The 144,179-nt window shown below is 44.0% G+C and overlaps 1 protein-coding gene across 1 annotated transcript; it reads right to left on the reverse strand.

Moving 5' to 3' along the window:
* Window positions 1-14,950: 14,950 nt before the first annotated feature.
* Window positions 14,951-74,936, reverse strand: LOC141160959 (putative methyltransferase DDB_G0268948). The gene is made up of 8 exons (XM_073645751.1): window positions 74,838-74,936; window positions 70,868-71,042; window positions 54,665-54,825; window positions 54,185-54,287; window positions 33,316-33,426; window positions 22,733-22,833; window positions 21,056-21,190; window positions 14,951-15,167 (listed from the first exon to the last, which is right to left on the reverse strand). The coding sequence occupies exons 2-8, from the start codon at window positions 70,976-70,978 to the stop codon at window positions 15,074-15,076; spliced, it is 816 nt and encodes a 271-aa protein (XP_073501852.1). The 5' UTR covers window positions 70,979-71,042; window positions 74,838-74,936; the 3' UTR covers window positions 14,951-15,073.
* Window positions 74,937-144,179: the final 69,243 nt, after the last annotated feature.

Consider the following 144,179-nt stretch of genomic DNA (forward strand, 5'->3'; position numbering starts at 1 on the left):
TAAATGAACGAATGAGTGAAGAAGAATGTGTAAGTGGGATAGGTGCATAAAAGCATAAGTGAATGTGAAAAACCGTAACAATTGTATAGAGCGGAAAAACATAAAAAGAAATATATAAACCAAGACTGTGAATGAAAATATACAAACAGATTGGGGTATTTAAACAATACAGTATGTGCACAATACAAAATAATATTGCTGACATACAATATATTAAAAGAGCAATTGTAATTGTATCAAACACTGAAGGATTAAAATAGGGCATATATAGCCAAACAAACACATAATACAATCAAGTACATGAAATGTATCGTTAAAATGAATTAAGTAAATAACCAGATATGCTCAAATACAGACATAAATATGATAATAACCATAAAAAAGTGCAATGTGCCGAGATGTCTGCATCTCAAGTACACATGAATAGAATACGTTTATATGCCTTCTGTATGTGCATATACACAGGCATATATGCTGATGTGCATAATCCAAAAAGCGTGCATACGTATACATATAAAATATATTATCAGTATGAATGTAAAAAACATGGAAGAATGACACATCAAATTAAAACAAAATGTGAGAAAATACAATGAAAATAAAAAATAAAAAATACAATCAGAATGAATTAAAAGATAATAAATATAAAAATGTGTGTGAAAGTGCAATGAAGTATATATACAAATATGTAACGTTATATATAGAAATGTGAAACTAATTATATGATGATGGTAAAGTGAAGTGCACATAGGAGATATAAACAATTATAAATAACCATAGTGCAAATTAAATAATAGTAGTGTGATGTTTGTGTAGAAAGAAAAAAAAAAAAGAAAAATATTGGAAATATTGTCCAAATAAAAGTGCTGAGTAATAAGTAATAGTCCATAATAAATTCCAAATATAGTTTTCCACCGATGCTCCTTCTTTCAACAGGTAACTCCGACAGCTGTGTCCATGAAGACCATATCATCGCAACAACAATAGCACAAAGTGAGTATCAAGAAGTCACTAAATATAAAAAATAGATAATTAAAACCATATAAAACCATAATTAAAACGTACACAATCGATCTAAAGAAAGGAAGCAAACCCAAAATTTTCATTTAATCCGTAGGGCACAATTGAACTAAGCCGATAAATCCATTGACTTTCAATGCGTGCTAAGGCTTTAAACAGATCACCCCCCCCTAGCACCCAAATATACCTTGTCAATGGCTTTCACCCGCAAGGAAGATGGATCGGAGTTATGAAAGAAGGAGTTTGTATGTAAGGTGGAAGCCCGGGGTGTAAGTACTTTCAGAGCAAGGGATCCGGAACTGCCAGGGCCGTACCTCGTGTTGCAGGGGGAAGACAGACTGCAAGCAGAGGAGTCATGTGACAGGGAAGTAGGGGGTGTGTCAAGAGAGAGTGCTGGGGGGTCAGGGGACAGAGGGACTCCTGGTGTGATGAGAGAAAGGGAGAGACGAGGACGTTTGCGCGGGAAAGCGGAGCTGAGTCCTGTGGAGCAGAGCAGTGTGAGAGGGTCCAGGCTCCTGGCTACAGGACTTGGAGCAAGGGATCCGAGTGCAGTGGACCAGAGGAGTCAAACTGACTGTAGGGAGAAGTGACGCAGGGTCCGTGGAGCTGAGCACGTGACGTGCCATGTTATAGACGAGGGGCTCAGCGGGTAAAACCGGAGACTGCCCGCTGCCACCAGAAGACGGAGCATTGTTTGGGCGGGGACGCCTGAAGACAGCGTCACCAGCACCAGCTGGCAACTGCCTTGTGGAGGATACAAGTCAGCTAAGTGAAAAAACTGTAGTTTGTTACCGGTTTGACTCTGCTACATCTAGTTAAACTGTAAACTGTCAGTTACAGACTAATACCTGCTATTTCCCCATATTTTCCCCTGTTACTCCCTGCGTGGAGATTCATCTTGTTATCATAAACTTTCCCTGTTTATTAACTCTGTATTGGCTGCTCTGTGCTTCTGTGTCACTTCATCTAAAGTACCTGTATTACATGTATGTTCTCCCCATGTTTGCATGGATTTCCTCCAGGTTCTCGGGTTTCCTTCCACACTCCAAAGACATATGGATAGGGAATTTAGATTGTGAGCCCCAATGGGGACAGTCCCGATAATGTCTGTAAAGCGCTGTGGGATTAATGGCGCTATATAAGTGAGTAAAATAAATAAATAAATATACGAGGATGAGGGTTCATATGCCAGGTTGGGGTGCATAGAAAAGGATGCGGGGACATATACGAGGATGGAGGGACATATACCATCATGGAGCAACATATACCAGGATGGATAGACATATGCCAGGATGGGGGGAGCACATACCAGGATGGTGGAGCATATATCTGGAAGGGGGAGCATATTCTGCAGTCTGGTACCCCTTATTCTGTCTGTGGCTGCTCTCTGTTGCCTCAGCATGCTCTGATACCCCTACCATCTCTCTGCTGCCCCTGTCTGCTCCCTGTATGAGTTGTTTTTTGTAAACTAAAACTTCAAAAAGTGGCTTTTGGGTTGCAGTTTGGACACTCTGTCGCTAAAAGATTCACCATCACTGTTGTAGTACATTACTTCAATAAAATTACTCCATTTTTTTTGTCCCTTCCACACAGGACCTAACTGATAGTAATGAGATGATATCCATCATTTAGAAATATTGAGATCCCTCAATTCAAAGCTCTCGTGCAAGTTGACAAAATGTTATCACGTTACATCATTTTTGATTGTGACGAATGATTCATTTGGTTGAAATCCACAGAACTGAAGCAGTGCAAGGTAGCCTATACCATTTTTTTTTTTCAATTAGACATTCTCAGCCTGAACACTACCTGTTTATCTTCTGTATGAAACTCCTAAACTCCGTAGATTAACTGTGTGACCTTAAATATCTATTGCAATAGGCTTTGATGTTATCCAAGCTAACAATCTATATCCAGTGGAATCATAATTTAAATTGACATTATCTACTGAGGAGACTCACATGTATTATCTGGTGATATTTCAGAATACCTGCTGTGAATAGATTACTTTAAATCAAGAATTGTTTTGGACACATGACATATAAAACATATCTTTTTTGTAAGCTGGCTGGCTGAAATTCTGTACATTGTCAAGATAAAATTGTGAAGCTTTATAAAAGATGACAGGACACTAGAAAAGTCATTGAGGTTTAATATCAAATACCAATTAAGTACTAAGATTATATTTCATGTAAAATAATCCTCCATCAGCCATTCAAATAATTGGTTTGCTGTGTGTTTCTTTAACATTCTTCTTTTTAAAATCTAATAAATTAGAAAAAGATATATAGTCTACAGAACACAGCAGATCATTGTAATGAATCTGAAAAATGTTCAAAGATTACAACCAGTTTTATCTTCATTTATGTCCCCTATAAACGTGAAACCTTACATTTAAAGTAACACTTTTTTGGACATTTTGTTTAATGGGTAATTTACTACAGAAAACTTTCTTAATAGAAATGACTAATAGTTTGCACCATAAACATACAGATGTTGTATTTCTTACCCTAACACAATAGCAATTGCATGTATCGCATACTGCTCTGGTGTATGTACTGTATGTTCTGACCCAGCTTCTGTACCTTGATTACTCTGTTGCCTAAAGGGAACCTGTCACACAACTATGTTGCCCATACAACAGGCAGTAAATATCAGAGCCTAGAAGATCACACTACTCTAGGTGATTGACAGATCTCTCCTATAGAAAGAGACATGTCAATCACCTGGAATGGTGCTGGGAAAAGCCAGCCAGGGCAACACCGGACTAGTCTCATCTCGGATCTTCTAACTATAGTTTAATATTTTTAAATTATATCTGGCTACTATCATGCAGCCAAGATCTGATTCATGCTACCCAAGATTTTGGGCAGAATAAATCGAGTGACAGGTTCCCTTTAACTCCCTGGATGTCTATCTAGATTTGTCCTTGGATTGTTTTTGCTTTTGCCTCAAAATTCATTTGAGCCCAGCTCCTCTAGATTCTCCACTTCCTTATCCTCTTCTATGCCAGGTACCACAGAATTGGTTCCTGATGTCAGGCAACATCAGAATGTTGTGTGCGTCATTGTGCTGAGTTAAGTCAGCAGTAGATCCCTGAATCTACCCTGCGGGATTTCAGTCACACTATCACACTATGATTGATCAAAGTGCTCATTGGGAAGTGTTCTACTGTTAGGTAAGAGGCCATAGTAGACTTCTGCGTATCATACCCATTTATAAGCAGCGCTTGGCTGTAACAGTGTTTTTTTGTCCATTACAGCTTCAGCTCCCTGGCAGGTCTAACTGGCTCACACCAGTTTCATATGTTGTATTTTGCCTCTTGGATCTATTTTGCTAATATTATGACAGGCTGGAGAGCACAATGCTATTAACTACAGTACATAAATTAACATTGTTTGGGCGCTATATTTTGTGGAATAGGTTGGAAGGCCAACCTTTTAACATATAGAATAGTGTGGTAGATTAAGTTCCTTAATATTGTCAATAAAAAGTATTCAGATGTAAAGTTCTCAAATGTATGCCAAAAGTACTCTCTTTAGGTATGTATTTAACCCCATCCTGATGCGACCAATTTCCGTTTTAGCGCTTTCATTTTTTCCTCCACAGTTTAGCAGAGCCATAGCATTATTATTTTTCTGTTCAGATACAGTGTCTTGTGAAAATATTCACCTTACTCCATATATTTGGGGAGTCTCCCACATGTCTTTTGTTAAATTCAAAATGAGCCTTACAATTTTTGTGTGTAAGTAAAGGCTTTTTACTGCCCATTCTTCCATGAAGGCCATCTCTATGGAGTGTACGGTTTATTGTGGTCGTATGGAGAGATACTCCAGTCTCTGCTTGGGAACTCTGCTTCTCCTCCATGGTTACCTTTGATGTCTGTGCTGCCTCTCTGATTAATGTTCTCCTTACCCGGGCTGAGAGTTTTGGTGGGCAGCCCTCTCTTGGCAGGTTTGTTGTGGTACCATGTTCTTTCCATTTGATAATAATGGATTTGATGGTGCTTCGGGGGATCATCAGAGATTGGGATATTTTTTTTATAACCCAACCCTGACTTATACTTCTCAACAACTTGTGACATATTTGTATATCTCTTTGGCCTTCATGGTGGTGTTTGGCTAGTGATATCATTTACTTAATGGTGTTGCAGTCTCTGTGGCCTTTCAGGTGTGTGTATATGCTGACAGACATGTGACATTTATATTGCACACAGGTGGACTTCCTTTCATTAAGCATGTGACTTATGAGGGTAATTGCTTGCACCAGAAATTTTTAGGAGCTTCATCGCAAAAGCGATGAATACATATGCACAAGCACATGCCAAGTTATTTCATCCCATAAATTTAACTTATGCCTATTTTTTTCTCACTTCACTTCACCAACTTACACTATTTAGTGCTGATGCATCACACACACATTGAATTATAAAAATATTTAAACAGGTTGTAATATAACAAAATACCGTATTTTTTGGACTATAAGACGCACTTTTTTTGTCCAAAATTTTGGAGGAAAGCGGGGGGTGCATCTTACAGTCCAAATGTACCTTGTTGCTGTGGATGGTGGAGGGTGTGGAGGAAGTGGCAGCAGTGGAGGAGGGCACAGAAGGCAGGAGCCGCCTGCTGCAGCCAACACTTTGGACCCATAGAAGCACCGGAAAGTTGCGAAACTGCCATAGTCCTCTGCTCCCCTCTACCCAACACCTCCCTCCGGGGATCCTGCCACATTCCGACCACCACCATGTTTTGCATTTGAAAATAAAAAAATTTTCCATGAAGATTCGGTGAGTGCTGCCTTTACCTTTTTTTCTCTACTATTGCAGCCAGCACTGTGCCCGCTGCTAAAGAAAATGAATATTCACTGCTCTCCACACCCATGGGCATGTGAAGCACTGAATATTCATTCTCCTTAATAGTGCGCACAGTGTCAGCCAAAGCTTCTGGCTTCTGCAGTGGCTCGGCAACCAGTTGTGCCCGCTACTAAAAAGCATGAATATTCACTACTCCCCACTCCCAAGAAATGGGGAGTAGTGAATATTCATGCTCTTTAATAACGAGCACATGCGATCGCCGAACCACTGCAGGAGCCGCGGCTGTGTCTGACACTGTGCGCTATTTAGGAAAATGAATAGTCACTACTCCACACGTCCATAGTCTGGGTGTGGATAGCAGTGACTTTTCCCGCAGCTGACCTCTCCATGTGGGGGCTCATGGCGGTGATTAGTGTTGAGCGAGCACTAAAATGCTCAGGTGCTCGAAGCTCGGGCCGAGCTCACCGTGATACTCGGGTGCTCGACCCGAGCAACGAGCCCAATGTTAGTCTATGGGAGACCCGAGCATTTTTTGCGGCGGCACCCCCGGCAGTCTGTAGAAAACCTAAAAAGTGCCCAAAACGATAGTGACAGTGCTCAAATTACATGGGGACAGCATGGGGATCGCCCCAGGAAGCATTTCTGACCCCCAGGTCACTGCTGTCAACAACATGGTCAGAGGTATTAAGCCACTTTTACGGGCTCACAATAAAACGTTCAAAAACGAAACTGAAACTGCTTTTCCTGTGAAATATGTTAAGGAACAGCCTTTCCATGGTAAAGACTTCTGTATAAGGTAAAATAAATAACCAAAAACAAAAATACTCCTCCACACCTTGGGCTATGTTCACAAGTAGCATTTTTTATGCATTTTTGCACTTTTGTATTGATTTCAACTGTGACTAATGCATTCACCGGGAAATGTCATTTTAACATTTTACAACCTTATCTGGACATGTGCTGTGTGACACATGAATACAGTGCTGACAAGGGAACAGCATGGGGATGACCCCTGGAAGAATCTCTGACACCCAGGTCACTGCCTAAAAGTGTGCCCATCAGAAGTGATCCTTGCCGCATCAGAAGATGCAGACTTGCAACTATCCCTGTGCAAGTCCTTGTCCCAGGGTAGTGTTCAATTGTACCTCTCCCATTCCTTGCAATGCAAGCACATGTATGCAGCCTGCCACCCACCCACTCCCAGGCTACAATACCATACTGCTTGCTTGCTTGCACTTGAAATTGGGCCTTTTAAGGCATGTGGAGGCAGAATCTGGCCACCACGTCATGACTGCGTCGGCGGCCTTGTATCTATACTCAGTCCCCAGTCGCCCGGTGGCCGGGTGTCCATACTCAGTCCCCAGCCGCCCCGCGGCCGGGTGCCCACACACGGTCCCCAGCCACCTGGGGGTGGCCGGGTGTCCATAAACGGTCCCCAGACGCCCCTATTTGAAGGACAACCTAGCCACAAACACGTGGACAAGTGAATGTGGCCAGGGATGGTCCATCTGACTGACGCCTTCACACTGGGTTAATATTGTGGAAGCCGAGACACAGTTGGACACTGGGATGCAACATGTCCTCCAGACATAGAGGATTGCAGGTCCTGGGTCAATCAGGCTTCAACACAAAGTTCAGAAGGTAGACAGCATCAGTGGTCGGCCTCCTACACAACGAGCAAATTATTCATGATCATGAGGCCATCCATCTCCTTAGCTATCTTTTCCTTGGAATGCAAGCGCATGTATGTAGTAGCGGCTAGGCCTGAGGAGGTCAGCGTTTTGGCGCATATCCTACCTCCTCCGAGGATTGCTGGATGTTTTCCTGCTACTATCCCAGTTCTATGACTCCCGTTAAAACAAAGCTTCAGGTGATGAATGATGGATGAGGTCGTGGCAAAGGAGAAAGAGCAGGAGGAACAGGGACCATTCACATCAATATCAGGCCAGTCAACCACACGTCTTGTAGCATATGTTTCTGTACCAAAAGGAGCGGTTCGGCTACACATTTATAGGGCATACAGTGAGTGCAATGCCTACCAAAAATTTCAAGCCACTCCAATGCCCCTTGGAAGTGACATGGAGGTCAAAGGGCCTTAACTAAACAGTTTTTTCCATTTATAGCAACTGGGTCTCCTGTATACTGTTGTCCTAAGCAGTGAATGGAAGGCTTTCCAAAAATTATGAGGAACTGCAATGCCCCTTGAAACAGACATGGATTACAGCGTACTAAAAACCTTCTACCCATTATTGGGGAGTGGGTCTCCCTTAGTGTTCGCCTATGCATTGAAAAGCAAAAGCTGACTAAAATTAGGAGGAAATGCAATGCCTGTTGGAAGAGTCGTGGAGGTTAGAGTAAATTAAAAACAACATTTCAATGCCCCTTGGAAGAGCTGTGGAGTTCAGAGTGGTTTAACAAGATGCTTCTGATGCCCCTTGGAAGAGACGTGGAGGTCAGAGTGGTTTAACAAGATGGTTTTAATGCCCCTTGGAAGAGTGGTAGAGGTCGCTGTAGCTTAACAAGATGGTTTTAATGCCCCTTGGAAGATACGTGGAGGTCAGAGTGGTTTAACAAGACAGTTTTAATGCCCCTTGGAAGAGTGGTGGAGGTCACAGTAGCTTAACAAGACAGTTTTAATGCCCCTTGGAAGAGTGGTGGAGGTCACGGTAGCTTAACAAGATGGTTTTAATGCCCCTTGGAAGAGTGGTGGAGGTCATAGTAGCTTAAAAAGACAGTTTTAATGCCCCTTGGAAGAGTGGTGGAGGTCACAGTAGCTTAACAAGACGGTTTTAATGCCCCTTGGAAGAGTGGTGGAGGTCGCAGTAGCTTAACAAGACGGTCTTAATGCCCCTTACAAGAGCCATGCAGTACAGCATATTAAAAACATTATTCCCATTATTGGGGAGTTTGGTCTCCCATAGTCTTTGCCTATGCCTTCCAAGCAAAAGCTGCCAAAAATGAGGACAGAGGAACTTGCAATGATGGCAACACGGACCACCGTCAACCTGGTGGTATAGTGGTGGTGGAGGCTGAGGATAAGGAGAAGAGCAAAATACAGCCGAAATGAGGAAGCGTATACCCATGTGTGGGTGTGAAGCGGTGCATGGAAATACACCTCCCGAAATAACACAGTGGATTTGACTTTATGTTACTCTGCTGTCATTTGGTGGTGATGAGAATTCTGGCCCAATCCAGCCCTTGTTCATTTTGATAAGGGTCAGCTTGTCAGCATTGTCAGTTGACAGGCGAGTGCGCTTATCTGTTATAATTCCCCAGCGGCACTAAAAACACACTCCGATAACATGAAAGCGGCAGGGCAGGTCAGGACCTCCAAAGCGTACAGAGCGAGTTCATTTCAAGTGTCCAGCTTGGATACCCAATAATTAAAGGGCACAGAGGAATCACGGAGGACGCTGGTACGGTCGGCAAGGTACTCCCTCACCATCTTTTGAAACTTTCCACTCCTTGTGAGAGTACCCCACGCCTCAGGGCCTGTAAGCTGGGAGGGTTTCAGAAAATTGTCCCAGAATGTTGACAGTGTTCCCCTGCCTCTGCTGGATTGGAGTTGCGTCTCTCTCGCCTGTACGCCTTGGTTGGTCAGCGAACTGTGACCTCTGCCGCTAGTGTGTTCAGATGGGAATTTTTTTAACAGTTCTGCAGCAAAGGCCTTCTGGTACTGCCACATTTTTGTAGACCTCTCCACCTCAGGAATAAGAGAGTGAAAGTTCTCCTTGTAGCGGGGGTCTAAAAGTGTCACCAACCAGTAATGACTGTTACCCAACATTTTGACAACGCGAGGGTCACGGTTAAGGCAGCGTAACATAATGTCAGCCATGCGTGCCAGACTGGTAACAGGCAAGACTTCCGTGTCCTCACCAAGATGATGACTGACCATGCTCTCCTCCTCCTCCCCCCTGTCCTCAGGCCGCCCACGCTGAACCGAATGTATGACAGTTGTACAGGTACTACCGTCTACAGCGCATGATACCAGTTCCTGTTCTTCCTCCTCCTCCTCCTCTCCCTCATTGTCCCCCAATGCACGTTGGGATGAGTTGAGGCTGGGCTGTGTGTAATCGCCCATTACGGCTTCGTGATCCATCTCATCATACTCTGGCTGCAATGCTTCCTCTTTAATTCTCTGCAGAGAGCGTTGCAAAAGACAGACAAGTGGGATGCTGATGCTAATGATGGCATCATCGCCACTCACCATCTTGGTGGACTCCTCAAAGTTTGTCAGGATGGTACATATGTCAGATATCCAGGTCCACTCCTGAGATCTTATGTGTGGAGTCTGACCTGAATATAGATGGCCTTGTTGCAGCTGGTACTCCACAAGTGCTCTCTTCTGCTTACAAATGCTTTGAAACATGTGGAGGGTAGAGATCCAACGAGTGGGGACATCACACACCAGTCGGTGTGCCGGAAGCTGCAAAAGCTGCTGCAACACAGCAAGGGCGGCAGAAGCTGTAGCCGACTTCCGAAAATGAGCTGACAGGCGGCGTACTTTGACGAGCAGATCTGGCAACTCGGGGTACGATTTAAGAAACCATTGAACCACGAGGTTAAGCACATGAGCCAGGCATGGTACGTGTGTGTTCTCGCCTCGCCTCAGAGCCGCCACCAGGTTACAGCCATTGTCACACACGACCATGCCTGGATGTAGGTTCAGCGGTCTCAGCCACAGATCTGCCTGCTCTTTCACAGCTGTCCACAACTCACAAGCAGTGTGAGGTTTATCACCTAAGCTTATGAGTTTCAGCACAGCCTGTTGCCGCTTGGCTGAAGCAGTACGGCAGTGCTTCCAGCTTGTAACTGATGTGGTGATATCTGAGATGGAGGCTGAACCTGAGGAGGAGGAGGATGATGCGCACGAGCTGTACACTGTGGGGGCAACTCTGACTGACATAGGGCCCGCAATCCTCGGTGTGGGGAGGATGTGTTCCGTCCCAAAATCCGACTGGGTCCCGGCTTCCACTATGTTTACCCAGTGTGCCGTCAGGGAGATGTACCGTCCCTGGCCACAAGCACTTGTCTCCTTGTCCGTTGTCAGGTGGACTCTCCCAGTAACTGCGTTGTTGAGGGCACAGCAGATGTTTTGGGACACGTGCTTGTGTATTGCGGGGATGGCACACCGGGCAAAATAGTGTCGGCTGGGGACCGAGTACCGAGGGACGGCCACCACCATAAGTTTGCGGAAGGATTCCGTCTCCACCAGCCTAAAAGGTAGCATTTCCAACGCAAGCAGTCATGAAATGTGCGAATTTAGGACTGTGGCCTGTGGGGCGTTGGCTGCGAATTTGTGCTTTCGTTCAAAGCTCTGGGATATGGACAATTGAACGCTGCGGTGGGACATGGAGGTGGACGTTGATGTTGTTTCTTGAGAAACTGCCATAACAAGTGAAGACTGAGAGGAGGAGGCATCTTTGCATGCAGTATGGACAGGGGATTGCCTTGCATGCACAACACGGGGTTCTATTACATGCACAACAGCGGAAGAAGCAGTGGTGACACCCGCTGACACTGGTCGTGGACCCTGGGGTTCGCCCCACAAAGTCGGGTGCTTTGCTGACATGTGCCTGATCATGCTGGTGGTGATCAGGCTGGTAGATTTGTCACCCCTGCTGATGCTGGCATGGCAGGTGGTACAAATGGCCTTTTTGGGGTTATCAGCAGAGTCTTTAAAAAAATTCCGGACTCTGGAAGACCTACCGCATGTACTGGCAACGTCCCTCGTGTTGGTGTTATGGGGAACTGTTGCCCGCCTTCTGTGTGCGGCCACCACACTGCTTCTTCCTGCCTGTTGGGGTACTCTGCCTCCCTCCCCCTGTGTGCTGCTGGCCTCCCTCTGCGTGTCCTCCTGCCACGTTGGGTCAGTTACTAGATCATCCACCACCTCCTCCTCTTCCACTTGTGCACCACGATCCTCCTCCTCACTTCGTGGCAATTGTGTCTCATCATCGTCCTCCTCTTGTGACAAATTGCCAGCGTCGACTTCCTGTGGCCGTGGCTGTTCAAATATTTGGGCATCGCTACATGGGATCTCCTCTTACACCACTTCAAGCGGAGCCGGCGAGGGGCACACATCAGATATATTGGTGTCTGAACAGTCAGGGAGACACTATTACAGTTTTTTTTTACGGAAAAAATGCCAAAAGCAGGATAATACAAAGATTTGACCCGTGGAACTGCAAAACCCCAGTTCTAGTTATCTGGCCTACTTCAGACTCTTTTAACAGATATATTTGTGTCTGAACAGTCAGGGAGACACTATTACTGTTTGTTTTTTTACGGAAAAAATGCCAAAAGCAGGATAATACAGAGATTTGACCTGTGGAACTGCAAAACCACAGATCTAGTTATCTGGCCTACACCAGACTCTTTTAAACAGATATATTGGTGTCTGAACAGTCAGGGAGACACTATTACAGTTTTTTAACGGAAAAAATGCCAAAAGCAGGATAATACAGAGATTTGACTCGTGGAACTGCAAAACCACAGTTCTAGTTATCTGGCATACACCAGACTCTTTTAAACAGATATATTGGTGTCTGAACAGTCAGGGAGACACTATTACTGTTTTTTTTTTATGGAAAAAATGGCAAAAGCAGGATAATACAGAGATTTGACCCGTGGAACTGCAAAACCACAGTTCTAGTTATCTGGCCTACACCAGACTCTTTTCAACAGATATATTTGTGTCTGAACAGTCAGGGAGACACTATTATTGTTTTTTTCACAGAAAAAAATGCCAAAAGCAGGATAATACAGAGATTTGAACCGTGGAACTGCAAATCCACAGTTCTAGTTATCTGGCCTACACCACACTCTTTTAAACAGATATATTGGTGTCTGAACAGTCACAGACACACTCCATTTTTTTTGGGGGGGGGGAATACCAAAAGGTTAATAAGACGCGTATTTGTACAGTCTGACTGAGAAAAAAAAATACAGGATTTAGATGAAAAAAAAAGGATTTTTCCTGGCCCCTGAGACCGGGGGATAAGTATAGTAATTTGACCAGAAGGAGCACACAGGACTGTAATGCAGCGTTTGCTGGTATAATCACTGCGTCTCCTATACAGCCTGCCTGCCTGATATCTGGGATGAATATTAGTCCTGAGAAGGACTGTTTGTTTGACTTGGCAGGCTTTAGAGACCGGACACTAACTATTTTGCAGTATAAATCTCTCCCTAGCTCTGCAGCACTGGCCCTACACTGTCTGATCCGGAGCGACTGTGTCCAAGATGGAAGCGCCCGGTTTTAAATACTCGAAGTGACGCTGTGCGGCCAGCCAATCACTGTAATGCCCACAAACAACATGGCTGCAGCATTACAGTGACTGGCTGGCAATCCCTGCATGTTCATTGGCTCTGTAAAGAGCGCCAAACGTGCAGGGCGGAGACCCGAGCTCCCGCCCGAATAACCCGGAAATGCTCGGTACTCGCCGAACATGCTCGAGCGAGTACCGAGCAGTGTCGAGCATGCTCGCTCAATACTAGCGGTGATTTCATGCACTGCTCACATGGTGACATCAGCTGATGGCAGCAGAACAGGACCCAACACTGGAGCAGAGGGAAGGAAGGTGAGCAGAATCATTTATTTTTTGTCTGTAGGACATGGGGGTGCCATGCATACCAGGATGGGGCTGCCATGCATACCAGGATGGGGGTACCATGCATACCAGGATGGGGATGATGGGTGCCATGAATACCAGGATGGAGATGATGGGTGCCATGCATACCAGGATGGGGATTGGGGTGGCATGCATACCAGGATGGGGATTTGGGTGCCATGCATACCAAGATGGGGATTGGGGTGCCATTCATACCAGGATAGAGATGGGGTGCCATGCATACCAGGATGGGGAAGGGATGCTATGCATACCAGAATGGGAATGGGGTGCCATGCATACTAGGATGGGGATGGGGTGCCATTCATACCAGGATGGGGATGAGATGGAATGCATACCAGGATGGGGATGGGGTGCCACGTATAACATGAAGGGGGGGGCATATATTCCAGGATGGGGGGTATTAGTACAGAAATGGGGGACATTACCCCAATAACAGTGTCAGCAGCAGACCTCCTCCCCTATAACAGTGCATCATGACCACATTTTTTGCTACAATTTTTTTCTATTTTCCTCCTCTAAAACCTAGGTGCATCTAATGGTCCAGTGGGTCTTATAGTCCAAAAAATACGGAAGGTAAAAAGCCAATAGTGAGTGAGTACTTTCACAAGCCACCATTGACGTATTTAATGCCTTGATTTTTTTGTGGGATGAGTTGTAATTTTGAATGACACCATTCACTTTACCACAAAGTGTACTGGAAAATAGGAAAAAAAAATCCAAGTGCGCTGAAATTTAAAAAAAATCAACAGAATTCTGACAATGTTTTTGGGTATTGTTTTTACTACGTAGATTGTGTGGTAAAAGTGACCTCACAGTATGAACGCTTGTGCTACAGACAGCAATACCACATTATTAATGCATGAAGCAAAAATCACAGTCTTCTTTGAAGCCTGGCCACAGGTAGGGTTTCAAGAGAGCTCCTTAATGACAAGCAAGTTGGGCTCCAACAGATCCCCGGCGGTCCTAGCAAGCCATCTGCAGACCACAATTACAACACGGGTGAGCCAGTGAGTGCGTTGAATGACACCCCCTTATGCCGGCTCACTGTTACTGCCACTGTCAGAGTTTTCTAGCAGTATTTCACAGGTTAACAATCGCTGGCGGCGCTTCTCACCACCCTCGATTGTTGGAGGTATGTCCAGGATGTAACACACAGGCATTACCTGCCAGGTATGAGGCAGACCCGCTTCATACACCCACTAGCGACTTGCACTGTACATATACGGTGGATGTCGGTAAGGGGTTAAGCTGATACATTATTTTGCCAGCTAAACTTATTCTTCAGACACAGTATATAAAGAGAGCCTAATTTCTACCCAATAAAATCCTGTAATGAAAATTGAAAATATGTTGAGTTCTTATGCCAGTATTTTCATTTGTGATCTAATGACTGGACCAGTAAATGCTTTAAGGTTCAGGTATGACCAGGCAACAAATAGAAGGGAAAATTGTGATTTATTTTAATACATAGACTTCTTGCAGCAAAATACAAAAATATAATCAGGCAAAACACAGAAATCAAAAATTTAACAAACTGAAGTTATATGGTTTATGAATGCTATTTGGTAAATGTTCCAGCAATGCTTTACAGAATACAGTATTGCTCTCACTTTGGCTTAGAAGCCAGCAACAGAACATATTTAAAACAGACATCAAATTCCGTTTCACTGGAGGGAGCTTCCATAATTTCTAGGAACCTTAAAAGAAAGGGCAAAATTATTTAAAATAATAGATTACAAAATTAGTTATATTGTATGATGTGTTTACCTAAGATAAAAACAAAATGTGCCCATGGGACTCTATATAGACAAAAATACCCAACTCAAAAAGGGGTAGCGAAGAAGCAAGGCGAAAAGTGCGTGTTGGGGCAGAAGGCAAGAGCTCCCCACACTCTACATCTACTTAGCAGACCAAAAGTTGTTTTACCTGTATATTCAATCGCTATCTTTATGTCTTATACAATACCATAAGGGGTGTATTATCAATGAAGATGTAGATTAATGATGATTGCCATGCTTGAAACCCCTTTGGACCTCTGTTTATTGTGTGCGAGGCTCAGCGCTATGTAATGAGCTACTTAAACAACCAGCTGGACCATTGATATTTAGCAAGCACATAAGCACTTTATTTGTATTACATGCCCTATGACTAGTCATATTACTGACAATTAGTAAGCATATGAGTACTGTATGTATATTGATGCTTAACATGGCCAGCAATATTGATAATAAATAAGCATATGAGTATTCTTGTCATATCTACGTATTTCATCATTTATACTTGGCTATTACCATGTCATGTCTATTTAATCATCTATACTTGGCTATTACCACGTCTTGAACTTTACAGATCTATCCATAGTTTACATTTTTTATAGGCATAACATGTGAATATTATTATTAGGATCAATAACATATATATATTGTTTTTGCACTGCAATGCATGCATTAAACTAAAAAGTGAATACTGGCATTATTTGGATGAACATTTATGTACTATAGATCAAGCACTATATTACCTCCTTGCTTCTTAAGCAAGGTACACCAACCATCTGTTTATGCTGTGAATTATAGATATATCCTTTTATTGCTATTTATTAGCCTAAGACAACTATTTAGCAATTAGACCATCAGTGCTTTATTTACTTGCATCGCCATTATTTAAGCTTATGAGTTCTAGTCCTTCATCTTTTCGGGCATCTATTCCTATCTATTTTAACTGTGTTTTTAATATGATTGTGCAACAAAAATTACTGTTTTTATAACCTACTGACGTGTCACTTCTAGTTGTTGCCAGGGGAATGCGATACCTGGTGAGTTCTTTGTTTAAATACATATCAATAAGAAGTGCTGGTTATACCTTAAGGTGTATGATACAATAAAGGACAATTTTTTTATATAAAATAGGCACTGGCGTGGGCACCCCCCAGCAGAAAGGCAGTACCAGCCTGACTAATGAAGCAATAGCTTCCGGGAAATGACCAAAGGGGCATATGCCCCTCTTTCCCCAGAGAAGCCCACCCCTGCACCCAGCAAACAAGAAGCCAGGAAGCAAGCGATGGCTGGACTCTTGCGAAAAGATGTGATGTACCCTTTAAGAATATGATGATTAAGCAGTAAAAAACAGACTTATTTGGTTTATATACGGCTATTTTCCCCCCGCTGTAAAAATACTTGTAAAATGGTTACGAACTTTTAAAAAGAATAGCAAAGCATGTGTCCTACTTTAAATCAAAATGAAGATATAAGTTTCAGATGTTCCCTTATGTATGGTATGCACTGCTAGTAATTTCTTCACTCCTCAATATTTCCCTAGGAACCTATTGTTCTTCAGTTTCAAAGATTAAAATTATGAGCCTAATATTTCTACTTTGTCATCAAAAATGAAATACATTTTATAGCTTTATAACATTTGTTAAAACTTTCACCAAGTGCATCCAAAACAGTGGAAAATTATTTAAGTGCAACATGTAAAAGATTCCACTACCCTTGTCACGGGTACAAGGTACAACAAAATACGTGAGATAAAAGTTATTAGAAAAATGCATCAGGACCCTGGCGCAAATTAGCCCAAAGGCAGAGTAAATGATGTGTGCACTAAATATATTACATGCTTTGAGTCTTTTATATGTAAATATGCTTAATTTATTATCTGAGCTACTTTTGGTGCAAGATATTGATCTACAGTATACCAACCAGACAAAGTGTGTACGGAATAGAGAAATGCCTAACATGCCTAGTCAGATCAGAAAATAATGATCATGCTATACAATTAGAACCCTCAACTATCATGTAAAATGATGCATTTACAATATCGATTAGTGAAACCTTAGGTAAAAACAAATATTTTCAATGAAAGTTGCGTGTATTATTTTTTAATTTGGCTACTTTCCCATAGCAAGTATTTTGTGAATTTTCTGCATCTATTAGGTAATGTGCATTTTTTAAGTTGCACTTTTGAACGTGTTTTTTAAATGCATGTTTCTGTCTGTTTTTTGACAGTGTGGTTTTTGTCTATTTTTGCTATATCATGTTTTAAATAAAGCTGCTTTGTTTTTTAAACTTTGTGGTATTTGGCTTTGTTATTTAGCATTGCCTAAACATCATTGATATAGTCATGTGCGGATCACATGCAATTTTAATTCATTTTTTGCAACATCAAAACCTTACCAATCGTGGAACTATAGTCTTATATTTGGTTTAAGTATTGTACCTTATGTAAATATGTACCCTGAGCCTTTGCTTATATCACATAAGTTATCTATCAAATAATGTGATTATTCTGCACAAATGTGTCTTTTCTTAAAGGAGTAGTCCGACGGCAAAGCATTTTTCCCCAATCTATTTAGTCCCATAATCTAAGATATTTTCTAATATACTTGCTTTAAAAATGTCCTTCTATTCCCTAACTACACTGTCTAAGGCCTCCTTCACACATCAGTGTCTCCAGTACATGTGGTGACCGTTTTCACACGTACCGGAGACACTTACATACATAGACCCATTCAAATGAATGGTTCTGTGCAAGTCAGTGTGTTTCCATGGACCATGTGTCCGTGGGCAAAGCACACTGACATGTCTGTTTTTTATCAGCAGCATGGGCCGCAAAACATCCCACACATGTGCACACTGATGACACACGGGTGACACACGTGTCATCATTGTAACATGTACTGACGCCTGGGAAACAGCAGTATAGTTTACTCTGTTCCCTGCCACTGGGCGCTGCAGGCAGCTCACAACATTGTCACCTGCTGTCTCTGTGATCAGTGAGAGAATGTGACAATGATGGGAGTTGTATTTAGCACCCGCTGTGTACATTGTGTATAAAATAAAGAATTTAAAAAACTGCATGGGCTCCCACGGATTTTTCACAACCAGCAAAAAAACACCCGGAATAAAGTCCTTTATTTGAAATAATTACACAGACTCCTTTATTGAAATAAACAATTTCTCACTGTTCTAGCGGTGATCTCATTGAGGTCACGAAATTCATCGGGCCGCTCATACTGAGCTTTCCGTGGGAACCACATCTTCAATGACCAGCGGTAACCTCAATGACTTCACCGCAGGTTATTGAAGCTGGGTCCCAAGAGTAGATTAGTGTTTCCTAGATTCATGACTGAACGGTCACATTTTGCCACCGCTCAACCAAGAAATCCAGATGTTGCAGAGGTGGATTACGACATGGAAAATAGGGTTTATCATATGGATTATCTTCTCGTCGGACAGGTGAGGAATATTGTTGTTTTATATTTTAAATTTTACCCTAATACATGTGAAAAAGAAGATGGAGTGTGTTTACTTCAATAAAGGAATCTGTGTCATTATTTCAAAGAAGAATTTATATACCGGGTGTTTTTTTTTACAATATGATTATGGGGTTATTAATGGGGCTGTCTTATAGACACCCCTCCATTACTAACCCCTGGGCTTGATGCCAGCAGTCATAAAACAGCTGACATAAACCCCAACCCTATTATCCCACTTGCCACTGCAACAGGGCAAGTGGGAAAAGCAAGGCTAAGCGCCGGAATTAGCGCATCTTATTGATGCGCCATTTCTGGGGCTGCCGAGGGCTGATGTTATTAGATTGGGAGGGGGACTAATATCCATGGTATCTTCCCTGGCTATTAATATCAGCCCACAGCTGTCTGTTTAGTCTTTGATGGTTAGAATTTATAGGGGGACCCAATGTCAATTTTTTTCTGGGTTCCTCCTGTAAACTAACCAGTAAACTCTAAGCAAACAGCTGTGAGCTGTTAATAGCATGGGAATATTTAGGGATAATGGCCCCTTTCCCTGGCTAGAAATATTATCCCCCAGCGGGCGGCTTTCCCTCTGCTGGTTATGAAAAATCAGAGGGAGCCCATGCAGTCTTTATTTAATTCTTTATTTTACACACAATGTACACAGTGAGTGCTGAGTACAACCATTATTGTTGCCTACTTTCACTGGTCGCAGGACAAGCAGGCGACAATGGTGTGAGCTGCCTTCAGCACCCGGCGCTGGAGAACAGCACAAACTGTACCGCTGTTTCCCAGGCACCGGAATGAGTCACAATGATGACACATGGATATCATCACTGTGCATGTGTGTGGAACATTTTGTGGTCCATGCTTCTGATTAAAAACGGACATGTCAGCATGTTTTTCCCACAGACACACGGTCCATGGGAACACACTAAGTGTGTGTCTCCGGTACATGTGAAAACTGTCACCGCATGTACCAGAGGATACTAATATGTGAAGGAGGCCTGACTGCTTTCTACTTTTTTTTTCCTACTTAGTATCTGATGATAATAAAGCATCATCGAGGGGACAGAGGCTGTAGTCACTGCGACAGCCTCTGTCCCCTCCCTGAAACGAAGCATCATCAGTGACGCTCATTTCATGGGCTGTGCTGTTCTTACTGTGTCCCTGAGTGTCTTCCTTGTGCAGCGTCTCCCCCGTGTGCAGTCTCCCCCAGTGTCCTATGCAATGAGTGTAGCATCCGGTTTGCTGTCTGCTTAGATGTAGATAGATATTAATAAGCTGGCAGCAGAATGATGTCATTATGCCTGACAGAGACCAGTGCGAAAGCGGCGCTAGCCCTCCTGCCTACATGGTATAGTGACACTGCTCTGCTGCCAGCTTATTACTATTCAGCTGAGCAGAAACTGCACAGGACGCTGCACTCATTGCATGGTGCATAGGGGGAGAGACTGCATATGGGAGTGACTTTTGGGCAACAAAATTAAAAAACACATTTTCTTTTATTTTTCTAAACGGCATTTTACGCTGATCACCATGCTGTACAAGCCATAAGACAATTTTCTCAGGTCAGTACGTTTCAAGTGAAACCAGACTTATTTAGTAATTTTTAAAGTTTGCTAATTTTTCGCACACTTAAAACATTTTACAAAAATGTTTAGGTTATTGCATTACCATATTCTGAAAGCTATAACTTTTTTTTTTAAACAGTCTTGTGGAGGCTTGTATTTGGTGGGATGTGTTGAGATCTTTATTGGTATCATATTGGACTATATCATATTTTTCTCCCTTTTTTGAGTGGCAGAGTGAGTAAAAACAAGCAATCTACCCTTTTCATTTATTTTAACGTTATTCACCTAAGGGTAATATTGATAAGGACATTATTCTTCGTGTCAGTACAATCACATAGATACCACATTTACCACATTTATATATATATTTTTTCTGTTTTGCTACTTTTGCTTAGTAGCAACTATTTTTTACAACATGTTTCTACGCCCTATCCCGCCCCAGTTATACTCATTTTTGGTGAAGATGGCTGAAACTTGTGTGAAAAAGTAGCAATATTTTTGCACAACTTTGTGTTGGACAAACATTTTGTGACTTTTCAGAGTGTTTTACGTGTAAAAACTTTGATGAATTGGGACCTTTGTTTAGATTTATTTTTTTCATAATGTGAAAGTCTATTGATCCTGTGGTTTTCATATTGCCAAGATTTCTCTTACCAAGTGTTCCCAGTAAAATGATGTGTACATATTCAAAATATGCACATATTTTATACAATCTTGTAAAAAAAACTTCATTAGATTGTGTTTCATTTATTCTATTTGTTATCTTTCTTCAGTTGTCTTCATAAAGTCCATCGCTTTTTCAGGGTCAAATGACCGATAAATTTGAAACAGGGATAGAGAGTGAACAAAACCCATTAAGTCTGCTAGAGTCATTCTGATATTTGTAAGTATGTCGTCTCTCCTGTAATAGATTAACTGCTTTAATAAATTGATACCGTCAACTGATACAAACTGTTTATCAAACATCCAATCAAACATCCAAGGGTTTGATAACAATTTAGAGTTTCTAAGCAACACGTTATGCTTAATGAACATAATGGCACGTTCACGCGTTCAGTATTTGGTTAACATTTTATATCAGTATTTCTAAGCTAAAACCAGGAGTGGGTGAGAAATACAGAAGTGGTGACTTGTTTCTATTAAACGTTTCCTCTGATTGTTCCACTCCTGGTTTTGGCTTACAAATACTGATGTGAAATGCTGACCAAATACTGATGTGTGCACATGATCTTACAGTCACCACTTTAAAAAAGTTTTAGATAAAAACTGTATAAAACAATAGCAAGTTATATATATATATATATACCTAAAATCTGTAGATTGGGTTCACATGCTGTTGATTTGGAGTCTAGTTTTAGCATGAATTATGATTTTACATGTATGGCCTTTGACAAACAGTATGGGAACTGCTTGGCCTATGACATGTCCCTCCGTATTAGCATCTTAAAATATTACAAGATATGCTCAATTGCAAAAAAGTCCATATACTGTACGTATGTATAAAATATTTTTTTCCCTGGATACCACTACATGAAATATTGTATTTCTCTATTGTATGTCTTCTTTGCTGCACATAGATGTCTAACACCATGACCCAATAGACACTCCTTTGGCCTCCAAAAAATTTATGGAACTTTATGGACATGTATAGTATTCTGGTAGCTTTTCTCAGCAAAACACACTGACTGGAGACCATCCATATGACGTGAACCACTGCCTGATCCCATGCTGCAGAAAAGAAATCTCTGCACAGATTTTAAAAAATACTGAAAAAAATAAAATTGTCCTCATTCTGTATCACTCATGAACTTTTTGCAGTATTTCACTATTTGTAGTGTAATTAGTAAAATACACATCAAAATCAGCATATTCATGTGATGACCCACTCAAACCGAGAAAACAGGGGAATCAGGACAGTGTGTGCATTGCACACTGTGACAATTCACAAGTCAGCAGTCACATAGAGTAATGAGTAATCAGAGGGAGTATACTGTAGAAGCTGGACTTGGTCGGGTCGCTTTATCCCAGCAGCTACTGGTTTTCATCCAGATATACTTGAATATTTGTTCATTCATTATTTATGTGATATTGACTGGTTTCTTTATTCCCTGTGTTTGCATTGTGCATACCATGCACTGGTGCTATATTATATGGTGATTCTTATATGTGTCCTTTCATGGGGAAATGTTCCATTATTGTATGAGTGGGCTGCTTTGGGCAAGTAATTATTTTATTATGCGGAGAAGTTTGTGCAATTTATAAATGTATATGTAGCGCTATATACGGTATTCAATAAAATTATATTTGTATTTTTTGTTACTTTGGGTGTGTACAGACTTCATTTGTTATTACACACATAGAGTGGCTGCAGACTTTTCTTCCCAGCTTGGAAAACCCTTTAAATATACTCTAATGCTTATGAAAATAATAAGAATGTAAAAACCTTAGTTTATTTGTATATGGAATTGCCTCAAAAATGTCCTTGTAGCCTGTTCTGACAAGGTTCATTTTCTCATGTTGGTACTTGCTCAGGTGATTGTCAATCTGAAAAAAAAAGATTATAAGTTAGACCTAACTTGCAGCTAAATCTGTTGCACTTAGATCATCTGCAAAATGGTGTGATTTATTAGATACTAGCTGTACTACCCGGCTTCACCCGGGTTAATAACTGCTGTTAGCAAAATAGAATGTGTTAACAAAAATTTATTCTCCACACAAAAACCACAAAACAAATAGATAAAAATGTAATTATTAAAAGGCAAAAACTAAGCTAATACAAGCATTTAACAACATATATTTCAACACCAGAGATATTCCACACAGATTTAACTAAATTGGCCATGTAATGTGAAGTAATCTTCGACTCCTTATTCGAGAGCCTTTTGATAAACGACATTCTTAGTTCTTCCTTCAGGTGCAAATACGAACAGATTTTTGGCTGTTCCAACTCTTGAACAGGCCACATAAAGTTGACCATGAGAAAAGCATGGAGATTGTAAATCGATTCCAACTACTTTCAATGACTGTCCCTGAGCCTTGTTGATGGACATAGCAAATGGCAGTCGAACAGGAAACTGGAGGCGCTTAAAATCAAAAGGCAAATTAGATGGAAAGAGAGGAATTGTTGGAATGAAAACATATTCTCCTGTGGCACATCCTGTCAAAATGGTTGCCTCAATTACATGTGGAAACAGAATAGCCCTTTCACACAGCCAGCAAGAATTTTTGAAGTGGAGTTGAATGTTTGGAAAAACCTTTGCTTTCAACTCCTCAATGGAAGTCACAATGCAACAAAAGTTGCTTGAGAAGGTGATCTGTCCAGTGGTTGAGTTTACTGGTTCCTTGCCATTGACGCGCCCCCAGGGCCATGGGGTACTCGGCAGCCGGGCCTATGGCTGCCGGTATGGGGGATATCATGGTTGGTGGCCCGGTCTGTGACCCAGGGCGGTCAATAAAAAAAGGGGAATTATTTATAGGGGATTTGGAAAGTTTGTGACGCTACCTATGGAATGCGGCCAAATGGGGCCGCCGCTGCAGAGCAGTCCTCTGGAGCTGGTGTTACGGCAGCAAGGATGGTGTGGCTCTCCATAGGTAGAGCTAGCTCCAGGGCAGTGTAGGATGTGTAAGTTGCGCTGGGCGTTGTAGTGACGGGAGGCAAGAGGGCGCAGATGAAAGAATGGACGGAGGCAGTACGGTGCAGTCATCCGAGTTTTTACTCACAGTTCTTATGACAGTTCCACTGGAGCACTGTACGGGTGCCAGCCTCCCACGTCGCACTGCGTTCACCAGGCAGGGGTTCAGCTCTTCCTCAGGCATATTAGGAGCACCTGACAGAACCCCACTTTCTTGTGTTCCTAGCTAGACCGTCTTCATGCTGGGTCTTCTCCCTCCTGCCCTGCGCTTCCCCACTCTCAATCCCGCTCGGGTGCTCTGAGGACCCTCCTGTCTGGCTGGAGTTCCCAGACCTGCTTGACCCTCCCAGAGATTAGAATAAGGCTGCGGCAACTGGTCTATGAAAGCCAGAAGCCTCCGATTTTTCCAGCCGAGACTTGGAGTTACATGACTGGTCAAGGGGCCGGTCCCCTTCTTGCGGCCTACGATCCCTCTGTGTTCTGACAGATTCGGGGCGTACGGGTGCTGTCCTGCACTCGCCGTACCCCCTGGGATCCCTTCTTTAGATCGGAGCCTATTCCTCTGCTCCCCTCCTGGGCCTCTAGGACTGGGCCCTGCTTGTGGAGCAGAGCTCCTAAAGAGACTCTGCTCCCTGACTGACTTCTCCCACTTACTAACCTGCCACCCTAAGATGGCTTCCCTTTTTATACCTCACTCCACAGTGCTCCCCTAAACTGCTTCCTGCACCCACACCCACTACTGGTTCCCCCTACCTCTGGGTTCCCCCCACTCCAGCCAGTGTCAGGGCTCAGAAGCTACACACATTGCATGTTGCCCTTCCAGCCGGCCTGGAGCAGTGCAGTGTTGAATGCGGGTGTTGGGGTTCCGGGCAGCACTCCCTCCATACCTGAGAGAAGGAGACACCACACCCCTGGGTGAGGTGCAGTACCTCTGTGGCGACTGAACCCTCAGGGGCGCCACACCATCTCCAATAGTGAACAGCTGGCTTGAAAACAGTCCAGCAGAAACATCGCCTGTCATGTAGAACCTCATGTTTGTTTTCAGTGACATTTTCTTTACTTTTCTCCAAAGGTACGATGCTTTGAGACAGGCATTCAGTTCAACTGCAGGGGTTGACCTTTGAATAACAGGTAGTGTTTGGCGGAAGTCACCTGCCAAAACAACAACTACTTCTCCCATGATACATTTATTGCTACGCAGGTCTTGCAGCAGTCTGTCCACTGCTTCCAGAGCCCTTTTGTGTGACATGGTGCATTCATCTCAAATGATGGCACTGCATTTTTGAAGCAATTTGGCCAGTCCTGATCCCTTGGCAATTTTACACATGGGGCCGTTACTATGAGACAGGTTAAGTGGTAGTTTGAATGTCGAATGTGCTGTCCTGCCACCTTTTAAAAGTGTAGCTGCAATTCCAGAAGATGCCACTGCAAGCGCAATCTTTTTTTGTTGTCGAAATTTTGCCAGGAGCAAGTTGATTACAAATGTCTTTCCTGTTCCACCTGGAGCATCAAGGAAGACAATCCCACCTTTGTTGGTTTCACTGAAACTTAAAATGTAGTTATAGGCGTCCCTTTGATCTGGTACCAATATTGGCTCGTTCTGAGACACAAATGCTGTCAGTTCATCAATATTATAGTTTGTTTCTAGGAAAATCTCCCTACACATTTGGATGCCTTCAGGATTTCTTATTGGAGCAGGCAAACCAAGCAACTGTAAGGCTTTTCCTGACATTGCTATGCACTGATCTTCAAGGAGCATTAAAGTTTCATTGAACATTTCCTCAGTGACGTTGATGAGTTGCTGAGGATTTTCCCTTCTAATCAGCATGAGGATGTCCTCACTGAGATCAGTTTTGCACTTTGTCCAAATCTCAAGAGGATTTGAAATGCTACAGGTTGTTAGAATAATAGCAAAGAGGTGTCTTAGTCGCCTTGGGGTTTGTGTGGCTGCTGCTTCACTGAGGATCATGTCCCAGTGTCCATCATTTTCCAAAAGTCCTTTTCTTTGGCAAGCTTCCCTGAATGTTTCACACACATGGCCTCCGACGGTCTTCAGGTCAGAAAATGATGTAGGGCCTTTGACAACATGAAGTAACATGCCCAGGTAGAAGCACTCTGCATTTGACGGATGAACAGTGTAGACACGACCAAGAGTATCAGTTGCTTTCACCCCTGGATAGCCTTCAATATCAAGCCCCCATTACCTCCTTTCCAGTGTATTTCTGGAGGCATTCCAAGTGTAGTACTTTGGTAAATCACGGTAGAGAATTGTTTTTGCAAAAGGGTCTTGTTGACACAGCTCAAAAAATGCCAAGAGGGTGGTCTTAGGTGGTGTTAGGAGCTGCTGCTGCAAGTTTGCTGGGCTAAAGTAAATTCTCTCTCCATTTTCCAAGTGCACACTCAGATGCACAACTGGTGGGTAGCGCTCATGAACGGAGAATCCTAGTATTCTCCAAACGGCTTCATTGCTGCTTATGTACCTGCCCATCTGGAATGCCTCCACTTCATCAATAATAGGTCAATTTTTCTGGAGTTCAAAAACTGCTTGATCACTTCCTTTGTGGACATATTTGCAGATATACTTGATTGATTTCACAGAGTGGCAAGATTCGACATTTATGTGGGCCTGGAAGATTTTTGAGAGCAAAGGGTTGTAAGGCACTACCCACCTGTTGTCAATTTCTATCTCTTGGAGTGATGATCCAACATGCATTTTGAGCTTTGCTATGAAACCACCATCCCCTGGCTTTCTTCTTCGGTAGACTGAATATCCATCTTGTCCTGTTTGGGTTTCTTGGACCACGGATCGTGGGTAATGCTTTGAACACCTGCCATCAATCATACAGGGAGAATTTTTGTTCAGACTCCCACACGGACCATGGATCATGTTTTTTGTGATGGTGTCAAACAGCAATGGGTCAATCTGAGGGTCTGGCAATTCGGCACTGATGATATTGTCAATTTTGGTAGGCTGTATTTTTTGCTTCAGCCAAATCAAGATGTGGGCGTGAGGAAGGCCTCTTTTTTGCCATTCAACTGAATACATCCAGCACTGCATCTCACCATAAATATTTGATTTTGTGATGAGATTAGTCATTTTTGAAAGTTTCTGTTTGAAAACCCGAGCAATAAGGTCATGGCGATTCGCTGTTTTTTAGCCCGGCAACTGGTGCCCTCCAATTTCCACTCAGGCAGGATTGCAAGAAAAGGTGATGAAAAGATCTGGAAGGCCATACTTTCTCACATAAGTCATTGCATCCTGTATGTATTCATGCATGTGTAGCGGGCTTCCAGTGACAGTTGATGGAAGAATAACCATTTTCCCCAACTCTTTTGGATCAGCATCATTTGCAACAGCATCTCTAAGGTGAATATATTCCTCTGCCCTGAGCTTCTTTTGATTTAGTTGGATATATAAAAGACGTTCACTCTCAATCTTTACATACATGTCAACAATAAATTGGTGGAAGAGGTGTTTGCATTTCAAGATGTGATTTTCCTCTTCAAATCTTGTCATGATCCTATATGCATAGAAGTCCATGGCAGACACTTTTTCTCCTGAAGGGTTGCCTGTTGTAGGATCTGTCTGAGGTATTCCAAAGTGATAGCCATCCTGTCCCTGCCAAAAGATGATTGGATATTGCAGAGCATCATAGGACCTGTGAGTTTCTGCTACTCATTGCAAACTATTGTTCCTTTTCTGAAGCACAATGTCACAGCTTTGAAAATCATACCTACAATCAAGATGGCTACCTCATCAAATGAGGGAGCATTGAAACATCGCTGATGTTCACCTTGTGGTGTTTTGTCAGCTCGAATGACAACCTTGTAATCGTCATTTGGCATGCATTCAAGTGCAGTCTTGAAAAGTTGAACATATAGATTGTTGGAGTGAAGGAACTGCTGCAAAATAGTGACAATATCAAGGCGAGTGTTAGGAATTAAAGAGCATCTCCGCTGAGCCTCTGCTTCTGCATTTCCCATAAAGAAGAGTTGAAGAAATTTACGTTCTTCTCCTTGTAATGGAAGCAGTGAGCCAATTGAGTGGTAAACTTGTCCTTGAACTTTAAATGTCGGCATAAATCCTGTTGTAAACATTTCTTTTGTTGCACCAAATGATGTCATTTGGAAGCAGGAGTTGTACTTCCTAATGTTGTCCAAGAAATGCTTTGATATTGTACAGGTACCTGTCATCAGAGACTTTAGGGGATCTAGTGGTGACAGGAGAGGTGGAAGTTTTATCTTGCCATTTGCACAGCATAAACCTGGCGGTTCCTCTTTCCATTTCAGGGCACTGCAGTACATGTGTGGCGCCCCTGAGGGTTCAGTCGCCACAGAGGTACTGCACCTCACCCAGAGGTGTGGTATCCCCTTCTCTCAGGTAAGGAGGGAGTGCTGCCCAGAACCCCAACACTCACATTCAACACTACACTACTCCAGGCCAGCTGGAAAGGCAAGATGCACTGTATTTCCTGCGGAGCCCTGTCCCTGGCTGGAGTGGGGGGAACCCAGAGGTAGGGGGAACCAGTAGTGGGTGTGGGTGGAGGAAGCAGTTTAAGGGAGCACTTTGACATTAGGTATTTAAAGGGAAGCCATCTTAGGGTGGCAGGTCAGTCAGTAAGAGGAGTGAGAGAAGACAGTCTGGGAGCAGAGCCTCTTTAGGAGCTCTGCTCCACAAGTTGGGCCCAGTCCTAGAGGCCCAGGAGGGGAGCAGAGGAGTAGGCTCCGATCTACAGAAGGGATCCTAGGGGGTACGGCGAGTGCAGGACGGCACCCGTACGCCCCGAATCTGTCAGAAGACAGAGAGATCGTAGGCTGCAAGAAGGGGACCGGCCCCTGGACCAGTCGTGCAACTTCAAGTCTCGGCTGGAAAAAAAGGAGGCTTCTGGGTTTCATAGACCAGTTGCCGCAGCCTTATTCTAATCCCCGTGAGGGTCAAGCAGGTCTGGGAACTCCAGTAAGATAGAAGGGACTTCAGAGCACCCGAGCGGGATTGAGAGTGGGGAAGCACAGGGCAGGAGGGAGAAGACCCAGCGTGAAGGTGGTCAAGCTAGGAACACAAGAAAGCGGGGTTCTGTCAGGTGCTCCTAATATGCCTGAGGAAGAGCTGAACCCCTGCCTGGTGAGCGCAGCGCGATATCGGAGGCTGGCACCCGTAAGTGCACCAGTGGAACTTTCATAAGAACTGTGAGTAAAGACTCGGATGACTGCACCGCACTGCATCCGTCCATTATTTCAGCTGCGCCATCTTTCCCTCCCTGCACTACAACTCCCAGCACAACCCTCGCTTTCTTCACTGCCCTGAGGCCTGCTGCTCCACCTGTGGGGAGCCGTTCCATCATAAGCTGCCCTAAAATCTGCCTCAGAGGACTGCTCCGCAGCGGCGGCTCCCTTTAGCCGCACTCCACAGGTGGCATCACGAACACATTACAAATCCCCTATAAATAATTCCCCTTTTCGTTGACCGCCCTGGGCCACGGACCGGGCCAGCCACTGTGATACCCAACACCAGCAGCCAGAGGCCCAGCTGCCGAGTACCCCATGGCTCTGGGAGCGCGTCACATGCAGACCACATCCATTTTTCCTATCTGAACTTTAGGATTATCCTGATACTTTATGTCAGACTGGTAACAAAAGGCAGCATGTTTCAAATCTCCAACCATTTCCTGTGCCCTGGTGGAAGAAATAGCAATTCTCTTAGTGGCAAGTCGGCCTTCTCTCTGCTGAGATGACTCATTGGCCCTTGAGGAAGCAGCACTTGTTTTCAAGTCTACAAGCCTCTCTTCCCTCTCCTCAGAAAGTTCATTGGCTCTTGAGGAAGCAGCTCTTGTTTTCATGTCTGCAAGCCTCGCTTCCCTCTCCTCAGAAAGTTCATTGGCCCTTGAGGAAGCAGCTCTTGTTTTCATGTCTGCAAGCCTCACTTCCCTCTCCTCAGAAAGTTCATTGGCTCTTGAGGAAGCAGCTCTTGTTTTCATGTCTGCAAGCCTCGTTTCCCTGTCCTCAGAAAGTTCATTGGCTCTTGAGGAAGCAGCTCTAGTTGCAGCTCTTGCTCTCTTGTCTGCAAGCCTCGTTTCCCTCTGCTCAGAAAGTTCATTGGCTCTTGAGGAAGCAGCTGCTGCTCTCATGTGTGTCAGCCTTGTTTCTCGGTCTTCACATTTTTCATTGGCCCGTAATGCAGCTTTTCTTTTCGCATCAGCTGACATTCGTGCCATGAAATTCCTTTTCTTATGAGGCATCATTGTGGTAAAAATAGTCTGCAACTGGCAGTTTCTATATCCTCTCACATAGAAGCAATGTGACTGACATCAGCCTTTCCACCAACACATCCTAACTGACATCTTATTACCTTACACAAGCTTTGTTATACTGATAATGTCCTTTGTTGCTTATATTAACTAATCACAGCTCAGATTAATTAACTGTAGCAAAATAGAACCTGAGCTGTGATTGGTTGCTATTGGCAGCCTAATAAATCTTTGTGAGATGAGTTTTGTGTGTGCTGAGGGTGGTATATGTGTTCAAGCACGTGGTAGTGTGTGGCGCATTTTGTGTGTGTGTTCATATCCCCGTGTGTGGTGAGTATGAGTATCCCATGTTGGGGCCCCACCTTAGCAACTGTACGGTATATACTCTTAGGCGCCATCGCTCTCATTCTTTAATTCTCCCTTGTTCACACGTGGCAGCTGTCAATTTGCCTCCAACACTTTTCCTTTCACTTTTTCCCCATTATGTAGATAGGGGCAAAATTGTTTGGTGAATTGGAATGCGCGGGGTTAAAATTTCGCCTCACAACATAGCCTATGACGCTCTCGGGGTCCAGACGTGTGACTGTGCAAAATTTTGTGGCTGTAGCTGCGATAGTGCAGATGCCAATCCCGCACATACACACATACATACATACATACACACACACATTCAGCTTTATATATTAGATATAGGGCATTTGTGATATATTTAGAGCTAGAATTACTTTTATATTTTTTATCAAAAGAATGAAATTTAGTCCCACATACATATACACTGCAAAATCTCCAAATAATTATTAAGGACAAGAAAAGGAGATTCCCCTTCAGAGATAAGGTGCAGTTGACATTATCTATGGATACTGAAAGAGGGTTTGTGGAAAGCTGAATAAGGTCCCATTCTAAGTTTTAATATGAAGGACAAAGGTTGGTTGATGTGAATAGTGTTGAGCGAATTTGTTCGGCATTTCAAATTCGTGTTCGTGTTCGGGGTTCCGGCTTATTCGTGCCAAAAAAATCGGCTCCTCCCACGAACATCCCTGATTTGCCACCCTGTCACACAGTGGAGCTGATTTTTGGACGCGAACAAGCCGGAACCCCGAACACAAACACGAATTTGAAATGCCGAACAAATTCGCTCAACACTAGTTGTGAACCACTATAAGTTATATTCCATTTCTGTAATATGACCTTAAAGGGGTTGTGCCACCCTAAAGAATACTTTTAAGCAAGCAGAAAATGTGGAAATAAATGGTTTTATAATTTACATTTATTAAACATGATGCTGCATTCAATAAATACCAAGCTTTTATTTTCTGAAGTATGCTCCCTGGCGCCCCCTGGCGTTATTCCATTACATCCTTGTAGAGGGCGATCAGCTAGTCGAGTTTGGGCAGTTCCTGTCATCATAAAAGGTCCCCCCACCCCTGTGTGCACAGCGTTATCTCCCTCACACATCTGACAGTGCAGGGAGCAGATTCCTGAAAGCACAGAAGCATGAGTGAGTCTTCCCAACCCTCCTTCTGGGTGACATCGTTCTGCTTCACACACCTGTGAGCGCGGGAAGCGTCTCTCTGCTATTGCCCTCACAGCTCTGTGAAGCAGAACGATGTCACCCAGAAGGAGGATGGGAAGACTCACTCATGCTTCTGTGCTATCAGGAATCTGCTCCCTGCGCTGTCAGATGTGTGAGGGAGAGAACGTTGTGCACACTGGGGATGGGGAGTTGGGGGGACCTTTTATGATAACAGGAACTGGCAAACTCGACCAGCTGATCACCCTCTATCAGGACGTAATGGAATAATGCCAGGGGGCGGCAGGGAGCATACCTCAGTAGATAAAAGCTTGGTATTTATTGAATGCAGCAAAATTTTTAATAAATGTAAATTACAAAATCATTTATTTCCACATTTTCTGCTTGGTTAAAAGTATTCTTTATGGTGGCACCAGCCCTTTAAATATTAAGCCTATGCTGTGACTACCATATGCATTATACCTGTTTATTGGAGTTTTTGTTACTGTGCTATCATTTCACAGCAATATATTTACAGGGTTTATTCCTCGAACAGGTTAACGTTATTTGCCTTATTCTTGAAATGTCTCATCACTTTATGCACTATTGTTGTAAACTATTAAATCAACACTGCATCTCTTCTTTCTCAGGATTAGTGGGTGTTTACAAAAGTTGGACCTTGATCACTTACAGGGGCAGTGCTAATCAGCATTTTTTTTCTCATACCGATTCGGCACGAGAAAAAAAGCGCAGTATGCTGTCATTTACAGTGCAAATCAGATGCCACTCATCCATTCTAGTCTATTTGTGAATGGAAATCATCAGACTGCAAGTTTTGCAATGCTGTCTAGAGGTTACTTTATACTTCCTTGTGAATCAATACTGTTCAGTGGAATACCAAGTCCCTATGTGTAATATTGCTTTGGCTCCAGCATGTGGCTCCTATGAGGTACTGTATTATCCTCTAAAACTATGTTTTTGGGGAACAAAAGCTTCATAAAATGAGAGTGTAAAGGAACATAACATGACTTTTCTTCTTATGCTTTCTGTAAGAATAAGCAAATAAAGAGAAAGCCAGCTCACCACAATCAATATCCAGATGGCCCAGAACATGGAAAAGCGTCTTTGCTGGTACGCAATAAAATTGGCAAAAGAAGGAATCCAGCTTCAAGGGATAAAACTTGCCTTTATTAGTGAATGAACTCAAATCCAAAAGATGAAAATAAAAAATAGGCAATATTGTCATGTAGAGTTCATAGTCAAAAAGACGACTGTGCGGCTAGACGATCAACGCGTTTCTAATGTGATACATCCTTCATTATGAACAATATTGAACAGTTGACAATATTTCATGTTTTTATATTCACCTTTTGGATTTGAGTTCATTCACTAATAATGGCAAGTTTTATCCCGTGAAGCTGGATTCCTCCTTTTTACCATTTCTATAAGGATCCATTAAAAAATAGAAATCCATAAGCTGCTATATACAATCAGTGGCAATGTGAATCATATTACAGATCCATAAAACAAAGGTGTACGTAAGACTGCATATACCCATAAGCAATGTCTTAACTTTTAAAAATAAAGTTATTTAAAAGAAATCCGGTATGCAGAAATTAATTTAAATTCCCATACTGACCTCAGAGATAACCTTTGACATCTGTTCTGAACGGTCTTTGTAGTATATTTCTGTTGGTAGATAGTAACAAAACAAAGCAATGCATCCACCAGGTTTAAGAATCCGGTGCATCTGAAATGATTTATTTCTCTTTTAAACCTCATTTTATTGATAATTAATTGAAAAATGCAAAAGCTTAAAAAGGAACTCATGATTAGTGCTACAAATATGTAAAATAAGACTCAGTATACATACTGAAGAATCACATGTTCAACATTTAAACACAATATTTTGGGTATAAAATTGAAAAAAATCGAAAAGCACCGAGGATAAGTTTGCGGGACTCAAAAACCGTCTAAAACAAAGGAAAATAGAACGGTCAGTGACTACATCATGTGTGGGGAACCTTAGACCTGGGGGCCGCTTATGGCTCTCAATGACTTAGTATCCGGCCCCCAGGCAACACGACGGAGACCGCAGTGCTTGGACTTGCAGCTGTATTTTGCCAGTCGCCGGCCCTTTAATTTCTTCTTGCTCTGTGAGCATACGCATGTAGTGTTCAGTACTGAATGAAAGAATATGTCCTGACACCAGTGCCAGCATCAATACGCACTTTGTGGGCTGAGCTAGCCCGCCATTTATATAGCCCCCGAAGGATGATATAAATATCTAAATGGCCCTTGACAGAAAAAAGATTCCCTACCACTGGTCTACATATACAATGTGCTTGGGTGTGTAACATCCACATACTAGAAGAAAGGTAAATTGTAGTTTGTTGGTGTCACATTAGGGCTTGGTGGATTCGAGGAGGTGAATATTTCGTTAATCAGGAGATAATAGAAACATATTAGTTAATTTGTGTTGTATCAGGTCATTATATATAGCAGACAATAGGCCTCTGGGACTTTGAGCATGGTAGTTTGAAAAAGTTGTTTGGGGAAAGAGATTGGCAGATTAAGGCTTGACAAAGGTGTAGAAAGTAGAAGAAAATAATTCTAGGAATACCAAATATCGTTAGTAGGTCAGAAAAGCTTAGATACATCTATAAATGTCACCAAGTGTTTCAACAACTGCTTCATATGTACTAGATTCCTTGATAGGGCGTTGATCCAGGGAACTAGTCTGATTGTCGTATGGAGTCAGGAAGGAATTTTTTTCCCCAATGTGGAGCTTGGTGTTTGCCACATGTTTTTTTTTTGCCTTCCTCTGGATCAACATGTTAGGCTATGGGTTGAACTTGATGGACTTAGTCTTCCTTCAACCTTAAAAACTATGTTACTATGTTCATGCCTTACTACAGTATGTTTTAATTGGATGCATTGGAGTATGCCTTAGGCACATGTAAGAGGGTTCAAAATGAGATAGGATGCTTTAGCTTATACTGTCATAATTGTAGTTTGTCCCGGTTAGGAAGACCAATCTACTTGCAAGAGAGAGTACCACCATTGGTGAGAGGACAAGCAGAAAGCAGTAGAGAGGCTTACTTTGGTAGTGAAATGTGCCCAGAGAGGTGAAGGTTAACCACCAACAAGAAGTAGGGACAAGAGTGCTACACCACAATGAGTTTGTAGAATGATGACTGCGAGAAAAGAGGATTTCACCACAGAGAAACCACGGAGATTAGTGATTGAGATGGTTTGATACGACAGCCAGTGAGAGGGCCCGATATGTCGTAACTGCATAAGTAAGCTGCAGAAGTATGCAAAATTGTCAGATGTATTATTACAGTGCAATGCTCTCAAGAGAGGCAACTAGGAGAGGGGACTGTAATAAGCACAGAGATGAAGTGTGCCGACATGATAAGAATGACGCAGAGACTGTCAGAATACACAAGGAGCTGCTGAAGGATCTGTCAGCTGGCTTTGTGTGGTGTCACCAGTGAAAGTCCAATGTGTTGCTTCTGCCCAAAAAATTATACTGTTTCTGGTGAATGTCTTTCTACTTTTCGCCATTCATGAGTGGGGAGATTAGCCTGACACAAACATCCACTATATCCTATATTTAAAGAGGACATCATTAGCCACAAACAAGCACTCCTTGCAATGAAATAATACAAATTTGTGAGAGATTTAGACTTTCCATACGTGATGCAATAAAGGGGATACAGAGGGTTTTTATTCTAGCTTATAAAATCAACAAATGATGGTAAGACTTGGATTGGTGATATGATAGAACCCATGAATATGGATGCCTGAGTTCATCAGCTGAAAAATATAGATAATTATCTGTGAAAACCCAATCAACATCGTTGAATGGATGTGCTCCCATAAAAAAAATATACAATAAATGAAATACTCCTTTGGAGATTGGAGTATACTCAATTTCATTAGTGTAATATGACCAACTACTGATATTGGTAAGGTTTTTTCAGATTTATATTTATCTCGAGTATGGGAAATTAGTGGAGACATATTGTACTTTAGGGTTATTGAGTATGATGTAGAAGTGATGATTCCTAAGTACTTTATAAAAGTATGCACTATTAACCACTTCGCGCCAGAGCCTGTTTTTGCCTTCGTGACCGGGCCAATTTTTTCAATTCTGACCACTGTCACTTTATGAAGTAATTACTCTGGAACGCTTCAACGTATTCCCCTGATTCTGAGACTGTTTTTTCGTGACATATTGTACTTCATGATAGTGGTAAAATTTCTTCGATATAACTTGTGTTTATTTGTGAAAAAATCGGAAATTTGGCAAAAATTTTGAAAATTTTGCAATTTTCAAACTTTGAATTTTCATGCCCTTAAATCAGAGAGATATGTCACACAAAATAGTTAATAAATAACATTGCCCACATGTCTACTTTACATCAGCACAATTTTGGAACCAAAATTTTTTTTGTTAGGGAGCTATAAGGGTTAAAAGTTGACCAGCGATTTCTCATTTTTCCAACAAAATTTACAAAAACATTTTTTTAGGGACCACATCATATTTGAAGTCACTTTGAGGGGTCTTTATGACAGAAAATACCCAAAAGTGACACCATTCTAAAAACTGCACCCCTCAAGGTGCTCAAAACCACATTCAAGAACTTTATTAACCCTTCAGGTGCTTCACAGGAATTTTTGGAATGTGGAAGAAAAAAATTAACATTTAACTTTTTTCACAAAAATGTTACTTTAGACCCAATTTTTTTTATTTTCACAGGGGTAACATGAAAAAATGGACCCCAAATTTTTTTGTGCAATTTCTCTTGAGCGTGCTGATACCCCATATGTGAGGGAAAACCACTGTTTGGGCGCACGGCAGGGTTCGGAAGGGAAGGAGCGCCATTAGACTTTTTGAATGTAAAATTTGTCTGAATAATTAGCAGACGCTATGTTGCGTTTGGAGAGCTCCTGATGTGCCTAAACAGTGGAAACCCCCCACAAGTGACACCATTTTGGAAACTAGACCCCTTAGGGAACTTATCTAGATGTGTGGTGAGCACCTTGAACCCCAAGGTGCTTCACAGAAGTTTATAATATTGAGCTGTAAAAATAAAATTTTCACATTTTTCCCACAAAACCGTTTTTCATCCCTTAATTTTGCATTATCATAAGGGTAACAGGATAAATTGCACCATGAAATTTGTTGTGCAATTTCTCCTGAACACGCCGATACCCCATATGTGGAGGAAAATTACTGTTTGGGCACATGGCAGGGTTTGAAAGGGAAGGAGCGCCATTTGACTTTTTGAATGTAAAATTTGTTTGAATAATTAGCGGACGCCATGTCACATTTGGGGAGCCCCTAATATGCCTAAACAGTGGTAACCCCCCACAAGTGCCACCATTTTGGAAACTAGACCCCTTAGGGAACTTATCTAGATGTGTGGTGAGCACCTTGCACCCCCAGCTGCTTCACAGAAGTTTATAATATTGAGCCGTAAAAATAAAATTTTCACATTTTTCCCATAAAAAATGTTTTTCATTCCCTAATTTTGCATTATCATAAGGGTAACAGGATAAATTGCACCATGAAATTTGTTGTACAATTTCTCCTGAGTACGCCGATACCCCATATGTGGGGGAAAACCACTGCTTTGGTGTACGGCAGGGTTCGAAAGAGAAAGAAGCGCTATGTTGGCTGGGATAGGCAGCAGACACCATGTCACATTTGAAGAGTCGCTGACATGCCAAAACAGCAGAAACCCCCACAAGTGACCCCATTTTGTAAACTACACCTCTCAAGGAATTCAGTAGTGAGCATTTTTTAATTTTTAAATTTATACCATTGGGCAGTGAAAAAAGCATAATTATATTTTTACCACAAAAAAATGTTTTACCCTCAGATTTTACATTTTCACACAGGGCAATGGGTAAAAATGGTGCCGAAATGTGTCACACAATTTCTTCTAAAAGTGTTAATACCCCATATGTGGCTGTATCGTACCACTTAGCCATACGGTGAGATTTGAGGGGGAAGGAGTGCTATTTGACAATTGGAGAACAAATTATTGTAGAATAGGCATTTGGATTTGGGAGCACAAAATTTTCTGAATTTCTTTTGGGGGGCAAGGACCATTTTGCTTTTCCAGAGCCTTTCTGCTACCAGTAACTTGGAAGTCCCTTATATTTTTAACAGATGATGGACCTGAGTGGGGACTAGCTTTTTTTGAGGACTGAGTTGAAGCTTTTATTGGGAACATTTTACGTAACATTTATCCGGCGCTCTAGGCTGAGCACTTACATCGGGGTTTCCATCTAAATTTCCAAGTGATGTAATTCAGATGAAACCCCTGCAGGATCCATTCACTATAATGAGGCAGCAGAGTTACTCTGGACTCCGTCTGGCCTCTGTTTAGCGGTGTCCTTTTTTTCAGAAGTGCACAAAACTGTGGCTAACCGCACTTTTATGCACGCCTAAAACAAATGACACCGTGGGATCCCAGGCTAGACGGCGTCCACAGTGGCCTATATCTGCCTCATTACAGGGAATCTTCCATCATGGGTTCTGGCTGAATCACGTATTTCAGAGATTTACACGGAAACTCTGGTGTAAGTGCTCAGCGCAGAGCACAGGATAAATGTGAGCAGAGCCTTACTGGGATCTTTGGGAGACATAATAAACAAATCAGTTGCAGGTGAATAATATTTGTTTTATTTATTTTTTATGCCGTTCCTGGTGTGATATAACTGATTAGATTACTTTATTCTTCGGGTCGGTGCGATTACAGAGATACCAGATTTATATCGGGTTTTTATGACTGACAGCTGTCACACACTAAAATACGCTTTTTTTGCAAAATCTAGTTTTTGCATCACCATATTTTGAGAGCTATAATTTTTCCATATTTCGGCCGATAGAGTCATGTGACGGCTTGTTTTTTGCGGGACGAGTTGACATTTTTATTGGAACCATTTTTGGGTACGTGACATTTTTTGATCGCTTTCTATTCCATTTTTTGGGAGGTAAAGTTAACAAAAACAAACACTTCAGGAATTGTTTTTTGAGTTTTTTTTTATGTCGTTCTGTGTGTGGTAAAAGTGATCAGGCAGCATTATTCTTCGGGTCAGTACGTTTACAGCGATACTACACTTACTGTATTTTTTTATGTTTTGGCGCTTTTACACAATAAAACAATTTTATAGAAAAAAAAATATTTTTTTTGCATTGCTTTATTCTGAGCGCTATAACTTTTTTATTTTTTGGCTGATGGAGCTGTATGGCGGCTTTTTTTTGCGGAACAAGATGAAGTTTTCAGTGGTACCATTTTTATTTCTATTCTGCTTTTTGATCGCATTTTTTTCCACTTTTTGTTTGGCGATATGATGAAAAAGCATATTTTTTTGCTCCGTTTTTTATTTATTTTTATTACGGTGTGCACAGAAGGAGTTAATTAGTGTGACAGTTTTATAGCTCGGGTTGTTTCGGACGCGGCGATACCAAATATGTGTACTTTTTTTGGTTTTGTAATAATATACGGATTTATTGGTTTAATATTTTATTTATTTATTTTTATTTATTTTGTGATTTTTTTAATAGTTTAAAAACTTTTTTTTTACTTTTTTTTACATTTTTACTTAGTCCCTGTATGGGACATTAATTTTTATTTTTCTGATCACTGATCTCATGTAATGTAATAGACATATATTACATTACATGAGATCTTCACTGACTGTTTCAGTCAGTTTCCTGTCTGGCATCAGCTACATACAGGCTGAAGCCAGACAGGAAGGACACCATATATGGCAGAGCTGGAGGCGGTCATGTGACCTCCAGCTGCCATAGCAGGTCCTCAAACGAAACGGAGGTCTTCGGAGGTAAGTAAGACGACCCCCTCTCTTCCTGCTGTCTCCTATATGCCGCGATCACTATAGATCACAGCATATAGAAGACAGCAAAGGGTTAACATCACTGGGACCTGATCTAATCAGGTCCCGATGATGTACCCTGTCAGAGCTAACGCTCTGCACCGGAATCGCAGTGCTTGCAGGACCCTGGGGGTCCTGAGCACTGCGAGACCACCCACCGTTTTTAAACGTCGGCGCTGCACAGAGCCTAGGCAGCGCGGACGTTTATCTACAGTGGGCGGTCGGGAACCGGTTAATATAGCATAAGAACTGATTTGCCCCACTTATATTCCAAAAAAGCAATCAAACTAATTAATCATAGCAATGTTGTATGATAGGATGGTAGTTGGTTATGACATGCAGAAGATCATGAGCACAACAAAAAACCACTATAGAGTGTAAAAATTAAAAGTATCTTGTATTTATTAAAAGTATATTATATTTTGGGCAAGGAATCTACTTGCCCAAAATGCAATAGAAAAAAAGGGAGTGACTGCATTCCAATAGTTTGCAGAAAACTCTCCTATTTTACTCTATCAATACAAAAAATGGGACGGTTTAATCCACAATATAGGTCTTTATTTAGCAAGTTTGATAAATAGCAATATTGTGGATTGAAACATCATATTTTTTTGCATTGATTGAAGAAAAAAGTAGGAAATGAATAAGATCATGTCATCTGCATAAAGACTTATTCAGTCCTCTCATTCCACAGAAATTGTTTTGTTTCCAATCTGATCGGGTAAAAATCGAATTCTTCCGGCAGCTTAGCATGTGTGATCACTCTACCAAGTACGTACAGTTGTGCTCAAAAGTTTACATACCCCGGCAGAATTTTTCCTTCCTTTGCCTTGTTTCAGAGAATATGAATGAAAAAAAACTTTTTCTCCACTCATTGTTATTGGTTGGGTGAAGCCATTTATTGTCAAACTACTGTGTTTTCTATTTTTAACACTAGGACTACTGGACTCGTGACCCCGCCTAGAACTACTGAAAGGAGTCATTTTGACTCCTTGCTTGTTTTCGTTTATTTTTAGAGTTTCATTTGTGGTTATTTATTAATAATTATATTTTTTGTAATGTATTATTATTGTGAGATCCAACAGTAATGCTTTTGATTGTTTTTTTTCTGCTTTTCTTATTTTTCTACAGAAAATAACAATAATTATAATAGACGTTTTTCAAACATTTTTTTTTATTCAAGTGCACACATATAAACAACAACTGAAGAACAAAAAGCAGAGAAAATGTAGGTGGAGGAGCATAAAAATGAAAATATGGCGCAGAATTCACCTTCTAAACATTTGGTGTTTCGCATTTTAGGCATTGCCTTTGATTTATGGCAGTACATTGCCCACACAAAGACTTACCACAAGTCTTACAATTTCCGACAGATCTATTTTTCTTGCACTTTTCTTTGATCTGGCAAAATTTTGTTTGAACCATCACTTCTGAGCATGTAGAAACTTGGGACGTGGAACCCTTTTCCCTATCTGTGACATAAGGACCACTCAACTCTCTCACAAGCGTTTGCAAAAATGCCTTGCGTGACATTTTTTGGTGGGTAATCTCCTTGAATATTATCCATGCATTTATACCCGCAAAGTCTAAGGCATTTTCAAATGCATGAACAGGCCATCTCCTTGTGCATGTTCGTGTGGTATATTTTCGTGCCATCTGATCCACTACATCTACTCCATATTTTGTTTCATTGTAAAACTTTACCGTTTCTGGAGTTTTTTTAGCGGAATCAGACGCAACAACAACATCTGGATGGACGGAACTCAAAATGACAACATTTTTGTTGGGCTTTCCTTGATATACTGTAAGTGTAAAATTGTCTTCATTTCTAAACACTTTAGTGTTGTACAATTCCTCTTTCATGGATTTTATTTCTTTAGGCACTTCTCGCCTTATCTTGTTCAGTGTTCCCACGATGGTTGTTCCTTTGCTTTTTAGCTGTTTAGCTAATTTTACTGAAGTAAAATAATTATCGGTTGTAACATTGCGACCTTTTTTCAAAAACGGGTCCAATAACTTCATTACCACATGGTCAGCTAAACGGTCCTCAGCACGGCGTGTGTCATCTTTGTCTAGATAAGGGAAGCCATTTGCCAGATATTTGCTCCTCTTATCAACAGCTAGCCAATATTTGTGGCCATATTTATCTGGTTTGGAAGGCATGTACTGCGTGAATGGACACCTAGTTTTGCTTGGGAAAAGTTGCTCATCCACCGTTATGTATGGGCCAGGTTTGTAACACGCAATACAATTTTCAATAAACCTGTCCCACACAGTAGAAAATAGAGCAAACTTGTCCGTTTGCAGTCTCTCCGATCGAGTAGATTTCTCATCAAATCTGAGAAACCTCATAATTTCAACAAAGCGGTCCCTAGACATTGTCGCTTTGCAAAACGGTATTCCCCAGTCATTACACCAAATACTGCTAATCGAGTGACGGTTCGTGCCAGATATTCCACGAGCATCGAATATCGCAATGAATGCATCTAGCTCCTCATCAGATAGAGTAAACTGTAAATTATTGTTCCTGCATGCTTCTGCAAGCGTACAGTTCTTTATATGTGTCAATATATATGAATCCAAAAATAAACGCCATGCGCTCAAAGGACTATCGATAATGATATTTCTTCTGCCGTATCCTGTAGGGCCAGGTGCTTCTCGAAGAATATTTTGGCTGTCACGCCTACCAGGCAAGTGTTCTCCAATTTCAACAGGTTTCCATTGAATACCATCCGCTGAAACTAGTATTCCTTCAGATTCGCCTTCTCTGGTGTTTGTTGTTGCATTACCTTCGCCGCCATCGTTATCTGTTGTTCTTTCATTTCTGGGACGTTTTGCTGATTTCTTCTGTCCACGACCAGGAGGATGGTCACGAGGCAACATAACTGCATGAGCCCGATCCCCAGTTGATGTGCTTGGAATATCTGTAAAAAAGTTGATGAATATTTAGAATTTTTGTTTTGTAAGGGTCCGTGCACACTGGCTGGATTAGCGGCGGAATATCCGACCGGATATTCTCACCACAATCCGGCCCGTACCTGCCCGCTCAGGTACAGAGCGGAGTTTCATACCTGAAGCTCCGCTCCGAACCCCGGGCTGGAGCCGCTGTCTGGGACGGAGCCGTGCTCGCGCGTAAGCAAGCGCTGCTCTGTCCCTGACAGCGGCTCCAGCCCGGGGTTCGGAGCGGAGCTTCAGGCATGAGCGGGCAGGTACGGCCTGTATTGCGGCAAGAATATCCAGATGGCTATTCAGCCAGAATTCTGCTAGTGTGCACAGGCCCTAACTCAGTGTGTGGAAGAACAAATAAATACACATAACTACTTACCTTCTGGATTTGTTCCTTCTGAGTCTTCAGATTCACTTGATATGTTCTGAGGAATGAAATCTTCATCACTGTCAGAATCAAATACATGTTCCTGCAATTCGGATTCCGATTCATCCTCCGGTATGGATTGCAAAGTAGCCAGAATATCCTGAGGCTTTATCAAACGTCTTCTCTCCATATTCCTCACAAATTCCATAATTCTATATAGTTCCCTGCTGAAAAATAGAAATGAAATGAAAACTAAAAGAAATAATAACTGTTCTGCCACCTTCAAAAGTAGGTGGGCCGAATCAGTTGACAGACAGCTAAACTATTTCATAACAATTCATACCTGTATGAGTCTTCAGAGCTCGTATGTCTGCGTCTGTTCTCTTTGTCTCTTCAGCTGAACTGAAAGTAAAGTTACTATCCAGAATACTGTCTCCTGCTAGGACCTTAGAAAAACACCACCCTTCATTAGCATAAGATAAGAGCCTAGAGTAAACAAGCTATTTTTTTCAGCATTACACAGTAATACAAGCAGGTAAAACACAAGGAAAATGTGAAAAGTTGACATGTAAATTGAACTACATCTATATGAACATCAGGGTAAATAAGACAGAGTGAAAAAATTCTGCACAAAACTTTATAGCAACATTTAGTGACAAAAGGACCTCAAAATATAGTAGGGAGTCAAAATGACTCCCTTCAGTAGTTCTTGGTAAATTTTGAAAAAAACGCGCAAATTTTTCACCAAAATTATTTATTCTCACAAAATCTTTTTTCACATCATATTTGAGGAAAAGTCACCGAGTTTCAAGCCGGAATTCTGAAAAATGTAGTCACAGAAGAGAAATAAAAAACGAAAGGAGTCAAAATGACTCCATCAGTAGTTCTAGTGTTAAATCTTAATGACAACCAAAATCATCCGAATGACCCTGATCAAAAGTTCACTTACCCCAGTTTTTAATAATGTGTATTGCCCCCTCTAACATCAATGACAGCTTGAAGTCTTTGACAGCTTGAAGTCTTTGTGGTAGTTGTGGATAAGGTTCTTTATTTTCTCAGATGGTAAAGCTGCCCATTCTTCTAGGCAAAAAAGCCTCCAGTTCCTGTAAATTCCTGGGCTGTCTAGCATAAACTGCACGCTTGAGATCTCTCCAGAGTGGCTCAATGATACTGAGGTCAGTAGACCTTCACTTTGTTCTACTGTAGCCAATGACAATTCAACTTGGTCTTGTGATTTGGATAGTTGTCATGTTGGAACATCCAAGAACGTCCCAAGCGCAGCTTCCGGGCTGATGAGTGCAAATTTGCCTCCAATATTTGCTGATAACATGCTGCATTTATCTTTCCTTCAACTTTTACCAAGTTTCCTGTGCCTTTGAAGCTCACACATCCCCAAAGCATCAGCGATCCACCTCCGTGCTTTAATGTAGGAATGGTTTTCCTTTCATCATAGACCTTGTTGACCTCTCTCCAAATGTAACATTTATGGTTGTGGCCGAAAAGTTCAAGTTTGGTCTCATCACTCTGTGTCACCCTGGCCTGGATGCCACAAATGTATAATAAAGCTTTGTCTGAGAGCAAGGGGGAGGTTCTCTGGTCAAGGACCATTAGCATGCAGCACCTCCTGTCCCAGGCCAGTAGGGGGAGCAGGCTGCCCCTATAAAATCTAGAACTGGGGGCAGGGTTAGGAGAACTGGACAACCTGTCTCTGAAGAAAGAGGTGTCCCAGAAGAGCAGGGACAGACAGTTGTGTTGCAGCCTAAAAGGCCGTGTGGCAGTAGGAGAGCCACGAGCCAGGAACAAGAGGCGAAGCGAGCCTGTCCTGGCAGATAGAGAAACTAATCTACCAGACTTTGGTGTCTGAGGCTGTGAGGATTCCAAGTCCTACAGCAAATAACCAGTCCGCAGGGCATTGTATGCTCCCTGGCCTAAGAAGCCCGGAGGTTCTGTCACAGCAGAAGGGACCAGCAAAGCCGTACCAGGCCGGGAGTAGAAAGGGACCCAAGTTGCAAGCCATACGGGCGAGAAGACACGGTAAGCTCAGGAACGTGGGCTATTAAACCACGAGGAGGGAAATAGCCAGAGAGAGCGCAAAGAGCACGGTAGGCCTACACCCTCACCCTGATCAGGGCCAGCTACCCACTTGTTCTCAGACATCCAGGCCCCCTCCTAGCCGGGACTGTTTTTGGGTCATCTCACCTGTTCTAATAAAGACCCTGAACTCTTTAAGAGGTCTCAGTTTCCAGGCTATTGCTGTTGGAATCATCCCCTCCATCATCCATTATATACTGCCCTGGGGCCACACTCCTCCCGTGGGGAGTTGTACTATTCAGTGCTGCACATTTACATCTGCCCCAGCGGTCTGCACTGCAGTGGCGGTTAGCCCTGACCGCAATCCACAGGTGGCGTAGTCGGACATTGCAAAACATATAGAAGACTGCCACTGGTCTGACCACCCTGAGCCACGGACCGGGTTGCCAATACTACCCCCATTATTGCCCTGTTGCCCGGATCCGAGCGTCCCACGGCCCAGGGGGCGAGTCAGCTTTGGCGTAGTCGGCAGGATTGTGACCAACCCGCCACAAATGGGTATTGCGTGCCTGAAAAAGACTGTACACATACCTTAAAAAGAGGTTTCCCGCCATCCGGAGCCATTTCCCGCCATTTTCAGTCGTCTCCCGCCATCTTTAGCAGCTTCCTGCCATCTTCAGCCGTTTTCGCGCCATCGGACGCCATCTGCAGGACGCCGCGCGGGAAGAAGAGGGGCGTGGACATCCAAACCACGCGAGACCTGAAGCTCCGCCCTACGCACCGACGCTGCGCAAGGTCCTGGAAGGGAGAGAGAGCGATGCTGACGTCACCAGAACGCGACGCATGGTCTTCGTCCGGAGCAGCACCAGCGGAGCCACGGCCTACAGAAGAGGATCGTCGGAAGGTAGGTCACGCTTAACTAGGGGGGGAGGAAGATGTCTGACGCGGAGGCGCCCACTACCACCAGCGCAGCTGCAGCAGCGGTGATGCCATTCTCCCTGCCTTACATCCCTGGGGCAGCCTGGCTGCCCAAGTATTCAGGGGAGCCCCATGCACTAACTGACTTTAATGAAAGGCTGTACAGTTTATTCCAAGTTTACCCCCTGACAGAGGAACAGAAGATCAGCATACTGACAGGGCAGTTAACTGGCGCAGCCCAGCGGGAGGTAAAGTCATGGCCCGCTGAGGAGAAAAGAACTTTAAAGGACATTCTGGCCTGGCTGCGGGGTACCTTTGATACACGTACCTCCGCTGAAATTAAAATGCGGTTCTACAGATGTAAGCAGCGGGCACAGGACAGCATCAGAGACTATGCCCTAAATTTGCAGGAAGCTTTGAGAGCCATCAAACAAGCTGACCCTGGCAGCATGCAGGATACAGATAAGCTATTAACAGAACAGTTCATAGAAGGTCTGCTGTCTAGCGCCCACAGGACCCAGCTGCGCCTCATGTTCTTTCAGAACCCTGATCTGACCTTTGCCCAATTCAAGGACAGGGCCATAAGGGTGCTCCGTGAACCCTCAACCAGTGGCGCTATCAACCCCCGGCGCCCTGCTCTCACCTACCACCAGGAGGCGGCGCCCTCCTCTATGGACTCTTTGGGGGCCGATGCGCAGGCCCTGAACCAAGCCCCATCGAAAGATCTGCACCACCAAGTCCAGGAGCTGACCAGGAGCGTCGCGGTGTTGACCAGGACCGTCCAGGCGTTATAAGTGGACCCGTCAAGACCCATCAAGTTGGCTTCAAGTCCGGAGGATGTCCCGTGGCGTTGACTGAGGAGGAACCCGCCGTTCCGAGGGGGGCCAACAAACCTCTACGCGGAGGATGGACAGCCCATCAGCCGTCGATGCAACCAGCCTGGACACGTTTCCAGGTACTGTAATTTAAACGGGTCCAACCTGGAGCAGAGGGCCAACCCCCAGGCATAAGATCACCAGGCCCTTACAATTGGCGTAATAAGTACATTGGGGGGCGCCCGGTTTTACCCGTGGTGCTGGACGGTATCCCCATGAGCGCCTTGCTGGATACCGGGTCGCAAGTAACTACTATCCCTTATGTACTTTTTAAGCAGTATTGGACTGATGCTGATATAACACGGTATCCAGACAATGACTTGAGCATCATCGCCAGCAATGGCTTGCCCGTGCCGCAGATGGGGTTCAAGGAGATGACCATTAAGATTGGTAAAGTTGAACTACCGGCACAGGGAGTGATTATTGTGGACATTGACCGTCGTAAAAGTCACCCTAAAATAACTGTGGGTACTAACGTGATTGAAAATTGTCTTTCAGAGGTAATTGTAATTCTACAACAGGTGGCGGTGAATGCTAGTTCCAGTCAACAGAGAGTCCTCAACAAAGAGATAAAAGCCCTGATGAGACGGCAGCAGGTAGAACTGTCTGGTTGTGAGATCGGTAGCGTAAGACTGAGTGACCCATTCCCCATTTCCATGCCTCCCAAAAGTGAAATGATGATCTGGTGTCGGACTGCAATCGGGTTGAGAGGTAGAGACTACCAAGCCATGGTAGAACCCGTGTACTCAGACAGCAGGCTCACCATTTTGACAGGCCGGGGGGTGGTTGATGTCCGTCATGGGAGGGTGCCCGTCCGAATTCTCAACATTGGGGAGAGGGAGGTACACTTACCTAGGTACATTACACTTGCCAAACTGTTTGCTGTCGAACACAAAGCTATCAGGGCCGTGGAGCCTTTGTCTCCATCTCCACTGGCGGAGGGTAATGGCTCCCAGAAACAAAAGGAGGACTGGTGCCAGAAACTCCATGTGAGTGCTGACTCCACTCCCCTGCACCAAAAACAAGGAGTCTACCGGGTGGTTCAGGAGTACGAAAGAATCTTTAGTAAGCACCCGCTAGACTTCGGCCGAGTAAAGGGAGTGGAACACCACATCCCGACGGGGAGCCACCCACCAATAAAAGAGAGGCACAGACCTCTACCCCCTGCACATTATCAGAATGCAAAGGGCATGCTAAGAGAAATGAAAGAAGCTGGGGTCATTAGAAATAGCTGTAGCCCCTGGGCAGCCACCTTGGTTCTGGTAAAAAAGAAAGACGGCACCATGAGAATGTGCGTGGACTATAGACAAATCAACCATATCACCCACAAAGATGCATATCCGCTGCCTAGAATAGAGGAGTCTTTAGCCGCACTAAAATCAGCTAACTTCTTTTCTACTTTGGACCTTACTAGCGGGTACTGGCAGGTTCCTGTGGCAGAGGCTGACAAGGAGAAGACCGCACCAGGGACCTTCCAGAGGCTGATGGAATGCTGTCTAGGGCACCGAAACTTCGAGACGGTCCTACTTTACCTGGACGACGTGATCGTCTATTCGAAGACCAACGAGGACCATCTAAAACACCAGGCAGAGGTGTTCGAAGCCCTGGCAGGCTATGGCCTGAAGGTGAAACCATCAAAGTGTCACCTGTTGAAACCGAAGGTCCAGTACCTAGGGCATGTGGTAAGTGCAGAACGAGTAGCCCCCGACCCTGACAAGGTCACAGTAATCAATAGCTGGCCAAGTCCCTCAAACATCAAAGAAGTGAGGCAATTTCTCGGGTTGGTAGGCTACTACCGAAGGTTCATCCCCGGGTTCACTAAGATGGCAGCCCCTATGCAGGACCTCCTGATAGGACAGTCTAAGTCCAGAAGCCAAAAGCCACCCTTCAAGTGGGACAAGCCGGAAGAGGAGTCCTTCGCCAGTTGAAGATGGCCCTCACAGGGGATGAGATCCTGGCCTACCCCGATTATGGCCAGACTTTTATTCTCCACACAGACGCCAGTAATGTGGGGCTGGGAGCTGTACTGTCGCAAAACCAACAGGGCAGTGAAAGGGTGATCGTGTATGCCAGCCGGAAGCTGAGGCCTACTGAAAGGAACCCGGAGAATTACAGCTCCTTCAAGCTAGAATTCTTGGCAGTGGTGTGGGCCGTCACAGAACAGTTTAAGCATTACCAGGCCTCCGCAAAGTTCACCGTGTACACGGACAACAACCCGTTGACACACCTGGACAATGCAAGACTAGGTGCCCTAGAGCAGCGGTGGATGGCGCGACTCTTGAATTATGACTTCACGATCAAGTACCGGGCAGGCAGAACCAATGCCAACGCTGACGCCCTATCGAGAATGCCTCACTTACCTGATGGAGGCGAAGACCCAGAAGAGCTGGAGGAGGTAGAACTCCTGCATTTCACCAGTATGGAGCCACTCAATACTCCCACCGCGTGAAGGAGGAAGACTTAACAACCGTCATGATCAATCCCCTACCTCACCATAGCTGGGCCGAGACCCAAGATAGTGACCCTGCAATCTGCATGGTGAAAGACCTGTTGACCCGAGAAGACGCCCGTCTAGATCCGGATGCTCCAGAGGATGCCAAGCAGCTATGGAAAGAGAAGAGCAGGCTGTCCCTCTATGAAGGTAAGCTGTGCAGAAGACTCGTCAACCACCGGACGCACGAGCTGACCTGGCAAGTCGTGGTCCCAAGGCGAGATGCAGCTATGGTCCTGGAGGCTTACCATGACAGGGAGAGGCACTTCGGCTGGAAGAAACTGGAGTTCCTGATAAGAGGCCGGTTCTTCTGGATCGGCATGAGAGGGGCTGTAGAGAAGTGGTGCAGAGACTGTGGCCCTTGTAATCTAAGGAGGAAGGACCGCATCAGCCAGAAGACACCCTTGAGGCCCATCATCACCCAGCAGCGTCTTGAGCTGGTAGCTCTGGACCATGTCAAATTGGCTCCAAGCCGGTCAGGATACGTTTATGCCCTGACAATCGTGGACCACTATTCCCGATTTCTAGTGGTGGTCCCTGTAAAAGACTTGACAGCTCAAACGGCAGCCAGAGCCTTCCAGCAATACTTCTGCTGTCCACACGGGTATCCGGAACAGGTCCTGACAGACCAGGGTCCAGCGTTCGAGGCTGAAATCTTTCAAGAGTTCTGCAACCTCTATGGCTGTAAGAAGATTCGGACAACACCTTACCACCCACAAACCAACGGGATGTGTGAGAAAATGAACAATATAGTCATTGATCTCCTGAAGACGTTGCCCCTGGAGGAACGCAGCCTGTGGCCAGAAAAACTGCCGGACCTGATAGACTTATACAACCATATCCCAGTGAATGCTACAAACTGCACCCCGGCTTACTTGATGCGAGCCAGACCAGGTAAGCTGCCCATAAACCTGGAGATGGGAGTCCTAACACCCGAGGACACCTCACCTGATGCGGCCTGGGATATGGAAAGGCAACTGCAGTACAAGAAGGTACAGGAGAGTGTGGAGAAGAGCCTGGTCCAGGTGAGAGAAAGGCAAGAAAGACTCTTCAACCAACACGCCCCTGCTGATCCCCTAGAACCTGGTGAGCAGGTCCTGAAGCGAAAGAGAAGGCTACACAAGCTGGACGACCAGTGGCAAAGGGAACCCTACACCGTACTGCAGTCTGATCACGACAACCCAAAGGTGTGCGTGATCACCAAGGATGGAGGAGAAACCACTAGTACCGTCTCCAGAGACCACCTAAAAAGGAGCCCTGAGCAACTACGGAATGCAGAAGAGGATCAGAGAGACCTTGAACCCGCAGAAGACAAGGAAGAAATGGTCAGCACCATTCTCAGACCGTTCCCTCAGTCCTGGACTCGAATAAACGATGCCATAGTGGTACCGGTCCTGCATTTCCTGCAACCAATGCAGCAACAACCTACACCAGAGCAGGAAGGTGAAGAAGAACAAGCAGCACCAGAGGCAGAAGAGCCTGTACCAGCAGCCCAGGAGAATCAACCCTCTGCTGACAGTGAGCCTGCCATGCATGCGGTAAGCCAGAGGACCCGTAGACAGTTGCCTGCCCTGCCTGTAAGTCTAGCCAGTGATTGCACCCCGAGCGCTAGTGAGAAAAACCAGGTTAGACCACCACCAGACAGTGGGTTGCGTAGGTCAACCAGGAGCACTAAGGGGCAAGTACCAGCTCGCTGGAAAGTGTAGAGTGTAATAGCAAATGTAACTATCCTGTAAAATGTTGAATTATTTGAAATGTAATTGCATGACCAGTAACTACGCGTTTTCTCAGTTTCTTTCAGTTAATGGACTAACAGGTTATGAACTGTGAGTAACCGGACTTCCCTGTAAATATGTTTGGAGCTTAACCAGTGGAATGAACAAGGACTGTCAAGGACTTGAGGCTACTGCAGACCCCCCCACCTGGTTAAAGCTCCCCGTTGTTGTTGGTGAAATGGACACCCAGTCACAGACCACACTGTGACCTTAAGAACTCAACCTGTGCGTCGTTTGTCCTTACTTGCCTTGTAATGTTTTTATGGTCATGCATGTTACTCTTGTTTCTTGTTTATTCCCGGAGTACTAAATTTTACTAGGGGGGAATGTGTCACCCTGGCCTGTATGCCACAAATGTATAATAAAGCTGTGTCTGAGAGCAAGGGGGAGGTTCTCTGGTCAAGGACCATTAGCATGCAGCACCTCCTGTCCCAGGCCAGTAGGGGGAGCAGGCTGCCCCTATAAAAGCTGGAACTGGGGGCAGGGTTAGGAGAACTGGACAACCTGTCTCTGAAGAAAGAGGTGTCCCAGAGCAGGGACAGACAGTTGTGTTGCAGCCTAAAAGGCCGTGTGGCAGTAGGAGAGCCACGAGCCAGGGACAAGAGGCGAAGCGAGCCTGTCCTGGCAGATAGAGAAACTAATCTACCAGACTTTGGTGTCTGAGGCTGTGAGGATTCCAAGTCCTACAGCAAATAACCAGTCCGCAGGGGATTGTATGCTCCCTGGCCTAAGAAGCCCGGAGGTTAAGCCACAGCAGAAGGGACCAGCAAAGCCGTACCAGGCCGGGAGTAGAAAGGGACCCAAGTTGCAAGCCATACGGGCGAGAAGACATGGCAAGCTCAGGAACGTGGGCTATTATACCACGAGGAGGGAAATAGCCAGAGAGAGCGCAGAGAGCACGGTAGGCCTACCCCCTCACCCTGATCAGGGCCAGCTTCCCACTTGTTCTCAGACATCCAGGCCCCCTCCTAGCCGGGACTGTTTTTGGGTCGTCTCAACTGTTCTAATAAAGACCCTGAACTGTTTAAGAGGTCTCCGTTTCCTGGCTATTGCTGTTGGAATCATCCCCTCCATCATCCATTATATACTGCCCTGGGGCCATACTCCTCCCGTGGGGAGTTGTACTATTCAGTGCTGCACATTTACATCTGCCCCAGCGGTCTGCACTGCAGCGGCAGTTAGCCCTGACCGCAATCCACGGGTGGCGTAGTCGGACATTGCAAAACATATAGAAGACTGCCACTGGTCTGACCACCCTGAGCCATGGACCGGGTTGCCACTACTACCCCCATTAATGCCCTGTTGCCCGGATCCGAGTGTCCCACGGCCCAGGGGGCGAGTCAACTCCAAATTATCTTGTTCCAGAAGTTTTGAGGCTTGTCTCTGTGCTGTTTGGTGTATTGTAGGTGAGATACTTTGTGGAATTTGTGCAGTAATGGCTTTCTTCTGGCGACTCGACCATGCAGCCCATTTTTCTTCAAGTGCCTCCTTATTGTGCATCTTGAAACAGCCACACTGCTAGTTTTCAGAGAGTCCTGAATTTCAGCTGATGTTATTTGTGGGCTTTTCTTTGCATCCCAAACAATTTTCCGGGCAGTTGTGGCCGAAATTTTTGCTGGTCTACCTGACTGTGGTTTGTTTTTTACAGAGCCCCTGATTTTCCAATTGTTAATCACAGTTTGAACGCTGCTGACTGGCATTATCAATTCCTTGGATATTTTTTTTGTATCCTCTCCCTGTGTTATACAGTTCAACTACCTTTTCCCATAGATCCATTGACAATTCTGTTGCTTTCCCCATGACTCACAATCCAGAAACATCAGAGGCTGGATGAAAGATGCAAGAGTCTGTCTGGATCCAAGAAACTCACTCAGCTTTTATGCACACACACTGATTACAAGCAAACAGGTCACAGGTGAGGATGTTACCTTTAGTAGCCATTCAAACCCATTTGTGTCAAATTCTGTGCATGTTATCAGGCCAAAATCACAAGGGTATGTGAACTTTTGATCAGGGTCATTTGGATGTTTTTAGTTGTTATTAAGATTTAAAAAGAGAAAACACAGTAGTTTGACATCCAACCAATAACCATGAGTGGAGAAAAAGTTTTTAGTTAGCATTCATATTCTCCAAGAAAGGAAAAATTCTGCCGGGGTATGTAAAGTTTTGAGCACAGCTGTATATTTATAAATTCTCAAATTTTTCAAATACACTGCTGGTCACAGGTAAGTCTGTGGTGAGATCAGCACATTTTGTGCAGATATACAGAAGCTAAGTTCCATGAGCCCAGAGCAAACCTACAATATTTGAACTTACCCTAAAGCCATGTTTTCACAACTTTGAAGGGAGCAATGCCAATTGAAGGAAATTAAGATATGCTAATTTATTATTTTCCATGGGACTTTTGCAAAATAAGTTTTTATTTTAGGTTGACTACTGATTTTGCTTCTACCCTGATATTTTCGCAAATGAGATGGAGGACATTGGACTGCTGAATTCCATGTTAAATAAAAGAGATCTTTTGACATCCCTTGTAGACTGTGAGTCCTACTGTACTAGTCAGGCACTTGTAGCACCTTGGAATAAATGGCACTATAATAATAAATAATAATAATAATATTCTTTTTCAGTGGAGGTGATGAAATTTTTTTAAACACTTCTATTTAAAAAGGCACAAAACATAAATTAGGAGTCCCCTCATAAATGAGAGAGAGAAGGGATAGTGCGTTTTTTTTTCAAATGGGTTAAACCTAGGTCCTGTACATATAGTTTAGAAAAATCTAATGAAACGTGTTGCCAAGCAATAATTGCAGCTTGATATGATATTTTGTATTGATGGTATTTTTTAATCCTATTTGTACATAACAGCCCATACACAGGTTCACACTGTTGTTGAACTATCATCCTTGTCACTGGGGAACACAAGTGTAGAAATAAAGTTCACATGAAGCGGCTGAACAGAGAAAAAGTTAATTTCAAGCAAATGCCTATAGTATAATAATTTTCTTTAAAGGTTATCACAGTGAAGAGTTTCTTACACCAAGAGAACAGCACAGATATTAATCTTGTGTTTCTCTGACAGACTTACCTCAGTAAAACATAATGCAGAAAAATATATAAGCTATTATATGCTGAAAAAAAATCAAGGAGAGTCATTTTTCTTTGCCATATAAAAATTTTCATTTTACCTCTTTCATAAACTTTCCAATGTCAAACCAATGGACAGCAGCATGCGCTGCTAGCAGATCTACCGTGGCGTTATCTACTGAAACTTCCTCAGCTGGCGAGACTCTGTAAAAGGATATTTAATCATCATTACTAAAAGGGTTGGACATTATACCAGTGTTAGTAATATAATATTTGAAAGACACAGTACAACAACATTCTGGATTTCAGGTAAAGTAGTAGACATCTACTGTCTTAGTTGTTCCATCTGTGTTGGAAACAGAAGGGAAGCATAGTACAATGGTTAGGTTGAAAGCCAACCCTACGAGTGTCATCTGCTTTCCAATTAAGGCTTTCATTTTTCTAGCGCAGATTGCTCTGAACAACCTCAACTTTTATTTCAGTTTGCATATATATTAGATCTTGTATATTTTCATACTCCATTTCCCAAAATGTAAACTTTACCACAGCAATGAAACCTTCAACTCTATAAAAGCACCCACCTGAACGTTGTGTTTGGAAGATTAACTGCAATCTTGGCCTCCTCAATTTGAGCTTGACTAATGTCAACTCCCAAAACCTTCTCAAAGTGAGAAGCCAGAATTTTTGTGTTTTGTCCTGTTCCACAGCCAACATCAACTGCAAGTTCATAAGGCTCATCTAACTGGAAAAGCAGAAGGCATAAGGTTAAACATTCAAAAAACCTAGTCAGATAATAGCTTGCAATCATTTTTTAAGAGACTTACAAAAATGTACCGTATTTTTTGGACTATAAGACGCACTTTTTTCCTCCAAAATTTTGGAGGAAAATGGGGGGTGCGTCTTATAGTCCGAATGGTGTGGGGGGTGTATATTTATGTGTGGTGTGGGGGGAGCGGTATCGGTGGAGGAGCGGGGCACAGGAGGCAGCAGCCGCCCGCTGCAGCCTACACTGTCCCCGCTGCTAAAGAAAATGAATATTCACTGCTCCCCACGCCCATGGGGCATGGGGAGCACTGAATATTCATGCTCCTTAATAGCGGTATACAGTGTAGCTGCGCTGCGGCTGCTGTCGGCTATCTCCTGTGCCCGCTGTTAAAGGGCATGAATATTCAACCTCTCTCCATGCCCATGAGTGTGGGGAGGGGGTGAATATTCATGCCCTTTAATGAGCGGGTTAGGAGATAGCCGACAGCAGTAGCCGTAGCGCGGCTCTGCTGTTTGCCGGCTATGAAGGAGAGTGAAGTCACTGCTCCCCGTGCATACAGACCCAGAGTGGGGAGCAGTGACTTCCGGCAGCTGATCTCTCCATGTGAGCCACGCATGGCAGTGACGTCATGCGCGGCTCACACGGAGAGATCAGTGCGGGCAGACAGGTCGCAGAGCTGGAGGAGAGAAGAGAGGTGAGTAGGAGTGTTTATTTTTTTTAATGTGCAGCATGATGGAGATTAGGGGGACCATGCATACTAGGACAGGGATTAAGGGTGCCATGCATACCAGGACAGGGATTAGGGGTGCCATGCATACCAGGACAGTGATTAGGGGTGCCATGCATACCAGGACAGGGATGAGGAGTGCCAAGCATACCAGGACAGGGATTAGGGGTGCCATGCATACCAGGATAGGGATGAGGGGTGCCATGCATACCAGGACAGGGATGAGGGGTGCCATGCATACCAGGACAGGGATGAGGGGTGCCATGCATACCAGGACAGGGATGAGGGGTGCCATGAATACCAGGATAGGGATTAGGGATGCCATGCATACCAGGACAGGGATTAGGGGTGCCATGCATACCAGGATAGGGATTAGGGGTGCCATGCATACCAGGACAGGGATGAGGGGTGCCATGCATACCAGGACAGGGATGATGGGTGCAATGCATACCAGGATAGGGATTAGGGGTGCCATGCATACCAGGACAGGGATCAGGGGTACCATGCATTTTAGGACAGGGATGAGGGGTGCCATGCATATCAGGATAAGTATGATGGGTGCCATGCATACCAGGATAAGGATGAGGGGTGCCATGCATACCAAGATGGAGGGATGCCAGGCATACCAGGATGGGGATGGGGACCTTGTATAACAGGAAGGGGGGCGGCATATATACCAGGATGGGGGATATTGTCAGAATTGGGGGACATTACCCCTATACCAGTGTCACAGAAGACCCCCTCCCCCTTAAAAGTGCATCATGACCACATTTTTTGCTTAAATTTTTATTTTTTTATTTTCCTCCTCTAAAACCTAGGTGCGTCTAATGGTCTGGTGCGTCTTATAGTCCGAAAAATACGGTACTTTGTTTGTATATAGATCTACTGGACAGTATATGAATATATGAATATTTGTGCATAACATAAAATGTATTACATTAACTAAAAACAAAAAAACAAAAGTAAGCATCAAGATGCAAGATGCTATGAGGCATATTTATCAATACTTTCTAATTTTTAGGCAAACTTACACTAGACAGTCTTATAAATAGACAGATTTTTCATAGTGGTTCATGTTGTTTGATAAACCTGGCATATTTTTAGACTGTCTAGTCCAGTGTTTCTCATCTCCAGTCCTCTCAGGCCAATCAACAGGTCATGTTTTCAGGATTTCCTTAGTTTTGCCCAGGTGATGGAATTATTGCTCGTGCTGGTGATGCAATTATCACCTGTGCAATACTAAGGAAATCCTGAAAACATGACCTGTTGGTGGGCCTTGAGGATTACAGTTGTGAAACACTGGTCTAGTCGAAGATTATGTCTCGCATTGTGCCAGAAATTTGAACCAAAATTTTAGTGCCATTTATCCGCTTAAAGACCTTGGGCTTATAGGTACGCCCAAGATCATCTCCCTGCATTTGATGCAGTCTCCGGCACTGAGCCCACATTTTTCCCTGCACATAACAGCTGATCTGATCAGCTGTCATATGCTTCTAACATATGCCCCTAACAATCTCGGATTTACCTGCGGCTGTTAACAAGTTAAATGTCAAACTCTGACTGCGGCATTTACAGTAACACACGCTGAGCAGAAGCGAGTCATAAGACAGTCCCATCGGCGTGCCTGTCACAAGATCATGATGAGTTGTCAGACAGCTCGAACACTACAGAAGACCCATGTGCTTGCCATTGTAATTCTTTTATAAACGCCGGCACGTGGCCAGCGTTCATAGAAGATCATGATTCATGCTACACATAGCAGGACTGAAGAACAGGTAATCAGATGATTGCAACTTCAAGTCTCCTAAGGAGACTATTGAAGCCAGTAAAAAGTTAAAAAATATTAAGTAAATTAATCCAATCTGTTAATGGCATAATGAGAAAAATTTTGAAATGACAAAATTATGTTTTTTTGGCAATTCTAATAAAAATAAAATGCAATAACAGGCAATGAAAACACTGTATCTACCCCAAAATAGTATAAATAAAAACATAAACTCAGGGCGCAAAAATTAAGCCCTCACCCAGCCCCAGATCCCGAAAAAAGGATATGCTATGGGTCTCGGAAACTGATGGCATTTTTTTTCTTACAAATTTTGAATTTTGCTTTTCACCACTTAAAAAAGAAACTGTACATGTCTGGTATCAGCCGACTCGTAATGACCTACAGAATATAATTTCTAGGACAGTTTTAGCATTTAGTGAACATGGTAAACAAAAAAAACAATTGTGGAATGGCACATTGTTTGCAATTTGACCGCACTTGGATTTTTTTTCCCATTTTCCAGTACACTATGTGGTTGAATCAATGGTGTCATTCAACTCATCATGCAAAAAAACAAGCCCTCATGTGGCTATATTTATGGAAAAATTAAAAACTTATGGCTCTAGGAAGAAGGGGAGCAAAAAATAAAAGCGCAATAATGGAAAATTGCAAGGTTGTGAAGGAGTTAAATGCCACTGTCAATGATTGACTCAAATGGTTAAATAGCAGTGATAGTAGCTCAGTCTAGTCACTTTCAGCAGATGCAAAGCTGGCATCTGCTGGGTATGGAACAGGCTCAGCACCCATATACCAGCACCCATTCTCATTGTACAGGAAAGTGTAAAAGAAATTGTTGAAGTGATTGATGAGGATACCAAATATTTATTTATTTTACTCCCTTATATAGCGCAATGAATTCCACAGCGGTTCACAGACAATATTGGCACTGTCCCCATTGAGGCTCACAATCTATATTCCCTATCAGTAAGTCTTTGTGGGAGGAAACCGGAGGAAACCCACGCAAACACAGGGAGAACATATCAACTCCTTGCAGATGTTGTCCTTGGTGGGATTTGAACCCAGGATCCCAGTGCTGCTAACCACTGAGCCACCGTGCTGCCCAGGTATAATGCCATTATTTAAAAAGGGGTAAAAAAAAATTGCCATGAAACTACAGGATCGTAAGTTTTACCTCAATTGCTGTCTACCTGAATACAAATAAAATTCAAATTCACTATCAGAGTGATTCTTTTTTTCAAACTTACCTGACCAGCTTATATGAGGAGGGAAACTCTAGGCTGGATTGGGGTGGATTTTGTTTATCTAGATTTTTCCAAAGCAATTAAGTTTTTTTTTACAATATATTTATTAATAACTTTGCTTATGGAGTAACATTTACATTTTTGAAGATAATACTAAAATACAAATACATATAGGATAATACATTTAGAAATAAACATTAAATGTCCTTATAACTAGTGTTGAGCCACCCCCGTAGTGTTCGAGTTCGGTTCGGTTCGTCGAACACCCGTGTGTTCGCCGAACTGTTCGTCGAACTGTTCGTCGAACACCTTCGAACACCGTTAAAACCAATGGCAGGCAAACAAAAACACATAGAAACACATAGAAAACACCTTCAAAGGTGTCCAAAAGCTGACAAACTGCTCAGAAGACACAACTAACACATGGAAAAGTGACAAGTACATATAGTCATGCGAAAAGAAAAGAGGTGGAGGAGTAAAAGGAGGGGGAGACACAGATATAGGCATGTCATGCCCTTCTAAAATCCAAAAAGTGAGAAGCCGAGACGGCCAGTCCGCTCCTGCCCGTGCCACCTCCGTGTCGCCGGGTTTGTGCCAGAGCCGCGGTGAACCCTGACGGCCAGCCCCCCTCTCCCAATACTGGTGCCTGTCCGCTGGTGGGTCGAGAGAGCCCCCCTGTGGTGGAGGCAGCTCTAAGCTTTTTAATTTAAATTGTCCCTCTAATTTGAATGAATACACTTTAAATCCATTTACAAGGATCTATTGGAGGGCAAGTCTCATGCCAGCAGCCGCGTAATTCCAGCTCCAGTAGCGTCCACTAAAGCTGCTGCAGTTAAAAAGCTTTTATAAGGATCGAGCTCGGCTGTCCACCGCAAGGCATCCTAGTACCAGTCCCAGCCCCTATGCCTTGGGGTGCCTCCTGATGCTCTTCACTGAGTATCCCGTGGTCCCGAAGCATTTCCTTTGAAAAAATTAAGTGTCCAAACTACAGGTGGTGTAGCTTGCTTAACAGCCGGGATAATCCGCTGACTAGCAGACACTGCTACTAGGCACAAAGTATTTCCTGGGCTAGATGCAGTTAAAAATTTGTAAGTAGATACTCTCGTTGGATGCTGAGAAAGCATTCCATAGAGTCTCCTGGCACGCCATATATGATTCTCTTAAAAAGCTTGGGGTAGGGGTCTAGGGGACCCTTTTATAGCCAAAATCACGGCCCTGTATCACAATACGTCACCTAGGCTGAAGATAAATGGAACTGTAGCACCGAGGGCTCGGTTGCTACAGACGTATTGCACCTCACCCAGAGGTGTGATATCTCACTCTCAGATAAGGATGGAGTGTGGATCAGGACCCGACACCTGCATGCATTACACCACATTGCCGTGGGGCAGGGCGACCAATATGCCCCTGAGATGGGCACGACAGTCCCTGTCCCTGGCTGGAGTGGGGGGAGGGAACACTGAGGAAGGGGAACCCTGCAGTGCAGGAGCAGGGAGGAAGCAGTTCCTGGGTGCATTGAGAAGGGAGTATAAAAGGTGGGCACCATCTTAGTTCAGTGCAGAGAAGTCTGAGCAGAAGTGGCAGGGAGCAGGGGCTCTGCATGAGCTCTGCTCCGGAGGCGGGTCTAGTAACAGAGGCCCAGGCCTGCAAGAGGGAGAAGGAAGGAAGAGGAGCGGAGAAGGCTCCAGGAACGAGGAATGAAGGGATCCCAGGGGTGCGGACGGGCGAGTCGCCACCGCACGCCCGAATCCACCTGCGTGGAGGGGTCAGGCCAAAGGGGGAGACCGGTCCCCGAACTAGTGGAGGCAGGAAACGACCCTCAGCTAGAAACCGGAGGCTCTGACATTTTATGTGGCGCAGCCCCTTGCTCCACCCGCTAGGAAGGCACCACATAGGGTCAGGGAAACTGGCGCCAAGTTTACCAAGAGGAGGCCCGAGGCAGCCGGACAGAAGTGTTGGTAAGAAAGGCCAGACAAAGGACACACAAAGGGGGTCCTGTGAAGCGCTCCAAAGTTATCTGGGAGTTGTCTGAGCCCCTCACCTGGTGAGCACAGTACGACGTGGGCAGCCGTTACCTGCAGACGTGGTCTGGATAATAAGAACTGTGAGTAAAGGCCCTGAACTGCATCACTGACTCCGTGTCGTTACTGCTGCTGCCCTGCACCATCACCCCCATCCTCCGCATACACTGCCCTGAGGCTATACTCCTCCCGTGGGGAGTTATGCTACGCTCTGCTGCACCCACAACACCAGCCTTAGCGGTCTGCCCTGTAGCGGCGGTTCACTCTGACCGCAATCCACGGGTGGCGTAGTCGGACATTTAAACATCAAAACCACATAAATAGTTCCGCCACTGGTTTGACCGCCCTGAGCCACGGAACCGGATCGCCGCCACGAAGACTACAACCACCAGCATCCACCAAAAAGGGTCCGGCTCCGGGTGTCCCAAGGCCCAGGGGGTGCGTCAGAACATTTTCATCACCTTTCACAATCACCAATGGGACAAGGCAGGGATGTCCTCTGTCCCCTCTCTTATACATCCTAGTGACGGAGCACCTGCTCTCATCAATTCGCCATAACCCCAATATTAGGTGGATTGAGGTGGGAGGCACCGAGTACAAGTGCTCTCTATTTGCTGATGATGTCCTAGTATATATCACTCAATCACATATATCCATCCCTGCTGTTATGGCTGAAATAGATCACTTTGTTACATGGTAAAATTTTAAAATCAATGCAGCGAAGTCTGAGGCCCTCGATGTCTCCCTCCCTAAATCCATATAGGATTCCATCCAGTCCAACTTTCCCTTTGCCTGGCCCTCACAGGGTATCAAATACTTAGGAATTCTTATTCATAGAGACCTCTCCCATCTATGTTATCTTAATTTTGGGCCCTTTATTGAACAATTCCATACAGACCACGGTTGGCAAGTTAGAACTGTAAGATTCACTACGTGAACCACTGGTGTTTTGTGGAAAAGCACATGTACACCGCGTTCCAAATTATTATGCAAAAAGTGTTTAGGAGTGATAAGGGAAGAATTTGTTTGTTTGTCAGTTAAACTCATTGATGGTGATGTGTGTCAGGGCTCTTTATATCACTGTAAGCAATTGCAGACACCTGTGCTAATTAGTTTGGCAGGTGTGTCCAATGAAAGGCAAGACTACTTAAGAAGGCTCTCTCACATTATTAAGCAGCCTACATTTTCTGCCAAAATGGGAAAGAAAAAGGATGTGTCGGCTGCTGAGAAGCAACAAATTGTGGAGTGTTTAGGTCAAGGCATGACTACAATCAACATTGTGCGATGATCAGGATGAAGTGTCTTGGCAATCAAGAAGTATGTAGCTGATTCACAGTACACACGTGTGCGTGCTGATAAGGGCAAATTGAGGACTCTTTCCTACAGGCAATTACGTCAGGTTGAAAGAGCAGCGGCAAAAAAGCCTTGTCATAGCAGCAGACAAGTTTTTGAAGCTGCTTGTGCCTCCAACGTCCCCCGAACAACAAGATGCAGGGTCCTTCAGAGGTTTGCAGCTGTGCATACGCCATCCTGTCGACCTCCTCTATCCACTTCACACAAGCAGAAACGGCTCCAGTGGGCCAAACATTACATGAAGACTGATTTCAAAACTGTTTTGTTCACGGATGAGTGCCGTGCAGCGCTCGATGGTCCAGATGAATGGAGTGGAGGATGGCTGGTTGATGGACACCCCACGCAAACACGGCTACAGCGCCAACAAGGAGGAGGTGGAGTAATGTTTTGGGCTGGAATCATGGGGAGAGAGATTGTCGGCCCCTTTAGGATCCCTGAAGGCGCTAAAGATGAACTCCATAATGTATGTGGATTTTCTCAAACAGCACTTCCTGCCATGGTTCAAGAAGAAGAACCGTGTATTTCACAGCAAGATCATTTTTCTGCATGATAATGCACCATCTCATGCTGCACATAAAACATCTGCATCTCTGGCTGATATGGGCATAAAAGGGGACAAACTTATGGTGTGACCCCCATGCTCCCCTGACCTCTACCCCATTCAGAACCTTTGGAGCATCATTAAAAGGAGTGTCTATGATGGCGGGAGGCAGTTCACATCTAAGCAACAGCTCTGGGAGGGTATTCTGTCCTCATGCAAAACAATTGAAGCAGAAACCATCCAAAACCTGACAAATTCAATGGACGAGAGAGTTCAGAAGCTCCTTTCGAACAAGGGGTCCTATGTGAAAATGTAACATCACCTAGAATAAAGTTTTGAGTTGAAAACTGTTTGATTTCAGTTTCTAACAACCTGCTAATGCTTATAATTTCAAAAATGACCATTTTTTTGGTCTTTATTAAAATGAAAAGGTTGATCGAAAAGTTTGGGGGATCTAAGAGTGTGGCAACCCAGTAGTCATGATTACTTTGAATTCTGACAATATGAGGGTCATGCTGCAGGTAGTGCAGCAAGAAGGCACTCATGTGTGTTGCGCATCCAGGAGCACCAAGTCCCTGTTGTGTTGGTGGCGAGGTAACAATCATGCTTCCTTCCTCTGTCCTCTCCCCCCAACCTCGCACAACAGAAATGTGATCAAGGTCTCCCTCATCTGATGAGTCTTCCATCAGTTCGTCCTCCACTTCTTCCTGGGCTCCTGCACCTTCCTCACTAGTTTGGCTGCTACCATGCGCCCTGGTAAAATCATCTCCCCCACCCTCACATGCCTGCCGCCTTGGTGCTGCCGACCGTCTGGACCTTGCAGATGTTAGCCCTTCCGCATACAACTCCTCCTCCTCTACTTCCTCCACCTCCTCTTGTGCCACCACCTGACTCCGAATTCTGTTTAACATGTGCTCCAGCATGTAAATCACCGGAATAGTCATGCTGATAATGGCATCGTCAGCACTAAACATCTTCGTCGCCATTTCAAAACTGTGTAGAAGGGTGCATAGGTCCCTGATCTGAGACCACTCCTCCAGCGTGATTTGCCCCACCTCTGAATCTCGTTGGCCCAGGCTATACGTCAGAACGTATTGCACCAGGGCTTGTCGGTGCTGCCACAGTCGCTGCAACATGTGCAGAGTTGAATTCCACCGGGTAGGCACATCGCATTTTAGCCGGTGAAGTGGCAGGCCCAACGACTTCTGTAGAGATGTAAGTCGCTGAGCTGCGGGATGCGAACGGCGGAAGTGAGCACACAGCGACCGTGCCCTCTGCAGAAGGCCATCTAGTCTGGGATAGTGGGCTAAAAATTGCTGGACAACCAGGTTCAACACGTGAGCCATACAAGGCACGTGTGTGACATTGCCCCGGCGAAGGGCCGCACCCAGGTTTGCAGCATTGTCGCACACGGCCTTCCCTGGTTTCAGGTCCAGTGGAGACAACCATTCATGAAATTGGTTCTCCAGAGCTGACCACAACTCCTCAGCTGTGTGACTCACATTTCCCAGACATTTCAATGTAAAAACCGCCTGATGACATTGAGCCCTACTGCCAGCATAGTAAGGAGGTGTGCAGGATCCCTTCTGCGCAGTTAGAAAGCTTGTGGCATGACCAGACAGGCTTTGGGTGCAGGTGGAAGACCGAGAGGAGGTTGAGGAGGCAGAAGCAGTGGAGGAACTTTGACATAAAGAGAAAATGATGACCTGCCAATCACGCTGGCTGTTGCGGGTAAAGAGGTGGCAGGTCTGCGCCCCAAAACAGGTGTGACTGCTGTCCCCCCAGTCACAGAGGATGAAGAGGCCGCGGATGCACAAGATATGGCAGACGGTGGTTGGCCCGGCCGGCTAGGCCGCATTGTAGCACACTGAGCTTCCCACTGCAACTTATGCTTCATGTCCATGTGCCGGTTCATGCATGAAGTACTCAAACTATGTATTTTTTGGCCTCTACTTAGCTTTTGCTGACAAATGTTACAGATAACACGAGTTGGGTCATCTTTATCGATCTGAAAAAATGCCCAGGCTATGCAAGGCTTAGCACCCATGCGACCTGAAGAGCCACCACGACTTGTGGTGAGAGGCAGAGTTGTGTTTGAGGATGCAGTTGTTGACGTGCTTCCAGTACTACGTCTCTGTCCAGGAAGGCGCAACCTGACCTCGTCGTCACTAGCATCTTCCTCCACCTCCTCTGCTGACCTCATCTCTTGGCTGACTGTGGGTTGACAGTAAGTGGGATCTCCGACCTCATCATCATCACCCTGTGCGTTATCACACCCGTCGTCCTCAGAGCCAACCTGTTCCTGCCCTGACAAAAAACTAAAGTTGTCGCTCCAATCAGGTATTTGAGTCTTATCATCGTCTTCCTCATTGTCTCCACCAACAGGAGTTACAGTTTGGGAATGAGGGTCTACATTATGGTCAGAACCTTCTGCGTCTGGTCCTGGATCCGACTCATAAAGATTCTGGGCATCAGTGCAGATCATTTCCTCGTCTGGATTCACAGAAGCGCTGGAGTCGACCTCTGATTCCCAGGCTATAGTATGAGTAAACAGCTCTGCAGACTCAACCATCTGTTCTACCTCATACTCAGACGGGCAGCTGGAGATTTGGGAGCTGTGAGGAAGCAAGTGCGATTTGGGTGACACCTTTGAGGACTGGAGTATTTGTGATGTTGAAGTTGATGTGGAGGAGAGCCCACTTAAAGGAGCACTTGATATCCGTTGAAGCACCTGCTGTTTTTGTGCCTCATCTGGAATTTGTAGCGATTGGCGTGGCCGTAAGAAAGGGATCTTATCACATTGTCCGCTAAAAGAAGTAGACATTTTAGTTTGGCTGGAAGATGGTCTTTCTTCTGCACCTACCCCACGGACACAACCTTTTTTCCCCTTCCCAACACGCCTATTCCCCTTTCCACCAGCAGCAGGCCTTTTTCCACTCATTTTGGTGGTTAACTAATTCACAACTCTGGAGTTGTTTGCACAAAAAAACAATGGATGGTAACCGAGCAGAGCTGAGTGGCCAAACTGTGGTATTAGGCCAAAACTATTGGCTGGGTTAGATGCAGAAAAAAATTATTTTTAATTTGCAACCTGATGGAGGTCAGTATAGATGGACTAATAGACCAAGTCCCACACACCGCTAGAAGCCCAAATATTTTTTCAGAGCTAGATGCAGAAAATTTTTTTATTCAATTTGCAACCTGATGGAGGTCAGTATAGATGGACTAATAGACCAAGTCCCACACACTGCTAGAAGCCCAAATATTTTTTCAGAGCTAGATGCAGAAAAAAATTATTTTTAATTTGCAACCTAATGTAGGTCAGTATAGATGGACTAATAGACCAAGTCCCACACACCGCTAGAAGCCCAAATATTTTTTCAGAGCTAGATGCAGAAAAAAATTATATTCAATTTGCAACCTGCTGGAGGTCAGTATAGAAGAACTAATAGAACAAGTCCCACACACTGCTAGAAGCCCAAATATTTTTTCAGAGCTAAATGAAGAAAAAAATTATTTTTAATTTGCAACCTGATGGAGGTCAGTATAGATGGACTAATAGACCAAGTCCCACACACTGCTAGAAGCCCAAATATTTTTTCAGAGCTAGATGCAGAAAAAAATTATTTTTAATTTGCAACCTGATGGAGGTCAGTATAGATGGACTAATAGAACAAGTCCCACACGCTGCTAGAAGCCCAAATATTTTTTCAGAGATAAATGAAGAAAAAAATTATTTTTAATTTGCAACCTGATGGAGGTCAGTATAGATGGACTAATAGACCAAGTCCCACACACTGCTAGAAGCCCAAATATTTTTTCAGAGCTAGATGCAGAAAAAAATTATTTTTAATTTGCAACCTGATGGAGGTCAGTATAGATGGACTAATAGAACAAGTCCCACAAAGCTGCTAGAAGCCCAAATATTTTTTCAGAGATAAATGAAGAAAAAAATTATTTTTAATTTGCAACCTGATGGAGGTCAGTATAGATGGACTAATAGACCAAGTCCCACACACTGCTAGAAGCCCAAATATTTTTTCAGAGCTAGATGCAGAAAAAAATTATTTTTAATTTGCAACCTGATGGAGGTCAGTATAGATGGACTAATAGACCAAGTCCCACACACCGCTAGAAGCCCAAATATTTTTTCAGAGCTAGATGCAGAAAAAAATTATATTCAATTTGCAACCTGCTGGAGGTCAGTATAGAAGGACTAATAGAACAAGTCCCACACACTGCTAGAAGCCCAAATATTTTTTCAGAGCTAAATGAAGAAAAAAATTATTTTTAATTTGCAACCTGATGGAGGTCAGTATAGATGGACTAATAGACCAAGTCCCACACACTGCTAGAAGCCCAAATATTTTTTCAGAGCTAGATGCAGAAAAAAAATATTTTTAATTTGCAACCTGATGGAGGTCAGTATAGATGGACTAATAGACCAAGTCCCACACACCGCTAGAAGCCCAAATATTTTTTCAGAGCTAGATGCAGAAATTTTTTTTATTCAATTTGCAACCTGATGGAGGTCAGTATAGATGGACTAATAGACCAAGTCCCACACACTGCTAGAAGCCCAAATATTTTTTCAGAGCTAGATGCAGAAAAAAATTATTTTTAATTTGCAACCTGATGGAGGTCAGTATAGATGGACTAATAGACCAAGTCCCACACACTGCTAGAAGCCCAAATATTTTTTCAGAGCTAGATGCAGAAAAAAATTATTTTTAATTTGCAACCTGATGGAGGTCAGTATAGATGGACTAATAGAACAAGTCCCACACGCTGCTAGAAGCCCAAATATTTTTTCAGAGATAAATGAAGAAAAAAATTATTTTTAATTTGCAACCTGATGGAGGTCAGTATAGATGGACTAATAGACCAAGTCCCACACACTGCTAGAAGCCCAAATATTTTTTCAGAGCTAGATGCAGAAAAAAATTATTTTTAATTTGCAACCTGATGGAGGTCAGTATAGATGGACTAATAGAATGATGCTATGCCCAAAAGATTTTACTTCACTAGGTGCAGTAAAAAAATTGGTATTCTATACACAGGTGGTATATCTTGCAACACAGATAGGCTACTCCACTGACTAACACACTCTGCAATAGGCCAAAAAGGATTAGCTTTGCTAGATTCAGCCAAATGCTGTGAAAAAAACTTGCACAGCACTGGCACAGACCTGCCTGGCAAAAACTGATAGGAACTGATGTAACCTAGTCCTGAAAAGGACTCCAATTACAATTAGTCTTTACTCCCACAATCTATCTATTTAAGAGCACAGACCTGCTTGATAAAAGTCGTAGGAAATGCTGTAACCTAGTCCTTAAAAGGACTGCAATCACAACTATTACCTACTCCCAAGCTATCTGTATATTTGTGCGAAAATTGGCTTGAAATTAACAAGGTATAGCGCACACAGCAACAGCGGTGCCGTCTAACACGCAGCTGCAGCAGTGAGAAAATGGTGGCGACGGGGAAAATGGCTTGGTCTTATAGGGCAAGGACATGTGACATACACTGCCAATCACACATGCCCTTGCTTGTGTGAAAAAAAGCACTTCGCTCCGTGTGTGCGCTGCTGATAGGCTGACAGATTGCACCTCCCCACTGCAAATGCGGGAAAGAGAAAAAAAAATGGAGATCTTCATTGTTCCTGCAGAGATCCATCCCCTGCCCCTCCCCCCGCCCCGCTGTACACTCAAACTGCGTATTAACATTAATTTTCATCATTACTGAGAAAAAATCCAGTTATGATTTTGGTGCACGAACAGTTATCGAACATAACCTCGAACAGCCGAATTTTTCTCAAATTGTTCGTGTTCGCCGACCGGCTCGAACACCGCCCAAAACAGCTCGAATTTGAGATTGGCGAACAGTTCGAGTAGAACAACGCTCATCTCTACTTATAACACTCTAAAAGGGAAAAAGGGAAAACACTTGATATAAAAAAGGAGCTTGTAATATTAGTGATGTTTAAACTAAAAAATAGAAGGTGGTGTCAGGAACTTACTGCTAATTTTAATAAAACTATGGTATTGTTTCTGAAGAGCATACATGCACATTATCAGGAAATGTAGATTTTCTTTTACATGAGTCAATAATTAGGCCATACATAGATTGAAGTGTACTGATTCGTTGGGAACCTGTCAGTTCAGTAACAATTTAGCTATTAAACCACTAGCAGGATACTATTGAAATTGGCCACCAAAAACTCTCATTAGTCATCTAAACAGTACTGCAATGGGGAGTCGAACTGGTCTCCTTGCGGATAGCAAGATAACTCTACCTTGATTGACATCCCCTGGAGCACAGTTAGAACTGATTTTACACTTTTTGTTCACAGGTCCATGAAGGCACAGTGGAGTTGTTTATAGTAAGGACACCATGCTATTTGCACCATCTCACCACCAAGATGAATGATGAGAGGAAAACAGTAGGTCTTATCTATTGATACCTTTAGGCTGCGTTCACACATTGCGTATTTCCTTGCGTTTTTTTTACGCTGCGTATTTTCCTGCTTTTTTTACCTGCGTTTCACCTCCATTCACACACTGCGTAAAAAAGCGCAGCAAAAAACGCAGTGTGAAATGAAGTGTGACATGTGTAATGTATGTGTCTGTGTGTCCTGTGTGTGAGTGTCCCCCTAGCAGTGTATGTACAGACAGCTTCTGGCTGCTGTACATACACTGCTTTAAAAGAAATAAACTATGGATACTCACCTATCCGATGGATGGGAGAGGCATCCTCTCCGGTCCCGCGGCTTCCAGCATCTGCCGTGAAGCGATCAGCTGATACAAGCCGGTTAGCTAACAGCTGATCGCTTCACCTGCAGATGCTGAAAGCCGCGGACGCCGGACATGACCGGTCCCGTGGCTTCCAGCATCTGCCGTGAAGCGATCAGCTGACTGTCACGTGACCGGCTTGTAAATCAGCTGACCGGAAGACGGTTACAAGCCGGTTAGCTTACAGCTGATCGCTTCACCGGCAGATGCTGGAAGCGGCAGGACCGGACCGGACGCCTCTCCCATCCATCGGATAGGTGAGTATCCATAGTTTCTCCTGCGCCTCCATAAAAAAGCGCTGGAATTACGCAGTGTGTGAACACCACTGCGTAATTCCATCGCTTATAATGGGCACAATAGGAGAAAGTGCGGGACGCAGCTGCGTAAAGAATTGACATGTCAATTCTTTACGCAGCTGCGGTTTCGCGCTGCGTAAAATCACACAGTGTCTGAACGGCAAAGTGAATTTCCCATTCACTTTGCTGGCAGACACAAGGCACATTGCGTATTTTGAAAAAACGCAAGCAAAAAAGCGCGCGAAAATACGCAATGTGTGAACGCAGCCTTAGTCCCAGGCCTGTAAATGCAACAATTACCCATTGTGTCTAAGGGAAAGAAGGATTATCATTATCTTATCATTAGAGTTTAGTTAATATGAGAGGATGATGTGTGATTTTCAAATTATTGGGACGCCAACTGGGTACAATGTATTGGGCATTAAAATGGCATTTTTGCAGTTTTCCAAAATGTGACATGGCGTCCACAATCTAATCTAGCCAACTGGCACTTCAAAAGTCAAATAGTGCTCCTTTTCAACTGAGCACTGATGTGTATACAAACAGTAACTTTTGACCATATCTTGGGAATTGTTATACTCAGGAGACACTGCACAACAATTTATGGGTTAAATTTTACTCTATTACCCTTGAGGTAATGAAGAATTTGGGGCAAAAGTAAGATTTTCAAGGAAAAAATGTAATTTTTCAATGTTTCATTCCATGTCTTATTAAATCCTGTGAAGTGACTTTTACAGGAAAATCATCATGACAAGCACACGATCTTCAGCAGACCCCCGGCTGTCATGACAACCCATCAGTGCCACCCGAGCACGTCACTGGCACACCGATGAGCATGTAGAGTGACGCGCTTCCTGTCAGTATGTGTAAGATGCTGCTGTCATAGATTGACAGCAACATTTAACAATTTTATAGCTGTTACAGGCAGATGATATCTGAATACTTTAGCTGTCTACAGTGTATGGGTGCTTTAGTCAAATACTTCTTCGGCTGACATATATGGCCTCATTCAGACGGCTGTATTTTCAGTCCAGCACACTAACCATATAATAATCTAGTATCAAGTCTAATAATTCTAAGATTGCTATATCTACACTAATACATCACCAGAACCACTATCAGTACACGAATACATCACCAAATTTAGTACAGCGATCAACGGCAATGTCAGGCCAGCTCCATATACAATTGTATTGCATGGAACTCACGTCGTCAAGGGGTTAATAAAGCAACTGAAAACTTCTAATGAAATCTTCTCTTACTTTGTGATGAACATAACTGAAGATCATATCTTGAATCTTTTTTGGTGGAGAAAACCTGTATTTTTGATAATAGTATACATGTTCTTTCTCTTCAAACAGCCGTGTAGCCATTTCTGAATCGGTTATTTCACCTCGAACAATGATTAATTGGAGATAACTAAGATATATTGAGCACCTAAATACAAAATACAGATACAAAAAATGCCAGTTTAATCTGAAAACTTTTAAGCGATCAAATATTACAGTGACTTTTGCTTCTAGAGAAAAAAATCATCACAGGATTTATACTTTACAGTCTTTGGCCTCATTCAGACATCTGTTTTTCTCACTTAGGACACGGCCCCAATATCAGTATTTGGTCAGTATTCGGTCAGTATTTTTTCTCAGCAGTGGGAGCCAAAACCAGGTCAGGAACAATCAGAGAAAATGTATAATAGCATCAAGTCACCAATTCTGCATTTATCACCCACTCCTGGTTTTGGCTCCAACTCCTGAGAAAAAATACTGACGGAATACTGACCAAATACTGATAGTGGGGCCGTGGCCATATGAGAAAAAAGGAACAATTATTTTGATCAGACTTTGATCAGTTTGATTAGAGTGTGGTCCAAGTGTCATCACTATTTTTAGTACATGAAAAAAAATTTTTTTTCCACCATCTCTTTTCTGACAGTCCACTGACTATATAATGGAGCTGGTGCAAAGCAGGAGACACAGAGCACTTGAAGTGTCGTGCAGATCACTTCAAATGCTCTGTGTCTCCCACTTTGCACCTACGCCATGGATACCTAAGGTCCTGCAATGCCGGCACATGAGGAAAGAGACACAGCGAATAAGAAACACTATACTACATTTCTAATTGGAGGTATTTGCTAAAATTGTTATTATTACACCTACTACATATTGGGATAGGATCTTGGAGATGGGAATGCTCCTTTAAGCTTATCTAAAGCGAGTCAGTCACCCCCCCAAAAGCCAATTTAGCTTCATAAATATTTTATGCAGGGAAAGTAGCCCCTATAAAAATCATACCAGGTGCATACAGTTTAGCTTAGTATTTGCTGAAAAATCTACTTTTATTTAATATGGAAATGAGGGCAATTCGGTGCACCCTTAGCATGTCCTATACTTTGGTGCACCGTAATGCTTTAATATTTGCATATTAAAGTCAGCCCTTTATCTTGATTGACAGCGCTCGTTTGGTAATAGCAAGCACTGTCTCAATCCAGGTAGCGTTCTGCTCTTGTGCTGTGAGTGAATTGACACTAGAGGAGCACAGCAGTGCACTCCACATATCAATATGAGTGCGCACAATGTGGTTGTGGGCGCGTTCTGACACCGTGTTCCTGCCTGTCTGCAGCTGTCACTCATTGCCCTGGAACTGTAGCAAGAAAATGACTTCACTGACCAGAAGAGGGTGTTGTGACATGCCAATGCTGTCTGCACACACTCTCCTCCCCTTCACTGAAGTTGCTCCAGCAACAGCCAAAGACAGGCAAGAAACAGATGTCAGAACGTACTTGCAGCCACATTGTGTGCTCCCAAACTGACACTTGGAGCACACGGATGGACTCCTCCAATGCCAGTGTGCAAGTGCAGACTTGCAAGCTGATTTCAGACAGCACCAATGTAGTGCTGTCAATAAAGACAAAAGACTGGCTTAATATGCAAATAATTAGGCATAATTGTGCACCAAAGTGCCCTCATTTGCATATTATTTTTTTTTAATTTATTGTGCTTTGCTTATATAGCGCCATCATATTCAGCAGCGCTTTAAAGATATTATCACCACTGTCCCTATTGAGGCTCACAATCTAAATTCCCTATCAGTATGCCTTTGAAGTGTGGGAAGAAACCATAGGAAACCCACACAAACACGGGGAGAACATACAAACTCCTTGCAGATGTTGTCCTTGGTGGGGTTTTAATCCTGGACCGCAGAGCTACAAGGATGCAGTGCTAACCACTGAGCCACTGCACTGCCCTATTAAAAAAAAGTACATTTTTCTGAAGATATTAAAGAAGCACTCCTGGTAATTTTTCCCTCTAAACCTGTGTAAATTTTAGCATAGTGTAGTGTAGTGTGTTAATATACCTACCAATCACCACCTTCTCCAGTCCTCTTCTGATTCACCTGATGGATATTCAGACTCACCGAATCATATTGCGCTTTGTGTGACTCGGAAATGGCTTTTACAATTTAAGCCTATGGAGCATCAGAACGAGACTCCATAGGCTTACATTATAAAAAGACTTTCAGCTCATATATAGAGCACAGTCTGATCTGGAGAGTCTGAATAGCCGTTAGGTGTCTCAGGAGAGAAGCAGAGCAGCCCTGGATACCAGAGAATACATTGTTCGGTGAGTATATTACCAAACTGACAGTACACTACACTAACATTTTCACAGGTTTAGGGAAAAAAAGTTATAGGAATGCTTCTTTAATGTAATTTGTATATGCCTGATTATACATGATATATATATGATTTTTATAGGGGCTATATTCCCTATAAGAATGTGCATGCATTGACTGCAATGGCTCCCTTCACTGCCTCAATGACTGGAAGCAAGCAGCAGCATGGCGGATATAAGCTCATTTCTCCCTTTATCCGCTGCTCCAATAAGGCAGGCAGGCAGGATTTTACCACTGTTTATTACCTGCAGAATAACCTTACATCTCCAGGTAAATAGTGTTTCTGGACACGACAGGCTAATTATTTTAGACTGGAACTTAAGTTATACCTGTGATTCACCAGCACTTTTACCGTATTTTTTTTTTCAGATGAAGATAATCACGGTATATAAATATATACACGTGTGTGTATACAGCATTATGTAAAAGTATATATTATATATACAAATCATGTAACAGCTGACTACAACACCATGGGAAATAATACTTATATTAGCAAAGCTGTAGCAAACAGGGGTTAGATTTACATTTCTTAACAACAGATCACCTGTTTGAATGATGAAGCATCATACCTATGGCAACATGGATATTTAATGCTATATCTATAGCCATATAAAACAATTGGAATATTATGAATACCCTATATCCTTAATTCATCAAAGTGATTATGCAGAATTCTGTCATATATCATTTTAAAACTTCACAAGCTGGTGCTGGATGGGGGCAGGAAGGAGGCGTGAATCCACAGCTCATCTAATTCATGATGAGTTGTGGCTTGCCTTATGCCAGAAATCTTACTTCAGCCCCTGAATATAGTAAGATTTAGGCCGGAGTCACACTACCATATAACACGGCCGAGTGCTATGCGATAAAACATCGCATAGCACTCAGCTCAGTGTTATACTATGGGGCAGTGCAGAGCAGTGATTATTTTCTCATGCGGATTCGGTATGAGGGAACAATCGCAGCAGGCTGCGATTTACAGCAAGACTCGATTCACTGTAATATAGTTTTTCTGATTCTCTGTGTATCTTTCCTCATGTGCAGGCATTGCAGGACCTTAGGTATCCATGGTTATGACCACTCATATAGTGACAGTTAGTTAGCTAGTTGCTAGTGGTCGTAACCATGGATACCTAAGGTCCTGCAATGCCTGCACAAGAGGAAAGATACATAGCTAATCAGAAAAACTATACTACATTTCTAATTGGAGCTATTTGCTAATATTATTATTACACCTACTACATATTGGGATAGGATCTTGGAGATGGGAATACCCCTTTAAAGATCAATAACAATGTGTCTTCCTATTAAAATAAAAAACACCATGACCCCAATTTAAAATCAATAATTCTATACCCCTATTAAAATCAATAATATTGTTCCATCCGCAATACTACACATCTGTAGAAAAAAAAACAATAATATTGTGCAAATATGCATATGATCAGCACTCCTCATTTGGGGCACATGCCCAGTTGTCCTCCTCAATTATGTCCCTGCAATGCACCAACAAGTGTCAGCTTCTTCCTATACAGACTTTGCAGGTATACTTACAGAATGACATATGGTATATATCACTTCTTTGTCCACCAATCTGTTGCCTGAAGACTTGTGAAAATATCATGAGCAGCAAGCAGTATATAAGAGGTTTATAAACAGAAGTGAAAAAATACAATGTTTACCTATCAACCATGTGATTGTGAGAAGTTGTAAAATATCAGGTACTTTATCTACATAAGACAGAACATTCTATTCCTTCACCCCCTCCCTCTCACTTCTGGTGTTGATGATCTTACATTGTAACATGCTAAAAATGTTTGCATTTGAGCCACAAGGACAGTACAGAGAGATGGCAGGTGCTGACCTGAACTTCATGTACCTATAGTTTGCTTGCATTGCATCATATATGTACAGGTTGTGCCCAGTGATTACAGTGTTCCTAGCTCCTGCTAGCTGTCCCCTATCCTTTTGTGCTCTTGTTGTTTGTTTGCCGCTGTTCCACCCTCCCTCCTTTGAGAGTTTAATACGATATTGGTTGTCTCCAAGAGTATTTGAGATGGTGGATCTTTAAACAATATTACTTTTATATATTTTGTCTCAGTATAGTTTTTTGTTCATACCCTGTTTAGGTTTTTAATAGTACTTAATAAAATTAATGTTTTATTGTTAAATATAGGGTTATTATTCTGTAGGCACGGTTTTGAAATTTATACCCTCTGGATCATATAAATCTGTCAGCACAAAATAAAAACACCCCAATAAAAACCAATAAAAGCAGTATGATCTCATTGGTAAATCCTACAATAGCATAATATAATATCACTACTAAATAAATAAAGCAGTAGAAAAACAATAATGGAAACTACAAACAAAATGATATAGTTATCATGATGTAAGAATTAAAAGTACATGATTGTAATATAAATAACACAAGGAATAAATTGCACCAAGATATCAATCATAATATAGTGCAAAACAAAGTACGGGATCGTTCACATGTCCCATTTTCTTGTATGAGTACTAGCTGTGGTTTTCATTGATAGCACTCATACCTATGATATTGATATTCTATGGGGCTGTGCGCATGTCTGAATTTTTCCTCGGACCGAGTGGTCTACGAAGAATATCAGAGACATGTCTTATTTTGATCCGAGCATCGGATCAAAATTAACAAAGCAAGTCTCTGGGTCAGAAAGGAAAAGAAAATCCCGGCACTCACGTGTTGATAATCAGTTGATTTATTCCACAACGCACACAAGACGTTTCAGCCTGTCCAAGGCTTTTTTCAATTGTGGTTAAATACATTCAGTCAAAATATTTATAAACAAATCCCCGGAAATGACATAATTCTCATTAACATAAAAAAAGAGTAGACCAAAAAAAAAATTATATATAACAGAATTTACAACAACATACAAAAAATTAAGCAATAATAAACTCAAGTTGCACAATGAAAAAGAACAAGTGAATTCATATATTTAAATAATCCCCAATTACACAAAGACCATATACATCATAGATTGTAAAATTTATTGCATGCATATACCACATTATATCTTTATTTCTCCACATTCTTTTAGCTAAAAATATATAACATTTCATAGTTTTTCCAGAAAAAATCCTTAATGTTTTAAGGATTTTTTAATATTTCCCATGGAATCAAATATATCAATGACAAGTAAATTCATATATATAAATAATCTCCAACCAAATATGAGAATATAAATCCCAAAACATAGATTCCATTTCATAAATGTATCAAAGATATTGCCATCTAAATTTCTCAATGTTCTTTTTATTAAACACATTCAACATTATATCATTTTTCTGGAAAAAAAAATTCTTGATATTTCTAGATTTTTTCAAAAAGATTTTTTATTAGAACAATACTGTTTATTACATTTGTATATACAACTGATTCCTCATGAACAGCCTGCAACAAGTGACTAAATCTATCTTTTATTCTCTTGCCCTTTATAATTCTATTAATAAATATCTTATAAAGAGATCAGTATACTGCCATATTCCCATAGATCCCAATTCACATAGTAGAAAAAATTCATCATATTATTTCTATATCACTTTATATCTCATTATAAATTGTAACTACATATAAAGCTACTACTGAAAGAACAATCACAGACATACGGGAATAGAGAACATCTATGTCCTAAGTGATTCTCACCTCCCCCAGATCGTTGTCTGAGATAAAAGTGACTTTTTAAATTTATCCTTTGTTATCCTCTATTCCCTAAATTAGACCTTATTTATTTCGTTAAATGTGACAGTATAATTAACTGTCCACCCGTGATTCCTAGAAATACATAGGGAATTTTACAATCTATGATGTATATGGTCTTTGTGTAATTGGGGATTATTTAAATATATGAATTCACTTGCTCTTTTTCATTGTGCAACTTGAATTTATTATTGCTTAATTTTTTGTATGTTGTTGTAAATTCTGTTATATATAATTTTTTTATTGGTCTACTCTTTTTTTATGTTAATGAGAATTATGTCATTTCCGGGGATTTGTTTATAAATATTTTGACTGAATGTATTTAACCACAATTGAAAAAAGCCTTGGACAGGCTGAAACGTCTTGTGTGAGTTGTGGAATAAATCAACTGATTATCAACACGTGAGTGCCGGGATTTTCTTTTCCTACAGACATTGTTTTCCACGTGCACCACCTTAGCTATACGGAGTGCCGACTATTCCTTTTTGATACTGATCGTTTGAAGTACGAGCACACGTTTTTCCTGATGGCAACGGTAAGCAAAACCTTTAATGAAGAGGAGGCTGCAAAGATTATTTCGTTATCCACAATCTCGACAGAATTTCTTAAGATACCTACAAGTGAATTTAAAAGACGAGATCTGGAAAAAGAGATGAAAAGGCTGGTTTCTTATGAACTCCATGCAGCAACATTAACTGAATACTACAAGGAGAAACGAATACCACGAGGGTTGAGAGTGCACCTACGCCCAACTCTTTTCTCAGACGATTTGGCTTTTTGTGACGGATTTGAACAGATTATAAATAAGTGTTCACTGGACTTAATTCTCCTGACAATTGATAGGTTACAAAAAGCTATTACTGATTTGGGGACTGAAATTAATAATATTGAGACTCAATTGAGTACTTGCTTAAAAGTGGATGAATTGAGTGCCCTGAAAGACTCTCTGAATATCTCCATGGATAATTTTCGTAAGGATCTACAGGAAAGAAAACGCCGAAAGTTTGCTAGAGACACAGAGGATTATCTTATGAATAAGGTCTATAAGTGGCGGGACCCGGCTTTTGGTTATGAAAAATACTCCAGAACTTTTTTCCGCAGCAGTCAATATTCTTCGGATTCTGGGAGTGATACTTCAGGATCTTGGAACCCACAATGCCCTTTTTTCAGGAGAGGAAGAGGACGACATTTCAGAAGAAATCGAGGAGAGCCGGTCGTCATCACAGGAGGAATTACTCCAGCAATGACAACAAGGTCGCAGGTACTAAGGACATGCTAGTTATTAATATTTCCTCTAAGACTTTACAACCGTCACAAATAGAACTGCTACAGAAAGGTTTATCTTTTGGTGTTATGTCTAAACTTAATGGTTTTCAATTAGATCTGGACTTAAATCGTTTCTTTAGAAATGTAAGGTTAAAAACACATTTCTCCACTATACCACCACCGGCACCAGTTAGATCTGTTGTAGATAAGGAGGAGTGTTTGAAGTTAGCAGATTTAAATTTGAGAATTAAGAGCAGTTTTTCGCCACCTAAGATTTATCACCCGACAGAAACATATATTAGCTTTGTTACGAGAGAAGTTGAATCTCTATTGAATCGGATACAACTAGGAGGTTTTTCTTACAGTAGTAATCTAACCATGAAAGAAAGGGAAGCCCTTAAACTTTTACAGGATGATAAGACAATAGAGATAAAGCCCGCTGACAAAGGGGGATCAATTGTAATAATGGATAGGGAGAGATATATTGGGGAGATAATGAGACAATTATCAGATTCTACAACTTATCAACCATTAAAAGGGAACCCATTGAAAGATATACAAAGGAAAATTGAGATAATGATAGATAGATATAAATTAGGTGGTAATATTGATTCAAAGTTGGCTAATTTTTTGATTAAAGATGATCCTATCACCCCAGTGTTTTACATATTACCGAAAGTGCATAAAACTTTAATTGATCCTCCAGGCAGACCAATTGTGGCGTCCACAGAGTCAGTATTATCCCCTCTATCTATAACATTGGAACACATTTTGACCCCTTTAGTAAAGAAAAATAAATCTTTTTTATTAGATACAGGAGATTTTTTGAAAAAAATTAAAACTATTCATAATATATCTGCAGATGCCATCATTACCACAATAGATGTTACAAGTTTATATACATCAATAGAACATGAAAAAGGATTAAACGCAGTGAGGTGGCTTCTTGAGATTAATGAATTTCCAGAGGTTCAAAGAGATATAGTGATGGAGTTACTAAGGGTGGTTCTGTATGAGAACTATTTTTTATTCCAAGATGTATATTACAAGCAGAAGAGGGGATCGGCAATGGGTGCAAATGTGGCCCCCCCATACGCAAATACATATATGTCATTTTTTGAGGAGCATTATGTCTATGAACATCCTATATTCAAGATACATGGGAGAGCCTGGTTTAGGTTCATAGATGACATTTTTTGCGTATGGGAGGGGCCACAAGAAACCCTAATGACATTCTATGATGATTTGAATAGTGTATGGAGTGAACTAAAATTTACCATTTCATATAGCACTGAGAGGATAAATTTTTTGGACACTATGGTTATTAGGAATGAGAAAGGGGACTTTGAGACAGATTTATATAAAAAAGATACGGACAGGAATAGTATCTTACATTTTAGGAGTGCACACCCATATTCTGTTAAAAAGGCTATCCCCAAATCACAGTTTCAGCGAGTGACTAGGATTGTTACCAACCCCTCCATCTGTTCAAAAAGAATTGAGGAAATGTGTGAAAATTTTAGATTGAGAGACTATCCTCAACGTATTCTAGATGGGGCATTAAGAGAGGTGGTTACTGATGAAAAAACACGTAGAAGGGATGAATCACGTATATGCTTTGTGAGAGAATATCATCCGGTCAATTTAAAAGTAGATCAGATTATAAAGAAATATTGGCATATTCTAGGGCAGGCATATCCGAATGTGATGGAATTTAATATACCTCCCCTTATCTGTAACAAGAGATTGCCCAATGTGAAGGATAAACTAATACGGGCGGATGTTGGGAGCGATGCAATAATTCCAAGACAAACTTTTCTTACAACAAAAAATAAAGGAACGTATCCCTGTCTGAATTGTGCTCAATGTAGTAATGTAATTAAGGGGGAATATTTTAGTCATCCTAGGACAGGTAAAAGATTTAATATTAAGGGCTTCTACACGTGTAAATCTACAAATGTGGCTTATCAGATAAAATGTCCGTGTGGTTTTTCATATATTGGAGAAACAATGCAGTCAGTAGGAACACGGGTTAATAAACATAAATCCACAATCAGGTGTGGAGATACTTCGCTTCCCCTTCCATTACATTTTAAGGAAAAAGGACATTCAATAGCCCAATTGAAATATCAGGTGTTAGAACAAATAGATACACCTAGAAGAGGAGGCAGTATCAAAAAAATCCTTTTACGTAGAGAAGCCTTTTGGATTTATACTTTGGGAACTTTATATCCAAATGGCCTAAATCGAGAATATGATGTTAGTGGCATTATGTGATTAGGATAATGAGTAATATATACATCCTATTTCTCTTTCTAGACATCTCAGATGCGATGAAATCCTGAAGTATCTGCATAGGAACAAATGGGATGCATATTGTACTTGCCACATTTTGTCGGGTTAAATAAGATTGAATGCGGAGATAAGACATGATGTAAGCCGGACGGCTTCCCTATGTATTTCTAGGAATCACGGGTGGACAGTTAATTATACTGTCACATTTAACGAAATAAATAAGGTCTAATTTAGGGAATAGAGGATAACAAAGGATAAATTTAAAAAGTCACTTTTATCTCAGACAACGATCTGGGGGAGGTGAGGATCACTTAGGACATAGATGTTCTCTATTCCCGTATGTCTGTGATTGTTCTTTCAGTAGTAGCTTTATATGTAGTTACAATTTATAATGAGATATAAAGTGATATAGAAATAATATGATGAATTTTTTCTACTATGTGAATTGGGATCTATGGGAATATGGCAGTATACTGATCTCTTTATAAGGTATTTATTAATAGAATTATAAAGGGCAAGAGAATAAAAGATAGATTTAGTCACTTGTTGCAGGCTGTTCATGAGGAATCAGTTGTATACACAAATGTAATAAACAGTATTGTTCTAATAAAAAATCTTTTTGAAAAAATCTAGAAATATCAAGAATTTTTTTTCCAGAAAAATGATATAATGTTGAATGTGTTTAATAAAAAGAACATTGAGAAATTTAGATTGCAATATCTTTGATACATTTATGAAATGGAATCTATGTTTTGGGATTTATATTCTCATATTTGGTTGGAGATTATTTATATACAGTATATGAATTTACTTGTCATTGATATATTTGATTCCATGGGAAATATTAAAAAATCCTTAAAACATTAAGGATTTTTTCTGGAAAAACTATGAAATGTTATATATTTTTAGCTAAAAGAATGTGGAGAAATAAAGATATAATGTGGTATATGCATGCAATAAATTTTACAATCTATGATGTATATGGTCTTTGTGTAATTGGGGATTATTTAAATATATGAATTCACTTGTTCTTTTTCATTGTGCAACTTGAGTTTATTATTGCTTAATTTTTTGTATGTTGTTGTAAATTCTGTTATATATAATTTTTTTATTGGTCTACTCTTTTTTTATGTTAATGAGAATTATGTCATTTCCGGGGATTTGTTTATAAATATTTTGACTGAATGTATTTAACCACAATTGAAAAAAGCCTTGGACAGGCTGAAACGTCTTGTGTGCGTTGTGGAATAAATCAACTGATTATCAACACGTGAGTGCCGGGATTTTCTTTTCCTACAGACATTGTCTTCCACGTGCACCACCCTAGCTATACGGAGTGCCGACTATTCCTTTTTGATTCTGGGTCAGAAAGGACTGTCAAAAAGGTGAAGGTGCAGAAACTTTTTTTTTCTTTCCACATACGAGAAAAACTGATGAGACTTAGACCACACTCTGATCAAACTACTCTGACTAACGTCTGATCAAAATAGGTCAATTTTTCTCATACATGAGAAAATCGGGCATGTGAATGAGCACTTACAATAGTCTGAACATGTGAACGTTGTACTAGTCACCTAGAATAATTAACCTACTGCATAGACCATAAGGCTATGTGTCCACGATGCAGAAATGCTCCGGATTTTTTAGGAGCGTTTCTGCACCTCCCTGGCAGAAAAAACGCATGTGGATTATACATGCGTTTTTCCTGCCAGGGACAAGTGGAAGTGAAGCATTTTTGCATGCATTTCCGCATGCGGGTTGTACATGCGTTTTTCCTGTCATGGACATGTGGATGTGAAGCGTTCTTCACTTACATTTCCGCATGCGGGTTGTCAAGCGCTTTCCAAGCGATTTTAGCATCACTTGGAAAGTGCTTGACAACTTAGTCACACTATATAAATCCATGCAAACGGCATGGCATTATATAGTGTGACCAAAAGAATGGTAAAAAATAAAAAATAAATATTATACTTACCTTCTGATGGTCCCCGGTGTCCTTGTCCTGGCTTGCCGGCAGCTCACAGTGGACTCAAGGACCTGTCATGATGTCATTTAGTCATGTGACGGGTCACGCGACCGCCGACGTCAGCGGTCGCGTGACCCGTCACATGACTAAATGACCTCACCGCAGGTCCTTTTAGTGTACCGCGAGCTGCCGGCAAGCCAGGACAAATCGCTAAGGAGACCGGGGGCCATCAGAAGGTACATAAGTATAATGTATATTTTTTATTTTATTCATTTTTTTACAGGTACTATGGTACCCGGGTCCGGAGGAGAGTCTCCTTTTCTCCAAACCCGGGTACCATCCGCACATTGAACCGCATGTTATCCGCATGTACAGATGCAGTGATGCGGATGACATGTGGTCCAATGCAAGTTAATGGCGGCGAAAAAGCCGCGATTCCGCAAAATAATTGGTAGTGCTGTGGATTTTTCCGCAATGATAATCCGCAGCGGAAATTTCCGCAGCATGTGCACAGCACATGCGGATTATCATTGGGGAACATGGCAGGCCTTCTAACAAGCGTTTTTTAAGCATTTCTGCAGCGGAATCGCCGCTGCGGAAAACTTAAAAAACGCATAGTGGACACACAGACTAAGTCTCAGAAGGCAATTCATACAATACTGATGCCATAGTAACCATTCCAAGTGACTCACACAGTCCAGCGCGTTTTGCATGCAGTTTCATCAAGGGGTGCTGAGGCCATGCCCTCCACGAAATTTTTTAGTAAACACTAACCAATAAGCACCGTGTAACATAATTGCGAAAGTCAGTAACCCGACATCGCGTCCTGCCGCCATCTCAGGAATTCCAAATGTCGCACTTCTCAAGTCTGCACAGTCTGACTCTCATACTGGCGCAAAAGACGGGGCCGGGAGGAAGTGACATCACAGCAGGTATGCACACAATAGAGGGTTAATTGCAAAGTTGCCTGTTTATACAAGAACTTTTCTATTTTACCCATTTAACAAGTTAAGACAACTAGTGATGAGCGAATACATTCGGCACTATTCGTTACTCGCACGAATAGTACGGTATTTGGGCTTTTCGTTACTCGGCGAGTAATTAGCTATTCGCCTCGGTATATTTGAGTGACCCGCCCAGGATGTTTGGCGCTTTATTTGCAGCCAATGAATATGCTGGGCGTGCTTGCCAATCACAGTAATGCTGGTGCCATCTTTAGTGCGGCATTACTGTGATTGGCTGGCCTTACAGCATCATAGGGGATATTTAATCCCTGCCTGCGCCATCTTGCGTACATTACAGCCGGAAACACCGTAATGAGAGTGTAGTGTGAGCGTAGGGAGAGTGAAAGAAGCGTATAGGGAGAGTTAGTGATTACAAAAAGCTCTTTTAAGAGCTACTGAGGTTGAAGATTAGTTTTCTGTTAGGTGGAGATAGCGTAGGGAGAAATTTAAACCAAGGGAGAATGAATGTTAGAACCCTCCTGTTAGTTTTTGCTATCTTGTGTTTTGCGGTCACGTGACCAGCTGCCTATATATTCCAGCTCCGCCCTTCTGGCTTTGCTGGACTTCAGTGTTTTTTGCCTGTCTCTCTAGCCAGGTGCTTCTGTGAGGGTCGTGATGACATTCCACTCGTCCTCCAGTCACTCCAAATTAAGGCTATGAGCATGGGTCAACCATTCAAAGAATGAGTCAGACAACAAGCTGGTTCAAACTCAGAGCACGCTCAAAAGACTACTACAGACAACGTTCTCAGCAATGTTCTGTGTTTATTCCTACATACACAAACCTAAATACACTACATAATGGGGAGGGGAAAGGGGTTGTCCGGGGCGGGGTAAGCCATGAAAGTCCAGTGTCTGGCCACTCCTGATTGGTCCACATCTCCTTATCTCAGTCTCTGGGCAGATATTGCAGCCGTCAGCTTATAATCTTGTTTCGTTTCTCTGAAATAAGTCTTGGCAACACTGGAACTGTCTTAGTTTAAGTTTCGATTTGAGTAATACGTAGCAAGGAAAGCTTATTGTTATAAGACACAAAATGGTGGTTAGTACATTAGCAAAAAAGCGTATAAAAGTTACAAAAGTATAAAAGTTACAAAAATATATATTCTCTTTTACCCCGACATTCCCCCCTAAACACTAAGCTTTCCCTTGCTTCGGGGCCTTTGAGACTGTCCATGTGTGGGGAGAGGTGAGGTGGATTTCTTCACCCAATCATCTTAGAAGCTGCCCCCTTATGGGACGCCCCCAGACAATCGAGCCCTATCCTGGGTGACACATGGAGTTCTCCCAACTGTCCCTAAACTAAATCTCTCAATTGGACTTTGTCATGGGGGGGCTGGTCAGGCTTATTCAAAGGAGTGTATTTCTCCATATCTTCTCTTCATTCAGAAAGGTCCCGGAGGTTGGGACAGCATTGGTTATAGCTTTCCTGTATAAGGGGACTATGCAGCACAGGACCACCAGGCCGAATACTAGTAGACCTCCCATTACTAGACAAACTTGTTGGAGGAATCCCTTGAGCCCTCCCAACCAACCTGAGAAGAAGGAGGTATCTACCCCTGTGTGGTAGCTGTCCACCCTGGGACAGACAGTAAGCATATGGAAAGGATATAGAAGAAGGTAGTCATCTTTTATAGGCTCGTTCTGTCTCTCTTGCAGTGGGAGGCGTGAATCCAGGTGCTCTTGCCCTCAAGCTTCAGAGCCGTCGGGGTGGTGAGAAGCACAGTGTACGGTCCCTCGAACCGCGGCTGGAGGCAGTCTTTCCGGACAAACTTCTTCACATACACTAGATCGCCTGGGATGAAATCATGTACTGCATCACCTGTAGATTCTGGGAGAGAAGCAGATACTGGAGAGCGGGTGTTAGTCAATTCTCTAGACAAGGCAATCACAAATTTTACCACTCTATCATGTGTTTCAGACAACTCTTGGGGCCTAATCTCTCCTATCTTGGGTGGGGTCCCAAACAAAATTTCATAGGGAATTAGCCCATGTTTAGCTTGTGGGGTGTGTCTGATATGATACAATACTATAGGAAGTAGGTCGGGCCAGGGGAGGGGATGATCTTGGGTCATTTTCAAGAGCTGGGTCTTGAGTGTGGAATTCATTCTCTCCACTTTGCCTGAACTAGCAGGATGGTATGGAGTGTGGAGGCCCAAATCTGTTCCCAACATGTTCCAGAGTTCTTCGTAGATATTTGCTGTGAAAGCTGGTCCTTGATCCGATTCTATGACTTGGGGAACTCCAAATCTGCAGGCAATTTCGGTGATCAGTTTCTTGGCTGTGACTTTAGCAGTCATGTTGACAACCGGGTAGGCCTCGGGCCAGGCTGAGAACATATCCACGGCTACCAAAACGTACTCCTATTTTCCTGCTTTAGGCATTTGGATATGGTCGACTTGTATTCTCTGCCAAAGGTAGTCTGGTTTAGCCAGGTGTTGGAGAGGGACCCGTGCCGTACACGTTGGGTTGCAGGTAGCGCAGACAGAGCAAGATTTTGAGTACGCAGTCACAGTGGAAGAGATTCCGGGTGCAAAGTACAGTTTCTTGATACATGCCAAGGCTTGATTCTTTCCTCTGTGTGTAGGCCCGTGAGCCCATGCTGCCACGGCTGAGTACATGCGCCTGGGCAAGCAAGGTTTTCCGTCCACTTGATAAAGAGCTGAGTCGATCTTTAAATCTTTGCGACCTGCCAGCACGGCTCCTGCCGCTTTCCATTGCTTGACTTCTTCAGTGGGGGTCTTCCTTTGTTCCTCACACAATTTTTCTTCAGGCATCCTGACCCCCCTGGATTCCACTCGTGTCTCCGCTGGACTTGTATGGTCTTCCGCCGGCTGTTCTTTGGCCCTTGCTCTAGTGAGCGCCACAGCTACGGTTTGCAGGGTCTCCCCCATCTCTTCTTCCTTTTCTTGCCACTTTGATGACACATTCTCCACTGCTGCAGTCTTGGCTGCTTGGTCAGCTAGGTGGTTGCCCCTGGCTTCTCTGGATTCTAGTCTTCCATGAGCCTTGACCTTGATAACAGCAACCTGAATGGGTAGTTCCAGGGCCTTCATTAGGGCCTTAATCCATGAGACATGTTTCACTGGTGTACCTGCAGCTGTGATGAATCCTCTAGGCTTCCACAAGAGTCCAGAATCATTGCAAATTCGATGTCCATACCTGGAATCGGTATATATATATTCGCCTTTGTTCCTGCTGCCAGGTGGCAGGCCTCTGTGAGAGCCACAAGCTCAGCTTCTTGTGCAGACATGTATGGTGGTAGAGCTTCAGCCTTGAGGACTGTTAGGTCCGTTGTGACAGCATATCCCGTGTGGAACTTCCCTTGAGGGTCTGCGAGCGGGATCCATCAGTCCATAGGTGCAAGGCAGGGTCTGCGAGCGGATGTGCCACCATATTCTCTGGAGCAGAAGTCTCTTCCTGCAAAATTTTTATACAATCATGAGGTTCCACCAATGGACCTTCACCCTCTTCACCTTCCCCCCTAGAAGGTGGAAGCAAAGTGGCAGGATTGATAGTCAGACATCTGGTAAATGTTATATTGGAGTGCAACAATAGGGAACACTGCAGCCGCAGGTGTCTTTGGTTGGTTAGATGTTTCGGAGATGTTTGTTGCAGAACAGCTGAGAGATCATGGCCGGCCTGTATAACTAGATCATGTCCAAGGACGATATCAGCTGACTTGTCAAGGAAGATGTGAGCAGCGTAGACCGCCTTAAGGCACGTGGGGGCAGTTCGGGTGACAGGGTCCAGGCGGGCTGAGTAGTAGCCCAAAGGCCGATACTTATGATCATAGCGTTGTGCTAGAACTCCAGAGGCATGACCTTCCGATTCTGAGACAAAAAGGTGAAATGGCTGAGTATAGTCTGGTAAGCCCAAGGCCGGGGCAGAGACAACAGCCTGTTTAAGGCGGTCAAAACATAGTCTGTGTTGATGAGAAACATGTGGATCTTCAGCATGAAGCCAAACTGAGCCTTCATCCTTGAGACAGTCGTACAGAGGTTGCATGAGCTTTGAGGCATCAGGGATCCATTGCCTGCAGTAAGTGATGAGGCCAAGGAAAGTCTGCATAGCGGAGTAGGTGGTTGGGAAGGTGATATCCATGATGGCTTGTTTTCTTTCTTCAGTCAGATGTCTAGCACCTTGTGATATACAATGTCCGAGGAAAATGACCTTGGGCAGACACCATTGGACTTTGCCTTTCGAGACTTTACAGTTAGCTGAGTGAAGAAACCAGAGAAGGGATGCTGACATCTCTGGCAAATTTTCTTCAGTGCCACAGAGTAAAAGATCATCCACATACTGTAGAAGGGTGACCTGAGGGTTCTCTTGAACCCATGGCTCCAGAATAGACTTCATAGAATGAATGAATTGGTTAGGAGAGTTATGGGCTCCTTGTGGGGTCCTGGTCCATGTAAACTGTGCTCCTTGAAAGGTGAAGGCAAAAAGAAACCACGAATCTTCATGTAAGGGTATACTGAAGAAGGCGTTGGCTAGATCTAACACCGTAAACAAGGTGGCCGTTGAAGGCACCTGAGACAAGAGGGTGTTTGGGTTGGGTACTACTGGAGTTTCTAAAATGGTAGCTGCATTGACGGCTCTGAGATCCTGAACCAACCGGTATCTTGGAGGCTCTCCCGGAGCGGTTTTCTTTTTTACAGGAAAGAGGGGTGTATTGCATGGAGATACACATCTGACAAGGACTCCTGATTCCAGGAGGGAAGCGATTTGGGTACCCAAGCTTTGTTCTTGTGCAGCCTTGAGGGGGTATTGTGGCAACCGTGGGTACCTGTGTCCAGGCTTGAGGTGTACTCGGACCGGGGGAACCTGTAGGAGGCCGACGTCCTCTGGCCCACTGGACCACAGAGAGTGAGGGAACTGTGAGATATCAAGAAGAGTGTGAGGTTATGTGGTCATCATCATTAGAGGGAAGGCTTTTTTAAGAACACAGCGGTCTTCAGTCCCTTGTTCGGAATGAGGGTCCCGCAAAAGAAGCTCCATACCATGGTTTCCGAAGGTAATTGTTGCCTTCATCCGCTCTAAGAGATCGGCTCCCAACAGATTGACAGGGCAAGTTTCAGAGACCAAGAATCTTGTGAGTACTCCGGTGAACGGTCCTGCAGACACAGGGACTGTGAGTGGAGAGGAAATATGTTGGCCTTCCACCCCAACACAGGTGAGGGTATCCGGTGATAGGATACAGAAGGAGGGAGCTGTGCAGAGGAAATGACAGATGTGGCCGCCCCAGTGTCCACCAGGAACTCCAGTGGTTGATGGTCCACCTGTAAAGTGACAGTCCCACAGGCGGCCGTGAGATGCGTAGCCGGGAAAGTGGACACTGGTTGACCGAGCCGTCATTGGCGTGGATGAGATGGTTCACGGGAAGGTCCATGGTTGTGTGGACCGTCATGAAATGAGCGGTCATGGTACTGTCTGCGGGTTGGACAGTCTCTGAGAATGTGATTAGGGTTATCACATTCCCAACACAGTATGCGTCCTTCAGAATCACGAGATTGTCTCTTGTCTCTAGGTGGCCCCCTGTCATTTCTTCTGTCTTGTCTTCTATATGTGGGAGGAGTATCATCACCTGTGCCTTTAACCATTACCCACTTGATTCCATGTTGGTTGCCAGGGGGGGTGGGTAGCTTTCTTGAGCTTGATATACCATGGCAGGAGCGGCTTTCTTCTTTGGCTTAGTATCCTTTTCCATTTTTAGCATTGATTTTTGGAAAGCTTTAACGATGTCCACCGCGTCGTTGAAGGAAGAAGAACGAATCTCGGGCCGTACTCTCAGGACTTCATCTCTGAGAGCGTCTTGTAGGCCATCTACTAGGGCCTGAACCAACAGGACGGCCTGCGTCTTGACGTGAGGACTGTATCCGAGATCCTCAAAATGCATGTTGAGTCTTGCAGCATATCTTTCCACAGATTCATCAGGGTCTTGTTGAACATCTTGTACAGACACAGCTTGATCTGACAAGCGATCCTGAGCCCAGGCCTTTAACTGTTTCATATATTCTAGGCCGGATTCATACGTACTAAGAGATCCTGCTTTTGTGGAATCCATGGCCTTTTCGATAGTAGGCAAGAAATATTCCTTGGCCTTCACAGATGTGATACCTGCCAAATCAGCCCAGGTTGCACCATAAATGGCTCTGGTTGTGTCCAAGCGTCTAGCATACTGCATGGGAGATTTATCGGGATCAGGAAGCTTTGAGACCAGAGTGTCTACTTGTACTGGGGTAAAGGGTTGATATTTAATCATCCCTAAAGGTCCAGGAACTTGTTGAGGACCGGGCAGCGTTGCTTGTTCCTTGGTGGTGTTTGGGGTGGCCGCTAGGGAGGATTCTTCAGACAACAGAACCGCATTGGGAATCGGTGTCGGGGAGGAGGTTGCCACTAGTAGCTCAAGGGCCAAAGGCATAGCAACATGAACTGCTGGACTATGGACACAGACAATGCGTATCAAGTCCAATCCATGAGGGAGGGTCTCTATGCCTTCCTTGAGGGCCAGTACGTGTTCCTTCATGCACGGCCCGAGTGGGTTGCCGAAAATTCCAGAAGATATGAGTGGTATCGCTAAAGTGCGTCTGGGCATATCCTGATGACTCAATTTTCCTGCATGAAGGAGTACTGAACGGATGGTAGATGCGAGAGTGGAACGTGACTCTTCAGGGTTCCGGGAGTCATAAACAGGACCCACTGCATGTATGATGACATCAGCGGGCAGTTTACCCGCACGGGTGACTAAGGTCTGGCCTTGTGAAAGCTCTCCGTTTTCGGCTAAGTGAGTCTGGCATTCTGCAGCCAGAGTGGAACCAGCAGCAAGGGCAATTTTACGAGCCAATCCTCCAGCATGGCTCATACGGGTGTTTGCAGGGTTGACTATGGCCCCCACCCGATGTGTAAGGATGTCACCATAGCCTATTGACAGAGTGACAGGGCGTCCTGATGGGTCTACTAGATTACGGGAGCGGCAGGGGTCCCAAACTTCTGAGAGGTTGGGGGGTGGTGTTCTTTCAGCAGTTGCTTGGAGCAAGGGCCGGAGTACGGGTAATGAATGTGGGGTGGAGGATGCCATAGGAGACGTATGGGGTAAAGGAGGGGGGGCTGGAATATCTTGAGCCCATACCTCCTCTGGCTCCGCATCGTCTTGAGTAACAGTATGTTGGCAGAGGGAGAGCAGTCTGGCCTGAAATTCTGGGGAGTTGAGGAGGATATCCCCAGGGTTGTGGGTGACTCCCATAGGAAACAGGGGAAGCGTCTCATCATCGTGGACTGGAGCAGAGGGTGTCACATTAGTTTCAGATGGGTGCTCTGGGACTGCGGGCTTTTCCACCTGTGCTGGTGGCTGGTAATATGCACCGGACGGATCTAGTAGTGGATATAGGCCGGATTGGGGCTTTCCGGGCCTCCCACAACAAGTAAGAGGTGTAGCAAGATGGCCGTGGGAGGGAGGAGTTAGAGTGGAAGTGGGATTGTTCTTGGAGGCAGGCTGGGCATCGTGCCATGGGCGGCCCGCCCCACAGACACAGCAGAACTCCGCCCAGGGTGGGTTTTGCTCTCCACACCCCCGACACGTCCACCCCTCCGGTGATTTGTTGTCGGCACCATTATAGGGCGGTGGCTGAGGGCTCGGTGTAGTGACAGGCATCAAAGATGCAACCGCCATTTTGGGGGCACATAACAAATCACAGTCTGCAGCTTTCATGTATCCGAACAAAGGCTCGGCATTCTCTGTCCCCCCCACACCATCTACTTCTTTCCAGCCTTCAGACTTCAAATCACTCGCTACTCTAAGATGTGCTTGAGCCTGGTGCAGAAGTCCTCACCCAGCTTTCCCAATTTCTGTGTAACACATTCTTTCTACACTGAAGGCTAAAGCCTGCCTGTACTGGATAAGCTTATCATGTTATACAAATTCCTAACATTCTTCTTGCCTTCTTGCCTTCCCATAACTCCACTAATTGGCTTAACTCCCACAGCAGCATTCCGCAACTTACGAGATCTTTCAAATTTGAATATACGCAACATTTTCTTATAGAATGCAATGATCTGTCGCGACTCAGATCACTGGTGCAGTCCACAGGTCGCCACTCCTCAGTGTAGAGCACACCTCAATACACTGATGAGATAGAGAGACACCTCAATCTAACTCCTTTCCTAGCCTTGAATGGCGACTTTACAGTGCGACTCACCACGGCACCCTGACTACAGGTCACCACCCGTCAGTGTAGAGACACCTCAATACACTGATGAGATAGAGAGACACCTCAATCTATCTCCTTTCCTACCACGGCACCACCCGACAGTGTAGAGACACCTCAATACACTGATGAGATAGAGAGACACCTCAATCTATCTCCTTTCCTACCACGGCACCACCCGACAGTGTAGAGACACCTCAATACACTGTTTCCTAACCTTGACTTTACAGCAGTCTCTGTGTTAGACGAAGAGCACTCCTCAATTCGTCACAGATTCTGACAGCACAACACCTCCTTATGAGGTTTCTCTGTATAAGACGAAGAGTACACCTCAATTCGTCACAGATTCTTTCTCCCTTACACTACAATTCAGGAATGCTTTGAAACCTCGACTATCAGTTACGGGAGGCAGCTATCTAAAGAGAGTTCAGTGACCGGAGGAGGAGGAGATGGTGTTCACACGAGCACGCGCAGGCATGCGACGTCACTCGTTTTAACACTTGCTGGTTCAGGACGTGGTGCGGGACGCCTGAGGTCTCACCACTCGACCGATCACCCACCCAGATCCAACCTGACAACCCAACAGGAACCGCTGCGGCTGACACACAGGCAAGTGAGACATATAAAATACATCTCAACTTACCGTGTTCGATGGAGGTTGATCAGGCCTCAAATTCAGCCACCGCGGTCACCACCAGGGAAATCAGCGATATGGGTCCGGGAGGGCGGCGTACCGCTAGCCACGCCGCACGTTGAGCGCCATTTGTGAGGGTCGTGATGACATTCCACTCGTCCTCCAGTCACTCCAAATTAAGGCTATGAGCATGGGTCAACCATTCAAAGAATGAGTCAGACAACAAGCTGGTTCAAACTCAGAGCACGCTCAAAAGACTACTACAGACAACGTTCTCAGCAATGTTCTGTGTTTATTCCTACATACACAAACCTAAATACACTACATAATGGGGAGGGGAAAGGGGTTGTCCGGGGCGGGGTAAGCCATGAAAGTCCAGTGTCTGGCCACTCCTGATTGGTCCACATCTCCTTATCTCAGTCTCTGGGCAGATATTGCAGCCGTCAGCTTATAATCTTGTTTCGTTTCTCTGAAATAAGTCTTGGCAACACTGGAACTGTCTTAGTTTAAGTTTCGATTTGAGTAATACGTAGCAAGGAAAGCTTATTGTTATAAGACACAAAATGGTGATTAGTACATTAGCAAAAAAGCGTATAAAAGTTACAAAAGTATAAAAGTTACAAAAATATATATTCTCTTTTACCCCGACACTTCGGTGCCTATCTCTGTCTAGTTTGCTTGGTCCTCTGGGACCTCTAGTACTTTTTGTCAGTTTGTCTTTTTGCTCTGCAACAACTTCTGTTAGGAGGTGTCCCATTTTTGTCCCAGTCCTTAGTTCTTTAGGGACCCCTCCCTTTATTCTATAGGTCTCCGTTCAGACTAGCCGAGGACGAAGGCTGGTCTATTCACAAGGAACAGGCTGCCCGGTACATCGTAGGGATTCAGCTTAGTCTTACTGTAGGGACAGCTTTTCCCATCCTTTCTTTAGTTTATGTTGCAGATCAAAACAGTAAGTCCAGCCCCAAAAAAAAACTAAAAGGAAAGAAATTCGGGGATCAATATGGTTTCCGTCCAGGAGTTGTCTCAACGCCTGCAGGGATTGTCTCTGGAGGTGGCCGAGCTTCAGCAACACGTGAGTAGCTGTCCTGGAGCGCATTTTGTGGAACCGAAGGTAGGACTGCCTGATATTTTTTATGGTAAACAGCAAGATTTTTTTTCTTTAAAAATGCTTGTTTGTTATATTTTCGCTTGAGATCTGGGAATGAATCACAGTGCATTGGTTTTATTATGTCACTTTTGCGCAAAGAACGACAGGGGTGGGCCTTTCCTCTCCAACCTAATGATCCGTGTTTAAGTTCTGTTGAGGAATTTTTCTCTGCTATGGGGCTATTATATGACGATCCTGATCGAATCTCATCTGCTGAATCAGAACTTAGATGTTTGAATCAGGGGTCAGATGATGTTAAAATTTATTGCACACACTTCAGGAAATGGGCTTCAGAAGTTAAGTGGAATGATTTGGCGCTGAAAAGTTTATTTCTTGCTGGTCTGAGTGAAAGGGTTAAGGACTTGCTAATTGCTTTCCCTGCAACTGAGACTCTGCAGGAAGCTATGCAGTTAGCTGTTTGTGTGGACAGGAGAATAAGGTCCAGGGTCAATGATGTAAAAACTCCTGTAACTTCAGGTCCTAGTTTCCAGAAAATCTGCTCTGACAGCGGAGAACCAATGGAGGTTGGGGCGATGTCACTCCGCTCTCAAGAAAGAAATTGGAGATTCGCCGAAGGTTTGTGTCTTTATTGTGGTAAAGATGATTATTTGATTAAGTATTGTGAGCGTCGTTTAAGTAAAGAAAAAAAAAAGGTCAGTTACGCCCGTATAGCTTGTTTACAATCTGCAGGAGTATTCCTTTCTGGGTGTACTACTCTGCAGGGACATTTGATTGAATTTCAGGTATTTGTGGATTGTGGTTCAACACTTAATGTGATTGATAAAGGGTTTTTGGAAAAACTTAAATTGAAATCCAAACCTTTGTCATCTCCTATTTCTGTGGTTGCAATTGATAACACTCCTTTGAAATGTATTACTCACAAGACTGCTGCATTTCCTCTCACTATCAATGGTGTTCACCAAGAAATTTTGGACTTGGTTGTTTTGGATAATTTGCCCTCTCCAGTTGTTCTAGGATTGCCTTGGTTAAAACTGCACAATCCTTTGTTGGACTGGTCTTCTATTGTGATTAAGTCTTGGAGTCCGAAGTGCTATGATACATGTTGTAATGGTCGCATTGCGGCTGTGGAAAAAGGGGAATTACCAGTACCTATTCAAGATTTTTGGAGGGTTTTTTCGGAGGAGGAGTCGCAAGTTTTACCTCCTCATAGGGATTATGATTGCGCCATTGAGTGTGTTCCAGGTGCTACTCTTCCCAAAAGTCGCTTGTTTAATCTGACTATCCCTGAAAGAAAGGCCTTGGAGGAGTACATAGAGACTAGCCTGGCTGCTCGTCACATTAGACCTTCTAAGTTGTCTGTGGCAGTCGGATTCTTCTTTGTTAAAAAAAAGGACGGCGGTTTACGTCCATGTCAGGATTTTCGTGAAATTAATAAGATTACCGTACGCAATTCCTACCCATTGCCGTTAATTCCTGACTTGTTTAACCAGTTAGTGGGAGCCAAGTGGTTCTCAAAAATTGATCTCCGAGGAGCATACAATTTGTTACGTGTGAAGGAGGGTGATGAATGGAAAACTGCCTTTAACACTCCGGTAGGTCATTTTGAGAATCTGGTGATGCCCTTCGGTCTTACCAATGCACCTGCATTTTTTCAGAACCTTATTAATGACATCCTGAGACCCATTGGCAGAGTGTACATGAAGTTTTGCAGTTATTGAGTGATAATTCACTCTTTGCTAAGCTGGAGAAATGTGAGTTCGCTGGGCAGAAAATTAGTTTTTTGGGCTACATTGTCTCCAGCGAGGGCTTTGAGATGGACCCTGTGAAGGTTCAGGCTGTGCAGGAATGGCCAAGGCCTATTGGTTTGAAATCTATACAGAGGTTTTTGGGTTTTGTCAATTATTACAGGAAATTCATTAAGAACTTTTCTGTAATTGTTAAAACTCTAACCGATCTCACCAGGAAAGGTGCGAATACGGCCCAGTGGACTACTGAAGCCATTGAAGCGTTTGAGTATCTCAAAGAGAGGTTCAGTTCTGCCCCTATCCTTATGCAGCCTGATGAGACCAAACCTTTTTTGGTCGAGGTCGATGCTTCATCGGTGGGGGTCGGAGCAGCTTTGTCTCAGGAGAACAAAGGTGGAGTACATCTTTGTGCCTTCTTTTCGAAAAAAATTTCGGAAACCGAACTGAATTATGATGTTGGAAATCGGGAGCTGCTGGCTATTAAACTTGCGTTTGAACACTGGCGTCATTTTTTGGAAGGCGCTAGATTTCCTATTCAGATTTTCACAGATCATAACAATTTGATCTATCTGGATGCTGCCAAGCGCTTGAATGCCCGTCAAGCTAGGTGGGCACTTTTTTTTTCTCGGTTTCATTTTTCTGTTACCTATATCCCTGGTACTAAGAATGTTAAAGCCGATGCTTTATCTCGCAGCTTCTCTCCTACGGTCGGTGCAGAGGAGGAGGAGAGCATTTTGCAGAAAGGAGTTGTGGTGGCGGCATTGGACTCCGATTTGGAGAATGGGATTCTGAATGCTCAAGATGATGCTCCATCTAACACTCCCCATGGGAGGTTGTTCGTGCCTAGAGCCTTTAGGAGAGATTTGTTTGTGGAGTGTCATGTGTCTCGGTTGGCAGGTCATCCAGGAGTTTTGGAGACTAAGAGACTTATCAGTCGCAGTTTTTGGTGGCCTGGATGGCAGAAGGAAGTCATCAAGTTGGTGCATCAGTGTACTGTGTGTGCTAGGTCAAAGGCTTCACATACTCCTGCTGCGGGGTTGCTTTTCCCTCTAGAGGTTCATTGTGCACCTTGGACGCATCTCACTATGGATTTTATTACTGATCTTCCTGTGTCTGAGGGTTTTACTGTCATCTGGGTTGTCGTAGACCGTTTTAGTAAGATGTGTCATTGGGTTCCATTCATTAAGTTGCCATGCGCCAAGACACTCGCTAAGGCGTTTGTTAAGGAGATTGTCAAGCTCCATGGCGTTCCCACGGATATTGTTTCTGATAGAGGACCTCAGTTTGTGGCTCGCTTTTGGCGTGCTTTTTGTGACAGGTTGGGAGTCCATTTGTCATTTTCGTCTGGTTATCATCCTGAGTCTAATGGACAGACTGAAAGAAAGAACCAGGATGTTGAACAGTTTTTGCGTTGTTTTGTGGCGGACAATCAAGAGGGGTGGTCTGAGTTTCTGCCTCTCGCAGAATTTGCTCTTAACAATCATACATCCTCCTCTGCTGGGTGTTCTCCTTTTTTTTGTTGCACTGGGAGACATCCGTCTTTTGGTTCGTTCTCCAAATTGGGGTTGGCGGTGCCGGAGGAGGAGAATTTTTCCGGTGATTTGGAGAGAGTTTGGACTAATATACATTGTAACCTGCAAGAGGCTAACAAGAAGTTCAAGAAGTATTTTGACAGGAAACGTAAAGAGGTTTTGTTTACTGTGGGTGACATGGTTTGGTTGTCCTCGAAGAACTTGCGGTTGAGGATTCCCTCTAAAAAACTCGGTCCTAAGTTTGTGGGTCCATTTAAAGTGCTTCAGGTTGTTAACCCATCTGCTATCTGGTTGGATGTCCCTACTTCCTGGAAGATTAATTCTGTGTTTCATGTTTCCTTGTTGAAAAAGGCTGACGTTTCTAATAGGGACGCCACTGTCACTGTTACTCCTGTGGTGGAAGACGGTGAATATGAAATTTCTCGTATTTTGAATTCAAGATGGCATAGAGGGATATTACAGTATCTTGTCTCCTGGAAGGGTTTCGGTCCCGAAGACAACTCCTTGGTAAGGACGGATGATGTCTCTGCTCCTAGGCTTGTTAAAGCTTTCCACAGGAGGTTTCCTGATAGGCCTGGGCCTGGAGGATCCGGAGGATTCTCATAGAAGAGGGGGTACTGTTAGAACCCTCCTGTTAGTTTTTGCAATCTTGTGTTTTGCGGTCACGTGACCAGCTGCCTATATATTCCAGCTCCGCCCTTCTGGTTTTGCTGGACTTCAGTGTTTTTTGCCTGTCTTTCTAGCCAGGTGCTTCGGTGCCTATCTCTGTCTAGTTTGCTTGGTCCTCTGGGACCTCTAGTACTTTTTGTCAGTTAGTCTTTTTGCTCTGCAACAACTTCTGTTAGGAAGTGTCCCATTTTTGTCCCAGTCCTTAGTTCTTTAGGGACCCCTCCCTTTATTCTATAGGTCTCCGTTCAGACTAGCCGAGGACGAAGGCGGGTCTGTTCACAAGGAACAGGCTGCCCGCTACATCGTAGGGATTCAGCTTAGTCTTACTGTAGGGACAGCTTTTCCCATCCTTTCCTTAGTTTATGTTGCAGACCATAACAGTGAAAGTCTAGCACCTGGGTGTTTGCAAGTAGAGATGAGCGGTGTTCGACTAGAACTGTTCGCCAATCTCAAATTCGAGCTGTTTTGGGCGGTGTTCGAGTTGTTCGACGAACCCGAACGATTTGCAAAAAATTCGGCTGTTCGAGGTTATGTTCGATAACTGTTCGTGCACCAAAAGCGTGTCCTGCATGTCTGGCGCTATTTAGAGCACCAATCATGCAGGGATTGTCTGCCACTCACTGTAATGCCACAGCCATGGTGGCTGTGGCATTACAGTGATTGCCCAAATCGATGGGAACAGTGCCAACAGTGAAACATGAAAAGCCGGCAATTCAGCAGCGGCATACACCGGTACCCGACAATTTAGAACCGAAAGAATAGAGCTTCACACATAGATTAGATAGATATAAACATGTCAGCCACATACATACGAAGTACAGTGAAAGTGCTGCTTACTGTACTTGTCATTTAGCGTAAAGGATTTATCAAAAAAAATATTAGTGTTTTCGTGCACCGTCTCTTTAAAAAAGCCGGCCGGCAATTCAGCAGCGGTACCCGACAATTTATAACAGACAGAATAGAGCTTCACACATAGATTAGATAGATAGAAACATGTCAGCCACATATATACGAAGTACAGTGACAGTGTTGCTTACTGTACTTGTCATTTAGCGTAAAGGATTTATCAAAAAAAATAATAGTGTTTTCATGCACCGTCTCTTTAAAAAAGCCGGCCGGCAATTCAGCAGCGGTACCCGACAATTTATAACAGACAGAATAGAGCTTCACACATAGATTAGATAGATAGAAACATGTCAGTCACATATATATGAAGTACAGTGATAGTGTTGGTTACTGTACTTGTCATTTAGTATTAAAATAAAGGATTTATTATTAAAAAAATTGGCGTGGGGTTCCCCTTAATTTTAGGCTCTAGCGGAGGTTAAGCAGACGGCTGGGGCAGATGTTTGAAGCCTGGGAAGGGGGTAATACCCACGGAGCTTCCCAGGCTACTAATATCAGCCCCCAGCTGAATACATAGCCTTTACTAGCTATTAAAATGGGGGACCCCCCCAAAAAAATGACGTGGGGTCCCCCCTAATTTAATAGCTAGCAAAGCCTAGGCAGACAGCTGGGGGCTAATATTAATAGCCCAGGAAGGGAGCCATGAATATTGGCCCCCTCCCAGGCTAGAAACACCAGCCGTCAGCCGCCCCAGAAATGGCGCATTCATAGGATGCGCCAATTCTGGCACTTAGCCTCGCTCTTCCACGCTGCCCTGGTGCGGTGGCAGGGGGTAATAGGGTTGGGGTTGATGTCAGCTTATAATGCCAGCTGACATCAAGCCCAGGTTAGTAATGGAGAGGCGTCTATAAGACACCCCCATTACTAACCCCATAGTCAAAGTTAAAAAAAACACAAACACCCAGAATAAAGTCCTTTAATTGAAATAAAGACACAATCCTTTATTGTTCTAAATTAAACCATACTTACCGTCACGCCCATTCCAGCTGAAGCCAACGATCTCCTGCAATAAAAGAAAAATAATAAAGCAACCTCATCCTTACCTTTCCATGGTTCCCACGACAGCTTCAGCTCTGCTACATCGAGATGACAGGCTGGACCGCAGCAGAACGCTGCCATCCAGCCTCTCATCCCGCAGACACTGAGAAGCGCAGGCTTGCTTGCGCTGCTCAGCGTCTCTCTGTGACGACATCCAGATGAGCCGAGTTCATGTCCAATGAACTCGGCTCACCTCATGCACGTCACTGACAGCGTGGGAAAATTCTCACGCTGAAGCGGTGAGTGCAGGAGAATTCTCCCACGCTGTCAGTGACGTGCATAAGGTGAGCTCATGTCCAATGAACTCAGCTCACCTCCTGCACGTCACTGACAGCGTGGGAGAATTCTCCTGCACTCAGCGCTTCAGTGTGAGAATTCTCCCACGCTGAAGCGCTGAGTGCAGGAGAATTTTCCCACGCTGTCAGTGACGTGCATGAGGTGAGCCGAGTTCATTGGACATTAACTCGGCTCATCTGGATGCCCTCACAGAGAGACACTGTGGAGCGCAAGCAAGCCTGCGCTTCTCAGTGTCTGCGGGATGACAGGCTGGATGGCAGCGTTCTGCTGCGGTCCAGCCTGTCATCTCGATGTAGCAGAGCTGAAGCTGTCATGGGAACCATGGAAAGGTAAGGATGATGTTGCTTTATTATTTTTCTTTTATTGCAGGAGATCGTTGGCTTCAGCTGGAATGGGCGTGATGGTAAGTATGGTTTAATTTAGAACAATAAAGAATTGTGTGTTTATTTCAATTAAAGGACTTTTTTCTGGGTGTTGTGTTTTTTTTAAATACTTTACTAGAAATTCATGGTGGTCATGTCTAATATTGGCGTGACCCCATGAATTTCGGGCTTAGGGCCAGCTGATAATGCCAAGCTGGCCCTAACCCCTTTATTACCCAGTGAGCCACCGCATCAGGGCCCTGGATGAGTTGGGTACAGCGCCAGAAGATGGCGCTTCTATGAACGCGCCATTTTCCGGGGTGGCTGCGGACTGCAATTTGCAGCGGGGGTGGCCCAGAAAGCTTGGGCCTCCCTGCGCTGCGGATTCCAGCCCCCAGCTGCCTAGTTGTACCTGGCTGGACACAAAAACAGGGCGAAGCCCCACGTCAATTTTCTTTAAATTATTTCATGAAATAATTAAGAAAAAAAGGGCTTCCCTATATTGTTGTGTCCGGCCAGGTACAAATAGGCAGCTGGTGGTTGGGGGCAGCCCGTTCCTGCCTGCTGTACCTGGCTGGACACAAATATAGTGCGAAGCCCCACGTCAATTTTTTTTAAATTATTTCATGAATTTCCTGAAATAATTTAAAAAAATTGAAGTGGGGCTTCGCACTATATTTGTGTCCAGCCAGGTACAGCAGGCAGGAACGGGCTGCCCCCATCCACCAGCTGCCTATTTGTACCTGGCCGGACACAACAATATAGGGAAGCCCTTTTTTTCTTAATTATTTCATGAATTTCATGAAATAATTAAAAAAAATTGAAGTGGGGCTTCGCACTATATTTGTGTCCAGCCAGGTACAGCAGGCAGGAACGGGCTGCCCCCATCCACCAGCTGCCTATTTGTACCTGGCCGGACACAACAATATAGGGAAGCCCTTTTTTTCTTAATTATTTCATGAATTTCATGAAATAATTAAAAAAAATTGAAGTGGGGCTTCACACTATATTTGTGTCCAGCCAGGTACAGCAGGCAGGAACGGGCTGCCCCCATCCACCAGCTGCCTATTTGTACCTGGCCGGACACAACAATATAGGGAAGCCCTTTTTTTCTTAATTATTTCATGAATTTCATGAAATAATTAAAAAAAATTGAAGTGGGGCTTCGCACTATATTTGTGTCCAGCCAGGTACAGCAGGCAGGAACGGGCTGCCCCCATCCACCAGCTGCCTATTTGTACCTGGCCGGACACAACAATATAGGGAAGCCCTTTTTTTCTTAATTATTTCATGAATTTCATGAAATAATTAAAAAAAATTGAAGTGGGGCTTCGCACTATATTTGTGTCCAGCCAGGTACAGCAGGCAGGAACGGGCTGCCCCCAACCACCAGCTGCCTATTTGTACCTGGCCGGACACAACAATATAGGGAAGGCCTTTTTTTCTTAATTATTTCATGAATTTCATGAAATAATTAAAAAAAAAGTACGTGGGGCTTCGCCCTATTTTTGTGTCCAGCCAGGTACAACTATGCAGCTGGGGGCTGGAATCTGCAGCGCAGGGAGGCCCAAGCTTTCTGGGCCACCCCCCCGCTACAAATTGCAGTCCGCAGCCACCCCAGAAAATGGCGCGTTCATAGAAGCGCCATCTTCTGGCGCTGTACCCAACTCATCCAGGGCCCTGGTGCGGTGGCTCACTGGGTAATAAAGGGGTTAGGGCCAGCTTGGTATTATCAGCTGGCCCCAAGCCCAAAATTCATGGGGTCACGCCAGTATTAGACATGACCGCCATGAATTTCTAGTAAAGTATTTAAAAAAAACACAACACCCAGAATAAAGTCCTTTAATTGAAATAATGACACAATTCTTTATTGTTCTAAATTAAACCATACTTACCATCACACCCATTCCAGCTGAAGCCAACGATCTCCTGCAATAAAAGAAAAATAATAAACCAACCTCATCCTTACCTTTCCATGGTTCCCACGACAGCTTCAGCTCTGCTACATCGAGATGACTGGCTGGACCGCAGCAGAACGCTGCCATCCAGTCTGTCATCCCGCAGACACTGAGAAGCGCAGGCATGCTTGCGCTCCTCACTGTCTCGCTGTGACGGCATCCAGATGAGCCGAGGTCATGTCCAATGAACTCGGCTCACCTCATGCACGTCACTGACAGCGTGGGAAAATTCTCACGCTGAAGTGCTGAGTGCAGGAGAATTCTCCCACGCTGTCAGTGATGTGCATGAGGTGAGCTCATGTCCAATGAACTCAGCTCACCTCCTGCACGTCACTGACAGCGTGGGAAAATTCTCCTGCAATCAGCGCTTCAGCGTGAGAATTTTCCCACGCTGTCAGTGACGTGCATGAGGTGAGCCGAGTTCATTGGACATGAACTCGGCTCATCTGGATGTCGTCACAGAGAGACGCTGAGCAGCGCAAGCAAGCCTGCGCTTCTCAGTGTCTGCGGGATGACAGGCTGGATGGCAGCGTTCTGCTGCGGTCCAGCCTGTCATCTCGATGTAGCAGAGCTGAAGCTGTCGTGGGAACCATGGAAAGGTAAGGATGAGGTTGCTTTATTATTTTTCTTTTATTGCAGGAGATCGTTGGCTTCAGCTGGAATGGGCGTGATGGTAAGTATGGTTTAATTTAGAACAATAAAGGATTGTGTCTTTATTTCAATTAAAGGACTTTATTCTGGGTGTTTGTGTTTTTTTTAACTTTGACTATGGGGTTAGTAATGGGGGTGTCTTATAGACGCCTCTCCATTACTAACCTGGGCTAGATGTCAGCTGGCATTATAAGCTGACATCAACCCCAACCCTATTACCCCCTGCCACCGCACCAGGGCAGCGTGGAAGAGCGAGGCTAAGTGCCAGAATTGGCGCATCCTATGAATGCGCCATTTCTGGGGCAGCTGACGGCTGGTGTTTCTAGCCTGGGAGGGGGCCAATATTCATGGCTCCCTTCCTGGGCTATTAATATCAGCCCCCAGCTGTCTGCCTAGCCTTTGCTAGCTATTAAATTAGGGGGGACCCCACAACATTTTTTTTGGGGGGTCCCCCATTTTAATAGCTAGTAAACGCTATGTATTCAGCTGGGGGCTGATATTAGTAGCCTGGGAAGCTCCGTGGGTATTACCCCCTTCCCAGGCTTCAAACATCTGCCCCAGCCGTCTGCTTAACCTCCGCTAGAGCCTAAAATTAAGGGGAACCCCACGCCAATTTTTTTAATAATAAATCCTTTATTTTAATACTAAATGACAAGTACAGTAACCAACACTATCACTGTACTTCATATATATGTGACTGACATGTTTCTATCTATCTAATCTATGTGTGATGCTCTATCTTTCTGTTCTAAATTGTCGGGTACCGCTGCTGAATTGCCGGCCGGCTTTTTTAAAGAGACAGTGCATGAAAACACTATTATTTTTTTAAATAAATCCTTTACACTAAATGACAAGTACAGTAAGCAACACTATCACTGTACTTATTATATATGTGACTAACATATTTCTATCTATCTAATCTATGTGTTAAGCTCTATTCTTTCTGTTCTAAATTGTCGGGTACAGATGCTGAATTGCCGGCCGGCTTTTTTAAAGAGACGGTGCATGAAAACACTAATATTTTTTTTAATAAATCCTTTACACTAAATGACAAGTGCAGTAACCAACACTGTCACTGTGTTTCTTATATGTGTGACTGACATGTTTCTATCTATCTAATCTATGTGTGATGCTCTATTCCTTCTTGTCTAAATTGTCGGGTACCGGTGTATGCCGCTGCTGAATTTGCCGGCCGGCTTTTTTAAAGAGAGTGTCTTCTGAGCAGTTTGTCAGCTTTTGGACACCTTTGCAGGTGTTTTCTATGTGTTTCTATGTGTTTTTGTTTGCCTGCCATTGGTTTTAACGGTGTTCGACGGTGTTCTAAGGTGTTCGCCGAACAGTTCGACGAACAGTTCCTCGAACATCCCGGTGTTCGACGAACCGAACCGAACCCGAACGCTATGGGGGTGGCTCAACACTATTTGCAAGTACATGCTGCAGAACTCTGTTACTTTGCATTGTGTTATATAGTGTAGGAACAGACTGTGGGATTAGGGAGAGAGGCAGGGTTTCATGTGCTAGCATAATATATAAAGCAGAGGCAAATAATATTACTTACTAGTACCAGCATATACTAAACCAATTTTTTTTGGAGCTACATAATATTCCTGCATACCAGCATATAAAAAAACATTTTTTTACAGCTAAATATTAATCGTCAGTGCCAGCATATAGTAAACATCTATTTTAAAAGCTAATTGCTAAATAATATTCCTGGCCTGTTGCTGAAATAACTAATATTTATCTAGCAGTGGTGCGACTGGTGCCGCAGAGCGGGAAGTTGAAACCTGGCCAGCCGCAGACCAGGAATCAGTATCCATTATCTTTAAAAGACTGCAAACTGTCTTTGAAAACCGCACTGAGAAAGATCTCCGGATGAGGTTCTACCACTGTACCCAGAAACCTGAGGACAGTATCCGGGACTATGCCTGCACTTACAGGAAGCCCTGCGGGCCCTGAAACAGGTTAGTCCAGCCAGCATACAAGATGAGAATAAAATGCTGAGAGAACAATTCATCCGGGGGTTGAGGTTCCAGGAGGAGAGCAGAGCCGTATGGTGGTGTGCCTTAGATCATCCTAATGCCACCTTTGACACCCTGAAGGACATCGCTATTAAGGGTCTGCAGCCCCTGGAACCATCAGATACTGCTATCCAGCGTTACCAGGGTGGGGCCACCCCAGTGCCCGTAGCGCCCACTGCTCCTTCATTGACGGCTGAAGCAAAGAGGAAAACAGTGCCCCCTAGCGAGCTGGACAACCTGCGCTCTGAAGTGAGTCAGCTGAGTAAAACCCTGGCCACTGTCCTGAGCACCCTTCAGCTACAGGCGGAGCCCGAGCCGGAAGGAAGGATCCTATTTGCCGACAGTCCTGAGGATGTCCCCTGGATGAGGAGAAGGAGGACGACATCACCCCGTAGGAGGACGCCACCACCCCGTAGGAGGACAACGCCACCCTGTGGGAGGACCAACGACCAACGTCGCCCTCCAGGAGACTTCATCTGCTACCACTGCCACATGGCAGGCCACACCGCGTGGAACTGTCCTTAAACGGGCAAACCCTGGGGCCGAGGGCCGACACCCAGGAGTAAATCAACCAGGCCCATCAGGCTGGTACCATCGGTTCGTAGGAGGAAGGCCTTTCCTGTCCATCGTGCTGGACGGCATAGCAACACCTGCATTACTGGACACCGGCTCACAGGTAACCATCATACCTGATGTCCTCTACAAAAGGTACTGGTCCATAGATGAACTCCACCCGCCAGCCCAGAACCTCTTGACCTAGTAGGGGTTAAGGACATGACAGTGAAGGTGGGGAGAGTGTAACAAAAGGACCAAGGACTAATTGTCTTAGAATCTAACCCTGGTGATACAGACTTGTATATGATACTTGGTACAAAAATTGTTGGTAACTGTTTGGGAGAAGTGTTGTTTTTGCTCCAATAGATTGCTGACACTGCCAAACCAGGGCAGAGGAAGGTGCACAGAAGAGAGATTCGAGCCCTGCTGTACCAGCAACACGTAAAGCTAACAGGTGGTGAGATTGGTAATGTACGGGTGACAGACCCGATACCCATTGTGATTCCCCCAATGAGTGAGATGCTGATTTGGTGTAGGGCAGCAATAGGTCTCAAGGGACAGAACTACTAGGCGGTAGTGGAGCCCATTAGCTCAGAGCACAGACCTACACTCCTAACTGCTAGAGGGGTAGTTGACGTACGCAATGAGAGGGTGCCCGTACGACTCCTAAATTGTGGGGAGGATGAAGTCAAATTGCCAAGGTATGCCACTGTTGCTAGATTGTATACTGTAAATGATGATGCCATACACACAGTGGAATCCTTGACCCCACCAGATGCAGTGGAGGACAACGACTCCGAAGCTCAGCTGGAGGATTGGTGTCAACAGCTCCATGTTGGGACTGATGCCACTCCTGTCCATCAAAAACACGGTGTCTACAGAGTGGTTCAGGAATATGAACAAGTGTTTAGTAAACACCCACTTGATTTTGGAAGGGTTAAAGGGGTACAACACCACATACCCACCGGTAACCATCTACCCATTAAGGACCATTACCGACCCATACCACCAGCACATTACCAGAAAGCCAAGGAAATGTTGCGTGACATGAAAAAGACAGGGGTAGTAAGGGATAGCTGTAGCCCTTGGGCAGCTCCCCTGGTCCTGGTCAGGAAAAAGGACGGTAGCATGAGGATGTGTGTAGATTATAGACAGATTAATCGCATAACACATAAAGAGGCATACCCTTTGCACCGTATAGAGGAATCCCTGGCTGCACTAAAATCTGCCAATTACTTCTCTACACTGGATCTCACTAGCGGGTACTGGCAAGTCTCTGTTGCTGAGGAAGACCGGGAGAAGACGGCCTTCACCACCCTGATGGGACTGTGCGAGTTCAACAGTGTGCCGTTTGGGCTCTGCAACGCCCCTGGAACGTTCCAGAGGCTGATGGAGTGTTGCTTAGGACACTGGAACTTTCAGACAGTGCTGCTGTACCTGGATGACGTTATCGTGTACTCGAGGACGTATGAAGACCATCTGAAGCACCTGGCGGAGGTATTTGAAGCATTGTCCCTGTATGGGATGAAACTGAAACCTTCTAAATGCCACTTGCTCAAGCAGAAGGTTCAGTACCTGGGACATGTAGTCAGCTCGGAGGGAGTAGCACCAGACCCGGAGAAGGTCACTGCCATCCAGAAGTGGCCTGAGCCGAGAAGCATCAAAGAAGTACGGCAATTCCTGGGACTGGTCGGGTACTACAGGAAGTTCACAAAGGACTATTCCTAAAAGGTAGCACCTCTACAAGACCTCCTGGTAGGACAGTCCAAAAGAGGAAAGAGTCCCCCATTCCAGTGGGGCATAGAACAGGCTGAATCCTTTGCAGTAATGAAGGAAATCCTGACTGGTGAAGAAATCCTGGCTTACCATAACTACAGCCAGCCTTTCCTGCTGTACACCGACGCCAGCAACGAGGGACTGGGAGCTTTGTTGTCCCAGAAGCAAAATAAAAGAGAGAAGGTAATTGCGTATGCCAGTAGGAAGCTACGCCCTACTGAGAGGAACCTGGAAAACTACAGCTCCTTCAAGCTGGAGTTCCTGGCCTTTGTCTGGGCTATCACTGAAAGGTTCAAGCATTACCTAGCCTCAACAAAATTCACAGCCTTTACTGACAACAATCCCTTGACATACCTGGAGACAGCCAGGTTGGGAGCCATGGAACAGCGTTGGGTGGCAAGACTGTCAAATTATCAGTTCACCATCAAGTACCGGGCAGGTCACAAGAACACCAATGCTGATGCCCTGTCAAGGATGCCTCACCAATCAGACACCGAGGATGAAGTGGATGATTTAGAGGAAGTTGAATTACCTGCTTTCCACCAAAGCGGAGTGGTCCATGAGCAACACATCACCAGAAGACGTCAGGGAAGGACGCTGAATCCTCTACCCCACCACAGTTGGAAGGAGACCCAGGACAGTGACCCGGTTGTCAGCCTTATCAAAAGACTGATCACCCAGGAAGGTTCTTACCTGGAGAAGGATGCTCCTCCACAAGCCAAGCAACTGTGGAACGAAAGAAGCCGGCTGTTCATCTACAGAGAGAAGCTGTGCAGAAGATATGTCAACCCCAAGACCCATGAAATGGTGTGGCAGATTGTTGTACCCAGGACGGATATCCAGATGGTGTTGGAAGCCTACCACGATCAAGCAGGTCACTTTGGCTGGAAGAAGCTGGAAACACTGCTGAAGGACCCGTTCTACTGGGTTGGAATGCGGAGCTCCATAAAGAGGTGGTGCCCGAATTGTGGGTCCTGTAGCCTCAGAAGAAAAAACTACGGCAGCCAGAAAGCACCCTTGCAGTCCATCAAGACAACCCAGCCCCTGGAGATCGTCACTCTGGATCACGTCAAGCTGTCACCCAGCAGGTCAGGCTACTCCTATGCCCTGACCATGGTGGATCACTATTCCCGGTTTCTGGTGGTAGCCCCTGTCAAGGATCTGACAGCAGAAACTGCAGCAAGAATGTTCCAAGCATACTTCTGCAGGCCCCATGGATACCCGGACAAAGTGCTGACGGATCAAGGCCCTGCCTTTGAAGCCGAGCTGTTTAAAGAATTCTGTCATCTGTAAGTATGCAAAAAAAACTGTGAGTTCTAATTGTACCCCAGCATACCTCATGAGAGCAAGACCCGGAAAGTTGCCCATGGACCTGGAACTCGGAGTGGTAGAACCTGCAGCAGATATGTCCACTGAAGACTGGGATACAAATCGGCAAGAGCAGTACAGGAGAGTACAGGCCTGTGTCGAAGACAGTCTGAACAGAGTAAGGGAAAGACAGGAAGAACAGTACAATAAACATGCACCAGCAGAACCCGTGGCACCTGGAGAGATAGTGCTAAAGCGGAAGAGAAGAAGTCACAAGCTCGATGACCAGTGGGAAAGAGAGCCCTACACAGTGCTGAACTCCAAATTTGACAACAGTAAAACCTGTGTGGCGCCCCTGAGGGTTCAGTCGCCACAGAGGTACTGCACCTCACCCAGAGGTGTGGTGTCTCCCTTCTCTCAGGTAAGGAAGGAGTGCTGCATGGAACCCCAAACACCTGCATCCAACACTACACTGCTCCAGGCCGGCAGGATGGGCAACATGCAGAGCGCAGCTGCTGAGCCCTGACCCTGGCTGTAGTGGGGGGAACCCAAAGGTAGGGGGAACCAGTAGTGGGTGTGGGAGGAGGAAGTAGTTAGAGGGAGCACTTTGGTAGGAGTATAAATAGGGAAGCCATCTTAGGGTGGCGGTGCAGTTCAGCAGAGGAGCAGTTCAGAAGAACAGCTCGGGACTCTCATTAGGAGATCTGCTCCACAGTTAGGGCCAAGTCTGGAGGCCCAGGAGGGGAGCAGGGAGTAGGCTCCATTTTGAGAAGGGATCCCAGGGGGTACGGTGAGTGCAGGAAGGCACCCGTATGCCCCGCATCTGCCAGAAGACAGAGGGATCGTGGCCGCATTCTAGTCCCTTGAGGGACAAGCAAGTCTGTGTAACTCCGACGGACAGGAGGGACTTCAGTGTACCCGAACAGGATTGAGAGTGGGCAGCGCAGAGCAGAAGGGAGAAAGACCTGTGTGAAGATGGTCAAAATAGGAACACGAGAAAGTGGGGTTCTGCCAGGTATTCCCAAGCTGCCTGAGGAAGGATTGAACCCCTGCCCGGTGAACGCAGTGTGACGTGGGAGGCTGTAATCTGACAGTGCACCCTGTGGAACTAAAGAACTGTGAGTAAAGACACGGATGACTGCATCGCACCGCCTCTTTCCAGTTATTTAGTCTGCGCCATCATTCCCCCTGCACCAACGCCCAGCGCAACCCACTCTCTATTACTACACTGCCCTGAGGCCTGCTCCACCTGTGGGGAGCCGTCCCATCACAAGCTGCCCTAACATCTGCCTCAGAGGACTGTTGCAGCGCTGGTGATCCTCACCAGGTACCACAGGTGGCGTCACGAACTTTCCCAAATCCCCATATATGCATATCCCCCTTTTGAGTGACCGCCCTGGGCCACGGACCGGGCCAGCCACCGTGAAATCCCCCGGCAACCAGAGGCCCAGCTGCCGAGCACCCCACGGCCCTGGGGGCGCGTCACCTGCCCGATTAGCAAAGATGGAGGTAAAACAGCTGCAACAGTCTCAAGAGACAATCTGAAAGTATGCCTAAGTCTACTGAAGACAACGGAAGAAGTACCTCTTATAGCACCGGAAGAACCCAAGGAAGACGTGCTTTACACAGTTCTAAGAGATTTCCCTGTGTACTGGCCTCAACTTGATGGACCAGTGATTATACCCGTAATACACTTCTATCAGCCACAAGAAGAACCTGTGAGCGCTCTGGAAGAACCTGCTCAAGAACAGGAAGAGTCCCCAGTAAGAGGAGGATCACCTGTTGAGACAGAGCCTGAAGGCCCAGTGGAGAGTGTACTTGCCAGTCCCCTAGAGAGATTAAGGCAGTTCTATAATCTACCAGCACGGAGACCTGCTAGATTATCAGAGAGGGCATGCATAGACACTAGTGACACCCCAGTGCTACGAAGGTCCACACGCATCACACAAGGACAAATCCCTGCCCGGTTTAGGGAATAAGCATGAAGTGCCTAAATTGTAAATAGTTACTCAGTTGGGTATTGCCTATTATTTACTGTATAAACTGTCAATAATATGTGTGCATTTAGTTACCCGTCAGGGTATAGAGTCTTGTAGGCTGAGGACTGTGAGCAGCCAAAAACTGTTCTTGTACATAGTTGCACTCATCAAAAGTTCCCCTTAAATGACCACAGAACAAAAACCAGTTTGGCGTAGCCGAAGACGTGGTCCAGCACCTGGATCACTTATGCCCTGTAGCCACGCCCAGGGCCTACGTTGAGGGTTTTCAGTCGGGTCCCTCATGTTACCCTTGTTACACTTTCTTCGGTGAAATGGACACCTGGTTACGGGACATACTGTAATTCTATTATTATTGTTGTTGTTGTAATAATTATTGTTATTGTTGTTAACCTATTTTACAAAATGCTTCAGTCCGGGAGTACTGAATTGTACTAGGGGGAAACGTGGCACCCTGCTGTTCACAGGTACTACAGGATCCAGGGTGCATGGACGGACTTTTCCACAAGAGGCCCTCATTACATACAAACACCTCCACCCTTCCACCTCATACCACCAGAGGGAGCCCGTTAGGGACATATATACCGTATAGACCAAAAGTTTGGACACACCTTCTCATTTAAAGATTTTTCTGTATTTTCATGACTATGAAAATTTTACATTCACGCTGAAGGCATCAAAACTATGAATTAACACATGTGGAATTATATACTTAACAAAAATGTGTGAAACAACTGAAAATATGTCTTATATTCTAGGTTCTTCAAAGTAGCCACCTTTTGCTTTGATGACTGCTTTGCACACTCTTGGCATTCTCTTGATGAGCTTCAAGAGGTAGTCACCGGAAATGGTCTTCCAACAATCTTGAAGGAGTTCCCAGAGATGCTTAGCACTTGTTGGCCCTTTTGCCTTCACTCTGCGGTCCAGCTCACCCCAAACCATCTCGATTGGGTTCAGGTCTGGTGACTGTGGAGGCCAGGTCATCCCATCACTCTCCTTCTTGGTCAAATAGCCCTTACACAGCCTGGAGGTGTGTTTGGGGTCATTGTCCTGTTGAAAAATAAATGATGGTCCAACTAAACGCAAACCGGATGAAATAGCATGCCGCTGCAAGATGCTATGGTAGCCATGCTGGTTCAGTATGCCTTCAATTTTGAATAAATCCCAAACAGTGTCACCAGCAAAGCACCCCCACACCATCACACCTCCTCCTCCATGCTTCACGGTGGGAACCAGGAATGTAGAGTCCATCCGTTCACCTTTTCTGCGTCGCACAAAGACACGGTGGTTGGAACCAAAGATCTCAAATTTGGACTCATCAGACCAAAGCACAGATTTCCACTGGTCTAATGTCCATTCCTTGTGTTCTTTAGCCCAAACAAGTCTCTTCTGCTTGTTGCCTTTCCTTAGCAGTGGTTTCCTAGCAGCTATTTTACCATGAAGGCCTGCTGCACAAAGTCTCCTCTTAACAGTTGTTGAAGAGATGTGTCTGCTGCTAGAACTCTGTGTGGCATTGACCTGGTCTCTAATCTGAGCTGCTGTTAACCTGCGATTTCTGAGGCTGGCGACACGGATAAAGTTATCCTCAGAAGCAGAGGTGACTCTTGGTCTTCCTTTCCTGGGGCGGTCCTCATGTGAGCCAGTTTCTTTGTAGCGCTTGATGGTTTTTGCAACTGCACTTGGGGACACTTTCAAAGTTTTTCCAATTTTTCACACTGACTGACCTTCATTTCTTAAAGGAATGATGGCCACTCGTTTTTCTTTACTTAGCTGCTTTTTTCTTGCCATAATACAAATTCTAACAGTCTATTCAGTAGGACTATCAGCTTTGTATCCACCAGACTACTGCGCAACACAACTGATGGTCCCAACTCCATTTATAAGACAAGAAATCCCACTTATTAAACCTGACAGGGCACACCTGAGAAGTGAAAACCATTCCCGGTGACAACCTCTTGAAGCTCATTAAGAGAATGCCAAGAGTGTGCAAAGCAGTCATCAAAGCAAAAGGTGGCTACTTTGAAGAACTTAGAATATAAGACATATTTTCAGTTGTTTCACACTTTTTTGTTAAGTATATAATTCCACATGTGTTAATTCATAGTTTTGATGCCTTCAGTGTGAATGTACAATTTTCATAGTCATGAAAATACAGAAAAATCTTTAAATGAGAAGGTGTGTCCAAACTTTTGGTCTGTACTGTATATGGAGGGTGGAGTTGGACAGTCAGTTGAGACGGAGTCAGTCAGACAGAGTCAGTGAGTTTAGAGTGTGCTGCCACTGAGAGCAGTGAAGACGCAGCACGTCAACTGCAGTATTGAGGGCCCCGAGTGTGGCCGACGGTAAGGAGGAGAGGAGACAGGAGTTGAGGGGGCAGAGGAGCATCATAGGCTCACCACGAATATGCAAACCGGACACCGGGTCCGCGCCTGCAGGGTCCTTTATACCCAGTAGGGATCACTGGCATACCAGGAGGACTACAAGTCCCTGGAGGACCTGAAGCTAGACCCATTACAGGATCAGGAACCACGAAGGCCCCAGCATTACCAGGGATAGTGGTTGCCAGCAGAAGGTCCTACTACCAAGCGACAGGTGAAGGAACAGCACGACACATAAGCTAGGCCCAGTTGCAGGCTGGCCAGGAGCATACAGAGAGTCAGACACGGACCAGGAGGCCGTATACCCGCTCACTGGGGAGAAGTCCTGAAGTGCACCCATCCTACTGAGTACCCTGGACTGTACCTGACATCCGCACCAGTAAAGGTATAGAAGCGAATTCCCTGTCTCTGTCAATTACTCCTGCTGCGCCACCCCGCCTGCGCTACAAGTCCCAGCATCACCACCCACCAAACTCCACACTGCCCCGGGGGCCCGCTCCGTCTGTGGGGAGCAGAAACATTCCAGCTGCCATCCCATCACCCCCCCAGAGGTCTGCAGCAGCGCTGGTAATCCTTACCAGGTACCACAGGTGGCGTCATGAACTATTTACTTTATTTTTATTTCCATCCAAGTTCCAATCCCCTTTTTCAAGAGTGACCCCAGGGTACGGGCCTGGGAGCCGACCACCGCGGTATCCCCAAACCAGGCAAAGGCCCGGGTACTGAGTCGTCCCCATCCCCTGGGCGCGTCACTGGGACCCTGATAATATCTCCCAGTTACCTTTTGACCCTCTGGTATCAGTCTTACTGTCCTATCTTTAACACCATTATCTTTATAGTTAGTATCTGTATCAACAGTTATGTGTGGGTGTGTAAATAATACGTTCCCATATTTCTCGTTAGGTAATATACCCTTATCGATATCTCCAATGTGAGTTGATTCCATAGCATTGATGATCCCAATTGACAACAAAAGTGCTGCAATTCTCATATCCAGAATCCAGAAATTTCCATCTTTTAATTCACGCTTCATTTAGGATCCTGGAAAACAAGAACAAGAGCGGCATCAAATTGTTATCAGTTATATCCATTTACACTAATCTGCATGAACCCACTTTTCTATATCCCTTCTCTTCATGCATTTGACGGTTTTCTTCTCTACTCGTTTAACTTTTACCACTTGTTCACTCAGTGTCACAGTTACCACATAAGGTCCTGTCCAATTTGCATCCCATGAAGATTTGGGTACAAAATTCTTTACCATCACCCTGTCACCTAGTTGTAATTTTATTAGTGGCTTGCCTTGTTCTTCCTTTGCCTTTGGAGCCATATTGGCAGCTCCAAAATTTTAATATTTTTGCACTTGGTCCTGTAACTGAATCAGAAATTTTTCCTTCTCTGCATTTTCTCTCATGGGAGTACTAAGTTTGGGATCTGCAGGATGGCAAAGGTTCATTACTCTACCAGTCATTAATTGATATGGGGTGATTGCAGTGCTCTTTGCATCCGTGCCCCGTATTGCCAGTAGAATTGCAGGCAGGTGACACAGCCAACTACTTCCAGATTGCAACACCATCTTCTTTAATCTCTCTTTTAAAGTCTTAATCATTCTTTCTACCATCCCAGATGATTGTGGATGATATAAGATATGAATCTTCTGTTCTACATTCAACATTTCACACATATTAGTCATGATTTTGTCGGTAAAATGTGTACCTCTGTCTGATTCAATAACTTTTGGGAATCCCCATCTTGAGAAAACTTCCCTCCATAATGCAGTTGCTGCTGCAGTAGCAGTGTCCTTCCTTATGGGCAAAGCTTCCACCCATTTGGAAAAAACATCAACTATCACTAGCAGGTACCGATAACCTCCTGGAGCACTTGGCAAGGGACCAACAAAGTCAATGTGTAATCTCTCCCATGGCCCCTCAGACAAAAGGCACCCTGGAAAGCACAGGTTTTTGCCCCCTTGGCCTAGGGTTCATTTGGGCACAGATTAAACATTCTTGGATAATTTCTGTAATAGTAGTTTTCATGTTCTCCCACCAGTACTTGGTTTGAATAAACTTTATAGTACTGTCAACCCCCATGTGTCCTGTCAATCTGTGGTTTTCTTTAGCAATATCCTTTTGGTACTGAGATGGCGCTACAAATTTAGGGCCTTCTGAACTCTCTTAGCAATAGCTCAACTTGCAGGATATATTTTTGGGGCTTATCTGATGATTTTTCCTTAATTTTGCATTTGATTTGATTCAAAACTGGGTCTTTAGCCTGCACTGCCGCCAAAACAAGGTGTAGGTGTTTTAACAACAGGTAAACACTCTAATTCAACCTCATCTTTGTCCTTGTCCTCAAAATCTTGTTCTTCCCAGGCTTGCTTTCCCTCTACATCATAGGAAGTCCACTTTTCTCCTATCATTGCTGCCTCTTTGGCTAATTCATCTACCTTGTTATTACCGACCATAATTTCGTCACTGCCCTTTTGATGTGCCTTCACCTTTATTATTGCCACTCTTCGTGGTTCTGCACTAGTCCTTTTCCAAATGTTTTTCAATACTGAACCATGTACTAGTGTCTTACCTGATGCATCACTGAATCCTCTTGTGTGCCATAAAGGCATGTACTCAGTAAGTGATCTTGTGACATATGCACTATCAGAGAAAATTGTGATAGGCCCTGCACTGAAATGCAAAATTGCTTCCCTCACAGCTTCTAGTTCAGCTTTTTGCGCTGAGAATTTCCTTGGGCATTTAATGAGAATTTATTCATTTGTTTGAGGACATCACAGGGCATAACCTGTGTAAAATTGTCCCTCTTCCCAATACCTTGATCCATCCACCCAAATTTTTAGATCTTTTCCTGTCACTAACCTAAACACTTCCTTTGTCTTGGTCATGTGTAACAGCCTGTCAGCATTTTCAGTTGACAAGCGGGTGTGCCTATCAGTTATAATACCCCCAGCGGCACTAAAAATCCACTCTTACAAAACGCTATCAGCAGGGCAGGCCAGGACCTCGAAGGCGACAAGAAACAGTTTATGTCAAGTGTCCAGCTTGGATACCCAATTGTTGTAAGGCACAGAGGAATCACGGAGAATGCTGGTATGGTCGGTAAGAAACTCCTTCAACATCTTCCAAAACTTTACTCTCCTTGTCAGAGTACCCCATGCATCAGGGCCTGGGTGGTGGGAGGGACTGAGAAAACTGTCCCAGACCTTTGATAGTGTTCTTCTGCTGCATCTAGTGTGTGTCTCCCTCGTGTGTACTCCTTGGTTGTCCAAGGATCTGTGACCTCTGCCACCAGCATTGTGAGATGGGAATTTTTTTAATAAATCTTCATCTAGGGCCTTCTGGTACTGCAACATTTTCGTAGACGTAGACCTCTCCACCACGGGGAGTGGAGATGGAAAGTTCTCCTTGTAGCATGAATCTAGAAGGGTGACCAACCAGTAATTAGTGTTGGCCAAAATGCGTACAATGCGAGGGTCATGGGAAAGGCAGCAGAACATAAACTCAGCCATGTGTGCCAAACTGCCAACAGCCAAGATTTCCCTGTCCCCACCAAGAGGACAACGGTCCATATTCTCCTCCTTGTCCTTCTTCTCCTCATCATCAGGCCATCCACGCTGAACAGACAGGATGAAGGTGGTGTTGGTAGTACCGTCTGTAGCGCAGGCAACTAGCTCCTGTTCCTCCTTCTTCTCCTCATTATCACCCAATCCGGGTTAAAAAGAAGAGGTGGGGCTGGGCTGTGTAGAATTACCCTGTATAGTTTCTTACTCCATCTCAACTTTCTCCACCTGCAAAGCCTCCTCTTTAATTGTGAGCAGTGAGCGTTTCAGTAAACAGAGAAGCATTTATGGTTATGGTTACGCTGATTATGGTGTCATCGCTGCTCACCATCTTGGTGGAGTCCTCAAAGTTTTGAGGAACCGCACAGATGTCAGACATCCATGCCCACTCATCAGCTCTTATGTGCGGAGGCTGACCGGAATACCGGCGGCATGCTGGAGCTGGTATTCAATCACTGCCCGATTCTGCTAATAAAGCCATGCTAACATATGTAACGTTGATTTCCAACTTGTGGTGACATTATACACCAGTCGGTAATATGGAAGTTGCAAACACTTCTGCAGCACTGCCAGGATGGCTTAAGCTGTAGCTGACTTGCGGAAATAGGCACACACGTGGCGTACTTTCACAATTAGCTTAGGCAGATCTTGATATGTTTTGAGATACCACTGAACCACTAAGTTGAGTACGTGGGTCAGGCATGGTACGTCTGTGAGGTTGCCAAGCTTCCGAGCCGCCACCAGGTTACGGCCATTGTCACACCTCACCATGCCTTGCTGTTGGTTCATGGGCGAGAGCCAGAGATCAGTCTGGTCTGATAGACCTTTCAACAATTCCAGGGCCCGCAATCATCGATGTCGGTAGTGTTCCGTCCCAGTGTCCAAATGGGTCCCATCTTCCACAATATTCACCCAGTGTGCCATCAGGGAGAGGTAGCATCCCTGACCACAAGCACTTGTCCACGTGTCCGTGGTTAAGTGGATCTTCCCAGTAACAGCGTTGGTCAGGGCACGGATGATGTTATGGGACATATGCTTTTGTAAGGCGGGGACGGCAAACTGGGAGAAATAGTGGCGGCTGGGAAGCGAGTACCAAGGGACGGCTGCCGCCATAAGCTTGCGGAAAGATTCCGTCTCCACAAGCCTTAACGGCAACATTTCCAGGGCAAGCAGTCTGGAAATGTGGCTGTTTAATATTGGTGCCTATGGGCTGGTGGCTGTGCATTTACATTTACGTTACAAGGACTGGGGTAAGGACAACTGAATGCTGCGCTGGGACAAGGATGTGGTTGCTGATGGTGGTTGTGAGTGTGCAACAACAGGTGCAGAGTGGGAGGCATCTTCACCCGTGTCATGGACAGGGGATTGGTGTGCACGTAGAACAGGGGAAGAGGCAATGGTGTCACTCACAGACAATGTTTCTGGACCCTGGCTTTCGGCCCAATTAATCGGGTGCTTTGCTGACATGTGCCTGAGCAGGCTGGTGGTGGTCAGGCAGGTAGTTGTGCTGCCCCTGCTGAAGCTGGCATGGCAGAAGTTGCAAATGGCATTTTTTGGGTTAACTGGACAGTCTTTAAAAAAATCTCCAGACTTGAGAAGACCTAATTCTTGGACTGGCAACTTCCCTCGTGTTGGTGTTCTGGGGAACAGTTGCCTGCCTTGTGTCTCTGGCTGCTTCACTGTCTCTTCCTGCCTGCTGTGGTGCTACAAATTCCTCCCGGTCTGCGCTGCTGTCCTTGCTCTGCATGTCACTTTCCCAGCATGGGTCAGTGACTTCATCGTGCGCCACCTTGTCTTCCACTTCCGCACCCTGGTCCTCTTCTTGACTTAACAACATGACTTGTTGGCAATTGTGTCTCATCATCATCCACCTCCACCTCAGCAAGCAGTTTCACCTTGCCCACGGTCTCAGCCTCTGCGCTCACCATTAGCATCACTTCCACTTTCCCGTCCTTTACTATGCGCCTTGCCCATTTTAAATTATGTATGATATTTCCCTGCTTCAAGAAAATTTCAGGATTACCGTATATACTCGAGTATAAGCCGACCCGAGAATAAGCTGAGGTACCTAATTTTACCACAAAAAACTGGGAAAAAGTATTGACTCGACTATAAGCCTAGTGTGGAAAATGCAGCACCTACTGTTAAATTTCCCCATCCTGGTACGCTTTGCCCCCTCATCCCCAATTCTGGTATGCATGGTCCCCTCATCCCCAATCCTGGTATGCATGCTCCCCTCATGACCAATGCTAGTATGAATGGTACCCTCATCCCCAATCCTGGTATGCATGGCCCCTTTGTCACCTATCCTGGTATGCATGGCCACCTCATCCGAATCCAGGTATGCATGGCACCCCTCATCCCCAATCCTAGTATGCATGGTCCCCTCATCTCCAATCCTGGTATGTATGGCACCTTCATCGCCAATCCTGGTATGCATGGTCCCCTCATCCCCAATCCTGGTACACATGGTCTCCTCATCCCCCAATCCTGGTATGTATGGCCCCCTCAATCCCCAATCCTGGTATGCATGACTCCCCTCATCCCCTAATCCTGGTATGTATGGCACCTTTCATCCCCCCAATCCTGGTATGTATGGCCCCCTCACCCCCAATCCTGGTATGTATGGCCCCCTCACCCCCCAATCCTGGTATGCATGGCCCCATCATCCCCCAATCCTGGCATGTGTGGCCCCCTCATCCAGCAATCCTCATATGCATGGCCTCCTCATCCATCCCCCAATCTTGGTATGCTTGCCCCCCCTTCACTGCACACATAAAAAAACACTTATACTCACCTTCCTTCCTCCCCTCTGCTCCAGTGCTGTGTCCTGTCTGTCAGCAGCTCGTGTCAGCATCTGAGCAGCACATGGTGTCACAGCCATGCGTTGCTCAGACACTGATTGTAAGCTGCTGCTTCTCTTTAGTAGCAGGCACTGTCAGCAGGAGCCACGGCTCAGCACTCCTCCATGCCCGCTACTAAAGAGAATGAATATTGCCTCTTCTCCAAGCACGTGGGTGTGGAGAAGAGGGAATATTCATTTCTCTTTAGCAGTGGGCACATGTGGTAGCTGCAGCAGCGGCTACAGCGTGTGCCCTGATCCTCCGCTGCCACATCCCTCTCCTCTGCCGCTGCAACCCCCCCTCCTACCCGAGTATAAGCCGAGGGGGGCTTTTTCAGCACAAAAAGTGTGCTGAAAAACTCGGCTTATACTCGAGTATATACGGTAATATCGCAGTAAAATTTTCCCTCCGTAGGTAGTCTTGTTACACTGCAGTAGCAATATGGCGATGCTATTAGTTACTGGCCAAGTCTGGATGTATATTTTCAATGCACAACTGACACAGATTAAATGGAGTATAATATTTTGCTGCTTCAAAAAAATTTCTGGATTATTATCACAGTAAAATTTGCCCACCTCAGATGGACTTGTTACACTGCAGTAGCAATATAGTGATGCTATTAGTTACCGGCCAAGTCTGGATGTATGTTTTCAAAGCATAACTGGTTCAGTTTAAATAGTGTATAATTCCTCTGCTTTAAAAACTTTGCAGGATTATTATCGCAGTAAGGCTGTGTGCACACGATGCGTTTTTAATGCGTTTCCGCAGCGTTTTTGCAGCTGCGGAAACACTGCGGAAACGCATTAAAAACGCATGGTAGAAGGGCAGCAATGTTCCCCAATGATAATCCGCATGGGCTGTGCCCATGCTGCGGAATTTTCCGCAGCGTTTATGCTGCGCTCAAAAATCTGCAGCATGTCCATTAATTTTGCGGAAACGCAGCGTTTTCGCCGCCATTGACTTGCATTAGAACGCGCCAATACCGCAAGACTGCATTTGTACTTGCGTTATTGGCGCGTTCTAATGTGCGGATGGTACCCGAGTGTGGAGAAGTTGAGACTCTCCTCCACACCCAGGTACCATAAAAAAGCTGTAAAAACAAGAATAAAATAAAAAATAAGATTATACTCACCTTCCGACGGCCTCCGGTCTCCTTCCCTCTGCTTGCGTGCAAAACTGAAGGACCTTCGGTGACGTCACAGTCATGTGACCGCAGGCCCTTCAGCGCAGTGTCTCGCGATATCCCGGCAGCCAGGAACAAGCCAGGAACGAACGCGGCAGCACATGCCGGGGCATCGGGGGTGAGTATAGCTTTATTTTTTTATTTTTAAACATTCTTTTATGGTCACACTATATAAATCCATGCCGGTTGCATGGATTTATATAGTGTGACCTAGTTGTCAAGCACTTTCCAGGTGATGCTAAAATCGCCTGGAAAGCGCTTGTCAATCCGCATGCGTTTTTTCTGCCAGGGAGATGCAGAAATGATGGAGAAATTTTCGGCTTCATTTCTGCATCGTGTGCACATAGCCTAAAATTTGCCCACTTCAGATGGTCTTGTAACACTGCCATAGAAATATAGCGATACTATTGTTTACCGGCCAAGTCTGGATGTATGTTTTCAATGCACAACTTGAGCAGTATAAATGGTGTATAACATCTCTTTTCACAACAATTTGCAGGATTAAGAGAAAAAAGAATATTATTATCCCTGAGAGAGGCTATTGATTTGAGTTTCAGCAGCAGAAAGGACGTGCAATGAACCCTACTCTTTCCTACACTCTGCCTCTGGCACAATCCCTTCCTAACTACTGATAACAGCAGTATTAATATTGCTGCAGATCCTTTTGAATCTTTCCCTTATAGCTGAATTTTTGAGCACTGAACTTTTTTGACATACTGTATTGGATATATTCCCTTTCTGGTTATACGAGACTAATATACCACTACAGTTATACTTTCTGTTATTCCATTTCATTATAATGATAGCTTTATTTTCCAACTATTGGATCTGAGCTTTATGACCATATTCACACTGAGATCTCTGTAACCTACTGTGCCGATTCTTCTTGTAATAGGGCATCCTCATGACCTTGGGGTCAGCAGCTACAGCCAGACGCCGCCCTGGAGTGGCACCTGGCAGCTACCTGCCATACAAGCCTGACCTCACCACTAGAGGCTCCAGTGAACACCAAGGTAGCTGCATAGTCACGCCCCTCCAGGATAAGTCCGGTCCATGGCACAGTGGGTCCATGAACCACGTGCGTCACCTAGGAGCGTAACACTCTGCAATTGCAAAAATGGTTTCTGTACCAAATATTAAGTTCTGTTTTTCTTTTATATCAAATACTTATTTTATGCAATAAAAAGCAAATTAAATATGTAAAAATCATACAATGTGATTTTCTGGATTTTTTTTAAAGATTCTGTCTCTCACAGTTGAAGTGTACCTATGATAAAAATTACACCCCTCTCCATTCTTTGTAGGTGGGAAAAAATCAGGAGTGTATCAAAATTTTATTTTCCCCATGTGTTTCCCATATGTTTTTTGTTATATATGGTATTAACTACTACATTTAATAAAACTATATCATTTTTGTTTTCTTGCCTATTGGGCTGTTCTATATAGATTATTTATAGGACTTTAGCAATTGTTTTAATTTTTTTTAAATTTGACAGCCATCTGTTTTTCATTTATGTTTCTGTTTAATTACTTGTGCTATTCAAGGGTTTGTTTTTTTATTTGGGTACAAGTTGTATTTAAAATATCTTTTAACAGTTTTCTATTGATTTTGTAAGAAAGAGTACAAAAACATGTGGTTGCAAAATAGAAACTAGAGAGTATACACTAAGGTACATACCATAACATCAAAGCACATGAGAATAACATCATGTCCTAGAGAGTGTCTTTAATGATATGAGGTGGGAAAACGACATACATATACAGAAAAAGAGACTTTAGGTGAAGGAAAGACAGAGATAGAGAATGAGTACAAATGAAAAGAAGTTAGGGGAATATGGAGGCAAAGCGACAGAGAGCTTTTTCCAAGTTTTCATGATTGTTTGTTTAGCAGCTAAAAAGAGTTTGAATTGAGAGGGTGTGAATTTAGCTGTTTTAAAATCTGAAAGAACTTCCCAAAGATTTTTAGCAAGATTGATGTAGAATAGAAAAACAAAATTAGGCCATAAACTTGGGACCTAAAGTAAGTCAAACTATAGCATAACCCTAGGTGTAAAACATGTCTCCTGGGGAATCTAATCCCCCAAAAGCTGAAGAGGTAGAATTGCCTTTGAATGCCCTAGTATACTGAGCAGGTACCATCTCATTAGAAAGTTATAGGCCGATTCTATAGTGAAGGTGTTGAGTTGATTGAAAAATATACAAGCTTTATTATTTACATCAGAACAATAAAAACATTTAAAAAGGGAGAATGAGACGCAGAAATTCTCTATTTTAAGTGTTTTTATTGTTCTGTTGTAATTAACAAAGCTTATATATTTTTTTATAGGTTCATTGAAAAAAGTGTCATCCTGATTGCCTCAATCCGCCCCAGCAATGATAGTGGGATTTCCCTCTATCTGGTTAATAGTTTTTTGATCAAATGAAGGTAATTAGCTTAAAGAAGTTGAAAATATGGAGGGCTGATCTCAACATCAAGATATTACAGTCCAGATGTGGACCAATTAAAAGAAAAGCCATCCTTTAAGGGCTCCAAATTTCCTGAGGAAAGAGTTACAGTATATCCATTGAAAGGGATTTGCTGGTGTTAATAATTATAGGGAATATGTCACCCCCTGGGACGTATATAACCTATTAATATGGGAATACAGGTGATACAAATGTTAATCTAGTCCTACCTGCATGGCTCATATTAATGGTTTTGATGTTGTGAAATCTTATATTATAACTTTATGGTAATGATTCCTCCAGGCCCCATAGAATCATAGAATCATAGAATGGTAGAGTTGGAAGGGACCTCCTGGGTCATCTGGTCCAACCCCCTGCTCAAAGCAGGATTCACTAGATCATCTCAGACAGATGTCTGTCCAGCCTCTGTTTGAAGACGTCCATTGAAGGGGAACTCACCACCTCTCGTGGTAGCCTGTTCCACTCATTAATCACCCTAACTGTCAAAAAGTTTTTTCTAATATCTAATCTGTGTCTCCTCCCATTTAGTTTCATCCCATTGCTTCTAGTCTTTCCTTGTGCAAATGAGAATAAAGATGATCCTTCTACAATGTGACAGCCCTTGACATATTTGTAGACAGCTATTAAGTCTCCTCTCAGTCTTCTTTTTTGCAAGCTAAACATTCCCAAATCCTGCAACCGTTTCTCATAGGACATGGTTTGCAGACCAGTCACCATTCTGGTCGCTCTTCTCTGAACTTGCTCCAGTTTGTCTATGTCTTTTTTAAAATGTGGTGCCCAAAACTGTACACAGTATTCCACATGAGGTCTGACCAAAGAGGAGTAAAGACCGATAATGACTTCACGCGATCTAGACTGTATGCTTCTGTTAATAAATCCCAGAATTGTATTTGCCTTTTTTGCTGCTGCATCACACTGTTGACTCATGTTCATTCTATGATCTATTAGTATACCTAAGTCTTTTTCACATGTACTGTTGCTTAGCTCTATTCCTCCCATTCTGTATATGCTTTTTTCATTTTTATTGCCCAGATGTAGTACTTTGCATTTTTCCCTGTTAAAAACCATTCTGTTGGTTGCTGCCCACTGCTCCAGTTTATTTAGGTCTTTTTGAATCCTCTCTCTCTCTTCTCTAGTATTAGCTATCCCTCCTAGCTTTGTGTCATCAGCAAATTTAATCAGTTTACCCTCAATTCCTTCATCTAAATCATTGATAAAGATGTTGAACAATACAGGTCCCAGGACGGAGTCCTGTGGTACCCCACTTGAGACATTCATCCAGCTGGATGTGAAGCCATTTACAACCACCCTTTGAGTCCGATCACTAAGCCAGTTATGAATCCACCTAACAGTTGCCTGGTCCATTGCATACTTGGTCATTTTTTCAATAAGGATGGTGTGAGATACTTTGTCAAATGCTTTGCTGAAGTCAAGATATACTATATCTACAGCATTTCCCTGATCCACCCAGTCAGTGATTCTGTCATAGAAGGAAATTAAGTTAGTTTGACATGACTTGTTAGTTACAAACCCATGCTGACTCTGGTTAATCACTTCATTCTTATCCATGTACTTACATACATGTTGTTTAATAATTTGTTCAAAGATCTTTCCTGGTATAGAAGTCAGACTCACCGGCCTATAGTTCCCTGGGTCCACCTTCTTCCCCTTTTTGAAGATAGGAACAACATTTGCTTTTCTCCAGTCTTCTGGGACTTCTCCTGTTCTCCAAGAATTTTCAAAGATTATGGAGAGTGGTTCTAAAATTTCTTCTACGATCTCCTTCAGTACTCTGGGGTGTAATTCATCTGGACCTGGAGACTTGAACTCATTTATGTTAGCTAAATATTCCCTCACAATCTTTCTGTTTACAGATAACTTGGATTCCTCTATTCCTTTAAAAGGACAGTGAAGATCAGTTGATGTTACATTTTCTTTCTGAGAGAAAACAGATGCAAAATAGGAATTAAAAAGTTCGACCTTCTCAACATCCTCTCTTACCATTTCTCCATTTTCATCCTGTAAAAATCCTATAGCATCTTTGACTTTTCTTTTACTTTTGACATACCCCCAAAATCCTTTTTTATTGCTTTTGACATCTCTTGCAAGCCTTAATTCATTGTCAGCTTTAGCTAACCTGATACATGCCCTGCAGGATCTGCAGACTGCATTATAATCTTCTTTAGATATGCCTCCCTCTTTCCATTTAATAAACATTTCTTTCTTTCTTTTTAGCATGTGTTTAAGTTCTGTGTTCATCCATCCTGGTTTCCTTAAATGCTTCACATTCTTCCTACTTTTTGGGATTGTTAACGATTGTGCTTTGAGAATCTCATTTTTAAAAATTTCCCATCCTTCCTGGACATTTTTGTCCTTAAGGACATCCAGCCATTGGATCCCTCCTATTCTCTTTCTGAGTCTCTTAAAATCTGCCTTTCTAAAATCTAACCTTGAAGTTTGAGTCTTCACATGTCTTCCTCCTCTAGTTATCCAAAATTCTATAATAGCATGATCGCTGCCTCCTAGGGTCCCAGCCACCTTTACCTCCTCAACCATTTCCTCCCTGTTTATAAGGATTAGATCCAAAGTAGCAGATCCCCTTGTTTTCTCCCCTACCTTTTGGAAGATAAAGTTGTCAGCAAGAGAGGATAAGAATTTGCTTGACCTGTTAGTTTTACTTGAGAGAGATTCCCAACAAATGTCTGGATAGTTGAAATCTCCCATGACCACTACGTCATATTTTTTGGAGAACTTGGTCATTTGATACATAAAGAGTTCATCCATATCTTCAGCTTGCCCAGGTGGCCTGTAGTAAATGCCTACAATGGTGTCCTTTCCGTTGTTCTCTCCTTGTATTCTTACCCAAACAGTTTCCACAGAACTCCCAGTCTCTGAAGCTTCAATCTCTGTGCAGATATACGCTTTTCTAACATACAATGCAACACCTCCTCCTCGTTTATCAAGTCTGTTTCTTGCAAATAAGTTGTATCCTTTTAGCCTTTTATTCCAATCATGTGTATCGTCCCACCAAGTTTCAGTGATTCCAATGACATCATATTCCTTTTCCTGCATTAGTAGTTCCAATTCTCCTTGTTTGTTGCTCATGCTTTGTGCATTTGTATAAAAACATTTTAGTTTGTGATTGGTTTCTCTTCCTCCCATATTTTTATTATTTAAATTGTTTTGTCTTTGTTCTTCCTTTCCACTTCCAGTAGCAGAGATCTCAATAGTATTTGTCAGCTGTATGGCTTTTTCTGGCCTTTTGCTTCCCTTCCCACATTGTTCTAGTTTAAAGCTTTTCTGATGAGTGTAGCAAGGCGACTTCCAAATACATGTTTTCCAGTCTTCGTAAGGTGCACCCCATCTCTAGCAAGTAGTCCATCGTATAGGTAATTCATTCCGTGATCCAGAAATCCAAATCCTTGTTGACGGCACCATCGACGTAGCCAGTTGTTCACCTGTAGAATCTTATTCCACCTCATTGTTCCATGGCCATCCACTGGGAGGATGGATGAGAAGACCACCTGCGCTCCCAATTCTTTCACTTTCTTCCCTAAGTCTTCAAAGTCACTGCAGATGGTTTCCAGGTCCTTTCTTGCGGTGTCATTTGTCCCCACATGTATTAGCAGGAATGGGTAGTGATCTGTAGGTCTGAAGAGTCTTGATATCCTGTCAGACACATCTTTAATTTTTGCTCCTGGAAGACAGCACATTTCTCTTGAGGTTATGTCTGGTCTGCAGATAGCGGCCTCTGTTCCTCTTAACAGGGAATCCCCCATGACCACCACTCTCCGTTTTTTCTTCACAACATTCTTCTTTCGCCATCCAGGAGGATTCATGCCCGTAAGGAATCCCCACTTTCTCTCTACATTATAATAGTACTCCCCTCCCCTGCACGTCACAATGCCCTGTGATGTGCAGTTGCGGTGCTGTAATCTTGCGCCTGTGCGTTGAACTCCCTCCACAATCCTCCCTTCTAAGGGGGAAAGTCTCCGTGACTCACCGGCACCTGCGCAGAAGATCATAGACCAGTGTATTTGATGATCTTCTGCGCAGGCGTCAGCAGTGACGTGCTGACACTCTGCCATTCATAGGGTAAAACAGGTCCTTGTCTCCGGGAAGATGGTGGGTGGCTCAGTTTGGCTCTTATTACAGTCTGTGGCAAATCACAGGGGACGTTGCTGTCAGTGGCGCACCTGTGCAAAAGATCATGGAATACACTAGTCTGTGATCTTCTGTGCAGGCGCCAGTGAGTCATGGAGGCTTTCTCCCATATAAGAGAGGATCATGGAGGGAGTTCAAAGCGAAGGCACGAGATTACAGCGCCACAACTGCACGTCAAAAAACACTGTGAAGTGCGGGGAGGGGGGTACTATTATAATGAAGAGAGGAGGTGGGGATTCCTTACGGCCTGGGGCCTGGAGGAATCATTACCATAAAGTTATAATATAAGATTTCACAACATCAAAACCATTAATATGAGGCATACAGGTAGGACTAGATAAACATTTCTATCACCTGTATGCCCATATTAATAGGTTATATATGTCCCAATGATACTTAAGGTCCTGCAATGCCCTGTACATGAGGAAAGAGACATAGAGAATAAGAAGAATACTACATTTCTAATTGGAGGTATTTGCTAATATTATTATTATTATTGCACCTACTACATATTGGGATAGGATCTTGGAGATGGGAATACCCCTTTATGAGATTATAATTTACAAGCAGACATTGTCTGTAGTGGATTACTGTCAACTCGATACCCTTGATGTTCGGATGTGCACTAATCAATGTTATTAGTTCTATTCCCACTCTCATCATGGGGGACTTTATCATCCCTATTGGTCATCCGCTCTCCCTATCTGCCACTCATCTTTTATCTCTAACCTCCCCTTCTGGCCTTTCACAACTTACTAACTTTCCTACGCATGACGATAGGAATACTCTGAACCTGATCTTCTCCCGGCTCTGCACCATGCATGATTTTACTAACTCCCCTCTCCCATTTTCTAACCACAACCTTCTTTCATTCTCTGTCAAGAACTGTCACCCTGCTCAGGACACCCCCACTTTCCACACATATAGAAATATAAATATCATTATTACTTACAAAAGTATAAAAATTTGCAGTCATAATTGGCTCCAATCTCCTTCCTCTCATGTCCTGACTTAGCTCTGAAACATTATAATGAAACACTGCAACATGCCCTGGATAAAGCTACATATCCTACACATAGAACTATTAGCCACAGATAGCGACAACCCTGGCACACACTGCAAACATGTTTCCTATGGCAGTGCTCCAGGTATGTTGAACGTCTGTAGAGAAAACCCCCCTTTTGGCCTAAGATTTCATTCATTAATTATAAGTTTATGTTTAAAATATACAGTACATAATGAGAAAGACTGAACGGTATCTGAAAAGGGACTCTATGTGTTTGGCTTCTCTTTCCTTATTTCCTCTTCTCTAATGTGAATTCTCTGTTGAATTCTGCATGAGAAGTTGATAATTTCCCATGTATTACTGTATTATTTGAGTCTTCCGAACAAGTCCTATATAGATTTATTTGTGTTGAATGCACTGATTTTCCATTTGTTAATAATAAATCCAACTGTCTGACTGGAGAAACGTGGAAACATATCCTTCCACCCATGGACAGCCTCTGGGTCTCTGAAGTCACCTGCGAGAGTCTTAGAAACCACCAATCCCCTAGGGATAATATTATATTTCAGATATTTTTCCAGTGAACATATTTGCCATACATTTCTTTTTCCAATAACTAATTGTATGACCATATGAATATCTCCCTTGATGTGATCATGAACTGTGTTCATCCCACCCTTGGTGGCAATAACTCGAAACAGATTCTGTATATTAAGAATTTTTTCCTTTCTATCTGCCCAAAAATAAAAGGAAGCCATAATAGTTATTGAAACCAGGAAAGAATAAAAAATTAATAAATAAAGAATAAAAAATGAAGCTGTAACCTTTGTATGGCAGATCAAAATTGATTGAATAATAGAAGAAAGACAGGTGTGCATCCAAAATCTTCTTCTATTAGTCATTAGCTTATTCTACAGTATTTTTCACTAAAATATAATTACAAATAGCGCCAGATAGTTGTAGGTGTTCAGTAATTGTTTCTACTGATGTCCGTTTAGTAATTATAGTGTAGTTCCCAAATGTTAGTGGAGAATTATTGTAGTACTTATACTACTTTTTTTTACTATAAATATGAAGAATCACAATTACCAGATAGTTGCTGGAGTACAGTTATTTTTTTATTGACATCCATTTAGTAATTGTACTGAGGTTTCAGAATATTAAAGGGATCTAAGGGCTAACGTTTCTCCTTGTGGAGAGTGACAAGCCAGACCTAGCATGTTGGAATGAGGAGACTTATATACGCCTTGCATGCTCCTATAGGAGATTAAATATGCAAATTGCCTCTTGAGAAAGGAAGAGGACTAGAACTCTAGTGATACCTCTTGGAAGTAGCAATCCTAAAAGTCAATATTGACCCTTTAATGAGCCTTGTCATATGACTTAGGATAAAAGCCAAATCGGAATCTCAATTTGCAGACACTGTGTTTCGGAGTAATACCCCTCGTCAGTGCAAAGTATGAGATCTGATTTGGCTAAATGAGAGGCTTAAGACTAGGATCTATGGGGTAATCTTTCTCCTTGTGGAGAGTGACAAGCCAGGTCTGGCATGTCAGAGTGAGGAGACTTATATACACCATTCATGACCCTCTGGAAAACTAAATATTAAATACACCAAAACACTGTGACTGCAAATTGAGATTCTGATATGCTTTTTATCCTAAGTCATGTAAGAAGGCTTGTTAAGGGGTCCATATTGACATTTAGGTTTGCTACTTCCAATAGGTGACACTAGAGTTCTAGTCCTCTTCCTCTCTGAAGAGGCAATTTGCAGAATTTTAAAGGAAAATTGTTGTAGCAATTATTCAACAGTTTTTTTCTAATATATAGAATAACCGTTAGCGTAATTTAGTTTCAGGTAATTATTTTTACTGCCGTCCGTTTAGTCATTTTTTTTCCATTTCCAAAACTTCTGTGCTCAAGACATAGCTAATCTTTTAGCTTTCCTGTTTTATATAATGGTTCCAGCACTGGGTATATTGGGTCAATACTAGTGATGAGCGAGCACTAAAATGCTCGGGTACTTGTTGCTCGAGTCGAGCAAATTGGAATACTCGAGTTCTCGGTCTGAGTAATGAGCCCAATGTAAGTCTATGGGAAACTCAAGCATTTTTCCAGCAGCCTTCAATCGGTGGTCTGCAGAGTGCCTAAAAATTGCCCAAATCGATGGGAACAGTGCTCAAATGACATGGGAACAGCATGGGAACAGTGACTCCCAGGTCACTGCTGTCAACAATGTTATCAGAGGTATTACGTCACTTTTACGGACTCACAGCAAAACATACAAAAACAAAACCAAAATGGATTTTCCTGGGAAAAATGTTAAGGAACATCCTTTCCAAGGTAATGACTTGTATATAAGGCAAAATGAATATACAAAAACAAAAATTTTCCTCCACACCATGGGCTATGTTCACACGTAGCGTTTCTGATAGGTTTTTGCACTTTTGCATTGCTTTCAACTGTGAAAACTGCATTCACTGGGAAATGTGAGTTTAACATTTCAACCTGACACACTGGAACAAATGGAAATGGAGGCCAGAAATGGCTGAATTTGGAACGCAGTTATATGTGATACGTCTGACGGAGAACCACGGTTTTAAAAAGCGGGCCTGTAGTTTACTAATACTATTCTTCACAGCGACCTCGTGTGAATAGCTTTGCCGACACACTGCAACAAAATGGAAATGGAGGCCAATATTTTCCACGTTCACTACAAATTTGTGTATTTTTATTGCTGTAATATGGAAAAGATCTGGCTTTATTCTGCAGTGCTAACAAGCAAATGGAGCAGAAAAATTGTGTACTCTGGATTGCTTGGTAAGCAAATAATCAGGATTAAGATAAGAAAAAATTCTCATCCCCTGAAAAAAAATAAAAATAAAAACACCATATATTCACGTTACAGCTAGTCCCCGAAGCCCATGATCACCTGTAATAAATATAAAATAAAAAACCAGCCTCATCCTCACCTGTCTGCCGCAGTCCTAATAAATTGAGGGTCTCACGCAGATCCAATGTTTAGAGCAGCCACATGACATTTGACCGCTCTAAACAGCCGCCGGCGATACACTGACAGGAATGTAAAGCGCTCCCCTCAGTGTAGCGCAGAGTTTACCGAAGTTAAGTCAGCTGATCTGCTCCTGTGATTTCATTAACGGCCCTGGCGCTTCAAGATAAGTTCTTACGGTTCGACCTTGCCGTAAATGAGGTCACTGGAGCAGATCAGCTGATTGCTACACACTGCCGGGACCGATTACGTTCCCGGCAGTGTGTAGCTTCCTGTGATGAACAGCAGTCACATTTCCCAATGTGACTGCTGTTCATGTCAAATCTGCGTGGGAACATGTGACAGGTGAGTATTTTTGTGTTTTTTTTATTTTTATTAGACAAGGGAATCGGGGATTAGGAGCTAGGTAAATATTTTTTTTTAGTAAAAATAAGAATGAAATAAAAAAGTGTGTCATTTATTTCAATAAAGGATTTTTTCTGGGTCTTGTATTTATTTTTTAACTCTTTCATGTTTTAGGTTAGTAATGGGGGCGTCTTATAGACGCCGCTCCATTACTAACATGGGCTTCATGCCAGCTGCGACTGACATGAACCCCAACACTATTACCCCACTCACCATCACTACATGGCACTGGGAAGAGTGAAGCTCAGTGCCAGATTTGGCGCAAAAAATTGATGCACCAAATCTGGGGTGGCTGACAGCTGATATTATAGTCTGGGAGGGGGGCAATATCCATGGCCCCTTTCTAGGCTATTAATATCAGCTTGCAGCTGTCTGCCTAGCCTTTGCTGGTTACAAATTTATAGGGGGACACCACATCCTTTCTTTTCTGGAGTCCCCCTGTAAAATAGCCAGGAAAGGCAAAGCGGCTAGCCTTTGCTGATTACAATTTATAGGGGGACCCCACGTCCTCTTTTTCTGGGGTCCCCCTCTAAGATAGCAAGGAAAGGGTAAGCAAACAGCTGTGGGCTGTTATTAATAGGCAGGGAAGGAGCCATGAATATTGGCTACTTCCCACAGTATAACATCAGCCCTCAACCATCTGCTTTCTCTCTGCTGGGTATTAAAATTATGTGGAAGCCCGCGTTAATTTTTTTTTTAATATATTGTAATGAACAGGTATAGCGGTGCACACAGATTCATGTCAGTGTACAGCATATGTAAGTTTGGTGATAGCTCCTACATAGGCTGTAAACCGTGTGTGTGTACATGCATCTACACACATGCCTATATATCTGCATATATGTTGTGTGGGTGTATACATATACAGTACAGACCAAAAGTTTGGACACACCTTCTCATTTAAAGATTTTTCTGCATTTTCATGACTTTGAAAATTGTACATTCACACTGAAGGCATCAAAACTATGAATTAACACATATGGAATTATATACTTAACAAAAAAGTGTGAAACAACTGAAAATATGTCTTATATTCTAGGTTCTTCAAAGTAGCCACCTTTTGCTTTGGTGACTGCTTTGCACACTCTTGGCATTCTCTTGATGAGCTTCAAGAGGTAGTCACCGGAAATGGTCTTCCAACAATTTTGAAGGAGTTCCCAGAGATGCTTAGCACTTGTTGGCCCTTTTGCCTTCACTCTGCGGTCCAGCTCACCCCAAACCATCTCGATTGGGTTCAGGTCTCGTGACTGTGGAGGCCAGGTCATCTGGCGTAGCACCCCATCACTCTCCTTCTTGGTCAAATAGCCCTTACACAGCCTGGAGGTGTGTTTGGGGTCATTGTCCTGTTGAAAAATAAATGATGGCCCAACTAAACACAAACCGGATGGAATAGCATGCACAGCAAGATGCTGTGGTAGCCATGCTGGTTCAGTATGCCTTCAATTTTGAATACATCCCCAACAGTGTCACCAGCAAAGCACCCCCACACCATCACACCTCCTCCTCCATGCTTCACGGTGGGAACCAGGCATGTAGAGTCCATCCGTTCACCTTTTCTGCGTCGCACAAAGACATGATGGTTGGAACCAAAGATCTCAAATTTGGACTCATCAGACCAAAGCACAGATTTCTACTGGTCTAATGTCCATTACTTGCGTTCTTTAGCCCAAACAAGTCTCTTCTGCTTGTTGCCTGTCCTTAGCAGTGGTTTCCTAGCAGCTATTTTACCATGGAGGCCTGCTGCACAAAGTCTCCTCTTAACAGTTGTTGTAGAGATGTGTCTGCTGCTAGAACTCTGTGTGGCATTCACCTGGTCTCTAATCTGAGCTGCTGTTAACCTGCCTGTCAAAAACATGTATGTGCAATTGGAGGATGCTTTGCCAAGCAGACAGTCTACAGTTGGTAATTTTTTTTCTTGTAATTTTTTTTTTTTTTTTATAAGGCCTGTTTCACACGTCCCCATAACTCCGGTACTTGAAAAAACGGTACCGGAGATATCCGTGTCCCGTTTGTCCGAGTGTGTCACTCATGTGCAGGCCATGTGCCGCATCAAGAACACACGGACCGGCGCCTGGAAATCGGCGCTATAGGTAGTACTGTTCCCAGGCTCCGCGTACTGAACACTGCCTCATCATGGTTCCCTGCCGGCACTGCCATCATCACCAGCAGGGACTATGATGACGGTAATGGTAGTCTGTTCCTGGTATACATCTGTGTAAAAGTAAGAATAAAAAAATAAAATCCATATACTCTCCTAAGTGTGCCCCGCTGTAATCCATGCGACTGCTGATGCAGAGGAGCCGGGGAGAATGAGCTGCTCCAGAGCTGTGCTCAGTGAGTGACAGGACACTGCTTCTGAGCTGCAGCTCTGGAGCGGCTCATTCTTCTTATTTTTACAGGTGGACACTGGGAACAGACTACCACTACCCTCATCACTGTCCCTGCTGGTGCTGATGGCACCGTCGGCAAGGAACCATGATGAGGGCAGTGTTCAGCACCGGCTCTTGGGGACAGCGCTAACTGTAGCGCTGATTGCCCGGTGCCGGTACGTGTCGCATGGATAACACAGGGATGTCATCCGTGTGCTACATTTTGCGGACCATGGGTCGGCAAAAAAATGGACTTGTCTCCGTGTGGAGCACATGGACACACAGGCCATGAAAACACACTAAGATGTGCACAGACCCATTCATTTTAATAGGTCTACGTGTGTCAGTGTCTCCAATACGTGTGGAAACTGTGACCACTCATACCGGAGATACTGACATGTGAAAAAGCGCTAATGCAGTAAGAATGAACAGTGTTTTTGTTTTGCAGAAAAGGACATCCGCAAAAGGTGGTGGTGAATAACAGACCGCGACATGAAGTCGCAGCAGGGGAAAAGAGGCGCCTCACCCTCAAAAAGTAAATTTCTTTATGCTGATCTGCTGCACTTCATGGGCACTAGCCATACATTGTGGAGGTAATTTTTGATTGTTTTTAATAATTTTTTTAAATGTATATTTTCATTAACATGCATGTTTTTTTTCTATTTCTCACAGTACAGAAGGCAATATTGCTGCAGTAGTTCAGGGTGAGGAAGAGGACGTCAGTATGGAGCATGTTGCAGCAGCAGGCCAAAAATCAGAAATATTCTTCACATCATCTCTGGATCCCGCCACTGCTGCTTCATCTTCTGCCACCGCTGCTTCTTCTTCTGCCTCTGCTGCTTCATCTTCCGCTGCTACTTCAGCTGCAGCCACTGCATCAGGGAGCACAGTGATGGGCACTGGCACTGCCTGTCCTGTGGCACAAAAAGGGCCCTAGGCAAAGGCAAAAAAAAAAAGACCAGAGGGTGTGAGCGACGTGCAAACTCTGACGGCTCACACCCTGAATTTTATAGCCGGGCCAACCGGGAGGACGAGTTCGACCATTACGGGGCAATGGTAGCTGGTCGGCTTAGGGCAATGCCACGGGACAGGCAGTTCATTTTCTTACTGCTTTGGAGAGCCCATTGCCTGTGGCCACTGCGCAAACCAAAGTCAATAGTGTATTCAATTTAATCCATCCAACTGGACCACCACCAGCAGCTGGAGTACAGCAGCGACATGCCCGAGCAGTAGCCTATCAGCCAGAAGGTGGTGAGGCATTTAGCTTCTTTGAAAACACGCCACCCCCTGGAAGTGCTGTGCAGAGTGCTGGCCCCTCACCAAATGCCTGCTATTCACAGGACCTTTTCCCCAGTTATGGGTACAACCTGGAATACCACCAATTTCATTAAAGGTATTTCAACAGTATTGGCCATAAAAACTACGGCCAGCACCTGTAGGTCCTTATATCCACCATTTCGGAATGCTGTAAACACTGTATTAAAAAACACCTATTATTATAGTCACCTACACCAGGCTCCAGGCAGATGAGAGAGGCCGTACTCAGCCACAGGCTTTAGAGGGAGGCAGGCATGACAGGGTTAGTGCGGGATACAGGGGGAAGGGCTTGCTTAGGTAGGGGTGACTAGGGCTCGGGTAGGTGCTTATCTTTAATTTGATTGGTGTATATTGTAGGGGAGGGTATTTTTGGGGGTAGGGGCATGTGTGGGGGAGGAGTGGGGTATACAGGGACGGCCATTTGGGATTTGGCAGCCATTGCAGGATGCCATCATCCCTTAAGTAACATCTTGTTTATTATGGAAGTCATTGAAGGGATACTGCAGCAGCTGCGGGACGCTGCCGGCCTGAACGGGGCAGATTGGTTGCAGGCTTCAGTTCAATGCCTGCTTGGGGGTACAGGAGCCGGTACCGCTACACCAGCTCCTGAGCCACGACGGCCGCGGAGGACTAGGCCTCCGGCGCGCCTTAGCCCTGAAGAAACCCCCAGGGTCCGGCGGCATATCAAGAGCCCCTCTCGGGACCCGCCAGTTGGGAGTAGGGCTTGCACTGCCGCGGCCCATGCTTCCCACTCTGGGAGGAATCCAGCGACACGCCGGGACCTGCGTCGGGAGGAGGAGCCGGCCTCCTCCTCTACAACACGAGGCGGCGAGTCATCAGGACCAGGTACGGCAGGCCACATGCAGATGCGGGGGCCTGCTCGGCACAGCGCAGCAAGGATGACGCGAGGACGGGGGCCTAACCCAGGGGCCTCTCAGCGTGGGAGCGGTGACGATCGCTCTGCCCATCTTCCGGCAGGCGAGGACGATTTAACAGCGGGCGGTCAGGTTCCGGCCGGCTCCGCCCACATTTCTAGCTCCGCCCACAGTGCGGTCGCGGCGGCCGTCAATCATAACGCTGCAGGCATGCAGCGGGCGGCTGGCTCTGTAGATGCGAGGTCAAGCAACAACAGTCACGCAGAGGTGACTCAAAGATACGGGCAGCACAGTGCTGGCCCAGCCCCCTTATCTGTTAAGACAGCTGGTCACGGCTGTAGCCAGGCTGACTGCAGCCATTGGTCGCCGTATGCAACGACAAATGTTGGGTCAGGATCAGAGTTGGTAACAGGGCAGCAAGCCGCTGGCCCTTCAGGTCTCCCTCCCACGCCACACCGGGGCCTACAAGGATCGGATGATGGATATCAACTCCAGGATTCAGGATTAGCGGCTGCTGGGTTCACAGCACCTAGGCAGCCAGGTGAGTCGTCGCAAACTTTTCCTTTCAGGCTCCCGTTACCATCTTTAGCATTTAATAGTCAGGACGTCCCTGGGGGGGTTGGCGGGAGCATTAGTATACTCATGCAGGGTTTAAGGGATTTAGCTGTTTTACTGGGGATGGGAACGAATGTGTCACAAGGCATAGTATCGCCTACTTCTGCATGGCTGGGTAATTTTCAATCGCCTCAGCTGGGACAGAGTGGGTTAGGTAGCTCCAACATGGAACTTTTGAGGGGCTCCAATACAACGGGCGCAGGGGGAGCTAATCTGTCATCTGGTGAAGCTAACACGGGCATTTCAGGACCTACACAAATTGGGGGAAGTGAGGGTGAAAAAGACAAAGATGATAATGTAAGATTAGATGATATGGCAAAAGGGGAAGAGTTTATGTTTGCTTCGAGGTGCCTCTGGGGGCTCATTTGAAGCCTGAAGTCAGGGAGAAGATATGGAAAGGGGAATATGTAGACATATTCTCTTTACTTCCTTTGGAACGCTTCAATCTAGATAGGGCTAGAAAGGATGATTCCAAGAAAGAGGATGAAGAAAAACAAAGGTACCGCCTGATACCACGAACCTTTACGAATTGGTTGCAGGCGTTTGCGATATTAGCCAATGTGATAGGTGAGAAAGCTCCTGAAAATTGTTCGGGGCTTTTCTGTTACTTAGATGCAATCGGGGAAGCTTATAGGGTGTATGGGGGACAGGGCTGGTTACGCTATGACAAACAATTTCGTCAGAGGAAAGCGGTGCGTTCTAGTATCCGTTGGGACCATAAGGATATTGCCCTATGGCTGAAGGTAACAGAACCGAGCAGGAGTGGTCATACTAATCAGCCGTTTCTCGGGATCGGCGGCGGTCTCGGACAGTCGGGACTCTCGTCAGCTGTTCAAAGAGGATTATGTTTCCTTTTCAATGAAGGATCCTGTAAGTTCGGAAATAAGTGTAAATTTAAACACGACTGCTCCTCATGCGGTGGCAGCCATAGCGCATCCAGATGTTTCAGAGGGGGTAAATTCAGATGTAGTGAAGGCAATGAGAAAAGGGGTGACGCCGGTGCGTCTGGCAGAGATGCAGCTATTTCTAAGTTGAAATGGAGTGTAGGCTTCCCGCTGAAAAGGTTGTTGATCAGTTGGAACTGGTATCCAGAGTTAAAAAACTGCATAAAATTACTTTGCGTGAATTACAGTCTCTTCTCGGAAAATTGAATTTCGCGTGTCGTATTATGCCAATGGGCAGGGCATTCTGTAGGTGTTTATCATTAGAAACGGCTGGAGCTAAGTCACCTCATCACTTCATTAGGTTGCGCAAGGAGTTACTGGATGATTTGGGAATTTGGGCTCAATTTTGGAGTCTTATAATGGCAAGTCGGTCTGGATTGCCCCAGTCATGAATGCAAGTGAATTGGGATTGTGCATAGATGTGTCAAAGAAGCAAGGTTTTGCTATCCTTTTTCATGGTAGTTGGTTTGAGGAAAAATGGCCAGCGTCATGGCGTGATCGGAATTTGTTGGATAATCATACATTGATCAATCTTTTCCCCATCATGGTCTCTCTGGCGCTATGGGGTGAGTACTTTCAGAATAAAAAGATTTGTTTTTCTTGCAAGAACCAAGGGGTAGTGTTAGCTATCAATTCTCTGTCGGCTGCATTGCCACTGGTAGTAAAAGTGTTGCAACGGTTGGTGCTGATTAGCTTATCTTTGAACATGTGGATAGTGGCGGAGTTCAAGTTGGATCCTTTAATCTCAACCGTTAATGCTGTTTCTCATTCGCAGAGGGATCAGTTCCGGTTGCCGGCACCTCAGGCATTGTCGACAGGTTTGGTATGCCCTCCAGAACTAAGGAATCTTCCCTTCGAGCTGTAAAGAAATTGATCGGTCAATCATTATCTACAAGGACCTGGTCATCATATGAGGTTGCTTGGCAGCAGTGGGAGGAATGGAAAGCTACTATGCGAGATCCTTTGGAGAGTGATGGCCTTTTATTATTATTGGTTGGTCATTGCTGGGAGGAAGGCTGGTCGGTGCCAAAAATTAATAATTTTATGGCTGGCTTGACTTTTGGTTTTAAAATAAGGGGTCTTCCGGACGTAACAAAAGCAACTTTGGTCCGCCAGGCATTGAAAGGTTGGCGAAAAGGCTGGAAGGTGAGAGACTGCAGGCGGCCCATATCATATGGATTATTGTTAACACTGGGACAACTTCTTGGGTCAGTTTGTAAGTCTCCATGGGAAGTCAAACTATTTCGGCTAACTTTTTCTTTGGCCTTTTTTGGGGCGTTATGTTTAGTGGAATTGGTTAGCCCATCAAGATTTGTCATTGGGGGTCTTTTGAAGGATGATGTGGACGTATATTCGGATAGGGTAGAGGTTTTAATTCATTTTTCAAAGACCGATCAATTCAGGAAAGGGTGTAAAGTGGTATTGTTCGCAGTCGCTGGGTCTGACATGTGTCCTGTTCGTTGTTTGAGTGAATTTGGGCTAGGTGTAGTGGGGTTCAAATCACCATTATTGGTTCATGAGGACGGTTCCTTTTTGTCTCGCTTTCAGTTGATAGCCGTGATGAAGAAGTGTCTGAAAGCTGGCGGCATCTCCCCAAAAAATTTTAGCGGTCACTCTTTCAGGATTGGTGCAGCCACTGAGGCAGCCAGAAAGGGGTTGGGTAACAAGTTGGTTAAGAAAATTGGGCGTTGGGAATTCATACGGTTTAGGTCTTACATACGCCCGGCTTGGGTATAATGAAGAGCATGTTTTCAGTTCGGGTTTGATGTTACTGTTTCTCAGAGCCATATTTTGTTTAACTTTGCAGATGCGGGTCCCCGACTCGTATGTATCATGGGCCATTCTTTTGTTTTCTAGGCTGCACTGCGGGCAGCGGTGAGGCCGGCCATCAGTTGGGATTTTCAGAGGATGAAGCTATTCTTCGGTGGATTGGAAAGCGGGGAATGGTTTGGCGTCAACTCCTGGCGGAATTCTATCACTTTGTAAGGCTTGATCAGGTCCCTGATTTGCTGGTGTTACATTTAGGTGGCAATGACCTGTGTAAGAGGACGTGTAGGGAACTTATCAAAGATATCAAATTTGATATACTAAGATTGAGGGCAATGTTTCCGAAGGTTTTAGTTATCTGGTCAGACATTGTTCCACGGAAAATCTGGCAAGGGGCCCGATCAAATGATGGAATCAATAGGGCCCGGGTAAAAATAAATAGGGCGGTGACGCGTTTCATGGTGAGAAATGGGGCCTTGGCCGTACGTCATTGGGAATTAGAGTCGGGAGAAGGGGAGTTCTGGAGGAGGGATGGGGTACACGTGAACGCGGTTGGTACGGATATGTGGTGCCTGGCAATTCAAGAAGGCATAGAAAAAGGTTTAAGAGTGTGGAGGTACACAAATATTTGAGGCGTCAGAATATTTGTGCTCATGGCATAGGGGGGATCCTCGAAGTTGGTGTTCATGGTTAATGGTGGATCAGTGTGGGGGGGGGACCTTGGGAAGTTCTGGACCCCCCTACATGGTATTCAGTGGTCTCGGGTGGTTGATCCCATGGGGAATGGATCAGAGGACCCGTGGTTTGGGGCATGTTTCATTGGCCAGGCTGTTTGAACTGGTGCCTCTGAGCTGGTGCTTAGCGGCTAGAGGTAATACGCAATCTGGCCTGAGACATAAGGACACAATTGGTTTCTTGGTTTAAAATAGTTTGGGGCTTCGAGGACCACCCCCTTTAGGATATAATTCATAATGTTTGTATTTATATGTTAATAAACGGCTGCTGTGGCCAATTTAATCCAACATATAATGTGTGGTGTGTTTATTTTGAAAGGGGGGTCAGTTAGCTATGGGTGAGTTATATTGAACCCCATAACTAGCAGATACCCGCTGTCAAGAGAGGCTGTACTCAGCCACAGGCTTTAGAGGGAGGCAGGCATGACAGGGTTAGTGCGGGATACAGGGGGAAGGGCTTGCTTAGGTAGGGGTGACTAGGGCTCGGGTAGGTGCTTATCTTTAATTTGATTGGTGTATATTGTAGGGGAGGGTATTTTTGGGGGTAGGGGCATGTGTGGGGGAGGAGTGGGGTATATAGGGACGGCCATTTGGGATTTGGCAGCCATTTCAGGTTGCCATCATCCCTTAAGCAACATCTAACCCATTTTCAAATCCTCAGTGGAACAATTTCGAAATTCTGAGGACTGTTTTATTGTATTTTTAATATGCTTTGTCATGGCAGCTGGCATGGGGGGGATCCTCGAAGTTGGTGTTCATGGTTAATGGTGGATCAGTGGGGGGAGGGAACCTCGGGAAGTTCTGGACCCCCTTACATGGTATTCAGTGGTCTCGGGTGGTTGATCCCATGGGGAATGGATCAGAGGACCCGTGGTTTGGGGCATGTTTCATTGGCCAGGCTGTTTGAACTGGTGCCTCTGAGCTGGTGCTTAGCGGCTAGAGGTAATACGCAATCTGGCCTGAGACATAAGGACACAATTGGTTTCTTGGTTTAAAATAGTTTGGGGCTTCGAGGACCACCCCCTTTAGGATATAGTTTATAATGTTTGTATTTATATGTTAATAAACGGCTGCTGTGGCCAATTTAATCCAACATATAATGTGTGGTGTGTTTATTTTGAAAGGGGGGTCAGTTACCTATGGGTGAGTTATATTGAACCCCATGACTCGCAGATACCCGCTGTCATGTATCACAGCTCTTGATCCGGCGCCTCCTCTCTGCTTGTCATGTCCGTCCTGCTTCATGTGGATGATACTTCTCTGTGTTGAGGAGGGTCGAAAGTGCACCAGCTTTGAGTGCCATACAAGAAGCATCATCCACATGAAGAAGGACACCCACTGCGGGGCTGAAGGATGTGTCAGACTAAGACTGGTGAAACTCATCAAACGGGATTATGGCGTAGATGATTATAATAAAAGGTGTTTCGTTTTATATCCTATAAACAGAAAGTGCCTACAGATGTTGCCCATACTTTATATGGACTAAAACTGTTGACAGGTTGCAAAATAGTTTTTTTCCTGTTTGGGAAAATTAAAAGTGGGTTGTATGACAATGTTTGTCATTAGTAGTATATGAATAATTGTTATATTTTGGTTCAGGTTTAAATGACAATGTTTGTCATCATTAGTTGTTTCATGTAAAAATGACAATGTTTGCCATCATTAGTTTATTATGTATTACTTTTTGTTTCATGTTTACAACGAAAATGTTTGTCATTATTTTTTACAGTTATTTGTTCTAAAATAAAATTATATTTAAACATTTTTGTTGATTTTTCAGAAAGAAATAAAAAGGGTACTTACATGGCATGTATTCTCCAATAAAATAGATATTTGGGTGATATCTACAGCTGTAGTTGTAGATATCAACTACAGCTATTTAATCTTGTATGTGCTTGGTTGGTGGTAAAAAAAAAAATGAGTGGGCCCCAGACCTGTGCTGAGCTCAGTGCAGGTCAGGGGGCCACTCACTGCAGCGAGTAAATTTACTCTGCTCATCAACGTATGTGGTCGCCGGTAACAAGGTGATTGTAATGTTTTTATGGGTTTTTTTTGCTATTTTCACACGGTTTAGAAAAAACAGGGGATGAATATTACTCTCAACATTGTCCCTTGCTAGTGCTGATCGCAGCGCAAACAGGGGACAATGGTGAGTGATTCCTTCAGCACGCAGTACTTGGAAAGAGCGCTAACTGTACCGCAGATTCACAGGCACCGGTACGTGTGAGTGGTGCCGCACACGTATGCAACACAGTTCCACACAAACACAGATATCTCCGGTACTTTTTTTTGCAGTACCTGAAATATCAGGATGTGTGAAAAATCGTTTACTGGGGCCTATCCCGCACTGCAATGCTATCTTGTGACCACTACTTCTGACTGAGCATAATAAGAGGTGACGGTCACAATGTAAGTGTGTGATAGCCACGTTCTAGCTGTCATAGACTTACATACAGTTGCGAGTTGTCGATTGACCAGAAAACCATGGAGAAAGCGATAATTCAAAAACTGATGGAGACTGTAATGAAAATCAAACAAATGTAGGTTTATTATGGAAAAAGAGCAATTTTTTGAAAAAATATTATTAGAAATAAGAAACTTTTCTTGATTATATTCTTTTTTTTCATTGGGGATCAGAGATCTGGAAAGGAAAATAAGATGACTAGAAACGCAACAAAAAAAGGAATACAACACAACATTATTACATTAAGGCCATGGCCCCATTATCAGTACTTGATCATTAGTATTCGGTCAGTATTTTTCCTCAGGAGTTGGCGCCAAAACCAGGAATGGGTGATGAATGCAAAATTGATGCACTTGTTTCTATTATACCTTTTGTCTGATTGTTCCTCACCTGGTTTTGGCTCCCACTCCTGAGAAAAAGTACTGACCGAATACTGACCAAATACTGATAGTGGGGCCGTGGCCTAAAAGCATATGTATATTACCTATTTTTTTTATTTAAAAATTCACAAAAAAAAAATAACACATGAAATGACTGAAAAGTCATCAGATGCAGGTAATGGCTGCAGTTAAATGCCGCTGACAAACTGTGACAGCAGGACGTAACATATGGCAGCTGGAAGCGCATTGTTGTAGACAAGCATTGGTGCACCCATGACGTGATGACGTGGCACTAATGCATTGCCATAACAGTATTGGCGTCACATGATGACCCCTGTTGCTGTCATGAACACCCTCCTCTGAACAGCGGCAAAGGAGATGTTTGCTTCTGCTGTTCACAACACAGCTTTTGCCACATTTAAAAAAAAAAATGGATATCACTGCATTGACAAATACCTGATCAGCCAAAAAAAAAGGTTAAAAAGGTAGCGATAAAATAGATATAGAGATATTTTTATTTTTACTTACCGCAAGATGATGTGCAGCCTTTCCTCAGCAGAGATTGCCCTTCTCATCACGGTGTCTCTGTAGTCCAGCAGGGGTGATAGAATATTCAGAAGCCGGTCAAACTCATGGATAGGAATGCGACAAAATGCCAGAAATTTTTCCGGATATCTGAAAAAAAAAATAAAAAACATTAGGTACACACGGATGACAATATACTTGTTTCCCATGTGATAATAACTTACCTCCTTAGATCTTGATATAGCACATAGAAGTGCCCCTCGCCACATCTCTCCTGCACTATAGGGTGTACCCAGAGTTTTTTCGGTCTTCTTCAAGACCGCTCCTATAAAACAATTGGTTAGTGAACACCACAAAAAAAAAAAGAAATGTACATTCTACCTACATTTATCATACCTGCTCGCTGTGCAGACGCAGGATATTTAGCACACTAATTAATAGCAGGTTCCTATATGGCCTTCAGGGAAGCGAAGGAGCTGCTCTTGATGTGGCATTGTGACTTGCAAAATGCAGAATGGAAAAGAGGGGTAGGGAAAGGAAATTACATCAGAAAAAGTTTTGTTTTTTTTCCAACTCTCTTTATTTAGCTCCCAACAGCATGTAATTCTGTACAAAAACACTTCAAAAAATGCATCAAAAACATAAAAAACACATAAAAAAACGCATCATGCTATGCATTTTTTCCGCAGTGTTTGTGGCTGCGAAGAGATGTAGAAATGAAGCAGAAATTTCTGCTTCAAATCCTGAACGTGCGCACATAGCCTTAAACAATCAGCTTGGCTTTTTGAGAGAACTTACAGGCCCTAATATTTCAACAAGCTGTATATTGCTGAGGCAGTTTACAATT

This window comes from Phyllobates terribilis, unplaced genomic scaffold, assembly GCF_046119375.1.
Source record: "Phyllobates terribilis strain yellow unplaced genomic scaffold, ASM4611937v1 Scaffold_9__5_contigs__length_417890890, whole genome shotgun sequence".
NCBI classification, from domain to species: Eukaryota; Metazoa; Chordata; class Amphibia; order Anura; family Dendrobatidae; genus Phyllobates; species Phyllobates terribilis.

Excerpts from the sequence above, each read along its gene's own strand:
- LOC141160959 (XM_073645751.1), bottom strand. The coding sequence starts at position 70,978 with ATGGCTACACGGCTGTTTGAAGAGAAAGAACATGTATACTATTATCAA. Across the intron at positions 54,826-70,867 it reads TCAGTTATGTTCATCACAAA|TTAGATGAGCCTTATGAACT; the intron begins GTAAGAGAAGAT and ends CTGCTTTTCCAG. Across the intron at positions 54,288-54,664 it reads CTTCCAAACACAACGTTCAG|AGTCTCGCCAGCTGAGGAAG; the intron begins GTGGGTGCTTTT and ends ATCCTTTTACAG.